At 42.7% G+C, this 144,179-nt stretch overlaps 1 protein-coding gene across 5 annotated transcripts; it reads left to right on the forward strand.

The window, feature by feature from the left end:
- The first annotated feature begins 14,779 nt into the window (after positions 1–14,779).
- Positions 14,780–91,742, forward strand: YAP1 (Yes1 associated transcriptional regulator). 5 transcript variants are annotated; one of them, XM_075851524.1, is made up of 8 exons: positions 14,780–15,270; positions 31,699–31,949; positions 63,735–63,847; positions 68,145–68,246; positions 77,759–77,949; positions 81,895–82,025; positions 83,440–83,552; positions 84,972–91,742. In XM_075851524.1, exons 1-8 carry the CDS (start codon positions 15,043–15,045, stop codon positions 85,208–85,210), a joined length of 1,368 nt encoding a protein of 455 aa, XP_075707639.1. In that variant the 5' UTR covers positions 14,780–15,042; the 3' UTR covers positions 85,211–91,742. The 5 variants fall into 5 exon arrangements, with proteins under 5 accessions (XP_075707639.1, XP_075707640.1, XP_075707641.1 ...); XM_075851525.1 differs by having other exon boundaries at positions 77,759–77,937; XM_075851528.1 differs by lacking the exon at positions 14,780–15,270 and adding an exon at positions 23,809–23,894.
- The last annotated feature ends 52,437 nt before the right edge of the window (positions 91,743–144,179 follow it).

Below are 144,179 nucleotides of genomic sequence, written 5' to 3' on the forward strand. Positions count from 1 at the left end.
TTGGGGCCCTTCCTGGAGTCGGGATATAATGATTCCCACCCGCTGGTTTTCGGAACCTGAGGAGTGAGGTTTTAGACGGAAGTAAAGTCTGCAACTCTCCCGGAAGGAGAGAAAAGTCTTACGGTCCCCTGAGAACCGGTCAGGTAACTTGAGGTCAGGTTCTAGAGGTGAGGTGAGGGGTACTACTATGGCAGCGTCAGACTGGTTGACCCTCTGAGCCAGGGCCTGGACCTGTAGGGAGAGGCCCTGCATCTGCTGGGTCAGGGTCTCAAGGGGGTCCATGATAGCGTCAACGTAGGAGAAATGGTAGACTAGGTATGGGCTTGTGATTATGTTATGGCAGGAAGGAGGTGAAGGGAACAAGTGAGCCCTAATCTACCCACCGCCCTGTCCCTGCCTACTTGCAATGACCCGCCCTAGGCGACGGGGTACAACTTGGCGGCGGTCCCTACGCTGACTAAGTGCAAGGGAATACAAACAGGGAACAAGCAAGGGAAGGGGCAGTAGCCCACGGAACACCGTGAGGAAACGGAGTGGTGAACAAGCCAGTCAGGATCAGGATGTAATGAAGTATACAAACGCAGAGCATGGAGCAGGAAGCAAGCCGGGGGCAGAGCGAAGCAGGATAAGCGGGAACTGAAGCAAGGCTGAAGCACGGCAGAAGCAGGCTGGAGCAAGGCAGCAGTGGGGCCAGGAAACCAGGAAGAATCACAAGCAATGAGGAAAAGAAAAGGGCAGGTATAAATGGACAGGGGGCGGAGCTAACTCCGACTGACCAGGCCGCGATAGGCTCTCCCACTCCTGAGCCTGCCACCCTGATTGGTGGGAGCCGGTGTCAGTCTAAGAGGTCTGGCCTCAGGTGTCGATTGATTAATCCTGGGAGTATCCACAGACGTAGTGCCTGGCAGATCCTTTACAACTATATTTTCTAGTCATTTTGCAACCCATTTGATAAATATAAGTGTGAGTTTTCATGGAAAACACAAAATTGTATGGGTGACCCCAAACTTTTGAACGGTAGTGTACATATACATGAGCAGTGTGGAGGCACAGACATGTACATGAGCAGTGTGGGGGTACATATATATCTCTCTATATATATATATAGATATATATATATATATCTATATACAGTATATATATATATATATATATATATACATACATACACAAATGTACATGAGCAGTGTGGGGGCACATACATGTACATGTGCAGTGTGGGGCACATATATATACATGAGCAGTGTGGGGGACATACATGTACTTGTTAATGAGCAGTGTGGGGGCACATACATATACATGTGCATGAGCAGTTTGGGCACATACATATACATGTTCATGAGCAGTGTGGGGGACATGCATGTACATGTTCATGAGCAGTGTGGGGAACATACATATACATGTTCATGAGCAGTGTGGAGCACATACACATACATGTTCATGAGCAGTGTGGGGGCACATACATGTACATGAGCAGTGTGGGGGCACATACATGTGCATGTTCATGAGCAGTGTGGGGCACATACATGTACATGAGCAGTGTGGGGCACATACATATACACGTTGGTGAGCAGTATGGGGCACATACATATACATGAGCAGTGTGGAGGCACAGACATGTACATGAGCAGTGTGGGGGCATATACATGTTCATGAGCAGTGTGGGGCACATACATGTACATGAGCAGTGTGGGGCACATACATATACATGAGCAGTGTGGGGCACATACATATACATGTTCATAAGCAGTGTGGAGCACAAACATGTATATGATCATGAGCAGTGTGGGTCACATACATGTACATGTTCATGAGCAGTGTGGGGCACATACATGTATATGATCATGAGCAGTGTGGGACACATAAATATACATGAGCAGTGTGCGGCACATACATATACATATGATTATGAGCAGTGTGTGGTACATACATGTACATTAGTGTAGGTCACATACATATACATGAGCAGTGTGCGGCGCATACATCTACATGTTCATGAGCATTGTGGGGGCACATACATATACACGTTGATGAGCAGTGTGGGGGCACATACATGTACATGAGCAGTGTGAGGGCACATACATATACATGTTCATGAGCAGTGTGGGGCACATACATATACATGAGCAGTGTGGGGCACATACATATACATGAGCAGTGTAAGGCACATACATATACATGTTCATGAGCAGTGTGGGGGGCACATACATATACATGTTCATGAGCAGTGTGGGGGCACATATATAGGGTGGGCCATTTATATGGATACACCTAAATAAAATGGGAATGGTTGGTGATATTAACTTCCTGTTTGTGGCACATTAGTATATGGGAGGGGGGAAACTTTTCAAGCTGGGTGTTGACCATGGCAGCCATTTTGAAGTCTGCCATTTTGTATCCAACTTTAGTTTTTTCAATGGGAAGAGGGTCATGTGGCACATCAAACTTATCGAGAATTTCACAAGAAAAACAATGGTGTGCTTGGCTTTAACGTTACTTTATTCTTTCATGAGTTATTTACAAGTTTCTGACCACTTATAAAATGTGTTCAAAGTGCTGCCCATTGTGTTGGATTGTCAATGCAACCCTCTTCTCCCACTCTTCACACACTGATAGCAACACCGCAGAAGAAATGCTAGCACAGGCTTCCAGTATCCATAGTTTCAGTTGCTGCACATCTCGTATCTTCACAGCATAGACAATTGCCTTCAGATGACCCCAAAGATAAAAGTCTAAGGGGGTCAGATCGGGAGACCTAGGGGGCCATTCAACTGGCCCACGACGACCAATCCACTTTCCAGGAAACTGTTCATCTAGGAATGCTCGGACCTGACACCCATAATGTGGTGGTGCACCATCTTGCTGGAAAAACTCAGGGAACGTGCCAGCTTCAGTGCATAAAGAGGGAAACACATCATCATGTAGCAATTTCAGATATCCCGTGGCCTTGAGGTTTCCATTGATGAAGAATGGCCCCACTATAGTGGTCAGAAACTTGTAAATACTCATGAAAGAATAAAGTAACGTTAAAACCAAGCACACCATTGTTTTTCTTGTGAAATTCTCGATAAGTTTGATGTGTCACTTGACCCTCTTCCCATTGAAAAAACTAAAGTTGGATACAAAATGGCCGCCATGGTCAACACCCAGTTTGAAAAGTTTCCCCCCTCCCATATACTAATGTGCCACAAACAGGAAGTTAATATCACCAACCATTCCCATTTTATTTAGGTGTATCCATATAAATGGCCCACCCTGTACATGTACATGAGCAGTGTGAGGGCACATACATATACATGTTCATGGTCAGTGTGGGGGACATACATGTACATACATGTACATCAGCAGTGTGGGGGACATACATGAACATGTTCATGAGCAGTGTGGGACACATACATGTTCATGGGCAGTGTGGAACACATACAGATACATGTTCATGAGCAGTGTGGGACACATACATATACATGTTCATGAGCAGTGTGGGGAACATACATATACATGTTCATGAGCAGTGTGGGGCACATACATGTATATGATCATGAGCAGTGTGGGGCACATAAATATACATGAGCAGTGTGCGGCACATACATATACATATGATTATGAGCAGTGTGGGATACATATATGTACATTAGTGTAGGTCACATACATATACATGAGCAGTGTGCGGCGCATACATCTACATGTTCATGAGCATTGTGGGGGCACATACATATACACGTTGATGAGCAGTGTGGGGGTACATACATGTACATGAGCAATGTGGGGGTACATATATATACATGTTCATGAGCAGTGTGAGGGAACATACATATACATGTTCATGAGCAGTGTGGGGCACATACATATACATGAGCAGTATGGGGCACATACATATACATGAGCAGTGTAAGGCACATACATATACATGTTCATGAGCAGTGTGGGGGGCACATACATATACATGTACATGAGCAGTGTGAGGGCACATACATATACATGTTCATGGGCAGTGTGGGACACATACATATACATGTTCATGGGCAGTGTAGAGCACATACATATACATGAGCAGTGTGGGGGCACATACATGTACAGTGTAGAGGCACATACATATACATGTTCATGAGCAGTGTGGGGGAACATACATGTACAGTGCAGGGGCACATACATACATATTCATGAGCAGTGTGGGGGCACATACATGTACATGAGCAGTGTGGGGGCACATACATGTACATGAGCAGTGTGGGGGCACATACATATACATGTACATGTACATGAGCAGTGTGGGGCACATACATATACATGTACATGTACATGAGCAGTGTGGGGCACATACATATACATGTTCATGAGCAGTGTGGGGGCACATACATGTACATGAGCAGTGTGGGACACAGACATATACATGTTCATGAGCAGTGTGGGTCACATACATGTTCATGAGCAGTGTGGGGCACATACATGCACATGAGCAGTTTGACGACACATACATGTACATGTTCATCAGCAGTGTTTCTTCATTGCTGGGGCGCAGCTACCTGCACATCTACATTTCTCTGGCAGTGACAATGAATATAGTGTGCGACCATGTAATATATGGCTGCACTGGGTCCTCTAGATTGTGACCGCACATGTTTTTGGTCTGTATACACGTCTTACTATTTTAGTTTATATACATTTACCACTCAGATGTTACCTGGTTGTTTCATTGTGATAGTACACCAGATATACACCAGCAACTTTATACGTTGCCTCCACTTTCATTCCTTATGGGTTTTACCTCATATTGATCACATCTTCCAAATATGGCTCCTGATTTATATGTGTGGGCTCATGGGCTCCTGTCTTTTATCATGTTCTACTTTATTTTGTGAGCACTTCAATAAAATATTTGAGCTTTACTATACATTCAGTGTCGTGTGCACAATTTTTGTAGGTTTCATGGTTTGCACAATAGGTGTACACTGTTAGGGTATGTGCACACGGGGCAGATTATTTGCGGATTTTCCGCGACGGTTTTAATTGCGTAAAATCTGCTGTGTATTAAAGTAGCAGCAAAGTGGATGAGATTTCAACAAATCTCATCCACATGCTGCAGAAAAAAATCTGCTGTAAAAACGTTCAGAAATTGACATGCAGTGCAGAATTTTAATCCGCCGCATGTCAATTTATGCTGCGGAATTGTACTTTTCCGCAGCGTTTCTGATATGTCTGAATATACCCTTAAGGTAAGTTCACACGTATTGTACATACTGTAACATCTTCTGAAGCAGTGGGGCAAATAAATGAATATAGCCAGGGCCAGCCTTAGGGGTGTGCGACCTGTGCCATCGCACAGGGCGCATTACTCCAGCAGGTGGAAGAGGGCGCTGCGCTGGCTCCCTTCCCCTGTTTGTTTCAGAAGCGCCCGGGCCCGGCGACTCAGCAGTCGCCTTTCCGCCCGGGCGCTTCTTCACTTAGTGGCCGTCGCTACCGCTGTACCAACCATAGTGGCTGCTAGCAGCAACACCGGGCATGAGGGCGGTGGCGCTGCTAGCAGCCGCTGCGGCTGCTACAGCGGTAGCGACGGCACTATTTCAGAGCAGGGAGGTATCTCCCTGCTCTGCAATCTACTAGCACCACTGTAGCTTCCTGAAGGAGCGGAATCCCCGTGTGGCCGGGGATTCCGCTCCTGGAGCGCACCGCTTGATGTCTCAGTCCATATTGGGACAGTAACATCAGGGGAAACTCCTGAAGTGGAATCCCCGTCCACAGCGTTGCACCAGGGGGCTGTGTGGCACTCTCTACCAGGGGGCTGTGTGGCACTCCATACCAGGGGGCTCTGTGGCGCTCCCTATCTGGGGGCTCTGTGGCGCTCCCTATCAATGGGCTCTGTGGCGATCTCCACCGGGGGCTCTGTGGCGCTCTCTATAGGGGGCTGTGTGGCGCTACCCACAAGGGGGCTGTGTGGCGCTACCTACAAGGGGGCTGTGTGGTGCTACCTACAAGGGGGCTGTGTGGCGCTACCTACAAGGGGGCTGTGTGACGCTACCTACAAGGGGGCTGTGTGGCGCTACCTACAAGGGGGCTGTGTGGTGCTACCTACAAGGGGGCTGTGTGGCGCTACCTACAAGGGGGCTGTGTGACGCTACCTACAAGGGGGCTGTTTGGCGCTACCTACAACGGGGCTGTCTGGCGCTACCTACAAGGGGGCTGTCTGGCGCTACCTACAAGGGCGCTGTTTGGCGCTACCTACAAGGGGGCTGTATGGTGCTACCTACAAGGGGGCTGTTTGGCGCTACCTACAAGGGGCTGTGTGGCGCTACCTACAAGGGGCTGTGTAGCGCTAACTACAAGGGGCTGTATTGCACTACCTACAAGGGGCTGTGTCGCACTACCTACAGGGGGAATCTGTGAGTGGGGGGCTGATGGTCATTTTATTGTGAGTGGGGGGATGATGGTCATTTTACTGTGAGTGGGGGGCTGATGGTCTTCAAGTGGTTTCTGCCTCTGACCTCCAATTGAAATTAATAGGAGACACAAAATACCTGCGTCGTCCATTTGGAGATTTTTTGCCTGCGTCATTTGCATTCGCTTCAACGGCTTAGGAAAAAACACAAAAAAAAGGTCAAACAACTCTGTCAGTTCCTGAAGGAATTTTGAGGCAGATTTTTTTTTGGTCTTACAAAAAAACGTGTGTAAACATACTCTACGAGTGTAGTGCTTGTTCTTAGCCGTTTTCTGTCTTTCTCAAAACAATTTTTGGTAGGGGTGCCCTGAGAAAATTTTATTTTTCCAGTGCTGCCTCGAGTCCGAAAAGGTGGGAAACTCTGTACTAGGCTACAGGATCCCGTCATGGGAACGGGGCCTAGGTGAGTACAATTTTTGTTTGGGGGCACTGTCTACAAGGGGGAGGCGGGGGGGCTGTATGGCACAATCTACAAGGAGGAGGTGGGGGATTAGGGCACTGTCTACAGGGAGGCTGTATGTTAAAATCTACAGGGGGGCACTATACAGTGTGGGGGCCACTAAGCGGACATTATACTGTGTAGGGGTACTACAGGTGGCATAATATTATGGGCACAATTAGAGGGCAAAATATTGTGTCCTTGAAGGGGTTGTAATAGATTATATTATTAAATATTATTATTATACCGTATGGGGGCACTAAAGGGGCATTATAATTTTTTTATGGGGCATTTTTTATTACATAAACGGACACATTACCCACGAAGATGGATACCCACACAGTTCGGGTTCTCAAAACTTAATAAAGAATAAATTGAAAATAGTACAAAAAGAGAACAGGTACGCTATATCTCAAGTAATTACGGACAAAAAATATTGTCCAAAGTGTTAAAGGGGTTTTCCCAGCTTCTGACAACTGATGATCTATCCACCGGATAGGTCATCAGTACATAATCTGTGGGGGTCCGACACCCAGGCACACATGGCAGATTTTGTTGCAAAAATTTATACGCATAAAAATAACTTCCGCGCTCCTGTAATTTTCACATTAAGAACATCTCCAGAATCCGCCATTTTCTTACTGTGGAAACTTTCATTGTCGCTCTGATTCAGTCTCATCTAGACTCCTGTAACTCATTACTAATCGGTCTCCTCCTCACTAAACTTATGAATTTACATGTGATCGTTTACAGGTGGATCCTGCGTGTTACAGACACACAGGACCCCCCGACACTGAACCCGTCAGGTCCATGGGACTGACGGATTCAGTGTGAAACGAGAGATACAGCTGTTCTGTAGAGAGAATACAGAACAGCTGCATCTCCAAAAGTAAAAGGATTTTTTAATAAAGACTAAATACAAAGTTACACTAAACACACGGACTGATCTATTTATTAAAAATAATAATGCTCTCAAAGGTGTACATAGCCTTTAACCCCTTCCCGACATTTTGTATCCATACGCCAAAGTCGGATAGGGGAAGTATGGAATGGGCTCACGGAGTGAACCCGCTCCATACGATGCCGGTGTCGGCTGTTTATTACAGCCGACACTTCAGAGTAACGAGTAACGTCAATAGCAACCGCAGCATTTAAATAATTAGAAAGAGGGGGCGACCCCCTCTAACAGCTCATCGCATCCCCCGCAACGCAATCGCGGGTGGGGGGGGGGGGCTATGGTTGCTGTGGCTGCCTGGGGGCCTAATGAAGGGCTTAATATATGCCTGTCAGAATCACGATATACTGCAATACATTAGTATTGCAGTATATCGTGCAAGCGATCTAACGATCGCTGGTTGAAGTCCCCTAGGGGGACTAATAAAAAAAGTAAAAATGAGTTAAATAAAGGTTTTTTTTTTTGTGTAAAAAAAATTTTACAAATTAAAAGTTAAAAAAAAAAACATTTTCCCCCTAGAGCATAGTAAAAAAAAAAAAAAAAAACATAATTGGTATCGCCGCATTCGTAAAAGTCTGAACTATTACAATATATTGTTATTTAACCCGCACGGTGAACGCCGTAAAAGCAATAAAATTGTAAACGCCAGAATCTCTATTTTTTGGTCACCTCATCTCCCACAAAAAATGAAATAAAAAGTGATCAAACTGTCACATTTACACCAAAATGGTATCATTAAAACTACAGCTTATCCCGCAAAAAATAAGCCCTCATACCACTTAATCAACGGAATAATAAAAAGTTATGACTCTCGGAATTTGGCGACACAAAATCAATTTTCTTTTTTACACTTAGATTTTTACTTGCAAAAGTAGTAAAATATAGAAAAAACTATATATATTTGGTATCGCCGCAATCGTATTGACCCGCAGAATAAAGTTAACATGTTGTTTTAATTGCACAGTGAATTCCGTAAAAACGGTGCACAAAAAACCATGGAGGAATCTCTGTTTTTTTTCATTTTCTACCCCACTAATAATTTTTTTCCAGCTTCCTAGTACATTATACGGCAAAATAAATGATACTACGAAAAAGGGGTTTTCCACTGCCGGACAACTGATGACCTATCCACCGAATAGGTCATCAGTATATGATCGGTGGGGGTCCGACTCCCTGCTTTGGCTGCCTGTGGTCACCGGATGTCATTACACACTATGCAGTGTACGGAGTCGGAAGCAGTTGGCTCTGTACATTGCATAGCGGCCGTGCTGCAGAACTGCTCGGCCGCTATTCCGTGACTGGAGCAAACTGCTTCCGGCATGAACGTCCGGTGCCCAGAGGCAGTCGGACCAGCTGATGGGTACGGAGTCCAGGTGTCGGACCCTCACCAATCATATACTGATGATCTATCCAGTGGATAGGGCATCAGTTTTCCGGTATTGGAAAACCCTTTTAAATTCAAACTTATTACTCTCAGGCGGTAATAATAAAGTTTAACCCCTTCACGCAAAATCACGTAACTGTACGTGATGAGGGCTGAGCTCGCTCCATACACAGCGGGCTACGGCTGTTACACGCAGCCGACACCTCCTTGCAATGAGTGGAATCAAAGTTCACTTTGATTCCGCCCGTTTAACACCTTATATGCCGCGATCAATCGCGACCGCAGCATTTAAAGTGTTAGAATCAGGGGGGCGCCCCCTCAAACACGCGATCGGGCCCCCCCCGCGGCACGTTCGGCCGGTTACAACGGCTGCTATGGCAGCCTGGGGGCCGAATAAAAGCCCCCAGGTCCGCCATCTTTGTACTCCTTTGAAGCTCTGCCTCCGGCAGGGCATCAAAGCAGACTGTCAGAATCACGATATACTGCAATACATTAGTATTGCACTATATCATGCAAGCAATCCAACGATCGCTGCTTCAAGTCTCCTAGAGGGACTAATAAAAAAAGGAAAAAACTGTTAAATAAAGATTTTTGTTATGTTCCAAAAACAATAAAATATTAAAAGTTCAAAAAAACCCTGTTCACATTTTCCCCCTAAATCAATGTTAAAAAAAATAAAAGTTACCATAACTGGTGTCGTCGCGTCTGTAAAAGTCTGAACTATCACAATATAGCGTTGTTTAAACCGCTCGGTGAATGCTATAATAATATATATATAAAACACGCAAATTGCTGTATTTAGGTCACCTTAGCGCTCCAAAAAAATGAAATAGAAAATGATCAAAAAGTCGCATATACCCCAAAATGGTATCAGTGAAAACTACAGCTCGCCCCGCAAAACGTAAAGAGGCTCTGTCACCAGATTTTCAAACCCCTATCTCGTATTGCAGCAGATAGGCGCTGCAATGTAGATTACAGTAACGTTTTTTGTTTTTTTTTAAATGAGCATTTTTTGCCAAATTATGAGCATTTTTATATTTATGCAAATGAGCCTTTCTTAAGTACAACTGGGCGTGTTTAAAGTTAAGTACAAGTTGGCGTGTATTGTGTGTGTACATCTGGGCGTTTTTACTTGTTTTACTAGCTGGGCGTTGTGAATAAAAGTGTATGATGCTGACGAATCAGCATCATCCACTTCTCTTCGTTACCACCCAGCTTCTGGCAGTGCACAGACACACAGTGTGTTCTCGAGAGATCACGCTGTGACGTCACTTCCTGCCCCAGGTCCTGCATCGTGTCGGACGAGCGAGGACACATTGGCACCAGAGGCTACATCGACTTACCTGCAAACGCCGATGCTGCTGCAGAATCAACTGTAGCCTCTGTCGCCTGGTGCCGATGTGTCCTCGCTTGTCCGACACGATGCAGGACCTGAGGCAGGAAGTGACGTCACATCGTGATCTCTCGAGAACACGCTGTGTGTCTGTGCAATGCCAGAAGCTGGGTGTTAACGAAGAGAAGTGGATGATACTGATTCGTCAGCATCATACACTTCTATTCACAACGCCCAGCTAGTAAAACAAGTAAAAACGCCCAGATGTACACACACAATATATGCCCACTTGGACTTAACTTTAAACACGCCCAGTTGTACTTAAGAAAGGCTCATTTGCATAAATATAAAAATTCTCATAACTTGGCCAAAAATGCTCGTATTTGAAAAAAACAAAAACGTTACTGTAATCTACATTGCAGCGCCGATCTGCTGCAATACGAGATAGGGGTTTGAAAATCTGGTGACAGAGCCTCTTTAAGTTCTCACATCGCTAAATTGATGGAAAAACAAAAAAGTTATGGCTCTCAGAATATGGCGACACACAAGTTTTAAAAGTGGTAAAACATAAAACAAAACATATAAATTTGGTATCGCCGTAATGGTATCAACCTGTAGAATAAGGCTATGTTCACACGGAGTATTTTGCAGGAGGAATATCTGCCTAAAAATTCAGTTTGGAAGTTTAAGGCAGATTTTCCTCTGCCTGCACGCTGATTTTCGCGCCGATTTTCGCGCCATTTTTCGCCCGCGGTCATTGAGCGCCGCGGGCATAAAACACTGCCAAATACGCTTTCTCTGCCTCCCATTGAAGTCAATGGGAGGTCAGAGGCGTAAACGCCTTGAAATCAATGGGAGGCATTTTAGGGCCGTTTTTGCCGAGTTTTGCGACGCGGTGAATATGTAGTTTTTCTGCCTGATGGATGCCGTAAAAACAAAACCCCCCAAAATATGACGTAATCGCTGTTTTTTTGCCCATTTCACCCCACAAATATTTTTTTTTCAGCTTCCCAGTACATTATGCGGTACAATAAATGGTGCCATGAAAAACTACACCTTGTCCTGGAAAAAACAAGCCCTCGTATGGCGATATAGACGGAAAACTAAAAAAATAATAGCTTTTGAAAAGTGGGGAGAAAAAAACAAAAGTGAAAATTTGAAAAAGGGCTGCATCTTGAAGGGGTTAAAAAAAATACAAGGACATAGAAAAAATATTTTATTAAAATAAAAAAACACAACCCCCATTATCCATTTTATTGAGAATTAAAAAAAGCTGTCATTGCAGTAGTCCTCGAACCTGACGTAGTCCAACAACCGAACCTGTAAAAAAACACAAGAAAATAATTAGTAACAGATAAAGAAGCAAAACAATTATTATTCTTACCTTTCCTGGGTCCAGCGCTGGAGCCGCAATGTCAGCGAGCTGGACCCTGTATATAATCCTATCATGTGTGATACTGTCTGCTGAGCCACTGTATCTAATCCTATCATGTGTGATACTGTCTGCTGAGCCACTGTATCTAATCCTATCATGTGTGATACTGTCTGCTGAGCCACTGTATCTAATCCTATCATGTGTGATACGGTCTGCTGAGCCACTGTATCTAATCCTATCATGTGTGATACTGTCTGCTGGGCCCTATATCTAATCCTATCATGTGTAATACTGTCTGCTGGGCCCTATATCTAATCCTATCATGTGTGATACTGTCTGCTGAGCCACTGTATCTAATCCTATCATGTGTGATACTGTCTGCTGGGCCCTATATCTAATCCAATCATGTGTGATACTGTCTGCTGAGCCACTGTATCTAATCCTCTCATGTGTGACACTGTCTGCTGAGCCACTGTATCTAATCCTATCATGTGTGATACTGTCTGCGGAGCCAATGTATCTAATCCTATCCATAGTTGATAGGGTCGTAGTGCTATAGATATGCTATGCTGTCTCCTATACACACACACATATTTTTTTTTGGGGGGGGGACACATATGTATTGGGGCTATTTCCCCTGACATTTTAAGTCCTTAGTGACGCCCCGGCTGCTAGTGCTGCATTGTTGTGTCACTTCGGAGACCCAGCGATGCTGCTGAAAGCTGCGGACCGTCGGCCATGAGAAGTTTGCGTGGAGGGGGGGGCCCAAGCAGAACTTTTGCATCGGGGCCCATGAGCCTTTAGCTACGCCCCTGGCTACTACCTCATTACATAAAAGATGGCCGGACCATTGTACAGAACAAGAACTTTTTACAGTTTGTCTCTCCCTTATTTCCTCATAGATTGTAAGCTCTTGTGATCAGGGTCCTCACTCCTCTTGTTTGAATTATTTCGTTTTGTCACTATGTAATGTCTGTATTGTCTGTACATGTTCCCTCTGATTTGTAAAGCCGCGGAAATAAAATTACGCACCGCAGGTGAATTTCTGAACCGAATTTTTCGGCAGCCACTTTTCGTGTGGATGACATTTGTTAAATCTCTCCCGCTTTGCTGCTACTGCATTCCACTGCGTATTTTCCATCTGCAATTCCAGATGGAAAATACGCAGCAATTCTGTTAGGTGTGAACGAGCCCTTACTTGACGATTTCCAAGTCGCACACTAGAAAATGTTTGTTACTGTCAGTAAATTGCTATCACACGACTGTTTTAACCCTTTCCCAACATTTGACGTATCCATACGCCAAAGTCGGATAGGGGGAGTATGGAGCGGGCTCACGGAGTGAACCCGCTCCATATGATGCCGCCGTCGCCTGTATGTTACAGCCGACACTTCAGAGTAACGAGCGGCATCGCGCTCGATCCCGCTCGTTTAACTCGTTAAATGCTGCGGTGAATAGCGACCACAGCATTTAAATCGTTAGAAAGAGGGGTCGACCCCCTCTAACGGCTCATCGTGCCCCCCGGACTAATAAAAGAAGTGAAAATTAGTTATTAAAAGTGAAAAAAAAACACCCTTTTCCCATTTCCCCCCGAACATAGTAAAAAAATAAACATAATTGGTATCGCCGCGTCCGTAAAAGTCTGAACTATTACAATATTTCATTATTTAACCCGCACGGTGAACTCCGTAAAAAAAAAAAATTCTAAACGCCAGAATTGCTATTTTTTGGTCACCTCATCTACCACAAAAAAATAAATAAAAAGTGATCAAACCGTCGCATTTACACCAAAATGGTATTATTAAAAACTACAGCTTATCCCGCAAAAAATAAGCCCTCACACCACTTAATCAACGGAAAAATAAAGACGTTACGGCTCTCGGAATTTGGCGACAGAAAATAAATGTTCTTTTTTACACTTAGGTTTTTACTTGTAAAAGTAGTAAAATATAGAAAACTATATATTTGGTATCGCCGTAATCGTATACAAGTAACGGCGCACAAAAAACCATGGAGGAATCGCTGTTTTTTCCATTTTCTACCCCACAAATAATTTTTTTCCCGATTCCTAGTGCATTATATGGCACAATAAATGGTGCTACGAAAAACTACAACTCGTCCCGCAAAAATCAAGCCCTCATAGCACTATATCGACGGAAAAATAAAGACGTTATGGCTTTTGGAATGTGGGGAGGAAAAAACAAAAATGAAAATCTGAAAAAGGGCTGCGGCGGGAAGGTTGAGTTGCGATTTGGTTGATTTGCGATTTGGTTGAGTTGCGATTTTGGCATTGTGCCATCCAAAGACACCAAACGAAAGAAAAATCGCTGACACGTTGTAAATGAGTTGCGGTCGCACGCAACAAAGTCTATGCAGGCGACCCGCAATCTGTGATCAAAAATCCAGCAAGTTTCGATTTTTTTGCAACAGCCAAGTCGTGACGTGACCACATTTACAATCATAACTTGCAATGTCGCACTGTGACATTGCGACCAAAGTGATTGTAGCGATTGCCTAAATTGCGTGACTTTTTAATGTGCATTCCCATAGATGCGTCTGTCGCAGTGTAGCCCTTCCCTGCAAGTTGCAGTCATCTGCGTCTTGATAGTGTTGTATTGTACTGTACTCTCAACATGAGCAATGCCCATATCCCTATCAGATAGTATAGAGGAACCACGATGCCCCCTTACCCACCATAATGCCAGCTTGTCCCCCTCCTCTGCCACTTACACTACTAGGCTCTTCTGAAATACAGGAAAGGGAGGGGCGTGGTCAATCGCGAGTCTCCGCCCCCGTTTAGGACTCATCCATACCATGGGCGTGGCCTGTGGTTGATCACGTGTCAAGGGAAAAAGTTTTGCGGTCCCAGCGGGATGTGAGGAAAGTTTTCTCGTTGTTGGAGCAGAGCGGGAGCTGCGGCCGCGGAGAGCCGGGCGGATATACCGGGGCCCCGGGACTGGGATCTAGTGCCGAGCCCCTGCAGGGACGTATTAGGAGGCGATAGTGACATGAACGGGAGCCGCGTACTGTGATCGCCGCTACCTAGGGATCCCGTCACCCCCTTCCCCTCCTCCACCCGCAGCCCCCACTGTTACCCCGGCTTCATCCCCCGTTATCATAACCATGGATACCGGAGCTCAGCAGCAGAACCCCTCGTCCGCCCCGCAGCCTCCTCCGGCCGGGCACCAGATCGTTCATGTACGGGGGGACTCGGAGACGGATCTGGAGGCGCTCTTTAATGCCGTCATGAACCCCAAAACTGCCAACGTGCCCCAAACTCTGCCCATGAGGATGAGGAAGTTACCCGACTCCTTCTTCAAGCAGCCGGAGCCCAAGTCCCACTCCCGGCAGGTACTGGATTTAAAGGGCACTGGGGCGGGGGGCGCTGGAGGGACTGCGGGAGAGGAGAGGGGGGCACTAGGGGGAGTGTGACGGGAGGGACTGGGGGCCACTAGAGTGTGGGGTGACGGAGGGGGGTTATCAGGTTCATTAAAGGGAGGGGGTTTGAGTGACTGGGGGCACTAAAGGGGTGTAATGGTATTTGGGGTTTTAGAAAGAGCAATTGAGTGACAGTTGCACAGATTGATACATAACTTATTTCCACATCTTTGACCTGTCAGGTGGGGGAGGGGGATGTAATAACTTTTTGCCCCCCTATTATTTTTTTTGCTATATAATATCTACTATAGCATTATAGAGTTTTCCCTGTAGATCTAGGACCCCCAACCCTCCGCTCCAGGCACATTCCTATACTCTGCCCATGTATTGATGGGCATGACATTGGCATAGTGGGTAGCCCACACCAGACCATGCCTGTGTGCTACATTGGGCTATGTCTGTGTTTTTAGAATTCTATCCTCTATTGAACTAATGTTGTTACTTTTTGGGTACTTGTAAACAAATAACTTTCCCCTCTGAGGAGTTACATGAAGTATAAATATGTGAACCCTTAGCATTGATCTGCGCCAGTGGTTGTTGACAAACTACAAGTCCCAGCAGTCTCTGGTAGTGCACATCTGTCAGGACATACTGGGGTTTGTAGTTTTACCGTAACTTGACACGCCACAGTTTTAGATCATCTATATACCTGGGGGACAATTTTTTTGAAAGTACAGAATTTTTGGGAAGCCGATGTTCAGTCGTATTGTTTTACTAGGATTATAGCGAAATATCTGCTCAGGTGGTAAATATTCCGTTAACGTATACTTGTCGTGGCGTCCGTCCGATCGCAGTCACGTCTTTGTGCCCTGCAATCTCTGCCTTTCTCTGGGGTCAGTCCAACTTTGTAGCCAAAGGCGGTGAGTGTGATGGTGGTGGTGGGGGTGGAGAAGTTGCATGTAGAGTCCTGTTCACTCCCACATCTAGGAGCCAGGGTGTGGGGGAGGAGAGCGGCTCTGCTGTACACTGTGGGTCCTGTGTAGTAATGGTGATCTGGAAGTCATTTATTAATAGCTTTATATGGTTGTTCTTGAGCTGCCTCTGATCTTTAAGCTCAGCCTTGAAGACGTAACCCCTTGTGTGCCGGACTGGGCCACCTCTTCTGCAGCCAGGCTCCCCTATTCTTGTACTTTTTTGCCTATATTTTTGCGTTTCCTATGAAGCCGGGATAGGACTTGTTTGTTTTGATTGTGGACTTTGCAGAGTTTGGGTTATACGCCAGGCATTGGTTGCGGATTCTGAATTGGGCGAGCAGGCTCGGCTGGAGGCAGATTTGTTGGCCATTTAAATGCGTCTAGGAAAAAAAAAATGGACTCTAAAAATAAGAAACTTTACCCAAATATGGGAAAAAATAATGTGGTCAATCGTTGCTGTTGTGTCGCTGCACTAAACTCCTAGTGCCCACAGGGGTCCAGGAGCCCCACTGCTACATAAGAGAACATTAGTACCATAAATAGCATATCATAATTAGGGGGGGGGGGCAGTTAAAGATTTTTTATCGGGGTCCATGAACCGTTCTAGGAAATGTTACTAAAAATAGGCTTCTATGGAAATCTACAAAGTGGTAGACGATGGGAAAAAAACACCCCAAAAGCACAGATAATATACCCAGAATAGGGCACGCAGAGGTTAAAAAGTGAGATGTTCCTAGAGGATCATTAAAATTTCACTGGGGTCCCCCGCCAATACTTTGCCATTGCTACAACATGACCTGTCATCCAACTTCACATCACATGACTGTGGCAAACAATCCCTGTCCGTCTCAGTGATGTCTTTAGTGACATCATCGTGGCGGCCAACCATTATCTGCTGCAGTCATGCAATGAGGAAATGGACTACCGATCCTTTAAATTTCACTGGGTTTCCCACCATTATTTTGTCATTGCTGCACCATGACCGGTCGTCCAACATCACATGACTATGGCATACAATCTCTGTCCGTATCGGTGACGTGGTCTGTGGTGACATCACAGTGCTGACCAACCATTTTCTGTCGCAGTCATGCAATGAGGGAATTATCATCATGGAGCAAGGACATCAAAATGCGGTTGGGGACCACAGTGACTGGCAGTGCAAGAACAGCGCCAAATGTCTACAGTAATATTGTCATACTGTGGGAAACGACTCTTAGGCGTTAAAAAAACCATTGACAGCGATGTAACTTCTGTTCTGCAGTAGTCCCCACAACGCTGCATGTGATTATACCCATAGTCTCATGAACATGGGCGTAATCTAGATCTGTGTGGTACGGATTAGTAATATGGCACTTATAAACTATAATGGGACCATAGTGGACCTTCAGTAGTACCTGGAGTGGCATGCAGCATTGCATGAGGTATTATGAGGTATTCCCATCTAGGAGCATTGCTTCTGGGGGGGGGGGGGGGGGTGCCACAATGCCGTGGTACATGTAGTGTCTACCAGTCTATAGGTTGCACCTTAAGGAACTTTTACATGGGCAGATGATCGGACGACCAAGCGTCCGTACATGCGCTCGTTCTCGGTCATTGTCCCGTGTAAACTTGTCACAACAGACGAGCAATCGCTCGTTCATCGGCTGATCACACTCATTTAAGTGGCCACGAAAATTATCGCTGGTCACCAGGAGTGTAAACCGGGGATATGCTGCCAACAATATTCAGACTGTATGGGGACGAACGATTGTATTCGGGCCTGTTCACGTCAGCGTCGGCCTTCTGTTCGTGGGTTCCATTAGACCTTTCCGACGGAGAAACCCATGAACGGAAAGCCAAACGGAAACCATAGCTTCCCCTGACTGAAAGATCTAATGGAACCCACGAACAGAAGGGTGATGCTGATGTGAACTCACCCTTAACGATCCTTCATCCCCGTTTTCATGAACGTTGCTCCATGTAAATGCAGCAAACCGGCCCCAATCAACACGTCATTATGATCGTTTGGCGTTCGTTACCGGCCAAGAAATTGCCCGTGTAAAAGGAGGCCTACAGGGTCAATTTATGCAACTTTGCAGAAACCCTAATAATTTGATATAAACAGGGGCTGCTACTGTTTACACAATGCAGTAATCGCTCTGATCCATCTGATTGTCCTCGTTCATAATTGCCAAATGCAAAAAAAAAGCAAAGCGATTGATGATCAGGATATTGTTCATCATTGATTATATGGATCATATGAAAATATCAATGATCATACCTAGAAGTTTATCATTCCACTTACAATGCTCAGTGATTGATTATTGGAGTCACTGTCCCTTTAAATAAAAGTCCACTTGTTTTGTAGTGTAGAAAGTTTGCACTTTACATGTTGGAAATTCTCCAATTTACTTGCCATCAATGCCATTTCCTTAGTTTGTATGTGATTGTATTGCGTTACATTATATCACATGGTAAATGTTTTGGTTACTTTGTATCTTTTCCAAGGGAATTGACAAAGTGATTGAAAAAAAATAAATAAAATCCTGCAATTGTTTGGCACCAGACTTGTTGCTGGCTGCTGGTTTTCCCGTTGTTGGCCTCAGGGTGGAACGCAGGAGGGAACACATCCAGGGGGGAGGGGCTGGCCATTTAAAAGAACATGGAAGTATAGGAATGTTTCCAGGACTAAAAGGGAAGTGCGAGGCTGGAATTATGACCAGGAATATGATGGACTCTGTGTGTGTGTGTGTGTGTGTGTATGGACGTATGATATGTAGCAGAGCTGATCTTGGTTTATATGCAGAGATGCATTGAGTCAAACTACAAACTCTTCTCTGCTGCATCAGTGTTTGCATTGGGAGCAGCCTGTAGACTTGTACACCACTGTCTGGAGGTTTTGGATGGAGGTGGGAACGTCCCCCCCCCCCCCAACTTGATAATTACACACAACTTTTCTTCCACCATGGCCACCCAGGCTCAGTGCTACAAAAGCAAAGCTGTGATTTGTCGTCGCACCCACCGCTTGTTAAAGCCCCTCCTCATCTTTAAATACAACTTTAATCTACTGCAGGACATTTCCATAACTATTCACAGTATTCTAAATGGCAACTTGTGCTGCACAACTTCCAAGTTTATTGTTCGGGGGCGATTTCCCAAGCTGGAGTTTTAGTCTAACTTGCAATGTAGAAGTTGGCTAAAAAAAAAAAAAAAAAGTTGAGGCCGAAGACGGTCACTGCTTAATATGTAACATTAATTTCGGAGTATTTAAAGGGCAGACCAGTAACTTTTGGCTTCTCCCTAGTGTGAAGTGGCTGATAACAGGGAACAAAACATAGTATTCAACTACACAGCAATGGTAGATCAGATAGACTTTCGGTTTACCGCTCCTTTAGCAGCAGCCGTTCTGGATTTTGCACATTAAGTGTCTAGTGCAATTAATCCACATTTAAGTGACGCGCACACGTTGCATAATTTAATTAGGAAATTCAGCTTTAAAGCCACAGATAAACGCAGGTTCAATCCGCATTTAATATTGCGCTATTTCTGTGTGGTTTTTTTTTAGGTTCGGTTTTTACATTTTCATGCAGAAACCGGTGCAGATTTGACGCAGTTTTTTTTTTTTTTTGCTTTTATTTTGCTTTTACGCTGTTTTTTTTTTTATAAACTGGTCAGATACAATTCCGAGACGGAAACGCAAAATAAATTGAGATGCTCCAGATTTTAAAATCCGCATCTAAGGTCAATTAGGGGCGGAAACGTTCTGTAACGTGTAGATCCGATTACTTGAAGTCTCGTTCACTTTGCTAATACTGTATTACACTGCGTATTTGACACTGCAAAATCTGCGTGGTAAATACGCACGTAATAAACATCGTATTCATGTGGCCGCAAGGAGTTATTTCATAAAGACAACCCCTGTCGTTTTGTGTTATTGGGGCATATGGACGTTTGGACCCTCACTATGGGCCGGAGCAGAGACACGTTAACCATCATATAATACTATATTTAGGGCTGGGCGATTATGACCTAAATCAAGATCACGATTAATTGAACATGTGACCTCGATTTACGATTAATTAACAATTATTTAGGCCACACCCCTGTTGATTGCCACGCCCCCTATTTGCTTGCCAAGCCATTGAATTAATATTTATCCCTGAGCCTGCTGTATACTACTGTATATAATATACCCTCTGACACTACCCCCACACAGTATATTGCCCCATAGCTGCCCCCATACATTATAATGCCCCTATAGTGCCTAACAAAAATAATAATATACATACTCCCCTAACCCCGTTCCAACGACGACTGGAGGAGATCTCTATATTGCTCTGGTCTATACAGCTCTGCGCGGACAGGCGTGGTGACGTCACTGCCTCGCGTCGGCAAAACATAGTTAATGGCAGAGAAGGGACCTTATGCCCCACTGCTCTACCATTATATTCAACTGTATCTGTGTCCTGAAGATGCAGATACAGTTTAAACCAGGAAAAATAATTGTAAAAAATGAAATGTGCAAGATGACGTCTATTCGTTGCGCTGAATTTCGGTGTTGTTTTTTTTAATAATAAGAATCGCCCAGTCCTCACTATATTAAATCCTTTATCTGTTTTTATTGCAAAGTTAATTCATCCATGGCCAGTATCGGCCCAGGGTAACACAGTGGTTGCCAAATCTACCTTGTGTGAACTTGTCCTGTAATGCATGGATTTTGGGGATTTTCCCATCTGTTTCCTCCATGTTGTGACAACCTAATGACTTAACCCATTCCTACCTTGCACTGTAAATAGGCGGCGCAGGTGGGTCGTCCCTCTGTACTTTCATGGTGTAGTGATAGTGCGGCCTCCGCTCCTGAGCCAGCGCTATGACTTGTGGGTGCCGGCTGTACTATACAGCCAACACCTCGCTCGAATGGCCGGGATCGTAGAAAACTCTGCTTCCGACCGCCTCACCCCTTAAATGCTGCGGTTGGCATTGATTGCAGCATCTAAGTGGTTCGACGGAGCGTCATGATCACTGAATATAAAGTCTGTAGCCTCAATTATAATCTTTATTAATGGAGCGCCGACACACCGCAGTGCTTTACAACTGGGGAAGTGAGGCTAAGTTCATATCTGCGGCGTTATTATCGTTCCATCATAGGAACAGAAAGACGAAAAGAGCTGGAGAGCTGGTCCTTCACATGACGGATAAAAACAGCGCCCAAAAAAAACCTGTTGACCTCGATTGTCACTGCGCTAATTTGGGATTTTTGATATCTGCGACAGAGGTTCCTAACTGAGCCTCCAACGCAGTATTGCGTGACTATGTGATGAAACTTTTATGACATTAGTTGCGCAACTTTTTTGTTTCCTCCTATTAAAAATGAATGGAAAAGTCACACCATTGAGGGGACTTCGAATTGACTCCAGTATTGTGCCGCCATGTAGCTCGGTATTATGGAGATAATGCTTCTACGGGGGATTAACTCACAGAGATCCTCTATATAAAATCGGAGGGATAGCGAGGATCAGTATGGCTCTATGTGGTATATGGAGCTGTAACTCGGTGACTACTATGGTCAGGCATTCATGGTGAGATAGCAGTTCATCGTGCACATTCGAAATGTCCCTATTCAATCGAGAAAAATAAGTAGGCGACTTTAGGCCCCATTCGAAGAAGCGTTTATCATCTGAATTGTCATATAGTTCGAATGCTGGAGATAATCGCCACGTGTAATAGCGTGCAACTATCGAATGACTAAGGGTATGTTCACAAGGCTTATCTTCGGCCGTTTTTGGGGCCGAAAATCGGAAGCAGAACGCCAAACATCTGCCCATTGATTTCAATGGGAAAAACGGCGTTCTGTTTTGGAAAACGGCCGTGTAAAAAAACAGCCGCGAAAAAGTGCATGTCACTTCTTGAGGCGTTTTTCATTGACTATAGAAAAACAGCTCCAAAAACGACTGTGAAAAAACGCGAGTTTGCTTAGGGTGAGTTCACACTGAGTTTTTTGCAGGAGGAAAATCAGATTTTCCTCTGCCTGCACGGTTTTCACGGCGTTTTTCGCCCGCGGCCATTGAGCGCCGTGAAATACACTTTGTCAATGGGAGGTCAGAGGCGTAAACGCCTGAAGATGGGGCATGTCCCTTTTTCCCTCCACCTTCCATTGAAATCGCATTCCGCGTCAAAAAACGGGCCCATAAACGTCTGAAAATCAGGAGCTGTTTTCCTGTTTTTTTACGGCTGTTTTTGGAGCTGTTTTTCTGTAGAGTCAATGAAAAACTGCTCCAAAAATGTCTCAAGAAGTGACGTGCACTTCTTTTTTTGCGGCCGTGTTTTTAAGCGGCCATTTTTCAAAGCTGCCGCGTAAAAAAACGGCCCTTCGGAATAGAACGCCGTTTTTCCAAATCAAATTATTGGGCAGATATTTAAAGGCGTTCTGCTTCCGATTTTTCGCCCATTTACGGCCCGAAAAATGGCCAAAAATATGCCGTCTGCACATACCCTAACGATTAATTGTTTCAGTGGATGGGCCACGTCTACCTGAGTGAAAGATTATCGTTCGCTGCCGCCACATCCCATCGTTTAATCTGTTGCAAGCAGCAATTGCAGTAACTAAATAGTGAGAATCTTTAGCGTTTGTTATGTGTAATTGACTGCCTTTCGAACGCAAACTACTTGCTAAATCATCGCTCACTCATGGAAGAATATCCGCTTGTTTAATAGGACTCTAAGAAATGATTGCCTAAGGGTATGTTCACACGCTAAACAAAAAACGGCTGTAAAATACAAATCGATTTTCAAGGGAAACCCGCCTTTGATTTTCAGCCGTTTTTTCAAACTGCCGTGTAAAAAAACGCCCCATTGGAACAAAACACAGTTTTTCCTATTGATATCAGTGGGCAGATGTTTGGAGGCATTCAGCTTCCGTATTTTTAGCCGTTTTTCGGGAAGTTTATGGCCTGAAACGCGGCTGCAAATAAGCAGTGTGAACGTACCCTAAGGCTACAAGAAAATGGCCTACAATTGCTTGTAATCTTTAACTTTGCTTGCTTGTTTAAACAGCTGTATTTGGTGATTGAGTGGAACCGACAAACATATGAGCTCCAGAGTGGAAGGCCTCTAGTGCTGACATCCATCCATATTGTATTACTAGTGGCAAGAATAGTTGACTCCTCATCTGGGTTTAAGAGGTTTTTTAAGTCAGGACTGCCAAGATGTCAGGGGGAGATTTATCAAAACTGGTGCAAGTAAAAAGTAGAGTAGTTGCTCATGGCAACCAATCAGGTCACTGCTTTTATTTTCGAAAGCGCCCCTGAAAAATGAAAGTTGGTATCTGGTTGCTATGGGCAACTACTCCAGGACATCCATATTCATGAAAACTATCTAACAGCAAAACTGTCTTGGTTGCCCATGGCAACCAATCACAGCAGCGCTTTCATTTTTCAAAAGAACTATAAGAAATTAAAGCTGTGCTCTGATTGGTTGCTGTGGGTAACAAAGACCGTTTTGCTTTTAGACCGCTTTCATGAATCTCCAGGTCCTCAGTCAATTGAGTCGTTCACAACCTCCTTGATGGGGTCTGCCTTTTTGGGGCAACCAATGCCATAACAAGACTATTCATAGTTTATGTGCAACACTTTCCATCACCTGCATGTTGGTATCAATGCCCCTTAATAACATTCTAAAAATGTTTTTTCGTTTTTGCCCCTCTGCCTTTCAGCAGCCATAACTATTTTTTATTGATGTGGCTATATGAGGCCTTAGGATAAATTGTATCTTTTTCCTGTGCAGTTTGGGGGTACAAATACATTTCTATAATATTTTGCGTCATAAACCTAGAAAACAGCGATTTTCGGCTTTTGTTGTTTTTTGTTTTTCAATCTCGTTCAGGTTTCATGCTGAATAACCAGTTAAATTAACTCTTCAGTCATGTAGATGCCTTCGGCTTCCTTCACATCTGCGTCGGGACTCTGTTCATGGGTTCCATCAGACTTTTCCATCAGGGGAACCCGTGAATGGAAACCAAACGGAAACCGTAGGTTTCTGTTTGCATTACCGTTGCTTCTGTAGTTTTGATGGAATCAATAGCGCAGTCGACTACGCTATTGATCCCGCCAAAACAACGGAAATCTTACAGCACGGTGACAAACGTAAACCGCTTGCAGCGGACGCGTTACCATTGAAATCAGTGGTAATTCAAACGGAAAGCTATGGGTTCCCCTGACGGAAAGGTCCGACTGAGCCCATGAAATATATATACCGTATGTATGTGTATATATTTATATTGTGTAGTTTTTTTTGTTTTTATGTAATGTATGAACAATAAAATATATTTTATACTAAAGCCCCATGCACACGAACGTATTTTTGTGGCCGCAATTCACCCGCAAATCTGTGGGTGAATTGCGGCCCCATTGATTTCAATGGGCCCATGCACACAACCGTGGTTACCGCAGTCCGTGCATTGCCCAGGAACCTTGAAAGCAAATAGAACGGATACGTCTTATTACGGCCGTGTTTTGCAGTCCAGGCTCATAGAAATGAATTCACGCGGGCTGCTCACGGGTGACATTCTGCAGCTGTCCGGGCCGTCCGTGCTGCAAATCACGGCCATGCACTTTTTAGTAACACGGCTCGGAGCTCAGTGGTAGACAACTACGACAAAATTTGAAGAAAAGCGCCATAGAAATTACTAGAGCTCTGCTGGAGATTTTAGCAGTCTAAGGTCAGATTCACCCGAACTAGTGCAAACTCAGATGAGTTGCATCCGTGCGGGTCTCATTTTCACGGATCCCCATAAACTTGGGCATATTGAGGGATCCGTGAAAACGGAAGTAAATAGGACATGTTCGATCTTTCAACGGGCCCTTCACACGGTCCGTTGAAAAACGGCCGTGTGAACGGCCCTATTGAAATACATGCGTCCGTGTGACGGCCGTTGACGTATACTATGGTTGTCTGACTTCGGCCTAAGGAGTTTTCATGCCAAAAACTCGTACTGGTGTTCTTTACCTACGTAATGTGCCGGAAAATCGTTTGGGCTGGATTTCCCATTTTAAACCATATATTTTAGAGAGAACCTCCTATTTTATTAGGACTAGATAAACATCTGCATCGTATTTCCATTTTTCTGCTCCATTGTAGGAACAGAAGAGCGAAAATAGCGGCAGTACCAGATGTGTCACATAATGGAAACCTGAAGGACCCCGTTAAGTCAATGGCGTTCGTCAAGTTTTGGTTATGCCTGAGATTTGACCACAATTCTTGATGGATTCTGTGACTAAAGCTTCTAAGGTAGATGTAAACCTAGCCTTCAAGGCCGCTTTCAGAAGGGCGTAATTCGGGTGTGTGTTTTTGCACCTGTATTACGAACGCAACGCTGGAACCTCCCGCAGTTTTAATGCCGGTTCTAAGGAACTGCGAGAGGGTCCTGGTATTGCATGTGTAATAAGAGCGCAAAAAAAGCGCCCACATTACGCCAATCTAAAAGCGGCCCAAAGCTGCATCTTCTTATTGACATTTTCTCGAATTATAGTAGAAGTATAAGGCCCTGTTCACACAGAGTTTTTTTTTACGCGGAAACAGAGTCGGAAAACGCGTCAAAAAAACAGACAAAAATGCCTCCCATTGATTTCAATGGGAGGCGGACGCGTTTTTTACTGCGGTAAAAAGATGCGACATGCCCGATCTTCGGGCATTTACGCCTCTGACCTCCCATTGAGGCAGAGAAAGCGTATATCGCAGCGTTTCTGCCCGTGGCACTCAATGGGCGCGAGTGAAAAACATAGCAAAACTGAATTTTGAGGTAGAATTTTCTGCCTGCAAAAAGAACTGTGTGAATTTCACTTTGTCTCTTGAAGAAATAGGAAAAAAAACACCTTAAAATAACCGCGGCAAACAAACGCGTCAAAAAACACATGTGGTGCAAAACCGGTTAAAAAAAAAAAAAAAAAAAGGAGTTGATTTTAAGGATGCAGATTTTACACTTGTGCAGTAAGGTGAAGTCTAGGCTTCTACAACTTTGCCCGTCGTTTTTTTTTACCGTGGCTCGTAGGCATCACTGTGGAGCACTCGGAGTTTCCTACCGTAGTGTATCCGTATTGTATTAAATTTGATCTGCGGACACGTTTTCGCCCCCCTTTTTCGGGTGGTTAGTTTGTGTGAATCCTCTCAATATATTTTCCAGATGGCAGGGGGATTTGATGTCCTGCTGGTGCCTTCTACTTCCTTCCCTCTGGTGCAGTTTCCTGTGACCGTGTCGCTTGCTTTGTGTTGAGATTTGCCGGAGCCATCAGGGCCGTCCAGAGTAGTGGTAACGCTGCCAGCGGAGCGAATGACCGTATATTGATTATTGCGGAGTATTACTTAGTGATCAGATGAACAGTTGGAAATTATTATTACTGGGAGTTTTTGATGTATTTCGGTGCTGTGGTGATTATTTAGGAATAGTGTTAGGCACCTCTAGTACCATAGGGCCTGTTCACACAGTTTTTTGCAGGCAGAAAATTCTGCCTGGAAAAATCAGCTCCTTTTTTTTTTTTAACCGGTTTAGCACCACATTCGTTTTTTGACGCGTTTGTTTGCTGCGGTTATTTGAAGGTGTTTTTTTTCCTATTTCTTCAAGGGACAAAGTGAAATTCTGCACGCGGTTTTTGCCAAAAATCGCGGCAAAAAAACGCGTTTATTTCAGTCTCCCATTGATTTCAATGGGGTTTTTGGGGCGGAAAACGCCTCAAGATAGGGTATGTCGCTGCTTTTCCCCCCGCAAGCGGTTTTTGCTCGCGGTAAAAAAACGCCTCCACCTCCCATTGAAATCAATGGGAGTCAATTTCGGCCATTATGTGCCGTGGTTTCCGCGACAAAAAAAACTCTTGTGAACACGGCCTTACTGGTTAACGGTTTCCTCCCTGGTTCTTACTACATTGTGCTACAGTTTCCATATTTTGCACTAATGGAGGCTCACAAGCCTGGGACAGCGTAATACACGGTTAGGTTATGTTCATATCTGCGTTAATGTTTCCATTTTTTGGTTCCGTCATAGGAACAGAAAAACTAAGATAATGGCAGTGCTAGATCAATCACACGACAGACCCCGTTGATATTAATGGGGTCGATCACGTTTCAGTCGTGGGTTCTGTCGTTTTACCAGAAAAATAACACAGCATGATTTGGCGACTTTGGCTGCAACACAGGTCGCACGGCCAAAGATTGCTGTGTTATCGCAGTGTCGTACTGGTTGCATCGCAGTAATGAAAGTGAATGTGACAGTGTTGCGACCCACAGGTTAAAGCGATGCAACAGTCGCAAGAAATCCATGCCACCACATTGTTTCGCTACTGCGATGCAGCACTGCGATATCCTCAATCTTTGTCCATGCGACCTGTGTCGCAGCCAAATTGGTCGTGTAGCCCTAGCCTTATACAGACTTTAGAGCTGAAATCTCCCAGCATTCCTTGTACAGAGCTTTCTTTAGTGATTTGCTTTCTGGGAAATGTCCTCTTTATGCTAGACACTGTACAGGAATCTAGTGTAGGAAAACTAACCGTCCCATTGCGTAATAGGAGCTCGAGTAAGGTTTTGATCCTTGGATGTTCCACTTAATATCCATCTTGTCTTTGGTCACGGAATTGACCCTTTCCCACCCTAAATTTAAGGAGCTGTCAGCTTAGGCCTCATTCACACAACCGTGTTTGGCCAGTGTTTTTTTTTTTTAACCGTATTTCCTGGACTGACCATAGTCCAGGGAGCGGGGCTCCTGGCATCATAGTTACCTACCCGGCTGACTGAACTGTGGTCAGTACAGGAGATACGGCCGGCAAACAGTTGTGTGCATGAGGGCTTCGTTTTCACTGACGGCCATAATACTCTGCATTACAGAAGTATTGGTGTATTATGGAAGTGACTATTGCACAGTCATCTCCCATAGTGGGACTAAAAAAAAAAAAAACATTTTGTGGGAAAAAACCCAAGTATAATACTGGGTTTTTGTTTGTTTTTTTGTTTGTTTTTTTTCCTGTTCAAAATGTCTGAAATGGCAAAAATCTACACATTTGGTATTTCCACTTAACGAACTGAACTTTAAAAAATGATCACGTCATTTATCCCGCACAGAGAATGTCATAAATAAAATCTCAAAAACAATTAAATAAGTGATAGTCATATGTACCCCAAAATGGTATCATTAAAAAAAAAACGTCAAGTCGTCCCGCAAAAAACAAGCCCTCACACGGCTCTGTTGACGGAAAGATAAAATTTTTACAGATGTTGAAATGCGACCACACACAAAAAATTTTAAAGTGTTTTTGTTGTGAAAAAGTAGTGAAACGCTACAACAACCACTCTATAAATTTGGTTTCACCGGAATTGTGCTGACATGCAGAAAAAAAGTTATCATTTCATGGATGGCGCAATAACTTTTTTTGTTTTTGTTTACGCCCTCCCCCCCCAAAAAAAATAATTACAAGTTATGCAATACATTATATGTATCCCAGAATTATACCATTGAAAAATACAACTCAAACGGCACAAGCCAAGCCCTCACTCATAATGGCTATGTAAAAGGAAATAAAAGTCACTGCGTCCAATCTATTGGTTGTGTTTATTATGGGTGTCATTAACAAATTTTTAGTTCGGGCTATAAATAAAATGACAAATGTGTTTAGTAGTTTTATCTGTTTTTGGTTCATGTGACTTGTTGTTGACATCTTCATTCATTGTTCTATTCCTGGTTTCCTTATTTGCTTTCCTTTGAGCATCATTCAAGAAGACATGCCTTAGTTTCTTGGCCCTTGGGGCTAAATGGCAGACTGTGAGGATAATATTAGTCTTAGGCCCCATGCACACGACCGTGCACGTAATTACGACTCGTAATTACGAGCACGGGCAGCCGGCCGTTATTCCGAGCCGTGCTCCCATTATAAAGTATAGTAGCACGGCCCGTAAAAGAAAAAAATAGAACATATTCTATCTTTTTCAACAGCACGGGCACCTTTCAGTGAGAAAACGGGAAGGTACCCGTGCCCAACAGAAGTCTATGGGCCCGTTATTTCGGGCCGTAATTACGACCCGTAATAACGGGTGTTTTTACGGTCGTGTGCATGAGGCCTTAGGCTGTGTTCACATCACCGTCTGTGTTCCATTGAGGGGTTCCGTTTGAGGTTTCCGTCAGGTTAACCCCTCAGCGGAAAGCAAACAGACCTAAGCTTCCGTTTCCCTATCCATTGATCTCAATGGTGACGGAAACCTAGATAAAGGTTTCCGTCTGTCACTGTTGTGACAGGGTTCCATCGTTTTGACGGAATCAATAGCGCAGTCGACTACGCTATTGGTTCCGTCAAGAACAACGGAACCATGTCAACGGTGACAGACAGAAACCGTTAGCTAGGTTTCTGTCACCGTTGATATCAATGGTGAGGGAAACGGAAGCTTAGGTTTCCGCTTCCCTTTCCGTTGAGGTGTTAACCCGATGGAAACCTCCGACTGAACCCTTTCAACGGAAGGGCAACGGTGATGTGAACAGGCCCTTAGATGTTTTATGTGGTACTTCTACTTGGTTCTCTATGCGGTCAGGTCTTTTAGGATGGAGGTTGGTTCTTGAGACAGTCTATCTATGGGATTATTTTATTGGACTTTACTCAATCCTATTCGGGTCCATTCACACGAACGTGAATAACGTCCATGTGCCTCACATGGAAATCACGCACAGCACACAGACCCATTGATTTCACTGCGCGAAACTCACTGCAGGTCCTATATTGGTGCGTTTGCACCTACACGCCCACTGAAGTCAATGAGTGCATACAAAATCGGGCACCGCACATGGATTCACATCCATGTACGGTGCGAGATTTGCGCATCAATTCAATTGAAAATAATAATGCAAATAAAAAAATGCGCACTGATGCATAACGCAATGCACGGACCAGATTCACGCGCGTGAATCTGATACTCTTGTGTGAATGTAATCATCTTATCTTCCACCATGGTTAGGCTCAAGATTTAAAAAAAAAAAAAAAAGAAATTCTGATTAAAAGCTGAAGTGATAGTAGCTCGTGTTATTGTGGGTTGTGAGGTACTTTTTATTGGGCAGCATCTTTTTCTTGATGACCTTGCCCTAACCTTTATTGGTGGCTCAGGAGATGCAACCTCAATTTTCCCCTAAGGTGAAAGAAACTTAACTTTTAACTATCGTAAAAAATCATGAAAGTGTTCCTCTTGGTTTTGTAAAACTTCATGCCATAAACATTATCTTTTGGTGACAGTCTATGGACACATGTCCAAGTTTTTGGGAACATTCCCATATTTATTTTGGTGGTCTTGTGCAGGGATTTTTCTTCTAAAGGGGTCTTTTGTTCTAGAGAGCTCATAGGACCCCAGTGATGGAAACTTCTGTAATATCTCTATGACCTGTCAAGTTTTTTAGGGCCAAAATATTTAAAGGTGTTGTATGGGAACAGGAAAATATGGCTGGTTTCTTCCTGAATCAGGACCATTCTTGTCCATAGGGAATTTCTAGTATTACCGCTTAGCCACATTCACTCTGGAAGAAAGCCGCCATGTCTTACTGATCTCAAACCTCTTTAATCCATCACCTGTTAGGTCTCTTGGATACCAAACGTTACCATATGTGTACGACCTTATTAGAACCCATCCTGTTCTTCACGGTTGATATGTTGCGGTACACAAGCAGGTAGTCCGATGAAGGTGGGCCGGTACACAAGCAGGTAGTCAGATGAAGGCGGGCCGGTACACAAGCAGGTAGTCAGATGAAGGCGGGCCAGTACACAAGCAGGTAGTCAGGTGAAGGCGGGCCAGTACACAAGCAGGTAGTCAGATGAAGGCGGGCCAGTACACAAGCAGGTAGTCAGATGAAGGCGGGCCAGTACACAAGCAGGTAGTCAGATGAAGGCGGGCCAGTACACAAGCAGGTAGTCAGATGAAGGCGGGCCAGTACACAAGCAGGTAGTCAGATGAAGGCGAGCCGGTACACAACAGGTAGTCAGATGAAGGCGGGCCGGTACACAAGCAGGTAGTCAGATGAAGGCGGGCCGGTACACAAGCGGGTAGTCAGATGAAGGCGGGCCAGTACACAAGCAGGTAGTCAGATGAAGGCGGGCCGGTACACAAGCGGGTAGTCAGATGAAGGCGGGCCGGTACACAAGCAGGTAGTCAGATGAAGGCGGGCCGGTACACAAGCGGGTAGTCAGATGAAGGCGGGTCGGTACAAAAGCGGGTAGTCAGATGAAGGCGGGCCGATACACAAGCGGGTAGTCAGATGAAGGCGGGCCGGTACACAAGCAGGTAGTCAGATGAAGGCGGGTTACCAAAGTGGTTGGCAGAGGTGCCTAATTAAAGAACTTGTCTAATCCTGGGTTATATTAATAATCATAATTGGTGGAATGTGTTTTTACCCAGCAGCCGTTTTCTTAAGAAGAATAACACGTTTGCCTCCTCACAGGCCAGCACAGACGGTGGATCTGCGGGGGCACTGACTCCACAGCATGTTCGCGCTCACTCCTCTCCAGCCTCTCTCCAGCTTGGCGCTGTCTCCCCGGGTGCACTCTCTCCACAAGGAGTGGTTTCTACCCAAGGACCAGCCGGTCCAAATCCGCATCTTCGGCAGTCGTCATTTGAAATTCCAGACGATGTCCCCCTGCCTCCAGGATGGGAAATGGCCAAAACTCCATCAGGACAAAGATATTTTCTGAAGTGAGTCACTGTCTAATGTCTTTAGTTTTTTTTTTTTTGTTTTGTTTTTTTGACAATGCATAATTTATTTGAATATACTAACGGTGCTTTTAAAATTTATGTCCACATTTACCGGTATATTTTAAAATTTGAGAACAGATCATATAGTCATTAAATGATCGATCCGCAGTGCAGCTATAAGAGGTGCAGAGGTTGTACCTGGGCCTGTAAGACATGAGGAAGCCGGAATATAAATGGCTAGTACAGAGGTGTGGTGGTTATTATAATTGTGCAAGAATATAAGAATACTAGACACTACTTTTGCTATGCAAATGAATACTCTCATATTCTATATATAGCACCTGGACTGTGTGGAGTCCTTGCCCTGGTATTGATGCTATATCGGACCTAGGAGCTTCAGGCTGCACCTCCATCAATGATCCTAAGGCTGGAGCGGTATCAATAATTTTATTTTATGAAGGAAGATCTTATTGTTGCATGATCATGTAATTTCTTGATCAGAACTTCAAGTTGCTGAACACGTAAGTTATAAAGTAATTGGTGACTTTGCCTTCTTAGAACCGGTCAGTAGGTTTGGAGTCACTACCACCAACATGCCGTTATGCAGCCGGGGTTTAGTGCTCCAAACCTTCCCACGTTGAAGCCGTTCGTTTAGGCAAAAGTCCATAAAACAACGTACAAGTTAGAGCCTGTTCACATCTGCATTGTATTTCCGTTGAGGGGTTCCATCGGAGCTTTGCGTCGGGGGAACCCCTCAACGGAAAGGCAAGCAGAAGCCATAGCTTCCGTTTGCATCACCATTGATCGCAATGGCGAGGGATACTTATCTAATGATTTTCGTTTGTCACCGTTGCGAAAGGGTTTTTTTTTTAAATTTTTTTAATGGAATCAATCGCTCAGTCGACTATGATATTGATTCCGTCAAAACAACGGAACCCTTACGCAACGGTGACAAACTGAAGCCATTTGCAACGGATCCGTTACCATTGAAATCAATGGTGATGAAACAGAAACCTATGGTTTCAGTTTGGTTTCTGTTCATGGGTTCGCCTGACGGAAAGCTCCAAAGGAACCCATTCATGGAGCCCCGACGCAGATGTGAACGATTACGGTGGCATTGGACGCATGCGCATTGTGAACATGAAGCCAAGGACAGTACGCCTGCTCTTCACTGCGCATGCACAGTGTACTGTCCTCTGCTCAATGTGCGCTAGGCACATGCGCTCGATACCGCTCCTGGACTGACCTCTGTAACTGGTAAGTTCTCTTAGTAACTCTTCCCGAAACTGCAGGTTTGGACCACTAAACCCTGGCTGCATAACAACTTGCTGGTGGTTTAGTGACTCCTAACCTAGTAACGAGTTCCCTTTAAGCAACAGGTGATGAGCATATATCCCAGGATGTGTACTTATATGTATCCATATAGCTTTGTTACCTTTTATGAATGTACTCAGGTTTAGGGATGTCACGATACCAGAATTTGGACTTCGATACCGATATTTCGATACCAATTCGATACTTTGCCAACAGTAATAATAAAAAATAAAGTTCTTCCATTTTCTGAATTTAACCTCCATGTGCCTCACAATTATAGTAATTAACCCCATCATGTGTCTCAGTCATAATGGGTTAATGTGTGAGGTACATGATGGGGTTACTAATAATGGAGGTTCAATTCATCACACCTCGTGCCTTACATTGATAAGTGATAGAAAGCAGTATTTATTTTATTTTTTTACAGCGTACACATCATAAATGACGCAAAAAAAATTGTTGTGCAGGTTATTACGGCCGCGCCAATACTGAATGTGTATATTTCATGTATTGAGACTTATTTGAATGTTTATTGAAAAAAAGGTGTATGTGTATTTTTTTTTTGCATTTAACATTACTTTGTTTTTACTTTATTTTTTAAACTTTAATGTGCTGGCCTATATCTATATTACAGTATATTAGCCTGTGGACGGATAGTACACAGACAGTTGTTAGGACATACCCAAGTATGCCCTAACAACAGGAAATATGGTAGGACAGCCCTGGGGTCCTTCAATGGACCCTGGGCTGTCTGCCCATATATGGTATGTCCCTCAATCGCGTCACAGGAATTCCCTGTGACGCTGGGCATCCCCCTTCTCACTTTCCTCTTGAATGCTGCAGTCCGCTGTGATCGCAGCATTCACGGGAATAGCGGCAGAGAGGTTTCTCTGATCTCCGCCGTTATAGAGTGGGGCTGCAGCTGTGTAATTCAGCCATTGCCTCGCTCCTGACTGGAAGTGTGTGCGCGGTCAGCATGAGGTGATGTGGCCGGCGCTGCACTAATGAGAGGTGGTGCAGGCACTGAAGACAGAGCATGTGAGTGTTTTGCAGTGCACCCGCCATGTTCTGTTTTCAGTGCAGCGCCGGCCGCATCGTATCCTCCTGACCCCGCGCACTTGTTATCAGGACTCAGGAGCGCGGCAATGCCTGTATTACACAGCCGCAGCCCCGCTCTCATACATTCATGTGTTACAATACTGAGCTGTGCGGCTAAGTATCGAAATACATGAAATAACGGTATCGAACCATTCGGGGATGCAAAGTATCGAAACAGTATCGAAGTTTCGATGCATTGTGCATCCCTAATCAGGTTGTGGTGATTTGAGGGAGCCATGAAGACATTTATTTGGGCCTTCGCATACCACAAGGCATTTAATTATGTGTTAAATGGAAGCATTAAATAGAAAGAGAAAATTTAGAGCAATTTTTCATAACCTAACATTCGATGACCTTAAAAGTAAGGCCCCTTTCACAAACCTGTGTTTATGGTCCTAATTATGACGTACACTGTGAATGCTTCCGACAGAGGCGTTAAATGGAGGCTGTGATGGAGGCGCCTGACTGGCTATTATGGGATTTGTAAAATGGGTAAGTCATGAAAAGCTCATGACTTATATGTTAAACGGATGCCATACAGTGGGATCGGTCACCCATAGACTGTAGCAAAAATAAATAAATGCATACAGTATCCCGGACAAATACTGCCCGACTGAGACCATTAAGACACTGTTTTGGCTTTCTTCGGTGTAATATCCTATGGGTACTTTGACATATGCCGTCTGAGCTTTTTCAGGTGTAGACATCAAGCATGCAGGGGACACTCAATGTAAAAGGGGTTTTAGAGCCACTACATAGGTTTGGAAAAAAAAAAAAAAAAACCCTGTCCATCAATTCCAGCCTTTTTAGATGGATGTATTTAGTAGCCGGGATCCCCACATTAAGAGCATCAGTCACTAGTTGTGGGGTGGCAGCATAGGTATAATCCTTTGAAACAAACTAGAGTCAGAGAAGCTTGCAGTATAATGTTCCGATAGCGAGACGGTGCTTTTACTAATTTACTTAAAAAATACCATACAATGAAGAATAGTAAATGAAAGGCTATGTACACTTTCGGCAGCTGTATCTAGCGCTAAATCCTGCCCCCGTCAGATCCGCGAACCTAACGGATTCAGTGAGAGCGGGTCCTGTGTCTCTGATACGCAGGATCCACCTGTAAACTAACACATGTAAGCTCATAACTTAGACATGATCGATTACAGGTGGATCCTGCATGTCAAACACACAGGACCCTCTGACACTGACCCAATCAGGTCCGCGGGACTGGCTGATTCGGTGACTAGCGAACGATACAGCTGCTCTGTGTAGAGAATACAGAACAGCTCCATCTCAAAGTGAAACAATTTTTTCATAAAATAAGAAGTTACAAAAAACACACTGATCTATGTATTTAAAAAAAGATGTTCTCCACTTTTAATAACCACCGTACTCCTCGCTTGGCAATATTTCGATTTTCTCAACAGTGCCCTGATGTATTATCTTATTGCTCCCTTTGGCTTTTTTTTTTTTTAGCCAAACACAGGGGTGGACACAAGTGAGGAGACCCATCAGCCTTCTCTTTATACTTGTCCGTCATTTCTGGCTCTGACTCAAGGAAAAAATAAAAAACTGCACCAAAAACTGATCTTGGCCTAATACTCCTGATTTTGCAACATATTAATGCCGTGTTTCCACAGGGCGTTTTTATTGCGACTTTAGGGTAAGTGCGCACAGGCCGGATATGCTGCGTCAAAGTATACAGCATATTCCTCCTGGAAGCCTCATGGAATTTCGCCCAATAAACCGCACCAAAGTGGGGTGCGGTTTTTTGGGTGGAAAAAAAGTTCATACTTACCCTGTTCTATGTTATAGCAACTCGTCCCGCCTTCTGGGGTGACGCTGCAGCCCATTTGATCGCTGCATCTTGTGATTGGCTGCAGCAATCACATGGGATAAAATATCATCCCAAGAGTCCGGGCTGCGTACAGAATAGAGGGCCAATGGCCGGGGGTAACTACGAACCTTTTTATTTTTAAACCAAAAAAAGGTTGTAGCGGTTTGTTCTTTTTGCTGCAGAATTACAGCCTTTTCTCCCCAAAAATTGATACATTTGCCTGTGTTACAGGTTTTACCTTCTCATTGAATTCAATGTGCAGAAAACCTGCAACAAAAAACTAAATTCACCGCAGGTCAATTTATGACTGGGTTCTCTGGTGTGTGTGGATGAAATCTGTTGCGGAAATTCCGCAGTGTTTACGCTTTGTGTGTCACTCCCCCTACAGCATTTTTATTGCGGTTTCATTGTGCTTCTTAATTGTTTCGAAAACAAATGAAAAAAACAACGCATTTAGTTTACAGAAATTTGGCGTCGTTTTGCGGTGTGGTTTTTGGCTGTGTAGCTATTACAGGTGAAGCATATGGTTTCAATGTGATTCAGCCGCACGGCCAAAATCTACATCCCAAAATAGTGGAAAATCGCAGTATAAATTAAAATGTGCTTTTTTTCCCCTCTCTTGGCCCTAAAGAGACTCTGTCACCACATTATAAGTGCCCTCTCTCATACATAAGGAGATGGGCGCTATAATGTAGGTGACCGCTGTGGTTTTTATTTAGAAAAACAATCTATTTTTACCACGTTAGGAGCGATTTTAGCTTTATGCTAATTACTTAATGCCCAACTGGGCATGTTTTTTCCTTTAGACCAAGTGGGCGTTGTACAGAGGAGTGTATGACGCTGACCAATCAGTGACCAATCAGCGTCATGCTCTTCTCTCCATTCATTTCCTCAGCGCATAGTGACACTGCGTTGTTCACTATGTGCTGTCTTATACTGACACATTAAGGTTACTGAAGTGTTTATACAGTAAATAGACATCACTTCCAGCCAGGACGCGATGTCTATTCACAATCCCGACACTTTGGTAACGCTTCTGTGGGACTTGCAGCAGAGCAAGCGTAATCTCGCGAGATCACGCTGTAAATGATCGTTTACAGCGAGATTATGCTTGCTCTGCTGTAAGTCCCACACAAATGTTACCGAAGTGTCGGGATTGTGAATAGACATCCCGTCCTGCCGGGAAGGAATGTCTTTTCATTGTTAAGACACTTCAGTAACGTTAATGTGTTAGTATAAGACAGCACATAGTGAATAATGCAGTGTTACTATGCGCTGACTAAATGAATGGGGAGAAGTGCATGACGCTGATTGGTCACTGATTGGTCAGCGTCATACACTCCTCTGTACAACGCCCACTTGGTCTAAAGTAAAAACACGTTCAGTTGGGCATTAAGAAACTAATTAGCATAAAGCTAAAATCGCTCCTAACGTGGTAAAAATAGATCGTTTTTCTAAATAAAAAGCATTCCTGTCACCTACATTACAGCGCTGATCTCCTTATGTAGGAGACAGGACACTTATAATGTGGTGACAGAGCCTCTTTAAGAAGCACATCAAAAGTGCAATAAAAACGCCCTGTGAAAACTCTGCCTAAATCTCTATAATCTAGAGGATTCACTAAATCGTTTTATAGAGGTCTTGTGACTTTTGGTTGATGCCGCATGACCGCCCACACTCTGCTATATACAGGCGGGGTATACTTCTGGCTGGCTCCTTGGTTTCTTGACCTTTTTCGCTATAAATCTCCTCCTCTTTAACATTATAGCCTTTCTGTTTTCCCCTTTAAATACCTGTAAAAGTGAACATATTGATCTTTTCCTCTCTGTATCTTCTCGCGCCCCCCCTGGTTTCCTTATTAAGGGCTCATGTTTCACCTAGAACAATGAGGAGCCTGAGACTGTAAAGTACACACAAGTCTGGCAAACTCGTATGCATGAGCGGGAGCGTTTGTTCCTCAGCAGACATCCTAAGTAAATGATTGAATGGGCTGCTGGCTGTGAGGGATCAGACCTGATTGAGAAAAGGCCTGGATATAAACTAGGTTGTTAAGCAAAATAAAGGCTGCTTCTTAAATCTCTCCCCGCTGGGATCACATGCTGACCTGCCGAGCGGCTTAACCCTTCCTGGCTTGGCGAAAAGTTTGCTGCGTTGGTGCTATTAAGGTCAAGTTATCCACGACCATAAGACATCCGCTTGTTGCTGTACAGTATCATAGAAATGTAATCCCAGTGTAGGATTTAGCGGCCTGGGTTATAAATTGAAGGAATCCTGGTCAGAGACTTGGAAAAAAAACTTTTTGCACAGTTCCGCCTTCAGGCAACTTTAACCTGTTTACTGAAATACATATACAGAGGTCTCTATGGACTGTATATATTTTAAGTTGTTTACTAGTGATGTCTATGACCGTTCTTCTTACGTGGCTACTAAAAAAAAATATTGAATGGCAATTGCTGTAAAGCAGTGAACGCTATTATCCCTCCTAGCCCATCGGGCGTACCGAGACCTCATGTGATTTCCTTGGAAGTGCTGTCTATATAAGGGGGGGGGGGGCATAAGTGAAAAGTCACGATGTACGCGCTGGCTAAGGCCACATTCACATGTTGGGTGCTGGTGCAGAGTGAATGTATAGTAAATGCATGTGAATAGTTTAACACAATCACATACACCTAGGGTTCACATGTTGCAATTGAGGTTGTTAAAAACGCATTGAAAACCTGCATGCTTTTTTACCGCAACTTAGTGCGTTTTTACTGTGGGGATGAAGCACAAGCGTATTGAAAAACGCACCAAATTGCGGAAAAAACATGCGTTTTTTTCCACAGCGGTTCTAACTTCACCTCAACCGCAATGTGTGAATGGACCCATACTGAGCATTAGTGCCGTGGATTTCGGGCCGATCCAGGTACTTTTTGGATCAAATCCATTTTTTGGGTGGAATAAAAAAAAAATCCTGCTGAAGTTTTTTTTTTCTACATTTTGTTCCTTAACTAGATGCCAAACTGAATTTGCACACACTATTGCAGTAATTACTGTTAGTTTGGATATTGTATGTTGCACAGTTCTTTCCCCTTAAAGAAGACCTCCAGTGGAAACCTAACTTTCCATGTCTGCATTCCCCATGGCTGTATACCACACTTCTTTTATGTATACTTTACTTACTTTTTAAACTGCGGCCTCTTCTGTGCTTTTAAAGAGAACCTTTCACCTGCCCATACATGTGCAGCTGAGTGCAGCATGTAATAGGCAGGGCTGCACAAACCCTGGGGCACTTTAATTTTTTATTCTACCATCCTTCGTTATTTAGATATCGGTTTCGTTATATTTGGCACCCAATATTTAAATAATCCCCTGAACAGTCAACGGGGCGTGTACTGGCAAGGGGGCGTGTTACTATGGCTGTGACACTGTCCAATCCGCTACGGACAATGTTACAGCTAGAGAGAGGAGAGTGTGTGCACGCGCATGCTCTCGCTCTTCAGCTGTCGGCAGATAAGGACAAGACCAATCTCTTGCGAGAGATCACTGTCTTGTACTTGTCTGGCAATGGGGTGTGACACTGCTACGGACAGTGTAAGAGCTGGAGAGCATGCGCGTTCTACTCTTCAGCTCTTGCACTGTCCGTAGCAGAGACACGCCCCTTTACCAGTTTGGCAGACAAGTACAAGACTGTGTGATCTCTCGCGAGAGATTAGTCTTGTCCTTCTCTGCCGACAGCTGAAGCGTGAGAGCGTGCACGCGCACACGCTCTCCTCTCTCCAGCTCTTACTTTAACATTGACCGTTCAGGGGGTTATTTAAATATCGGGCGCCAAATATAACTGCACCGATATGTAAATAACGAAGGAGGGTGATGATGCGAGGGTGTCAGTCTCAGAAAAGGCAGCCCTAGTGGATACTGATCTCCCTAACAGCCGGGAGAACAGCCCAGCTAGTAGTCGGCGGGATGGTAATGCAGGTAAGCCAAGACAATTGATAGTTGTAGGGGATTCTATAATCAGGAAGACGGATAGAATAATTTGTCGCCAAGACCGCCTCAACCGAATTGTTTGCTGTCTCCCTGGTGCCAGGGTTCGGCATGTGGTGGAACGGGTGGACAAATTGCTGGGAGGGGCTGGTGATGATCCAGCTGTCGTGGTCCATGTCGGTACCAACGACAGAATAAATGGTAGGTGGAGGAGCCTTAAGAATAATTTTAAAGAACTAGGCTACAAGCTGAAGGGAAGGACCTCCAAGGTTGTATTCTCAGGAATACTGCCTGTGCCATGCGCATCACAGGAAAGACAGCGGGAGCTTAGGGAGTTAAATGCATGGCTGAAGTCTTGGTGTAGAGGAGAAGGATTTGGGTTCCTAGAGCACTGGGCTGACTTTTCATTGGGGTACAAACTGTATTCTGCAGATGATTTGCACCTAAATGGAAGGGGGTCCGCTGTGCTGGGGGAGAGAATTCTAGCTGGGGTGGCGGAGTATTTAAACTAGGGCTGAGGAGGGAGGTCAATGTAGAAAAAAAAGGGGTAGCCAGGTTAGAGAGGGGTCAGACAGGGGTCAGACTATATTGGTGGGGGGAGAAACAGAATGTGGGGAGAGGACTAGACAACAAGATAAGGAGATCCTTTCGTTACAAAACATCAGTGTAAATAAAAAGGACCGATTAATGTCAAATCACATTTCTGATAATAAAAGTGAAAAACTGACAGGCAAGTTAAAGTGTATGTTCACAAATGCCAGAAGTCTAGCAAGCAAAATGGGGGAGCTGGAGGCCTTGATACTGGAAGAAAATATAGATATAGTTGGTGTTGCTGAAACATGGCTGGACTCTTCACATGACTGGGCTGTAAATCTACAGGGTTTTACACTTTTTCGTAAAGACAGGACAAATAGGAAAGGTGGTGGTGTATGTCTGTATGTGAGAAGTGATATGAAGGCGAGTGTGAAAGAGACAATAGTGGGTGAAGACTGTGAGGAGGTTGAAACCTTGTGGGTGGAACTAGAAAGGGAGGTAAACATTGAAAAAATTACTTTTGGTGTAATCTATAGACCCCCCAATATAACTGAGGAGATGGAAGGTCAGATATATAAACAGATGGAGCGGGCTGCACAGGCGGGTACTGTAGTGATAATGGGAGATTTTAATTTCCGGGATATTAATTGGTGTCATGGTTCGGCTTCAACTGCAAAGGGGAGACATTTCCTCAACCTGTTGCAGGAAAATTTTATGGGCCAGTTTGTGGAAGACCCGACTAGAGGTGAAGCTCTGTTGGATCTGGTCATTTCTAATGCAGATCTTGTTGGGAATGTCAATGTTCGTGAAAACCTCGGTAACAGTGATCATAATATAGTTACATTTTACCTATACTGTAAAAAACAAACGCAGGCTGGGAGGGCAAAAACATTTAATTTTAAGAAAGCCAATTTCCCCAGGATGAGGGCTGCAATTCAGGATATAGACTGGGAAGAACTAATGTCAAATAATGGAACAAATGATAAATGGGAGATTTTCAAATCTACTTTGAGTTATTATAGTGCAAAATTTATTCCTACAGGTAATAAGTATAAACGACTCAAATTAAACCCCACATGGCTTACACCTTCTGTGAAAGGGGCAATACATGACAAAAAAAGGGCATTTAAAAAATACAAATCTGAGGGTACAGCTGTAGCCTTTGTAAAATATAAAGAGCTTAATAAAATCTGTAAAAATGTAATAAAATTAGCAAAAATACAAAATGAAAGGCAGGTGGCCAAGGATAGTAAAACAAATCCCCAAAAATTCTTCAAGCATATAAATGCAAAAAAGCCAAGGTCTGAACATGTAGGACTCCTAGATAATGGTAATGGGGAGTTGATCACAGGGGATCAAGAGAAGGCAGAGTTACTAAATGGGTTCTTTAGCTCTGTATATACAACTGAAGAAAGAGCAGCTGATGTAGCCGGTGCCAGTGCTGTTAATATATCAGTTGATATACTGAATTGGATGAATGTAGATATGGTGCAAGCTAAATTAAATAAAATAAATGTGCACAAGGCTCCGGGACCTGATGGGTTACACCCTAGAATTCTTAAAGAGCTTAGTTCAGTTATTTCTGTCCCCCTTTTCATAATATTCAGAGAATCTCTAGTGACTGGTATAGTGCCAAGGGACTGGCGCAGGGCAAATGTGGTGCCTATTTTCAAAAAGGGCTCTACGTCTTCCCCGGGTAATTATAGACCAGTAAGCTTAACATCCATCGTGGGGAAAATGTTTGAGGGGCTATTGAGGGACTATATACAGGATTATGTGACAATAAATAGCATTATAAGTGACAGCCAGCACGGTTTTACTAAGGACAGAAGTTGTCAAACTAACCTGATTTGTTTTTATGAAGAGGTGAGCAGAAGTCTAGACAGAGGGGCCGCTGTGGATATAGTGTTTTTGGACTTTGCAAAGGCATTTGACACTGTCCCCCATAGACGCCTAATGGGTAAATTAAGGACTATAGGTTTAGAAAATATAGTTTGTAATTGGATTGAGAATTGGCTCAAGGACCGTATCCAGAGGGTTGTGGTCAATGATTCCTTCTCTGAATGGTCCCCGGTTATAAGTGGTGTACCCCAGGGTTCAGTGCTGGGACCACTATTATTCAACTTATTTATTAATGATATAGAGGAAGGGATTAATAGCACTATTTCTATTTTTGCAGATGACACCAAGCTATGTAATATAGTTCAGTCTATGGAAGATGTTCATGAATTGCAGGCAGATTTAAACAAACTAAGTGTTTGGGCGTCCACTTGGCAAATGAAGTTTAATGTAGATAAATGTAAAGTTATGCATCTTGGTACCAACAACCTGCATGCATCATATGTCCTAGGGGGCGCTACACTGGCGGATTCACTTGTTGAGAAGGATCTGGGTGTACTTGTAAATCATAAACTCAATAACAGCATGCAGTGTCAATCAGCTGCTTCAAAGGCCAGCAGGATATTGTCGTGTATTAAAAGAGGCATGGACTCGCGGGACAGGGATGTAATAATGCCACTTTACAAAGCATTAGTGAGGCCTCATCTAGAATATGCAGTTCAGTTCTGGGCTCCAGTTCATAGAAAGGATGCCCTGGAGTTGGAAAAAATACAAAGAAGAGCAACGAAGCTAATAAGGGGCATGGAGAATTTAAGTTATGAGGAAAGATTGAAAGAATTAAACCTATTTAGCCTTGAAAAAAGAAGACTAAGGGGGGACATGATTAACTTATATAAATATATTAATGGCACATACAAAAAATATGGTGAAATCCTGTTCCTTGTAAAACCCCCTCAAAAAACAAGGGGGCACTCCCTCCGTCTCGAGAAAAAAAGGTTCAAGCTGCAGAGGCGACAAGGCTTCTTTACAGTGAGAACTGTGAATTTATGGAATAGCCTACCGCAGGAGCTGGTCACAGCAGGGACAGTAGATGGCTTTAAAAAAGGGTTAGATAATTTCCTAGAACAAAAAAATATTAGCTCCTATGTGTAGAAATTTTTCCTTCCCTTTTCCCTTCCCTTGGTTGAACTTGATGGACATGTGTCTTTTTTCAGCCGTACTAACTATGTAACTATGTATGTAACTAACTATGTAAGGGTAGAAAGAAAGAAGTAAAATGCCCCAGCGTTTGTGCAGACCTGCCCATTACATACTGCACATGTATGGGCAGGTGAAAGGTTCTCTTAAAAAAAACAAAAAACGCTATCTTAATTCCTAGATTTCCCCGACTTTCTCTTCCTCTCTGCTTTGCTATCAATCGCATGATGCTTCAGCACAGCATCACATAACCAGCTAAAGACCATTCCATTTCTGCATGCTGGGGGACACTGTGATTATCATTCTCTCTATATTCGCCTAAATAAGCTGAGAAGCCATAAGTATACAGCGAGGGAGTCTGCACTATATTCTTCTACATTATACCTGTGTGACAGGAACCGGTCTTAAAGAGGCTCTGTCACCACATTATAAGTGGCCTATCTTCTACATAATATGATCGGAGCTATAATGTAGATAACAATGGTTTTTATTTGAAAAACAATCATTGACGGAGTTATGACCTATTTTAGCTTTATGCTAATGAGTTTCTTAATGACCAACTGGGCGTGTTTTGCTTTTTGACCAAGTGGGCGTTGTACAGAGGAGTGTATGACGCTGACCAATCAGTGACCAATCAGCCTCATACACTTCTCTCCATTCATTTACACAGCACATAGTGATCCTGCGTTGTTCACTATGTGCAGCCACATACACACACTAACGTTACTGAAGTGTCCTGAGTGAATATACGTTTGTGTGTGATTTACAGCACAGCACATCGAGATCACGCTTGGCTGTCATTTACAGCATAATCCCGTGAGATTATGCTTGCTGTGCTGTAAATCCCACACAAACGTTACCGAAGTGTGAGGATTCTGAATAGACATCACGTCCCGCCTGGTAGTGATGTCTATTAACTCTCAGGACACTTCAGTAATGTTGGTGTCTGCGGATGTGGCTGCACATAGTGATCTAGTAAGATCACTACGTGCTGCGTAAATGAATGGAGAGAAGTGTATGACGCTGATTGGTCACTGATTGGTCAGCGTCATACACTTCTCTCCACAACGCCCACTTGGTAAAAAGTAAAACACGCCCAGTTGGTCATTAAGAAACTCATTAGCATAAAGCTAAAATAGGTCATAACTCCGGAAAAATGATCGTTTTTATAAATAAAAAGCACTGCTGTAATCTACATTACAGCGCCGATCACATCATGTACAATGTAGGGCACTTTAACAGTTCTTGGGAGAATACTGCCCAAGATGGGATCCAATTGAACATGCTGCAATTTGTATTTTGTTTGCGTACACCCACGCATGGTGGGTGTCTTTGGGCTCTCTGATACGGATCCCAAATACAATCATTTGGCAAATGGCGTTTAAAGCCTGTAACGTCTGTGATTTCAGATTTGCGTTCTCCTATTGGTTGGCATACTTGTTGAGAAAAGTCTATAACTGGCTCCTAATCGCACAAGTGTGATAAATGGCCGACTGCGAAAACATTCGCTGGTATGTCATGTTTTAGGTTTTCTATTCCAATCTTCACTTTTCGATGTCTTTCTTTTTTTTTTTTTTAATGACATGATCTCGTTTTCCCAGGATATAGACGTCACATTGTGACCACTCATTTCCTGACATGATCTCAATAAATCTACTAAGGCCCTGTTCACACGGAGTTTTTTGCAGGAGGAAAATTCCTCCTGTAAAAACTGACCCTGGAGGTTTTCATGTTTGATGTGGTTTTTGACGTGGTTTTTGATGTGGTTTTTGACGTGGTTTTTGAGGCGGTTTTCCAGGCGGTTTTTCAGGCTGTTTTTGCCGAGGTTTTCACACGCATGAGGCTGGGTTCACACAACCATGTTACGTCCATAATGTACGGAACGTATTTCGGCCGGAAGACCCGGACCGAAGACAGTGCAGGGAGCCGGGCTCCTAGCATCATAGTGATGTACGACGCTAGGAGTCCCTGCCTCTGCGTGGAACTACTGTCCCGTACTGTAATCATGATTACAGTACGGGATAGTTGTCCTGCAGCGAGGCAGGGACTCCTAGCGTCGTACATCACTATGATGTTAGGAGCCCGGCTCCCTGCACTGTCTTCGGTCCGGGTCTTCCGGCTGAAATACGTTCCGTACATTACAGACGTAACATGGTCGTGTGAACCCAGCCTGACATCCTTCTGTCAACGGATCTGTCACCATTGAAATGAATGGTGATGCAAACGGAACTTACTTCACACTTGCCTTTCCGTTGAGGGGTTCCCCTGACTGAAAGCACCGACGGAACCCCTCAGCGGAAACCACGCTGATGTGAACAGGCCCACATTAAAAAAAAAAAGTATACTTACTTCTTGAATCAATTTCCCAACATCAATGTCCATTCGGTGGTACACCTCTGCTGTCGTCATTTCTGTTCCTGAAATGTTAAAAAAAAAAAAAAAAAAGAGATGACATACATGAACAACTGCATAACAAAATTAAAAAATAATAAAAAAAATCGAAAAAAAAAATCGAAAAAAAAAACTTAAAAAAAAAAAAACTAAAAAAAAAAAATGCACAGCTCCATACATGTATAGCATGTATGGAACATAGGAGCAATTGCACTTACTTGTATTCGATTTGGATGCAGGACTTCGGTTTTCTGTATCCCTGAGTTCTGTCCACGATGTTTTTCAGGCTCCACGAGCAGACAGGAAATGACAGCCCCTTGCTGGGCTGGACTAGCAGCAGGAGACGACTCCTGCAAGAAACTCGGCAATATACTCGTCAGAAAACACCTCACTAGTTTGAGGTGTTTTTTGACGTGTCCCCATTGCTTTCAATGCGGTTTTGGACGCGGAAACCGCATCAAGAAGGGTCATGTCCCTTCTTTTTGCCGCGAGGCGTTTTTTTTACTCGCGGTAATAAAACGCCTCCGTCTCCCATTGAAATCAATGGGAGTCATTTTGGGTCATTTTTGGCGCGTTTTCCGACGCGTTTTCTGCGTCAAAAAACGTGTCAAAAAACTCCGTGTGAACAGGGCCTAAGATGTCACAATGACCCCAATAATAAGTAAAATAATAAGTAACATGTACAAACGTGTTTGTATCCGTGTTTAGGAAGTTGTGAGTTTATAAAATACCTCCTTGTTTGAAAAGACACAAAAAAATATTTATTTTTTAACAGTTGCCTGTAAAGTTTGGAAAACTATCAAGAGTTTTGTTTTTAAAGGTTTTGATAATATTTGGATATTAATGTTAAGTCCTGGAGGGATGAAACACTGGGAGCCTATACAGCAGCCCCTCCATCCCACTGGGGTACCCCCCTGCTGTCCTGAATGGCAAATCTACCTTCTACTACATATCTAGGCAGCATTGTCCCTCTGTCAGCTGGGTGGTCGTTTTTTGTCACTCCACTTTCCCAAAAACCGGTAGAACTATTTTATTCAACTGTTATAATAGTGACAGAAAAGGGCAACTCCAGGACTTTTTAATTTTGTAATTTTTTTTAAAAATTTTTTTTTTATAAATCTAATCTACGATTTACATTTTGGGAGGAGATTTTTTTTCAAGGCTATGTCCACCTTTGCAACAATTTGTTAATGCTCCAATGCATCGAACATAAAAATGAAGAAACTTTGGACATGGTCATGGGTCTGCACAGGAGCTGTATACACGGTCTCCATATTTGCAGACCACAAACCGTCTGCGTTTGTGATTTCTCTTTATTTTTCTATCAAGGCTTTGCTAGGCTGCTGCTTTCCGTTTAGTATCTGTTCACACTGTTTTTGCAGTGTGTGCGCTGGTAAATTTCCTAGTGTCTATTGTGAACATATCCCGAGGGCACTCTTGACCCAACGTATTCCAAGTGTCCTTCTAGTTTTTACTCTATAGGAAAGCATAGTCTGCATCCAGTAAAAAACTGATACTGTACGGTATAAGTTTTTACAGTAGGCTCTGTGATGTATGCCACTGTATAGCTACTTTCGTTGACTTTCCTGACGTATACCTCTGACTGAAGTTATTCCCAATACAGATATTTATAGCATATCCACAGGATTTGCCATAAATATCTGATGGCTGCGTGTCTCCGCTCCTATGCATGACCTGCACCTATATTGAGAACGGGGCGGTCACCTGACCAGACCCCCGACCTGTGGTGAGGTGGCCGCTGGCTGCCGAATCCAAGCGGAGACTAAGTGGGGAGGATGTGCGGGGCTCTCTCCATTCTGTACTATTAGAGAAACAGCGGATCAGCGCTTGTTCGTCTGTTTCCGTAACTCTCATAGAACAGAGCTGGGGCCCGAATCTATCATACATTTATCCTGTGAATATGCCATAAATGTCTTAATTGGGAATAACCCTTTAAAGGTAGTGTTAATAGAAACGTAGATGCATTTAAAGCAATTTAAAAAATTAAATGAGAGAGATTTGGGCAAATTGATTGAATTATCCAGGCGTATAATAGGAGACAGGGACCAGAGATACTAATCATTTGATATTATAAGGAGATAAGTTATCATTGGTTATTTGTGTATTTTAGAACTAATTTCCCGCTAAAATGGCTTAATTTAACAGTACTTTCTACAAAAATGTATAGCCGTCTGTGATCAACTGGAAATATCCCTATTTACTGGTATTTTATGTTGTGATTTAGTTTAGGGCTACGCCACAACCTTTTTGTTCGCCTGGTAAAATTGTAACTTTATCATGATTTGAGGTCAATCTCTCTTGATGAGGAAACAAGGTTGCTGGCGATGGCGTGGTCACTGGAAAAAAATAAAAATAAATGTGAGACACGGTTGACATTTTTCGATAGTTGAAGGTCACCTAGGAAACGGTGAGGTGCGGTCCAAGGTAAAGGGGTTTCTACACTGGACGATTATCGGGCAGATGAGCTCGTTACCAATAATTTCCCAGTGTAAACAGGGGATCGATCAGCAGATGCACGAGCAAACGATCATCTACTGGTCGTATCGTTTTAAAAAGGTGAAATATTATCGTTGTCGGCAGCACATCTTCGTGTGTAAACAGGGAGACACACTGCTGACATGATGATGATGTATGGGGACGAGCAATCGGAGTAACAACCGCTCTTCCCCATCCATAGCTCCGTGTGACAGGAGCAAATGAGCACCGATCAAAGATGTCTTGTTGATCGGTGCTCGCTGCATCGGCCGCTTATCGGCCGGTGTAAAAGGGCCTTTACGCTGCGATTTTTACAGCGTGTTGCCCAAATGTCATATGATAGCCCTAACGTAAATCTGAGTTGTTCTGGCTTCTTTTGAAAGGAGCGCATTGTTGTATGTGTGATTGTGAAGGCATTTAAGAGATTGGGACGAGGTTATAACCTCCAGATAACCAGCCAGCTGAGACCGTGCCACAGATAGGAGTGGGCAGGAGGCTGGTGTCATGTGCTTTGTCGAGCTTTGACTTCTATCTTTATGTGACGGGTTGCAGGTTATGTTGTCTTCCATTACCCAGATCCCAATGTTGAAATCTGGTTTTCCCACTTCTTGTCCAGTGGAAACAAAAACTTTGAACAAGAAAAGATAACGAACTGTATTGATCCTGTGAACATTGTTTGTACAAATGTCAATTACTGTGCGAGTGTGTGGGCCCTGGTGTAAGTATGCTTGAAGAATGACAAATGCCCACCATGATTGACTGGCACCTGATCTGTAAATGCAGCTTGTTCCTCTATCCGTTTTGGCTGGTGCCCGCTCTAGGTGAAAGGGGTAGAATTATTCATTGAATGTATTTTTATTACATTATTTTTTTTGGCAGTTCTTTTGTGGCTTCCCAGAACTTTTCTTACAACCACTCTTTCTGTTCTCCAAAATAAAGTAGCCTGCCATTTGCCTGAGCCAAATTGAGAATTTGAGGAGTAAATCCCGGTTCCGGCTCAGTTAGGGACCGCCGTCAGAGAGCTGGCTGGAAATGCAGTGTAGCGTGCTGTGCTATTTCCAGTAAAACCGTGGACCTGATGGAAACTCGACGGAACCCATTAAAGTCAATGGGTTCCATCGGGCATCAATGGTGTATGTCTTACAACGGAACTGGTGCTGCTCTGGCTGAACAGAACAACAAAAATACAGATGCAGAGGGTGCTAAGGCCTCGTTCACACAGTTTTTGACAGGCCGAAAATAATCAGACTCAAATTCCTTTATGAATCAGATTTTGAATTGCCAGCGGCGTCTGATGCCTAATGGATTGCCTAATGCCATATACATAAGGTAGCTGTTGGCCAAGTGCTTGTTGGACTGACTGCTGTGCCCCCCCCCCCTCCCCTGACCTCCCCATAAGCATATGGGCTCAGCTAAGCATGCATGGTTTTTTTTTGGTGGCGAGCCTATGTCAGATATCCGTGATAGAATGAATGTTGACCTCTTTAATGCCAAATCCTTATTTGCCCCAACATTTGCTGTTGGGGGACAATTGAGAGGCCCCATACATAGATTGTCATTAGATCATCAGTCTTGATGTATACAGGCAGCTGTAGTTTGGTATCCTGGTTTAAGGGGAAACAAAAATGTCTAACAAAAATTCCACTCATCCGACACTCGGTGGTCTATTTCCAGTGGTCAAGAGCTTCTAACTTTTTATTTATTATTTTTTTTTCTTTTTGGGTGCCTGTTGGATCAGATTATTGGGTGCCAGACATTGTTAAGGTTGCTATATATACATTTTCCCTATTGATCTGGTTAATCCATGTCCCACTGTATTTAGGAAAAGTAGCTCTGCATTTTGTTTGCCCTGTGTCCTTTTGATCTCATCTGGAGTCTAGTGAGCACTTCCATTTCAAAACCGAAATTGGCAGTAAAAGTGTCCATCAATCACCTTCCAAAATGCAAATATCCCCCCCAAGTTTGTTTATCCTGAAATGTGAGTCAAGCTGGGGTCCTCCCCGGGGATCAGGCCTGTGGCACTGGATGATCCATAGTCAGTCTGTGACTCATCCAGAGCTGTTTTCGTTCACTTACCTTCTTTCCAAACTCTCTACCCTAATTCCCGACTGTCTGTGAGTGGTTTGGAAGAAGTAATTACATATGATCCATATAGTGTAATATTATGGAGTTACAGACCACTTCAACTAAACCAGTATATCGTGCGGGAGAATTTTCGCTCCTTCTTTGACTGTTCTGTTCTTATCAGGTTGTTCGGATACACAATACTCGACGGAGCTTTCAAAAACATTGGATTGTAACCGGTTACATTTTTTTGTTGTAACAATCCAGGTTTAGAATAGTCTATATACCATATTTATATATTAGCCATAGACGACATCCAAAATTTTGAGCATTAGATGGAGATTTACACATTTTACCATTATTGTAACTACCATGGGGAATAGTCGTGATAACCGGGTTCTACTAATCTGAGTTTTGATCAACATAGGATTTTGGGTTTTGCAGCCATAATAAGGATTCTAAAACAGAGCGTGAGGTCCCAAAATTGTGGCTCTGTTTCGCTTTCTTTTTTTTATGATTTCAAAACGGCTGGAAAGCCATAAATTGCGGACCGCTGACCTTAATCTGTAGCATGTCGATTTCTGTCGTGGAAATGAGCACAGGTTTTTACTGGATTTTTGTCATAATTCATTAAAGTTAGAATCCGCTATCAAATCCTAGTGTTGCGAATTTAACAGCCGATCCGCAGGAAAGTCCGTAGGTACAGATTTCATTAAAAAAAAACAGCAAAAACAATATATTCACCTTTACGAATTCCCGGGTGCTCCTGATTCTTTCCTAATCACCCACCGTCTGTTTACCAGCCGTCAGCGAAGGCTACTGCAGTGGTGTTGATACATCATCTCTGTAGATCGAGTGAACAGTCTGGCGAGAGACCAGAGAAGTGTACCACCCACAGGAGCACTAAGGGATTTGTAGCGGGGCATACTGTTTTCTAAAAATTTTATTTTCTGTGCAAAAGGCAAACCACACCAAAATCTGCACGAGTTGGTGTGGAATTATCCGCAGCAAATTCGACTCGTCTGGACCCGACTTTAGGTTAGCCCTTTTTTCCCGCAACAAAGATCAATAAAGCTTCCTTATATTTTGTGGTGTACCCATCGTTGTGCTAGTAGTAACCATGGTCATGAGGACGAAACCCTCTCATTATTACGTATTGTTGACGGACCTTTTGGTTTAGCCGTTCAGTAAACTCAATCTAGCTATCCCTGCGGAGCTAGAATATTTTTTCTTTTTCTTTGTGGGCAGTCTTTTTCAGGTTTGCCTCAGTGTATTTCCAGATGTTTTTATCTTTTTAGGGTATTATCCAGGAGCCATTCCGCAGTGTAATTTAGGTGCTGAATTCTGAAGGACAGTTGACCTCTTCGTCCACTCTTAACTTCCCTTTTGTTCCGTGAAAGCGGAGAAAACAAAAAAAAAAAAGTCTCCTTTGGGCCATTTGTGTGCACAATAAATGGTAAACAGTAATAGCCGTCCTGTTCCCATCAAAGGGAAGATTAAGCCACGGGAGGGTCAGGGAGGTGAGTTTTTAATCTAGTTTGATAATGTGGTGTTGATGGAGGCATAGTTACTTGTCTTGTTGAAATAATCCTTGATAGGAGCTTCTTATGCTACAGGCGGATCTTTATTAAAGAGAGAAGAAATGCAGGATTGACTCTCAGGAATTTCTTTTACAGCCAAGGGAATAAAAAATTTAACTTCACAAAATAAACCAAAAATTGAAAAAAGAAATATATAACAAAAAATTTTTTTGTTTTTTTTTGTTAACAAATGGCCATTGTGTCTTAGTGTTTGTTTTAAAAGAAAAATAAAGCAAACCACTCCACCCTAAATAAACCAAAAATAAAAACACCAAGCCTAAAATTAAAAAATTTACAGGGATACCATTAAGGCCTTGTTCACATCTGCGTCAGGGTTCTGTCGGAGCTTCCCGCCAGAACGGAAACCTGACGGAAACAAACAGAAATCATAGGTTTCTGTTTGCATCACCGTTGACTTCAATGCTGACGGATCCGGTGCAAATGGTTTCAGTTTTGTCTCAGTTGTGCAAGGGTTGTGTCGTTTTGACGGAATGAATACCACAAACGGAAACCGCTTGCACTGGATCTGTCACCATTGAAATCAATGGTGATACAAACGGAAACCTATGGTTTCAGTTTGTTTCAGTCAGGGTCCCGTTCTGACGGAAGCGCAGACGGAATGCCAGAACGGAGCCCTGACGCAGATGTGAACAAAGCCTAAATTCTGGTAATCTGCAACCATACTAAGTTGTAAGGCCCAAAAGGGAAAAGTAAGTGTGTGTGTGTGTGTGTGTGTGTGTGTGTGTGTGTGTGTGTGTGTGTGTGTGTGTGTGTGTGTGTGTGTGTGTGTGTGTGTGTGTGTGTGTGTGTTTTTAATTTTTTATTTCTCTCTTGTTTTTCTACTACAAGTCTGCTCTGCCACGAATGTTTTCTTGCTTCCTCTGAAGCAGCGCCTGTAGTGTGTGTTTCAAACCTTGTGCTAATAAGGATATATGACTTGTATGATATGAGTAACTGTATTATTTGTGTTTAGACTTATGTGATTATGAACATTATTGCTTTCTGCTCTTTATCCTAGGTGTGCCTTCTAGTGTGTTAGGTTTCAGGTGGAGTTGCACTTTGTATTGAAGTTAACCGCATCTATGGTAAAATGTCAATGGTTGAAGAAACTTCATCTTCAATTCTTGATTTTTCCCTTGATTACGGGGGCCTTGCCCGGCCTCTAGTGCAGGCAGAGCAATCGGCATGGTTTGGGAAATGCAGCTTAAAGCGACCCTTCAGTCTCGGGACAAAATTATAAATGTGATTTGGATATATGGAGTAATATCAGCTGGTGTCCACCAGTTGTGCCCCTCTGTCGTGGATCCGCCGTTTTATGGTCCCCTCGGTGTCTCAAAATGGCAACAGCGATTCTCTGACTGAGTCTAAGACACACCCTCTGTTTATGGATTGGACAGAACTGCTCATGTGAGCAGCTCCAGCCAATACGAGAACAGTGGGAGTGTCTCAGACGTAGTCTAAGCAGTGCGTCAGCCTATTTGGGACCGCACTGAGGGCAACCTAAAATGGCAGAGGGCACAAGGTAAAATTATTCCGTATACACCATCATATTTAAATTTTTCGATGATTTTTTTTTTCTAACCCCAACTTTTAGTTGCTCTTATGGCAGTGAACGTGGGCATGATTATGTTTTACATCACTGTAATTCTTAGGACAACGGCATTTACCAGGATTAAGGGGAACAATGCATCATGATGTGTGGAGTCAATTAAGCATGGAGGTTTTTACAAACTTGAGTATCCCATTGCATGTGACACTGTAAATATCCCCAACACAATAACATGGGATTTGTCAATGGGAAATAAATCCCATCTGCCAACCTGTATACAATGAGTGTCACTCCCAGCCGTGCTGCTCTAGCATTTTAATGTTTCGTAGATTAATCTTTGTTTCCAGACAATGCCGCAAGTTTAGTATTTAGTTTCGGAAATCATTAATTAAATTGGGTGCCTACTGTAATGTCCAAACGTAAAAATGTGCATAAGACCTATTGCCTACAGGCATGGGTACGTTTATTTTATTAGCCATAAGAATAAGAACTTTCATAGGCATCAATGGAAAACAACCCAAAAGTTGGGCATCCGCTGCAAATCCCTAGGCACATTGGCACCCTGGTTCCTTGGCTATTTCCTCCAGCTCTCCTTATACTCCTGAAGATTCAGCTAGACAAATTACTCATCATTTAAAGAGGACCTGTCACTATTCCCGACGTGTCTGTTTTAGTAAATAACTGTATTCCCCATAAATAACCATTCTGGATCATCTTATCTTGGAACTCTACGTTGTGCTCTTCTTGATTTATTCCTCCTAGAAACTTATGAATAAATTAACAACTGGGTGTTACCAGTTGGGGGTGTATCCCTATACAGACTGGCATTGTCCAATCAGTGTGACGCTATGTAGGGACACATCCCTTTGACCGGAGAATGGTAACACCCAGTTAACTAATTCATACATTTCTAGGAGGAATAACAGGAGGAATAGCACTACGCAGAGTTCTAAGAAAAGATGTTCCAGAATTGTTATTTCATGGGGGGTGCAAGTATTTAGTAAAAATAGACCTGTCCGGAGAGTTGACCGGTCCTTTTTGTAGTAAAGTACTGACTTGAGGCTGCTCCCCCACACAACTCATATCAATCCTGGGTTCCCCATTGTAGCTTAGCAGATATCATGACATGTGGCTGGGATTCTAGTACTTGGAGCAGCTAGAATACCTTCTCATGTGGATCCAATTGTCCTTTGACGCCTTGAGATTGATCATATGCAAAAAAGCACTTTATGACCAGAATCGGACACCTCCACGGATATTTTCTTGACACCTGTTTAGAATTGATGTCCATGTAAACATGTGGAGAAAATATATAACAATATCACAAACCACTAAGTGACCAGAAGAGAGGTAGAGGAAGCGTCTCATGGAAGATGTACTTGGACATGTTATAAAGGGCAGACGTATTGGAATGAGCTTATGAATGATAGGTGTGTGTGTGTGTGTGTGTATATATATATATATATATATATATATATATATATATATATATATATGTATTTCTATATCCTTGGTGTGCAGGCTGGCCAATAGTACTCGTAGTCATGTAAACCAAGAATAATGAGCAGTAACGGGAGCCTCCTCCGTACACGTTTGATTCCTCTTGGTGGGATCTACTGAAGATCCAATGTGTAGAAGTCCTACGAGGCGCTCTAATGTGTACACTTTCTGGCAGAAAATGTTATGAACCATGTTTGACTTGACTGGGTGACATTTTGTAACAACCCCACCCCCTCCGTGATAAGCGGCTTACTCTGTAGTATTTGGGGAGCATAAATGTATTCCATGGCTTTATGTTCCAGTTCACTATACCCTGGAATCCAGGGCCTGGATGGATATTAATAGCAATTTATTTTCTATGGTGTGTGTTCTCTTTATGCTTTTAGTCTATCTCCAATACTAGTAAATGTAAAGTGTGTGTATTATTTTGGGATGGGGGGGGGGGGGGTGAAGCTTTTTCTGTCTTACCTGAGCTCACCTTACTACGCCTAATTTGACAGGTGTACCGCCCCAGTCAAACTCTCCACGTGCAATGGAGCCCAGGCAAGCTCCATACCACTCTATGATTCCTTAACCAAATAGAGGGGACCAGAAGTAGATGACCCCAGATTTCCGGGTTTCAGCTTGCTGGCCGTGTCCTTGGAAACGTTTGGGTTAATGTTCTCCTAGAAGTGACTAACCCCCTGTCCGCATCACTGTTGATTTATTTGGAACCATTTCAAAGCGACTAAAGTGATTACCTGGTTATGGTCTCCCTGTAATGTCAGTTCAAGAATAATTAAACTTGCATTACAAACCATGACTGATATTGATGTCAGTACAAGTGACGCTTATGACCCACACATACACGACTAATAAAGAAATGTAAAAAATTCCGAAGACTGCAAGTGTTAAATGGACTTTCCTAATTTTTTTTTAAATAAAAACTTTAGTGCACTTTTTAAAGAGGTTGTCTGGTTTACCAAACCAGTTTTCAAATATCTTATTGGGGGATTCTGAGTTAATAATAATGTGGTCCCCGTTCAGGACCCTCCTGTACTGGAGAACTCTGCACATTCTTTGAAATCAATAGGCTGTCCATGTAATGCAATATGTAGTGCTTCATTTCTCCTGAGGTGGTGCTGCAGGGAAATTTAACACTTACTGCCAGCCCCCCCCCCCCCCTAACCGATTACAGCTGATTTTTGTGTCCCAGCAGGATCGCTCTAACAATATGCATAACGCAAATGAATGTTGTATAATTAATAATATAATTAAGTTCTACAATTTTCCAATATACTTTCTGTATTAATTCCTTACAGTTTAAGATCTCTGCTTGTTGTCATTCGGTAGGAACATTGATTGTTTACTTCCAGTGGATAAAATTCTGCCCATGGTCATGTGATGATGGACACACAGGTGCAGGGTTTGTTACGAGTCACAGCTCTGATACACATACTGTAACGAGCTGTACACCTGTGTGTCCATCACATGACCATGGACAGAACTGTATCCACTGTAAGTAAACAATCAATGTTCCTACTGGATGACAACAAGCAGAGGTCCTGAAGCCCATGAGGCATTAATACAGAAAGTATATTAGGAAATTGTAGAACTTTTAATTATACAAAAAACAAACCAACATTTAAGTTTTTATTTTTGGAATAACGATTACGTATTGCTAAATTGAAAGTGGTTTAGAATTACAATAAAGATATGTCATAAGTGACAGGTTAGGGGTCAGGATGCTGGGACGCAAACCATTCGCTAGAACAAAGCGGCTACAGTGACACTAAATTTTAAAATGGTCCCTTCAGATTGTATTTTTGCCGGCGCAGTGCATGTACTATAGTCTTCTTCATTCACTTGAATGAGGCTGTGTTCAGTTGTTTGCACAGTAGGGAGTAAAGGTGATATTACACGGGCTGACGTGGGCCTTGTAAACGAGCGCCCATCAACAAGACGCTCGTTTGCGCCTTTCACGAAGACCTGGTATGGGGACGAGCGCTCGTTACTCTGATCGCTCGTCCCCCTACATTTCTATCATGTCGGCAGCGCGTCTCCTTGTTTACCCACGAGGTGTGCTGCCGACAACGATAAAAGTTTCTGCATTTAAAGTAATACAATCGGCCCATCATTCTCCTTTTTACATAGGGCAATGCCGAAAGAAAGCCAACAGAGATGTGGCCCCGTCAGCGATTGTGAGAGTCTTCACAGTTGTACCCCTACCCAAGAGTAAGTTATGGCAGTATCTTAGAAAGTAACCACCTATTTCTATGAGGCAAAAACACTTTTAGGTACTAGACTGATGCAAAAATCCCATAATTGAATTGAAATAGATGAAACTTTTGAATCAAGGCGTATTTTAAGCGGCCCCTTTATTAAGGCAAATCTGTGGACTTGGCCTGGTATGATGTGTCCTCCCAGTAAATGTACAACTGCAGAGCTCATTGTGGTCTGTAAGATGAAGCCTTCTCACTCGTGTGCGGAGAGCAGATTATCTCATCCCAGCTTTTCCCACCCCTTTGCCTTAAGGGTCTTTTGTCTGTTTCCATGACCAGCCCCACTATTGGCAGAGAAGTGCAGTGGGAGTTCTGTTAAACGGCAGGGAATCCATACACTGGCGTCACGAGGAAGTCAGTCATCAAGGCTTTCGGAGTTGGTCTATATGACCTTCACAGGGGGCCTCTCAAAAGGAGAGCTGTTCCTCTTGTGCTCTAATAGCAGCAGGGAGGTCGGCGCAGCCTTTTGTTCAACAAAGCAGAAAAGAAAGCAACAAGGAGCAAATGGTTTGCATTATGTAAGCAATTGCTGAGTCCGTGCCTCCGGGGAAATGCGCTCTAAGTGTGTGCCGGAATGACCAGCAACATGGGGGATTCCCTTAGTTTTTTGGTTTCCCCTCTTTGGCTCTGCTGCTCAGTCCATGTTGTCGTATTCGTACTGAAGCAATTCGTGATTTAGATGTGTAAACAGGCCACTCCACAATTTTTGTATGTGTGGGGCATAAATTTAGGAATTTTGTAACGTCTTTATTACGCTCATTGTTCTTTTGTCTTGACGTCCTGGTTTTGAAACTTGACCAGGTCAACATCTGCTTAGAGTTTCCATGTTCTACTAATGTTTACATGGAATTTCTCTGGTTTTATCGCACTCTTCAGGATTGTGCTCGGATTAGTTGGCTTTCCATAAAAATCTGTGTCCGTATTTGAGATTGGAAGCTACGCTTTGTAATTTACTAACTGTTAAAATATAGTTGTTTTATCTATGCAAATTCTGCTTGCAGTTACTGCCACTAGGGGTGTCTCTTCCTGTAATCTGCTTTGTCCCCCCCCCCCCCCCTCTGCCTGCCTATTGTCAAGCGATGTCCCACCCTTGTTACGGAGCAGAAGGTGGGGGTGTGTCTCTTCGCTGCCTGCCTATACAAGTCTATTGAGAGGGGAGGGTGCAGCAGAAAGAGAGAGAGCGAGTCAGAGACGCTGCCTATGGAGAGGGGAGGGGGGACGCAGAAGCAGAGTGAGACAGGCTGGTGGTAAGAGTTCTATTACAGCCCTGTGCTGGATTCTCTGCTACACTGCTCATTACTGCTGTATAGTCTCTATTCTGCTGCACCTTCTATATATGTGATAGAGATAGGAGAGCAGTACTCTCTTGTGTGCACAGTGTATAAAAGATATGATCGCAGTTAGGCTCCACACACTAGCTCCGACAACTGATAACTATATATGGAGCCTGCAGAGGAGAAACCTGCTAAATAATTCGAAATACTAGTCCTATAATGGCCAGAAAGTGTCATTCGTCATGTGCACACGTATGACCGCTTATTCTGAAATGACGTGAAAAGTTAGGCTTTGAAATGTCCTCTGTTGTTTTTTTTTGTTTTTTTTATTATTTTGTGACTCGATCCTGGGGCTTTTACCGAAAAATCCTGGTGCCCTTCTAGAGTAGCATGCTACTAGAAGGATGTTTTAATCAAGAATGAATTGATGGGTCCTGACGCCTTACTGATCACTGAAGAATGGTGAAGAGTAGTGGCTGCTGCCTGCATAGGGCCCATGCACACTGCCATATTATGTAGTAATGTGGCGCCCCTAAACTATTGGTCCATACTGTGTGCCTCCGTATAAAATTGGAAGCACACCGTTATTTTTCTTACAAATTCATACAAAAACATGCCATATAACGAGGAGTTCTTTCCCAAGAAGCGCTGTTACTTTCGGGAGAATAGGGTACCGTTGCGCTGAGCGTGCACTAGACACCGAGAGGGAAGTATGGAGCAGTGCAGGTCATGATGGGCCTTCAGGTAGACCAGTTTTTATATATATATATATTTTGTTTTCTACGGAGGCAAGAAGGGCGGCACCAGAGGACAATAAAAGTTGTGTGTAACAGTTTGTCATGGATTGCAGGGTAAATGGCTTGTTAGAGATTTTTACAATGTAAGCCTGTGGTGCTTCACTCTGGATAAGATGTTTTCAACATGAACTTTGATTTATGTGCAGGTTTATGTGGCTGAAATTGTTTATGCCTTTTTTACGGACACGCAGTGATTTGATGTTTGGGGAGACTATTCCATACAAATAGTCAATGTGGTTGGGGATGGGGGGGGGGGGTTGTTAAATTGCGATGTGTAAACGGAACAGGCTCCAATTTACTTGGCTACACCATGGTAAAAATACAGCAGGCCTATGGCAATTCTAGCATGGATTTTCCAGAGAGTCTGCTGTTGACACTTGGACTTTTGCCGTAGATTGGCCAGCAGACGTTCTGCAGACTTTAACGTTCATTATTCCCCAGATATTTTCCGGCGGGTGTGAATGGGGTATAAAATCTACTCGTATGCATTGCTGGTGGAATGTGAGCAGAATCTGTCAGGATTTAGACGCAGAATCCGCACGTAAACTGTAATAAAATCCTGAACGTGTGAACATGACTTTAGTGTGGTGGTTTATTGGTGCTGGAAGTCTCTGAAAACGTTTTTAGATATTTGTTCACTCCGTTGTCAAACACTTTTGTTCGCTCTCCTCCTGGGCCTACAGTTTGTAGCATAAGCGTATGTTCAGAGGGCCTATTTTCGGCCGTTTTTTTGGGCCGTAAACGGCCGAAAAATCGGAAGCAGAACGCCTCCAAACATTTGCCCATTGATTTCAATGGGAAAAATGCGTTCTGTTCCGACGGAGCATTTTTTGCAGCGTTTTTTTACACGTAAAAAACGGCCGTGAAAAAGAAGTGCAGGGCACTTCTTAGGACGTTTTTGGAGCAGTTTTCCACACTCTATTGAAAAAAGCTAAAAAAAAAGGTCCGTAAAAAACGCAGCGAATTTCGCGAGTGGCACAAAAAACTTCTAAAAATCAGGAGCTGTTTCCTCTTGAAAACAGCTCCGTGTGAACTTACCCTAACAGTAGGATTTGAGCAGCATGTATACTTTGCGTTCTTTTATCTTCTTGCGACAAATATTACAAGAAGGAAACCTGAGGTGAGGCTGTTGTGCACCAAAGAGCTGTGTTTGGCCTTACCTACGCTTTTAATTTTCTGCGCTCTACTTTCTTAAAGGAGTTGTGCAGTTTCAGAAAACCCCTTTTCATGGACCCTATTAGGGAATTCTGAGTTAGTAGAGGGGGGTGCTCTATTCAGGATCCCTCTCGCTAGTCCTCATCTCTAGTACAGAGTGGAGAGTGGGTACAAAGTGCGTCTCTTGATCTGGAGGACCTGACCTTTTCTGCATTACTCAGACAACCTGTCAATTTAAATGGGCACTGTAATGCTTAATTTCCCCTGTGGTGGTGCTGCAGGGAAATTGAACACTTACTGCCAGGTTTACCCACAGATTATAGCTGATCGTTTGGAATCCCAGCTAGGGGACACTTCCTGATCATCTTTTTGTCAAAAGGCCTTTCTAGATTGTCCAAAGCAAAGAACCCCTTCGATTGGGTCTGTGTATACAATATAGGTGTATCCGTTCCCTCGCTTTCTGAATAACCTCAGACTGCTTCTGAAATGGTTTTTACAGTATAATTCGTAAAATTTATAGCTTTTACGTGCTGCTTCTGGAAGAACATTGCTGATCTTCTTCAGTTTGACTCTCCCTATAGTAAGGCAACTTTTACGGTACAAAAAGCCCTGGACTTCAAAACCTCAAATCAACATTTTCGATGTAGTGTTGAAGGAGTTCTGTCAGAAGATTTCGTTGTTCCATGTGAGGTTCTCGGGAATGTCTCTCTGAATCAAGTGTACAGGTCTCTATAATCTTGAAGATCCCATGGTCAGAGGTGGTGGTTTGTGAGCACACTGAGCTTGTTCTATGGCCGTGTTTACTCCATATGTCTAGTTATACATCTTCACAGTACGGCTTTGTCCCGCAAGCGATGACAGGGATAAGCAAGCTTTTATTTACTAAGCAAATATTGCCGGTTTTAGTGTACCTTCAAGCCCCGATGGCTCGCTCTTTACCTCTTCTTTAACAAGGAGGCTGTTTGAGTTGACATGGTCTTAATGACTCATGCCTCCATAAGAGAAGATTTGCTGACAAGGCTCTGTTACTTGATGTCCCTTCCCTTGAAATCCGAATTTTGTAATTACTTGCAATATTTTCTTAACCTAAGAAGGAAAGTTATAAAAGCAGAATGAACAAGGTGGGGTGGGGGCTGAAACTTCTCAACTGTACCTATCCCTTTTTTTATCTTTATTTTTTTTTTTACTTGTGTATATAAAAACTTGCAGAGCACATCTATTTTTTTTTTCCTAATCGAATTGATGCTTAAATCGCGCACCGCACACGGATGTGCATTCCCTGTGCGGTGCGTGACTTTCATGCCCCCATTGAATTCAATGATCGCGTAGATCGGACTCTCCTTGCGTGAAAACTCACGCATTTGTGAATGGCCCCATTGACCTCAATGGGTCCGTGTGCTGTGCGTGGTTTCCATTCGCAGCACACGGACGTTCTTCTCGTTCGTGTGAATGGGCCCCAAGTCTGTAGCCAGTTGGAAAGAAAGCATTAACAATTCTGGACAGTCCCTTTAACTCTGTGTGAATGAACACCTGAAATTGTGCAGTTGGTACGGTGTTTTTTTGTTTTTTTTTAGTCTAAGGGAGGTAGTATAGACTGGCACTGGATGCAGAACAGAATCTAGTTTCTGTCCTTGTTTGTTAATCCTGTGCTGATGCAACTTAATAGCACAAGGAAAATTGTCTAAGATTTTTTTTTTATATAAAAAGCAAGCAATTTTTAATGTTTGCAAGTCTAAGGCACTCTACACACAGGATTGAAATGCTGCGCATTTTCCTGTACGAAAGATCCACAGCCCATTACGGTCCCAGCCATGCGGACGAGATTTGAGTAAATCTTATCCACATGCTGCAGAACATTTTCCACGCGGAGATCTGTGCATGCTGCCGACTTTTCAAATCCGCAGCATGCTCATTCTGTTACTGGCGTTCACAGCAAATTTTGGTGCAAATTTTGGTGCAAATTTTGTGTGTCTTTACCAGTGAGGAAAACTGCATACAGAAGAAAATAAACTATAATCCTCTCCCCTGACGCTCCAATAGCTGGTCTGTGTACAGCTCGCCTCCTGTCATTACTTTTTGTCAGATGTGTATGGAGAGCATATTCCCTTATTTTATATTTTTTTTTTCTTCATACTTGCAGATTTCGTTCTATGCACCGATAAAGCATAATTGGACATTAGATCGATGAAAAACCGTATTAAGGCCTCCTTCACACAGAATTTTTGTGGCAATTTAAACTGCATCGAAAAACGTTTCTAAACACGCCAGCGTTATTAAAATGTTACATGCCATTTGGTGGCATTTTTTATTGAATTCAATTTTAGATGTCTGGATTTGGAAAAAATGTGCAGTCTGTAATCTTAATCTTAAATTTTTCAACCCTTCTAATCAAGTACTGGAAGAACTCCTTTGGAAATAGGAATGGGTCTTAGGCAAAGTTCTTCAGCATACCCTAAACTACAGTGTCAGGCCCCATGCACACGACTATAGTTTTTATACGTAATTATGGATAATCTATGGACCCATTAATTTCTATAGGCCACGTATATTTACGGACGTGTGTCCGGGCAGTAGGCGTGAGCCGCAAAATATAGAACATGTTGAATGAGGCTGATCCAAGCATGTATGGTTATGGGGGAGTCGAGCGAGAGGGGGCAGGTTACCGACCACTATCTAATGGTATAAATATATGGCTTCAATACTGGCTACATTCTGGTGTTCTCAAGCACTTAGGTTCTTGTACGTACGGTAATGTAGTAAAAAATGTTTGGAAGGAAAGGTCCAAGTGGAACTCTCAAGACTAGCTGATAAACAATAATTATATTTATATACCGTCTTCTCATGGGCCTTGAGTGGTTGGAATCTGAGATTTCTTGTTGGTTTGATTTTTTTTTTGTTTGTTCTGTTTTTACGTAATATTTTGTTCTTCCTTGCAGCCATATTGAACAAACTACCACATGGCAGGATCCAAGGAAGGCAATGCTGTCTCAGATGAATGTAACTGCTCCTACCAGTCCGCCAGTGCAACAGAACCTCATGAACCCAACAGGTATGCATGGATTTCCTTAGTCAATGTTTGGTTGGTGGTGGATTCATTGTATTGATAGCAGTCCTACTAAGGAAGTGTTGACATTCGTGCTCATAATGTTTTTTTTTTTATCGTTTTTAGTGTAATTTTGTTCACTTCTGATATTAGATGGACCTTCCTAATGCCATATTCTGCTAAACCAAGAGACATTGAAAGCTAAGGAACAGTTGTCGTTGTTTAGATGGTGTTATGCATTGATGCAGGCTGGGACTGGATCAGGATTACAATGCTGTTCATTGATGTAATGGGGCAGGGCTGTGACAACCTCTCACTGCATTTTGTAAAAAAATAAGTTGTCGTTTTTTATAGCTGCTCATAGAAATTAGAGTTTTGTTAGTCATTGGATTCTAGTGTGCCATTGAAGGGAGATATTGGTAGGATAGCATGGTTGTCTGTTTTAGGCCTCAGGTACGCAAACTTCTATGGGGCCCTACTATACCTGATTTCATAGGGAGACATTATATAGCGTTTTTTTCTGTCATATTTAATATGAATCAGGGCACGGTCTATCGGACTTCATATTACAGATGTATTCCCGTTTCAAAGTATCTCTTCCAGGGGAAAATAAATCATAATACAGGGTGACATATGGTTCTATCTAGCTATCTCATATCTTGCTAGCTATCTCATATCTTGCTAGCTATCTCATATCTTGCTAGCTATCTCATATCTAGCTAGCTATCTCATATCTAGCTAGCTATCTCATATCTAGCTAGCTATCTCATATCTAGCTAGCTATCTCATATCTAGCTAGCTTTCTCATATCTAGCTAGCTTTCTCATATCTAGCTAGCTCATAGCTAGCTTTCTCATATCTAGCTAGCTCATATCTTTCTAGCTCGCTCATATCTAGCTAGCTATCTCGCTCATATCTAGCTAGCTATCTCGCTCATATCTAGCTAGTTAGCTCGCTCATATCTAGCTAGCTAGCTCGCTCATATCTAGCTAGCTAGCTCGCTCATATCTAGCTAGCTAGCTCGCTCATATCTAGCTAGCTAGCTCGCTCATATCTAGCTAGCTAGCTCGCTCATATCTAGCTAGCTAGCTCGCTCATATCTAGCTAGCTAGCTCGCTCATATCTAGCTAGCTAGCTCGCTCATATCTAGCTAGCTAGCTCGCTCATATCTAGCTAGCTAGCTCGCTCATATCTAGCTAGCTAGCTCGCTCATATCTAGCTAGCTAGCTCGCTCATATCTAGCTAGCTAGCTCGCTCATATCTAGCTAGCTAGCTCGCTCATATCTAGCTAGCTAGCTCGCTCATATCTAGCTAGCTAGCTCGCTCATATCTAGCTAGCTAGCTCGCTCATATCTAGCTAGCTAGCTCGCTCATATCTAGCTAGCTAGCTCGCTCATATCTAGCTAGCTAGCTCGCTCATATCTAGCTAGCTAGCTCGCTCATATCTAGCTAGCTAGCTCGCTCATATCTAGCTAGCTAGCTCGCTCATATCTAGCTAGCTAGCTCGCTCATATCTAGCTAGCTAGCTCGCTCATATCTAGCTAGCTAGCTCGCTCATATCTAGCTAGCTAGCTCGCTCATATCGAGCTAGCTAGCTCGCTCATATCGAGCTAGCTAGCTCGCTCATATCGAGCTAGCTAGCTCGCTCATATCGAGCTAGCTAGCTCGCTCATATCGAGCTAGCTAGCTCGCTCATATCGAGCTAGCTAGCTCGCTCATATCGAGCTAGCTAGCTCGCTCATATCGAGCTAGCTAGCTCGCTCATATCGAGCTAGCTAGCTCGCTCATATCGAGCTAGCTAGCTCGCTCATATCGAGCTAGCTAGCTCGCTCATATCGAGCTAGCTAGCTCGCTCATATCGAGCTAGCTAGCTCGCTCATATCGAGCTAGCTAGCTCGCTCATATCGAGCTAGCTAGCTCGCTCATATCGAGCTAGCTAGCTCGCTCATATCGAGCTAGCTAGCTCGCTCATATCGAGCTAGCTAGCTCGCTCATATCGAGCTAGCTAGCTCGCTCATATCGAGCTAGCTAGCTCGCTCATATCGAGCTAGCTAGCTCGCTCATATCGAGCTAGCTAGCTCGCTCATATCGAGCTAGCTAGCTCGCTCATATCGAGCTAGCTAGCTCGCTCATATCGAGCTAGCTAGCTCGCTCATATCGAGCTAGCTAGCTCGCTCATATCGAGCTAGCTAGCTCGCTCATATCGAGCTAGCTAGCTCGCTCATATCGAGCTAGCTAGCTCGCTCATATCGAGCTAGCTAGCTCGCTCATATCGAGCTAGCTAGCTCGCTCATATCGAGCTAGCTAGCTCGCTCATATCGAGCTAGCTAGCTCGCTCATATCGAGCTAGCTAGCTCGCTCATATCGAGCTAGCTAGCTCGCTCATATCGAGCTCGCTAGCTCGCTCATATCTAGCTCGCTAGCTCATAGCTATATCTTTTTATACATTATGCCATTTTATCAGACAATGATCGCTTTCTTTCTGTACTTAAAATCTATCTGACCCTCTGTGCGGAATAACATTGAATCGTCTGATAAAATTAGTTGTGTTGATGTCCTATGTTTCAATAACCAGCAAGTTTTAGGATGGACATGTTCTATTTTATAAGGCTTCAGTGTATATTAAAAGAAAGTTGCTAAAATGTTTTCTCCAAATAAGACCCTATTGGCCTACTTAAAGGACTATATCTTCCTCCATTCATGACGACTTACATGCCGTTACGTAGTGACGGCCTATACCTCCTCTTGTAACACTGCCACTACTTAATCCATTATCTGCCACCGAAGGCACTCACTATTTGAGGGAAAAGGGAAGCCAACATTGGCTTATCGCTCTACGCGCCATAACCCTGGTCTATAAGTTCAGCCAGGATGATTGTAAATATAATTTAAAGGAAATATACAACCGGTAGCCATCTATACAGAACTTGTATATGTCAGTAGAAAACAACCCAAAAGGTTATAGGCCAATAGTCCTGTTCTAGGCGCATTGAAAACCCGAATCCGCTTCTTGCTCTGCATCTGGTTGGCTCGGTTAAGGGACCCAGTTCGTTCAGCCTATTTCACCCCATGCATTTCAAAGGGTGAATCTATTGTGAAAATTCCATTTTTTCGCACAAGAATGCCAGGCTGCTTCTGAAATCCGCACCGCAAATCTGCCATGTCTGGCCTTACCCTTATTATGCTTGAGATTTTATTTTCATTGTACTTTTGTTATTTAGCAACAATATTGTAGTCTGTGCTGTGACTGAAACCCTAGCTAAGTGTTTTTTTTTCCCATCATTAGAAGTGATGGCATATCACTAGGACAAGCCATCACTTTCTAATCGGTGGGGGTCTGAATTCTGACACCTCCGCTGATCCTGAGGAATGGAGCTTTTTCCTGGAAATGAAACTGGGTCCCATCATTTATATATTCTAGAACATTATAAGTTTATAAGTTGTGACCCTTTAATATTGAACTGGAAGAGCCATTTGCATGTCTCTTCTACAAGTGGTTTGCATTTTTTTTTTTATACGGGTGGTTCTGGGCTTTGAAACTTTCTTTTCTTCCACTTTATGACGGCTGCTTTATGGTGCACTTTAAACTATGGGGTTTCATTTTTTTTATATTTTATGGTCAAGGTTTTTGATACCTAAACACATTGAAATAATTAGGGCTAGTGCTACATTGGCAGCTGTGTCAGAGGGCCACAGTTGCCTGCAGTTCTTCGTTGGTCCATTGGGTGCACTGTTAGAGCTTCGTCGGACATTCACCACTAGACCAAGATCAAGTAATGGAGGGTTCTCCAGTAGCTCCAATAACATTCCAAGCATATGATACCATCGGTTTTTATTTCTACCTTGGTGGACCCCAACAACTTTTTGATCTTGTCAAATGGTTTTGTCAAATCAATGTTCTTGACACAATGAAAGTTGCACATTTTGCAGATCATTATCGATATCTCTCGGGCTATCCCTCATGCAATACTTCAACTTCATTAACATAACTAGTTGTTTATGACCTAGTAATCTCTAACTCAAATTGCCCCCCCTCCACCTTTTCCCCGCCAAATTTTGACCTAAAGGAGACCAATTCTTGTCATTGTGTGAAGGTGATACTTGATGATCACACACAGAATGTTGAGCTTCCTTGTAGTTTATTTTGGCATCAAGAAGTTTAATATTTAATATGGAACTTTTTAGTTCTTTTTAGAGTCAATTATTTTTAATATTGATTAGCAGATATTGTACGTCCTTGTGTCCCCATCCCAATATGAATAAAGGTTAAGCTTTAAAATCTATTTTTAAATTTATGTTGTAGGTCCACTTCCAGACGGGTGGGAGCAAAGCCTTACTCCTGAAGGGGAAATCTTCTACCTAAATCATAAAAACAAGTCCACATCGTGGCTAGACCCACGTTTCGGTAAGAACTTTTTGTATTAGTTTTGGCATCAACGTTTTAGTATTCTTTATGGCACAAATTTTTAGAACAAAACCATTTAGTAGTGTAAGCGTTGATGGGTTCCTTGAATAAGGTGAACAATGGGGTTATTAGGGTCCACTCATATGTGCTGACAATCTTGATGCTGCATACAGCTTCCAACCATTACAAGTGCTTGGAGTACCGAGTAGAAAAAAGACAGTATATATCTTGCCCCATTTAGGACAACTTGTTCATCATACCTCCGGTCTTCTACTTGCACGCCGCAAAACCACCATTGGTCTGTTGATTTAGAAGGTAAAACAAACTTATTGAGAGCCACTTCCCAAATACTTTCTTGGGCTACATTCACACGAACGTTTCCAACCTCGGACGTGAAAAATTGTAGTTTTTCACGTCCGAGGTGCACCTGTGCGGGATGCGTGAAGCGCAAAAAATAGGACGTCCTATTTTTTTTTTTACCGACCCTTCACACGCTCCGTTGAAACAGTCATGTGAACGGCCCCATTGAAATACATGAGTACATGTGACGGCCATTGTTTTAACGGCCGTCACAACAACGTGATACATGCTCGTCTGAATGAGCCCTTAAAGGGGTATTCCGGTTACAACTTATCACCTATCCACTGGAGGAGTCTGGACCCCTGTTCTGGCAATCATTGGGGGTCCCAGCAGTTGGACCCCCACCGATCAAACCGTTATTACCTATCCAGTGTATAGGTGATGATATTTCTTAACCGGAATACCATTTAAATAATGTTTACCCAATAGTGAGGTCCACTGCATGGGATTCCACTCAACTGAAGTCCACTGATTGAAGAAACTTGATCTAGGGTCTACAGTCATCCAAATCCCAACAGGTCATGATCAGCAGCTTCAGAATTCAGCCCAAATCTACTCCCGTGCAGACTCCCTGACTCCCCCATGGCAGCGTCCTCTGCCTGTACTGATATATATGATCAGTGCAGGAAGAAATAAAAAAAACAAACTGATCAGCTTCCTTTCATATTGGACATCAGGTATGAAATATTAACCCTATCTGACATTAACCTTTTCACTGCCTTAGACCAGGAGTAATTTCTCATAGAGAAAACACAAATTAATGACTTCTTAAACAACTGATGAGCTGTTGGGAGTTTATAAGGACTAGATAAACAAAAACGGTCCTAGACCACCTGGGATGTTGTCTGTAACCTATGCCCCCCCCCCCCCATCTACTCTAAGCTACTAGGGATTTTGGGATTAATCCTTTTCAGTACCTTATACCGCAATGTACCTTGTAACTCCAGCTTCACCGATCTGGAGCTCCTCCACAGTCCTTTTTTATTGAGCTGCAGTGATGACGTCACATCAACCAACGTAACCGCTGCAGCCAATCGCTGGCCTCCGTTGTGGAGGCAGTGGGCACGTGTCGACGTGACGTCATCGCTACAGCTTCGTGAACTGATTCCCTTGGCCTGTCAGTTGTGTTTTTTTAATCCTAAACAACCCCTTTAACGATGATGAAATAACCAATGTAATACTAAGGAAATCTTTTAAAATATCACCATTGGGGTATTCAATAACTTTAGAGGAGCAACTCTGCCCTTGATGACCTTGCGATAAGCTAGTAAGCGCAAACCTCTTACGTTTTTGACCTGTCATATGTTTCACCAGACTCCATCATAAACATGCACACTCGGCGTATCGCATTACAGCATCCTTTGGCGCATGCCACAATTTTCTTTTTTTAATATCTGATGAAGACTATATGTGCCCATACAACTCCGAGCTTGTACAGAGCCGCAATATAGCCGTATGCATGAGTTGTGTTGTGTAGATTGTCATTTCACCCTATAGATTTCAGCACGGCATATAGATTATATAGGTTCCTGTTGATGCTGTCAGACTGGTCATTTTACAGCTCATTAGATGGTTTTATACTTTCTCCAAAGCACTGAACTCAGATTTCTGTCTAATCCTGTTTTGAAACTTCATCTTCTATGAATGAAAGGGCAATTGTCTTCGAGAATGTCAGTGTTTCAGTCACTCCAAATATGATAGGCATTTGGTTATGGTGTTTGAACAGCAAGTAAAGATCTGTTTTGATATGACTAGTTATGGGACTTCCATCACCAGAGGAAATACAGCAGCCTGTTAGGTGCCATGTGTGTTGTCATATGGTTCTTAGGCCTAGTTCACACAGGCAGATTAAAATCGGTCTCAAAATTCCTTCAGGAATTTTGACCTGCCTGCATCTTACGCCCCTCGACATTGAGGACCGGGGGCAAAAATTGCCAAGAAATATGTTTTTTTTGCCTCCCATTGATTTTTTTTTAAATTGTAGGTCAGAGGCGGAACCGCATTTTTTTTCCCGCGAGCGTCTAAAAGGGAGGAGGTTTTGGCAGTTTTTTGTTGCGGATTCGACAAGGTTTCCGTGTTAAAATTGGCACCAAAAAACTGCGTAAACTAGGCCTTATAATGCACATTTTTTAGAATATTCTTATGATTATTATTATTATTCCAGAGAATGGGGTCTTTTTTGTGGGTTTGTACTTAATTATGTTAGGAAATCGCTAATAGCATGTACCTTTTACCTAAATTATTCCTTTAACAATCCAATAAAACAAGAAGAACCGATGGTAATTTCACATACTTAACTATTGCCCTAGAGAAGCTATTGGATAACGAAGTGCCATTTATGGTAGCCTGTATTCTGTCAATGCACCGACTCAATGGTTGTCAAGACTGGTAATGTGACCCCCCCCCATAAATGGGTTCTACCACTAAAATAACTTATCACCTAAAAAGTGTTTGTTTAATTGCTGGGGGTTCCACTGCTGGGAGACATTCACCGATCAAGAGCACAGGGGTCCCCAATTCACCCGAATTAACGAAGTGGTGGGCACACATGCACGCTACCGTTCCATTTCTTCTCTATAGGACTGCTGGAGATAGCAGAGTACAGCGTTTGGCTATCTCCAGCAGTCCCATAGAGAATGATTGGAGTGGTAGCGCGCATGTGTGCCCACCACTTAGTTGACTTGGGACCCCTATTCTCTTGATCGGTGGGGGTCCCAGCAATCACACACTTATTACCTATCTTGCGGATAAAATGTGACACTTGCATTTTTACGGCACCTGTGCCACTTTAATAGCTCATGGCTGGCGCAGATTTTCTTTTTCTCATGTACGCGTAACCAGAGATGTGCCCCAATTTTTTAAGCGTTGCGCGCCTCTTAATTGCATTTTACTCCATTGCTCTTAATTGCCCTCATTTCTCTGCTCACAGTTTACAGGTGGATATAATTGTATCCCATCTTGGTCGTCATTTGTGAGATAGAAGAACACTCATTTAACCTCCACTGATACATTGTAGCACTTAGGACAGGACACAGATGCTGCGGATTTAGAGGAGCTGGATGCAATTATAATAAACTCTCAGCTATGACAAGTATTAGGTCTGTACAGGTTTTCAGCCTCTGGATGTAAACCATTTCCATTCACTGTCCGCAATCAGATCTTCAAAATTATTTGTTTTTACTGGCGTTGTCCTCAAATCTAACCAAAACCGACCTCAATTATAGAATATATATAAAACTACGTTAAAGATTTCCTCCCAAATCTATTAAAGTTGCCTTCTAGTGGTAAATTAGAAGTTACAGCAGTGGCCACATAGTAGTCATCCTGTTTCTTTTATTTGCAGAGATAGAGTGAAATTTCTCTTCTGTGTTGCAATACCCATTTTCGCAAAAGTGACGACAGGAATCGCGGCCATATTTGTTATCTCCTCCTTTTTGTATGAAATACATTTTACTTTGTTAGGCTTCGTTCACATCTGCGTCGGAGACTCCGATCCAGCAGCAATTACCGGCGATTACCAGAGATCGCGCAGCATGCTTCGTTAATGTGTCCGGTAAAATCACTGACGCCCTGACGGAAAGCCGACAACCTATTAAAGTCATTGGGTTCCGGCGGCGTCCGTTGTGCAACGGTACAGTCTGTTCCGTTATTCCCTTGTTCTGCTCCTCTGACTGAGCAGAAAAACCGAATGGCACAACACAGATGTGAACAAAGCCTTCGGGTGTGTTCACGTCAGCGTTCGGTTTCCGTTGATGGGTTCCGTTAGACCTTTCCGTCAGGGGAAGCCATCAACGGAAACAATAGCTTTTGCATTACTATTTTCAATGGTAATGCTTCCATTGCTAAAGAATTCCATTTCTCTCAGTTCCGTAAGTCGACTGCGCTATTTTCAACCAAAAAAAAAACGGAAACCTTACGGAATAGAGACAAATGGAAACCATTAGCAACAGAAGCATTGCCATTGAAATCAATGGTAATGCAAATGGAACGGAAGCTATGGTTTCCGTTTGCCTTTCCGTTGATGGGTTCCTCCGACGGAAAGATTTAACGGAACCCATCAACAGAAACCGAACGCTGATGTGAACAGGCCCTAGTTGTTGCTTGAAAGTGCTAACAAAATGAGTTGGTCATCCGTTGTGTGGATTTAATTCAATGACAACCGATTTGGCTACACTTCCTGTTGTCACTTTTGTAAAAATGGCCGCCACAACACATTACTTCTTAGGGTCTGTTCACACGGAGTATTTTGACGAGCTTTGATTCCAATGGGAGGCAGGGGCGGTTTTCTCCTGAAAGCGGTAAAACCGCCTCGCGGGAGAAAGAAGGGACATGCCCTATCTTCGCGCGTTTACGCCTCTGACCTCCCATTGAAATCAATGGGAGGCAGAGAGAGCGTATTTTGCAGAGTTTTTTCCCCGTAGCACTCAGTGGCCGCGGGCGAAAAACGCAGCGAAAGTTGCGGCAAACGACGTGCAGGAAGGACAAAATCTGCCTCAAAATCCCAAACGAAATTTTGAGCCAGAATTTTCCTCCTGCAAAAAACTCTGTGTGAACACAGGCCTCATGCACACGAACGTGTTTTTTGCGGCCACAATTCCCCTGAAAATCCATGGTGGAATTGCGGCCCCATTTATTCCTATGGGGCCATGCACACAACCGTGATTTCCACAGCCCGTGCATGGCCCAGGAGCCCGGACCGCAGAAAGAACGGACATGTCTTATTATGGCCGTGTTCTGCGGTAAAGGCTCATAGCAAATAATGGTCGTGGCCATGTGAATGGCCCGTGATTTGCAGGTGACACTGCCCCCGGCCGACCCGAAAATCACGGCCGTGCACATGGCTACGGTCGTGTGCATGAGTCCTTAGTAAAATAAACAAATTCCTGGGGGGTTTCCACTGCTGACCAATTTTTACGTTTTAAGTGGAAGTCTTTTTGCACTGTTGCAGCAAGATATTGGGCTTTTTACGCCATCTGAAAAGACCATTACAGATCTGACCTTGTGATCGTCACTCAAGAGGGGCCGGTCATTAAACTGGTATTCCCATCTTAAGCACTCAACTCTTTCTGTTTGATCATAGACTCCAAAGAGGAGGACTACACCATAACGTCACATTTTTTGGGTGCAGTCTTGTAGGTGCATTTGGCAGGATATAATCACCGTTTACGGCAGCTGATACTCTGCGAACGGTGCTCTCACAGGGGCTGTTGTGCTGATGGCCATTACAAGCAGGATACAGACTACCATAAACAGCACCCATTATCTCTGTAGATTGTACCGGAAGGGCGGCATGTGTTGCCTATTTCCATTTTAGTGAGATTCTAGTATTGTTTGGTCACCGCTTGTGTGTTCCCTGCAGCCGTTCTGCTAACATCTCATTATCTTGTGATCTTAATTACTGTTTGCTATACTGTAAGCAATCGCTTGTGCCCCTCCCCCTCTCCATTCTTTTGTCTAGGTGCAGAATGTTTGCCATGAGGTGGATGGTTTAATTGGGGGTTTGTCTTTTTTTTTTTGTATATTTTGCTCGAGAAAATGTAAGCCCTTCCCCTGACCCAATATCTTGATTTCCCCTCTTTACTAGAACAAAAAGTTTGTTTGGCTGCCTGTGCGGTCTAAGCTGCCTGGGTACGGCTACATATGCCAATCAAATGCTTTCCATATTTGCAGGGGTATGGGAATCTGACAGGAAACTGACTAAACCCCGGATTAAAATAATATTACATTGGCTTATTTACTTTTCAACGTGTTTGAAGACTCTGTCCTGAGCAGAAGACGGCAGGATTTTCCAGGAAATGGGGACGTCTTGTAACTTTTTGTACAGATTTTATGCACGGCTCCCGTGGGGTGGACAAATAACAAAATATGTTTCGCCATCTCTGGAGGATCCTGAATATTTTTTAACTCAATTTTTTTTCTGTCTCTAAATGTCTTTAGTATTACAATCAAGAAAAAAGAATAACCCCTTACACTTAGGGCACCAATTTCTATAAAAGGATTCCCATCTAGTAACTTACTCCATGTTCAATAGTTTTAATAGACAGATCCTAATAATATAGTCCATGCAATAGCCGTATAGATTGTACCCTCTAGAACTGTATATGGCACTTGCCAGCAGCAAGTGGCATCTATAAGGATTCCCGATTTCAGGCCTATGCATACTGGGTGGATGGGCCTGTCCCCTCTGAACGCTTTTTGGTCATGTGACTGGTGTATATGAAGTCGGGGAACGAGAATCGAGCATGATGGATTTTGACCCGCCCAAGCCTTTGCTTATCTCTCAGCAAAATAGTCTCCCTCTATGGATTAAAATAAAGATCCCGAGCTTGCGTGCGTCCGGGGAGGGCGGCGAGTGCATGCGTGGGCTTGCATATTTACCAAATGGGTTGTTGTTTTTTTTTAATGGGGATCTGTCTCCCATCAACTGGTTTAGTTTTGGCTACACAAGCATTATATTATATGTTTATTAAGCTGCTCCCAGGCCTTTCGGGTTCCTCTTATCTCAAAGAAAAAGAAAGGTGAACAGGTAAAAATCCATCGGGTTGATTATAGCTAACCCCAACGCCAGCCTTCAGTTGAGTGTCTACCGGGTCTCTCTTTAATGACCAAAACTTCAGACTATCTAATGTCTATGATCTTCAGGGTAATGACCTCATTAAATGGGTTTGTCCATCAGAAGTGATGACCTATCGCTTGGATACGCTATCACTTCCTAATCGGTGGGGCACCAACTGCTTGGATGCCCACCAATTCTTATAATGGAGGGGCCACAACACTAGTGAAGCACTGACTACTTCAAAGCCCGATCACTTCAATGGAGTGGTTTTGCACTTTCCAGCATAGTGGGTGGTGGGGACCACCGATGTTCAGGATAGAAGTGGACGGGACTATTGTTTTCGAGATCAGCGGGGGCCCTAGAAGTCAAACGCTTACTGATCATAATGTTATGGCGTATCCTAGTGATGAATGGGAATTCCCCTTTAATCTGGTTGCTATAGGAAGCACTATATTGGTTTTGGTTGCATTGTTTTGTAACTCTTGCCTTAACTGGCTGTGAACCTCAAACGAAACTGTAGCCTCCTCAACTTTGTTTCACAGGAATATAAAAGAACACACGAAAAAAAAAGGTCTTGAGTTAAAATGTTATCATAAAAAAGCCTCTTAAATGATTTGTTTGCTGAGCCAGAGATTGCCAAGTTAGGCAGCTGTTTACCTCTTGGCTTGCGTTCAGGCCGCTGATGTCACCGTGACCTGGTGAAAATAAAAGTGCAAGCAAGAAACCAGGCCAACCCACCTCATGAAACGGAGCATTGTTTTACGTAAAGAGATTTCTTTCTCTGTCTTTCTATCTGAGGGGTGGAGGCTGCGGTGATCCCTCTAGTGCTTGACTGGAGTCCCTCCGTTCCGAAACACATTTGTCCAAGTTCAGCCTAATGAGAAATTGAGTTACTGTGGATTTCTCTGGGAGAAGGATGAGAGATGAGATGAGGCTGTAGGTTACCAGAAAATAGTTTGGGTGGTTGGAAAATAATTACGGACAGTAAACTTTTTATATATTTCTGTATCATGGCTTTATCGGTTAAGAATTAAGTGAGTTAGCCAAAGGGGGTTTCCCATCAGAGACACATGGCATATCCACAGGGTATGTCAGGTAGATGCGGGTCCCACCTCTGGAACCCTCACTTATCTCTAGAACAGGGTCCCCTAAACCCTATTCTACTGCTCTGTGTTGTGGCTGAAACGTGTGATTCTCGACAATGAATTATGGACACAGCGTAACTCGCATGCTACGCTGTTTCCGTAACTACCACAGTAGTGAATGGCAGTTACGCGGTTTCTGTAATTCATTGTCCGGAATGACACGTTTCAGCCATAACACAGAGCAGTAGAACAGGGTTTAGGGGGCCCCGTTTTAGAGATCGGTGTGGGCCCCAGAAGTGGGACCTGCATCTATCTGACATTTATGACACATCCTGTGGATATGTCATAAATATCTCTGATGGGAAAACCCCTTTAAGGTCCTTTTTTATACCAACAGTACATTGTTACGATCGCACGAATAGCAATTCGTTCAAGGTCTAACCAGCTATATTTGACAGTGTATATTATCGTTTAAATATATAAGCGCGATCGAGAGAGGTTGTGACTTGTTTGGTGGTTTTTGTGCTTTTACATCTCAAATTGTTGGACGCATCTCTCGAAACAATAACACGCCTACTGGTTTGTCGTGGAAAACTAGCGACGCTTTTTCACACTTGCAAATTTATTGCCGATGAATGATCACCAGTTAGTATGCACGCTCTGTGGACGTGCTGTTTATTTCAATGGGAAGATGGGAATATCTCCTGTGGGCACCAAGGATCGGCCATGTTGTGTTTCAAAATGCCTGATCCATTTTTATTTTATTTTTTTCCCCCGACATCAACAGTTAGGGGAGAGTCCGGAAACCCCCATACTCTCTTTAGATAGTAGGCAGATTTTAATCTAATGTACAGTATATAAGTTAACTATACAATGGAGATAGCTGCCGGCAAAAAAAAACACTTTTTTTTCCGACTCCACCGTAGATGTTCAGCCTAGTATACATGTTTACTTCAATAGAAAGAAAATAATAAGTGTCTGGCAGTGGCTTATGTTCTACAGGAACAAGGGGTCAAACACATTAAAATTCAACGTGCCCAAACCCTGTTTCTTTGAATATCTGGCGTCAGGAGGCCACCATACATGTGAAATTGTCAGCTAATCTCTCGGAAATCGACTGGTTTGAACGACTCAAGTTTTTGGCCAGCATAAGTTGACTTTTGTAGGGTAGGTATCCCCACCATTAAAAAGAGCGTTCATCTCTGGTTCTCTGTTCTGTTGTCTTCCATTCTTGTATGATTTCCTCAAACCCTTGGAATTTTTGGTCTACCAGTTGACCTTTGTTAAAGGATTTGTGTAGTATGATAGTCCCACCCTTTTAAATAATTGTTTGATTTTTCCGATTTCCCTCAATATTCGTTACTTTTTCTCTTTATGGTTTAGCCGCAATGAACATTACATTATTCTATGTAGTATACCGCAGCCATACGAGAAACTTTTTTAATACCTGTAACTTGGGCACTAGTTTATACCAGTATAAGTAAACCATTTTTCTTTTTTCTCCCTACCAGCAATGAACCAACAGAGACTAAGTCAGAGTGCACCGGTGAAACCCCCTCCACCACTAACCCCGCAGAGCCCCCAGAGCGGTGTCATGGGAGGTGGTGGCAATCAGCAGCAGCTAAGACTCCAACAACTTCAGATGGAAAAAGAACGCCTACGACTCAAGCACCAAGAACTGCTTCGGCAGGTGAGGCCACAGGTTAGAAACAACCTTTTGTTACTTTCTATGTTTGTCCTGTCATCTGTGTCGTTTAGTGGGGGGTTAAATGGATTTGAGTCATGGTCATGATGGTAAACTAGGGCCAAGGAGTGCAGATTGCAACATGTGGACAGTTTTTTTTTTTTTATATATATATATATATATATATATATCTCACACAAAAGGTAATTATGCAGGCATCTCAATATAGGATGTTATGTGCAGCTTAACATATTGGAAGCTCGATAGAGCTACTGATAATCAGTCAGGGTACTTAAAGGATTTTTAGTTTTACTGGTTACGCATTTCGATGACTGACAAGCGTCTTCATCAGACTAAATCTTACAGTAAACAGTACAGCAAAAAAATGCCAAAATAACATGGTAATGATGTCATCCGTGGAAGCGGTACAGGCCAATTAAAGCCATAGAAAAGTTCCAACAAAAAGTAAATGTTATTAAGATGAAGTGTTGCTTCAAACATATTCCATCTATGTACATTAAACACATATATAAGTACATTGTGGGCATATCCATATTACATATCGAAAGATAATAGCAGTTAGCTAGTGGTACTAGTGCAATATAGAGATCGGGAGTATATATTCAATCAGTGCAATAGTAAACTATTCTCATTCAGCAATGAAGGGAATGGCGAGTCAGTCTAAAATGATTGAGGTTAGGCCTAAATCAGACGAGCGTGTTCGGTCCGTGATATACGGTCCGTGTGTCTCCCGGACCAGACCCAGTGCAGGGAGCCGGGCTCCTAGCATCATAGTTATCTATGACGCTAGGTGTCACTGCCTCGCTGCGGGACAACTGTCCCGCACTGTAATCATGTTTTCAGTACGGGACAGTAGTTCCACGGAGAGGCAGGGACTCCTAGCGTCATAAATAGCTATGATGCTAGGAGCCCGACTCCCTACAGTGCGTTCGGTCTGGGAAATATGGCCGACACACGGACCGAATATCACGGACCGAACACGTGCGTCTGAATTAGGCCTTGCTGTGATAGACTCCAAAAAGACTCTCTAAATTAAGTTACTGAGTACTTACTTGATCAGAACAGGATCCAGAGACTATAGCGACCAGGGAAGTGGGTCTCTGCTATGGTTACCATGGGGACAGAACGCTAAGCCGTGGCTACGAACGCCGGAACAAAGTACTGGAAGTGGGTCTCGGCTCACTCTTACTGGGAGGTTTACACCGTGAGGCGCTGGTAAAAGGTGCCTCTGTTCACATGTTTTGGTTGAGATTTAATGTAATTGACAATAAGATCTTGGCCCTGCTAATTCCTTTCAACTTAATGAAATTCAGCCCTTTTAGATGGGGAAAAGGCAAAATATCATCTTTAAAAATGGCAAAATATCTAAATTAAAAAGGACTTCTCATTAGGTCCTAATATCTATTTTACATATGTTACCTTTAGCCCAGTCCCTCCTTGTTTCCATCTCAGTTTTTTTTGTCCTTCTTGCTCCCCCCATTCCTGAGTTATTGTTCCCTGTTCTTTTAGCGACAAATATGTAGATTCACTGTAGTTTGCCAACGAGGCGTGAACTACAGTGGATCTAGGTGGAGGCATCTTCACCGCCTTTGACGCTGTCCAATCATTGTGAGGCAGCTTATGATCAGCCTTGCCCAGCGTGATTTCACGAGACCATGCTGGGAGATGATTTCTCATCAACCACACTTAACTCTGACTGATGCAGCGGAGTACGTCTGATTGCCATAAGCAGTATCATGCTGATTGGACAGTGTCGGAAGCTGTGAAGATGGTTTCACCCAAGGATATTCACAGTAGTTAGACGCCACATTGGTTTACTATAGTGAATTTAAATATTGGGGGCCAAAAGAATGTGGGAAGAATAACTTGAATGGCGGGAGCAGGAAAAATAAATAAAACGGCGATGGAAACATGGTGGGAGCTGGCTAAAGGTAACATACTGTATGTAAGCTAGATTTTAGGGCATCGTGACAGGTCCTCCTTAAAATGCATATGCCCTTCCCAAACAAGATCCTCAAACATAGTCATTCAATGTACAAAAATACAACCCCCCCCCCCCCCATACTCCATCATGACCTCTCCATCCTTGACTCCTTATAGCCATATTTGCCAAATACAAGAAAGGTTTGATTATTCAGACCAAGTCACAGGGTCAAACTAAGGTGGGTGGAAACCCCTGGAAAAAAACATTTGGTGAGGGCCTCATTCGCACCTCTGGGACCCAAACCCTTTATGACCTCTTATAGCAGTCACATAAAAGAACTCTATCGGAGTTATAGACGCACCCAATCCAATGACTTCCTTTAGACTCCAAAATAGTGACATGCATGTGTGGCCATCACCTGTTGGCTGGGTAGAACTTCCAACCAGGTCAGTTACCAAGTCAGGGTACCATGCAGACCAGACAAGTACCTTACTATTCTCTAACATATATGAGAATTGCCTGTAATAAATCCTGTGGCTGAAGCCGTGATCTTTTATAAATGCATAATAATAGAATTTTTTTTCCTGCCGGCTGACTTTGTATAGCTTTTCTTACGGATTATATATAAACCACTCCAGTTTGACAAGTTTCTGGCTGAAAAACCGGTCTACTTTTAATGTTCTTTACATAAACCTAGTATACCATAGTATTTCTGCAAGTTATTTTTGTAACTTTGTTACAGTAAATTTTTTGCATGTGACTGCAGATTCTGCCCAAAGGATCAGAAGCTTGTAGTCGGTTCAGTCGTAGTTTTTGCTGCTTTTTTTCAGTAAATTAATGTAATAGCTGTTTTCAGATTTAGTCTTTAAAACTATCCTGATGTGCCCCAAAAAAGTGACTATACATTGGAAATGTATAATCGACTAAACTGCTGCCCTTCTCCTGAATGAACCGGCGTCCGTTCCCGATCCCCTGTTTTCCACTCTCCAAGTTGGCCACTGCAGTCCCAGACTTTCCTATAAAGTGCTTCTTCGCAATTCTGAGACACCCCACTCCCTTCTCTGCCCCCCGATGGACGAGCACTGATGCAGTCAGCACTGCTAGACATAGTGCCGACACAGGCCGGCGTCATCAGTACTCGTCCGTTGGAGGGCAGTGGAGGAGGGGAGGGGTTTCAGACTTCCAAAGGAGCTCTCTGTATCGAAGTCTGAGAAAAAAAAGTGGCACTGTGCGGATTAACAAATCTGCCTTTGGTTAGGCCGCCACTCTTTAGTAGTCCACGGCAACATTTTCTCACCTAAGAGTTGCCCTGAAATCACAGCGTTACAGTAACTTCAGTGTTTCTCTATGGGAGAAAAAAAAAGTTGTTTGCAAATTTGAGACTATCGAAAAATAGTGATGGCGTAGGCTGGCTGGATAAAATGGGGGAGTTTTACGAAACAAACTCAATTTACACCAAAAAAATCTATCGTGTTATAGACCCTTTTTTTGCCTCAAATGGCTTTAGACTTTGGAAAGTATTTAGAAAAGTGGGCACGGTTTAATGTGCAAAAACATTGAAGCAACATATTTGTCTGCAGTAAGCCAACCAAGAGGTGACATAGGGAAGGGGAAAGTGCCTAGCAATATTCACCAAATTTATGATACAGCATGCACCACAAATTTGGCGCATCTTCTGCCTGCCTGGTCTAGCTTTAAGCGGTCTGAAGTTTAAGACTATAATAATAAATCTTCCCCAATGCATTTCCCTTTTTTACCTACAAATGAGTGTTCACTCTAATTGTATAAATCATCATAAATAGCTACTATGGGTAATAAGTCTTGGCGTCACCCTTCTTAATTATCCATTTCTGAAGTGCCAACAAGTTTTCAAGAAGATTATACCGATGAGATAAGAAAAAAACAAGAACATCCTGTGGAGTAATCTATTTATTGGCGTCGTGTATCTGTTGGACTGGTTCCAAGTTACTTATGTTTTTATTGAATTTAATAGTACACAAGTTTACTCTTCTTTGCAGGAACTAGCTCTTCGTAGTCAAATACCAACCATGGAGCAAGATGGTGGAACTCAAAATCCAGTATGTTCTTCTGGAATCACTCAAGAACTCCGAACAATGACCATGAACAGCTCCGATCCTTTCCTCAACAGGTGTGTTTATGGCAACTATCTACCTCGACGATGAGGGACACAATATGTAAATTGGATATTTATGCAGTTGGTCAACCTAGAGAGGGTACAAATATCAAATTGAGGGAATTTAATCAGAAGGTTTGTGATCTCATTTGGCTTTACTTTTTTTTTTTTTTTTAAATTTACATAGCATCGTATTTGGACTTCTCTTTAGTCCATGCTTACACTATTATTGTGCAAATGTATGAGGCCGTATCCAAATGGCTATGTCCAACTTTGTGTGATCGCTTGGTGTCCGACCGCTGGGACCCCCAGCGGTGAGCAGAACGGGGGACCGAAATTCACCAAAAGTGCTCCATGAGAATGGTGTGCATGATCGGCTACGGTTCGCTTTATCTCTACGGGCCTTCTGGGACAGCTATCTCTGGCAGCTCCATAGAAATAAATTGAGCGCTGGTCAAGCATGCGCTCCATTCTCATGGAGCAGTTCGGGGGATTTTCTCCTCATCGCTGGGGGTTTATGGCTAAGGGGGTTCATGTGTTTGTGGGACAAAAGTCTTAAAGTTAATGGATTTGGTACAGATGTCAAACTTTGGATTCCCTCATGTTGAGTGAGTTTGTAGACTGCTACACCTAGATTAACCATCTAATGCTGGACAATCTGCACCACAAGTAGGTGATGACCATTACGGCTATTTCTCATACACCAATTTGCTGCCTTTGTCGTCTTACTTTTCATTGCTAAACAGTGGAATTATGTGCGGTTTGTACCAAGTTCATGTGCAGGTCTACATCCTCTATAGTTAACTTTCCTGCTATGTTGTAGAACCAAAGACCAATACATTGCTTAAAGTCCTTTTAAATTGCTTCACCACAAACTGAATTTTAGTGGATCATCACGTGTGCAATGTTTCAGGCTTCATGCACACGACCGTGCCCGTAATTACAACCCGTTTTTACGGGCCGTGCTCCCATTATAAATTATAGGAGCACGGTCCGTAAATGAAAAAAAATAGGACGTCCTATCTTTTTCGGCAGGTTTCTGCAGCATGGACACCTTTCAGTAGTCACATGGGAAGGTGTCCGTCGGCCATAGAAATGAATGGGCCACGTAATTACGGGGGATTTTTACGGTCATGTGCATGGGGCCTTATGTAGCGAAGGACTAATAAATGGAACCTATACCCTAATGCAGTGGTTCCCGAAACGTGAACTAGGGATTACATACTATACTGGTCACTGTTTGATACCTTCTTCAATGCCAAGCATCATTGAGCAGGCTAAAATTTTACCATCCAAAACAGACCACACTTTGTGCTGTTTTGCCACACTGCCCTAATGGCATCACATGCAACACTCTTGCCCCTCAAGTTAAATACAGGGAAATAACTTTTTTTTTTATACATAAGTAACAAACTTTTTCTGTTTGCAGCGGCACGTATCACTCCAGAGATGAGAGTACAGACAGCGGACTGAGCATGAGTAGTTATAGTGTTCCCCGAACACCTGATGATTTCCTTAACAGTGTTGATGAAATGGACACAGGTCAGTTGTGTTTTTGGGTACGCTCAGAAATTTAAGTGTGAATGTGTATGATATCAACAGTATTTCCTATTTGCAGGGGGACATATGGATGGATGGATGCATATCTATGTATCTGCGGGGATCCATTCCCGTTTTCGGGCAAAATACAAAATTCAAAACTTAACCCGGGTTTTCTCATGACAGATCTTGTCGCTAGCATATGACACCAATGTCCAATCCGCAAGGGTCTGACGCCACTTCATTCTGGGGATCAACAGGGGTCTCAGCAATTCGACACTCCACCGATTGCTTGCAAATCACTGGCTTAAGCCATCAGTGTCCAATGTTTGTCTTGGGACAACCCCTTTTTAAGCCCTTAAAGACGAGGCCAATTTGAGTTTTTCGGTTTTTTCCTCCCCGCCTTCCAAACGCCATAACTTTTCTATTTGTTAGTCGACGTAGCCATATGAGGGCTTGTTTTGTGCGGGACAAGTTGTTGTTTTCCATGGCACCATTTATTGTCGTAATGTACTGGGAATCTGAAAAAAAAAATATTTGTGGGGTGAAATGGGCTAAAAACCGCGATTACACCATTTTTTTGCGGGGTTTTGTTTTTACGACGTCCATCAGGCGGTAAAAACTACATATTTGCCTTATTCTACAGGTTAGTCCGTTTACAGCGATACCAAATTTATATGTTTTGTTTTATGTTATACCACTTTAAAAAAAAAAAAAAAAAGTTTTGTCGCCATATTCTGAGAGCCATAACTTTTATTTTTACATCAATTTAGCGATGTGAGGGCTCAAATTTTTTCGGGGGTGAGCTGTAGTTTTCAGATACCGTTTTGGGGTACATGCGACTTTTTAATCACTTTTTATTCCTTTTTTTTTTGGACAGCTAAGGTGACCAAAAAACAGCAATTTGCATGTTTTATATATATATATATATATATATATATATATATATATATATATATATTTTACATCTTTCACTGAGCGGGTTAAATAACGCTATATTGTTATAGTTCTGACTTTTACGGACGCAGTTATGTTAGATTTTCTTTTTTTTTAACATTGCTTTAGGGAAAAAATGGAAAAGGTTTTTTATTTTTTGGGAACATTAAAAAAAAAAAAGAACCGTTATAAAGAATTTTTATACTTTTTTTTTTATTAGTCCCCCTAGGAGACTTGAAGCTGCAATCATGGGATCGCTTGCATGATATACTGCAATACTAATGTATTGCAGTATATCGTGATTCTGACACTCCTTTGACGCTCTGCCAGAGGCAGGGCTTCGAAGAGGTACAAAGATGGCAGACCTGGGGGCCTTTATTACGCCCCAGGCTGCCATAACAACCACTGTAAACGGCCGATCATGCCGCGCATATATTATAATTAAAAAAAAATTTCTTCTAAAACACTCCTGTTTTTAATGCGCAGGTGATGCAATCAGCCAAAGCAGTATGCCCACCCAACAGAACAGGTTCCCTGATTATTTGGAAGCCCTTCCTGGAACGAATGTGGACCTTGGTACGCTTGAGGGGGAAGCCATGAACGTAGAAGGAGAGGAACTAATGCCAAGTCTACAAGAAGCTTTGAGTTCTGACATCCTTAATGACATGGAATCTGTTCTCGCAGGCACCAAACTGGATAAAGAGAGTTTCCTTACATGGTTATAGAGCACTCTCGAAAACTGCTTCCAAAATCTACCGAAGGATTTTGTCAATCAAGAGTGCCTGTAACTTTAGGAGCTTAACCAGCCGCGTAGCAGACTATCGCGCTGTGCTCCAGACAAACTAACTTTTCAAAGACTTCTTCATTTTTCTGGTTTTTAATTTTATTTTTCTCCTTCTAGTATTTTCTTCTCACCAGTTGCTGCTTTGTTATTACACATTTTCCCCCACCATTTGAGAGCCCGAGATATCAAATGTTTTGAATTTTCTAGCTGCCTCTTCGAGTATTTTTATGTAAAGTGAATGGGAACAGTTGAGCAATACTTTTTTTTTTTTGTTGTAAATATGCAGTAATTGTTTGCTTCCCACTCTACTGACTTTGTTAGCTACCCAACCAAGGATGAACAAGATATTTACCCATATTTGTAACTTCTTGTATGGTGGCAAATCCTCTCTCCTCCGATCATTTTCTTCCAATCCTTTCTAATAAGACATCTTTCTTCTCAAAGGGGCTGAGCAACCTCCTAAGATGTTTTATTGGTTTTTACAAGCCCCTTGTAGTTGTTCCATAAACCAGTGTTAAATTTCTTCGTCTTGGGATATGCTGTGTCCAAAGAACTGCTACTTATTCTGACCCAGGGCATCCAAAATAAGCAATGGTTGGAGTCCTACGTAAAGCTCAAAGCCACAAAAGTGATGTTAAGCTACTCATGACCCAACAACTTAGGAACAAGTTTGATGTTGGGAAGATGCCTCACCAGAAGTCATCTGCCTATCTATGGTCCACTTTGCACACATCACCTACTCGGATTCAACCGCCCCAGTTGCAACGGGTGATTATTTATTTTTTTTTAATTTTTCTTTCTTTTTTCCAGCCATATAAAGTTTTCATCTAAAAAAGTTGGAAGCCATAAAGCTGAAACAGTATACATATTGGTTTTTTTGGGGGGAAGGAGGTGTGCATGTGTATACCAATAGACCTAAGTCAACTTTAGTCTAAGCCCGGTTTCAATCGCGGTTGAAGTAACCAGCTTTATAATCTGTATTTGATGTAAAGTTGCTCTTTTTGCTATATTGGTTTAAAATAAGTAGTTGGGTCTGTGCAAGGTTCTAAACACTACATTGACCGGCTCTGTAATGTAGTATCTGTTTATAAATGCTGAAGATGTAGATGATGCCGGCAAGTACCAGTATATGCTCTGATGTTTTTATACTTTATATGGATTGGAGGTGATACCAGAGAGATTTTTAGGATGTTTTTATTACTGGTAAAAAGAAAGGTTTGAAGTTTATCGAACAAATCATTCCACCTACCTCCTGTCTTTTTATAGTTAAAATGTGCCTTTTTACATGAACTTCAAAAGTCCAGTTGCCCTTCTCAAGGGCTTATTTTTATTTTTTATTCTGTTCTTGCCAACAAATTGCCCAAATGAATTTGTTTTTTGTTTTTTTAATCTGATGATGAAATAAAAATGATAAACACGTAGAATTGCTTTTTCAATATAAAGCAAATTGTGTGTAGCATCTTCTCAAAGGGGTTATTCGACCTGTGAATTAATATTTTTTTTTTTTTTAACACCTGCGAATGTGATTAAACAAAAAAAGAAATCGGTTCTCACCTTTTTCCCGGTAATTCAGTGCTGCCGCTTTGGTTATACTCCCAGTCTTTGTTTACGAGCGGTCAACATGTGACTGCTGCAGCCAATCAGAGAGCTTGGTAGTCACGCCTCGTACTCCTGGCAGCACTGTTGAGCGATGGGAGCAATAAAGCCAGGAATACAGCACGAGTCAGCGGAGCCCTCTTATTGGCTGTCACATGTTCGCTTGTAAACAAAAACTGGGTGGACTGCTGGATTGCCGAGGGAAGTAACTTTTTTTTTTTTTAAATCACAGCTTGAATTACCCCCTTTTAGGCTGAAATCACACATGCTGTTTTTGAGCCAGGTCAGGAGGTGATCCATCAGGAAGGAAAAGTATAAGTCCTTCCTTTCTACTTCCCGATCCTCTCGAATCTATTCCTGGCTTTGGGCCAAACAATTGCAGCAAAAACTACACAAAAAACGGCGTGTGATTTTTAGCCTAAACCGGTTTCCTTGCAAATCGGTGATTGTTGCCCAACTTTTTATGTATGACTATTAAATGATTGTCTTATTGTACACCTAATTGTTTTTATTAGAAAATTAAACAAATAGCCAATTGTAAGAATTATTGTCTTTTTAAATTTCCTTTTGTTTACCAGAAAGACAAATTTTAGCAATGTACTTGAATGCAGTGACGTGACTCAGTAGATGACTGGCAAAAGCTTTCTAACTGTATGGCCCTTAAATTAAAAAAGTAGTGGTGTTTTTGTTTTCTAGGTTGGTTGGTCTTGTTGTTTTTGTGGGTTTTTTTAATCCTAAAGGGAGGAATAAAGATCTGATTCCCAACTACGATGAAATTTCCTCTGGTGGGCATCCACCACTGACCTGATTTTGGCTGTAAGGGGCAGAAGTGGATCTTGCCAAATACCATGGCCCCAGAGGCATAAGTTGAAGCTCCTAAGCCCCAATACAAAGTCTGTAATACCCCCCTATCTACCATGTGCTGTTTAGAATACTGGTGTCCTGTAATGTGGTAGAGGGGTCTTTGGGTCCAGTTGCTATTTCTGCACCCCCTATAGCTACAACCCTGCATGGGACCTGGCTGTAAATCTGTTTACACAATGGGTATTAAGGGACTTGATCTCTCTTGACAATTTAAATCTGTCAAGTCAATGGAAGTGTTTTTTGTTTTTGTTTTTTCTTTGGGGGCGGGGTGAGTTATTTTGTATATTACCAGACGTAGTTTTGTGTTATGAGCATTTCCTTTGTAGTCGCATTCATTTTGCCATTTTACTGAGCACATACTGAACACAAGTTTCAACTAGATCAAACTTCACAAAAATTAAGATTCCCGGGCGACAATTACTGGTCACCGGTTCCTTTTTCATTGATAAGATGCATTTTCAGTTGAAAAAAAAAAATCATTTGGCCTGATAAATATTTAGAAAGGTTGTTGAAAGAAAAAAAAAAACTATATTGAGAATCAGGTTTAGTAAAATTATTGCTGCTATTTAGTTGACTTATCAAACTCATGCACTACATGCATTCACCTCCAGTCGTTGCGCAGAAACCCAGTAGAAATCTCCGTTTACATAGAAAAAGGTGACCTTTTTAATGTATTTTTTAATCTAACTTTTTTTTATTTTAATTTTCGTCTTTATTTTGTTTTCGAAGTATAAGCATTTTAGCATACATATACATTCTCCACCAACATAAAAAATGTCGCAATACAATGTTCATATATGGTCCACTATAGCGCTCCACAGATCACGTATTTGCTTTCATGTTTAGTCTTCTTTTTCCCCAAGCTACACTACAAGTCTTTGTTTGCCGCATTTTATCGCCACATCTGGCTGGAGGTTACTCACGTATTGTTAGAAGAAATTAAAATGTGATGGTATTTTATATTTCTATTCATTTCAAAACTTTATCGTTTGGAATATTGATGTCACAAATTTGCCATCCTCACGAAAAACCCTTAACAAGCCAGTGGGTCAGCAGGGGTGCATTAATCATGTGATGGGATTTTCAGCCAGTGAACTTGAACCTTAAAAACTGGGTCCAGACCCCAAAAAGGTATCCTGTTAAATGTGTTTTAGCTTTTATTAATACCACTTCTATAGAATAAAAAAAACTTTATTCTATACTAGCACTCCACCTATAGTGCCATAGTATTTTTATCGCCTTGAAAACTGGCAACAACTTTGGTTTCCTGATTTAGCCTTAATGGAATACTGCTCCAGTTTAGAAAACCAGCAAAAACGTTTGTAGATATTCGACAATTCTGCTTCTTCGAGGGGAAAAAAAATGCTGTTAGGCCGTGTTGCCACACAGGGAATGTGGCTTGAAAGTGCCCTAAGATTTCCTCTAAATGGAATAAAACTCTGTAGTGCCTTTATTATAAAGCTGGAGACCTAAGACCTGATATCTCTGCCCAATCTGGCAATTGGGATGATTGAGCTGATTAGGGCGCTGGCGAGCCGAAGCAGAAATGAACGAAATATTGTACGTTTACCAGCAATGTAAGCAATCCCTTCCTTTTCTCATAGAAAATGGAAGGATCTCTCTTTCTATGGTCGTGGTGTCATGGTCGGCCATTGTTTAGACATCCAGGCAAGCCAATGCCTTATTACAGAGGAACCCTAAAGCTCCCCATACACATGCACACTCAGCCAAGCGGTCATGTGTTTTTCAAAAGGGAGAGCCTCTGCCAGACTAATCTTGCGGTGGTTTATCTCCTTACGAACAAAAGGATTGAGCATGCTGTAATTGGACGTCCTCGGGATGCCGCCATACACGGAAGATGGTCGGCCGAACCCGCTGAATCTGTGGGTTCGGCTGACCTACATCTAATGAATTGAATATTTGTTGGCAGGTTCCCCCACAGTATACAGGGAACTGCTCATAGGCGAGGGGGGGAGGTCCATATATCCTAAATTCTTGAATTTTTTAAAAGCTCCGAATGATTCTCTTATGAGTAAACCTATAGAGCACACTGGCTTGAGTATACATCGGCCACTGTTGAATGGCATATGAAAACTACCAGTGTTTAGAATGAACACTTTATATTGTACACTTTGTCATAATTTCCCATCTGATATTCTTTGTGCCTATATTGATTTAAATCTATATATTCAAGTACTGAACATAACATGTTTTCTGCTCATCATATCTGGTCGTCAATGTCTTTTTTAATTTTATTTATCTTCCATGAGGTGGTGTATAAAGCAATATACATTTTTTTTTTTAAAAGAAATACATTTTCTTACAATATATTGTCATTCTACCTTCTGTTGAATTCTGGAAGTTGTTTTGTAAAGATTTGTTTTATTTCTCGGTCATTGGCTTTTTTTGCAGAACTTGATGCGTTGGTGTTAGAACAGGCTAATGGTGGATTGTACTATATCTTCGCAAAACGGCATCACGCATTCTTATAATGAAGATACATAGTTTACACAGGTTCTGATGTAATTATCTTAATACCTGATCAGACAGACGTAGAACCAATATAATAGTACAGGTCATACACCGCTAGATCGTGCAGTGTGATAAATTTGGGGGACCTATCACCTCTCCTGACACGTCTGTTCTAGTAAATAATGGTTTTCCCCATGAAATCTAGAACATATTTTCTTAGAACTCTATTGTGCCGTTCCTCTATTATTCATTCTAGATATTTATGACTAAATTGACAACTGGGTGTTACCAGTTGGGGGTGTGTCCCTACACAGACTGACCATCTCCAATCAGTGCTGACAATGACTAGGGACACGCCCCTTTGACAAGGTGAATGGTAACACCCAGTTATCAATTTATTCATAAATTCTGGGAGGAATAGCAAATTGCAGAGTTCTTAGAAAATAGGTTCTGGGATTATTTAATGAGAAATAGTTATTTACTAAAATAGGCATTTCAGGAGAGATGACTGTATTTGGGAATCTGTTTTTTGTCGTCCCTTTCTGCCCCTTTGGACTAATGTTGACCAGCCAATTATTAATATTGTATGCATCATATGTTTCGGTGGTTGGATGGTGATAACATATACAGCGACATCAGATCAATCGTTCAACACCGGATGGATAATTTCTAGTGTACAATATCTGGTTATATGGCCAATATTGACGACAATTCCTAGGTATAGATGGTCAGTTTAATTCATTTAAGGCTTTCACTAATGTTGGCCAACTTTGTGTCTTCAGTTTTTCACGCTAAAAGATCTTCAGAATATTCTGAGGAATGTTTATCCAAGAAAAATCTTGTAAATTATACGTTGGTTATAGAAGCAAAAAGTTAACTCTTGGATGTTGATACTTTTAATTTGTTTCTGACTTCCCATAAGAAAATGAATGAAATTTCTATTCTGAACGTATTATGCCTGATGAGTTTTAATGGTCATTGGAAAAGTTTTTTTTTAATATCTGGGTTAATTCCCGATCTTCCATTTGGTTCCACCAAAAATTGGTAGGGATCTCCATCTGTGGGAAAAAGTAAAACCAAGCCATTCCCGAAACATATTATTATATGGTAACAAATTAACGAATAGTCCCTGTGTTCTTCATTATGTTGTATGTGATTTATCGCTGACTAGAATATAGTTGTACTATACAATTTTTTTGTTTTAATGATTTTTCTGTATTACGTTAGAAAAGCCACATGTCTAGTATGTATAGTATGTTTGTTTATTTTTGGCATGCCAGTGTATTAGCATAACTTCTGTTACATTGTATCATCTTTTCTCATTTTTCTTGTTACAATATATTATATTTTTATGGTTCACAAAAAAAATCTGTTTTGTATATTCAAAAAGTACAAACCATTTTCTTTCTTTTGCCACCGGAAATGTACAGACCAAATATTTGTCATAATTCAAGGTTTTTGACAATCTATTTTTTGTACTATATATACACATTGGTTTCAAAAAGGAAATCACAATACACGGATACATTTTGAATATATTGTTTCCATCTTAATAAAACAAGGTGTATATATTGAAAAGTGTATTTTATTTTCTTGGTGTGCCTATGTATGAATGTTCTAATGATGCAACATACGTAGAAGATGGTCGTTCACCTTACTAATCTCTTCCATCTTAACACTGAAAGGGCTTTCTTGCCTTCCTCACCCTCCTAACGTTTGTACGCTAGAAAGAGGATATTGCCTTTAGGAAGATTCCCCAATCCTTCGGTTTGTTGTTGCTAAGAACATAGAGAAGTGGATCTTGTGCTCACGTCGCCATTGGAGAAGCACCATATGGCCAGCCTCTGGTGGCCTTGCTCTTTGGTACATATGGTCTTGTTTCGATCCAAATCCAAAAAAGGAGGCAGCACTCCGGTAGTATAGAAAAATACAAAATTTATTCACCCAACATGAGGCAACGTTTCACTTTCCCCTTGAAGGCATTTGAAATGCCTTCATGGGGAAGGTGAAATGTTGCCTGTATGTTGGGTGAATACATTTTGTATTTTTCTATACTACTGGAGTGCTGCCTCTTTTGGATTTGGATATAATTTTGTTTTGAGGTTTTTTGTCAAGATTCCTCTGAGGATAGCACCCAATATATGCTACATTGCAGCTCCTGCATTCTGTTTGTTTCTTGGTCTTGTTTCGATGGTTTTGTAATCCATCATAATCTGATTTTACCATTTTTCTGTCCAGGAAAAAACAATGCATTAGCTTCCAACCATGTTTTTGGCAGACTGTTAGTAAACGGATTCAGAACAGATCATAACCATTTCGTCCTCAGAGGCAGTACAGTGGTAATTCCTAAACTGTAGGGTCAGACTGGCCCACCCGAAGACTAGAGTGCCCCAACCTTGACATGACTGGCCCATAAGGAACCTGGTCAACCAGAATTTAAGATCCAATTAACGAGGACATGTTTAGGCATAGCTGCATGGTGGGTCAGAAGTCTCTTTTCTGCTGTGGACTCAAGGTAGTTCAGTCCGGCCTTCATTTATCTCTACCTAAATTTGCAGGCTTCTAACCTGCCAAAAATTCTACAGAATGTCTTATGTTTAAGTCTTCACTTAAGACTTAATCACAGACTAGAATCACATTAATTTTTCTGCTGGTTGTATTCGGCAAACATCTGCCCATTCATTTGAATGTGTTTGCCGACGTACTGTGCAGACGACCTGTCATTTACGCGTCGTCGTTTGACAGCTGTCAAACGACGACGCGTAAAATGACTGCCCCGGCAAAGAAGTGCAGGACACTTCTTTGCAACGTAATTTGAGCCGTTCATTGAAGTCAATGAAGAGCAGCTCAAGATTTACGAGCCTCAAAGACGCCTCGCATAATGCGAGGAGGAGCTTTTACGTCTGAAACGACGCAGCTGTTTTCTCCTGAAAACAGTCTGTCTTTTCAAACGTAAAAGCCACTTATCGTGTCCACATAACCTAAGGGTATGTTCACACGCGGTCATTACGTCCGTAATTGACGGACGTATTTCGGCCGCAAGTACCGGACCGAACACAGAGCAGGGAGCCGGGCTCCTAGCATCATAGTTATGTACAACGCTAGGAGTCCCTGACTCGCTGCCGGACAAGTGTCCCGTACTGTAATCATGTTTTCAGTACAGGACAGTTGTCCTGCAGCGAGGCAGTGACTCCTAGCGTCGTACATAACTATGATGCTAGGAACCCAGCTCCCTGCACTGTGTTCGGTCCGGTACTTGCGGCCGAAATACGTCCGTCAATTACGGACGTAATGACCTCGTGTGAACATACCCTAACAGTGAATACAGATCACAGCAGTTTTACAATGTACAGTTAAAGAATACATATGAACACTATGATAAAAGATTTTTCATTTTTGACTTGCGTTTTCCCTGCTTCTTCTTAGAATAAGGTCCCAGGTGAAAAAAAAAACAACAAAAAAAACATTGGGTGTTTCTGCCCTTTAAAGGGGTTTTGCAAACTCATTTATGGCATATCTACGGGATGTGCCATAAATATCCGATAGATGCTGGTCCCACCTCTGGGGCCCGCACCTCTCTAGAAAGGGGCACCCTGACACCCATCCTACCATGTCCGTCTCCTGCTGCTCCCCGGCCACTGTCTGACAAGGTGGTCGTGAGTTAGGGAAACATCTGAGCTACGTGGTTTCCATAACGCTCATAGAACTAAACGGGAGTTACAGAAACAGCGTAGCACAGTGAGCTAGGTTGTTTCCATAGCGCACGCGTGCCAGAGACAGTGTAGCTCGCCATGATATGCTGTTTCCATCACTCCCATTCACTTCTAAGGGAGTTAGGTAAACCACATAGCTCATCTGTTTCTGTAACTCCAAAAACCTTGTCAAACAGTGTCGTGGGAGCCAGGCAAGGTAGGATGGGGATGAGGAGGCCCTGTTCTAGGGATAGACTTGCATCTATCAGACATTTATGGCATTTTCTGTGGTTATGCCATAAATGTCCTGGGAAAACTCCTTTAACGGCGACCAATTTACTATGCTTAAACAAATCTGAGGTCAATGGTGTTCTATCCAGAAATCTGTCTCTGTAATGGTGTTTCTCACGCTTCCACATTGATTATTGTGCCAACAACGGCACACTTTTTCTTGGCAGAATATATGACGTTCTGAAGGCTGTGGCAGCTGCCAGTTCTCAGGGCCCTGGAGCACAAGAACTGTGATTCGCTATATTTAGTCTGTTTAAGTTGTCTGTTGCTTTACCTTTCATTGTAAACACCACATTCAATGGGCCTCAAGTGAAATGGTTTTCCCCAAGAAACGTTTTCTTTTCTAGGCAAACGGCAGCTGCAATCTGATTGGTGGTTGTTGGCGACCTGTGGCATATGTAAAAGGGTGGGCCCTAAAAGCAAAGCTCAAAATCGGCCCCTTGTTATGGTTCTTTCACCCAGGACAACCCGGTAGTGTTTTGCCCTCCACTTAATTTCCATGACCCTTGAGACCATTCCATACCGAACATTGCTAATAATGCAATTCCTTTCAAGATGGGAGTCCTGCACAGTATGTTGCCACCCACCTAGTGAATGGAATAGACCCCCTCTCTCCAAGGGCCCCATAGCAGCTGCATGGTCTGCTATGGTAGGTAGTATTTAGAAATAAGACCAGTTGTTTTTAGCAGTTTTATAACTATGGCCTGACCCTTAGGAGTTACATATACCCCTCATGAGAAAATGTGACTTGAACCTGATACTAAGGAGATCGTATTAGCACTCAACAGATTGGAATTAATCAGCCAGGGATTTTACTGACCATAAAACCAAATTATATCTCTACTATTCAACAGTAAGGGTATGTTCACACGGCCTATTTACGGATGTAATTCGGGCGTTTTTGCCCCGAATTACGTCCGAAAATAGCGCCTCAATAGCGCTGACAAACATCTGCCCATTGAAAGCAATGGGCAGACGTTTGTCTGTTCACACGAGGCGTATATTTACGCGCCGCTGTCAAATGACGGCGCGTAAATAGACGCCCGCGTCAAAGAAGTGACCTGTCACTTCTTTGGCCGTAATTGGAGCCGTTATTCATTGACTCCAATGAATAGCAGCGCTAATTACGGCCGTAATGGACGCGGCGTTCAAGCGCCTGCACATGCCGGTACGGCTGAAATTACGGGGATGTTTTCAGGCTGAAACATCCCCGTAATTTCAGCCGTAACGGACGCCCTCGTGTGAACTTAGGTATGTTCACACGAGGGCGTCTGTTACGGCTGAAATTACGGGGATGTTTCAGCCTGAAAACATCCCCGTAATTTCAGCCGTAACGGCATGTGCAGGCGCTTGAACGCCGCGTCAAGTACGGGCGTAATTGGCGCTGCTATTCATTGGAGTCAATGAATAACGGCTCCAATTACGGCCAAAGAAGTGACAGTTCACTTCTTTGACGCGGGCGTCTACGCGCCGTCATTTGACAGCGGCGCATAAATATACGCCTCGTGTGAACAGACAAACGTCTGCCCATTGCTTTCAATGGGCAGATGTTTGTCAGCGCTATTGAGGCGCTATTTTCGGGCGTAATTCGGGGCAAAAACGCCCGAATTACGTCCGTAAATAGGCCGTGTGAACATACCCTAACTCCTACACATGTTCTTAGGGTAGATATTCCTTATTTGGCAAATATTCTCGACTTTGCGTATATTAGGTTAGTGATTCAAAAATCCGCTCTTGGGAGTTGTCTCTCACCTTCCTCCACTTCTCTTTGCAGCTCATCCAAAGAGCATTAGAGCAGGGATACCCCTACACTTTTTGTAGTTCTACTGATTGATTTTAACTCGCAAGCTGCAGTCCACATGAATACATTGAGTGGCATGAAACCTTGTGGACTGCAGCTGTCACACAAGATTGAAAATCAATCATTAGCGCTACAAAAAGTCTCATTGTGGCCCTAGCCTTAGGCCTAATGCACACGACCGTGCTTTTTTTTTTTGTCCATGAGCTAGCTGCAATTTTGCAGACAGTACATGGACCCATTCATTTGTATGGTCCCATGCACACGATCGTGATGTTGATGGATCCATGGGGGGGTTGGGAATGAACTGAATTCTGGTGAGACACTGATGCACCACGGAAGGTTTTTGCGGGCAAATAGACCGCAAATGCAGACAACGGATCAGTGGTTTTGCAGATTGTGTGCATAAGGGTATGTTCACACACACAATCAAAAATGGCTGAAAATGACGGAGCTGTTTTCAGAGAAAACAGCCTCTGATTTTCATCCGTTTTTGAGGCACTTTTTTTTTTTTAGCCGTTTTTTGGAGCCGGTTTTCCATTGACAATGAAAGACAGCTCCAAAAGAAAAAGTGACAGTCTGAACAAAATGCCATTTTTCTCATTGAATTAATAGGGCAGATGTTTGTAGGCGTTCAGCTGCCCTTTTTTCAGGTGTATTTTGGGGTGTTTATTGCTTGAAAACACAGCGTGTGAACATACCCTTAGGCTTTACACTGCAAAGGCGACAATTTCCATCAAGACTAACGAGTAAAATGGTGTGGTATATAGGCTTCCAGGGCAAACTAATGATGGAAGGGTAATTATGGGTGACTACAACATGCCTGCTGTTGACTGGAATATACTTCGTGCGCTCACATACCAGAGCGGGAATTTAATTTTGGGTAATTTTTGAGTAAAAGATGATTGTTTTTTTTCCCAAAAACAGCACCACATCTGTCCATGGGTAATGATAGGTATTGCAACTCCGCTCCATTAACTCCTTCCCATTTGATGTATATGTGCATACCTTGACCTCGTAAAAAAAAATTAAATAAAAAGTGATCAAAAAGTTCCAATGTAATACAAAGGTACCAATAGAAACTACAACTTGCCCTGCAAAAAACAAGCCCTCACACCGCTCCATCAGTGGAATAAAAAAAAGTTATGGTCTCAAAACATGGCGACACAACATATATATATTTTTTTAACAAAGTGTTTTTATTTTGTAAAACATAGAAAAACTATATAAATTTAGTATCGTGTAATCGTATTGACCCACAGAATAAAGGTAACATTTCATTTTTAACTCCTGGGGATCTAAATAAACCCAAAAAACATTGGAGAAGATGCTGTTCTTTTTTCCATTCCACCCCACAAAGTGATTTTTTACACTTTCTCAGTATGTTTTATGGTACATTAAATGGTCCATAAAAAAAACTACAACTCGCCCTGCAAAAAAAAAAAGTGATCGTTCAGCCGGCATCACTATCATATAACAAACAAAAGCATCAGGGATGTTGAAATTCAACATGGCTGATCATTCTCTCCCCTTATGGCTGCTGTATGGGAGAATCCGGCCGCCACCATACACATTAGATGGTCGTCCGGTCCTGCCAAATTGAGTACGGTCAACATACATCTAATGTGTATGGCCATCTCAAGGGAATTAGACTAGTGGGGGGACTACAGAACCGTTAGGGTATGTGCACACGAGAAGTGGCTTTTACGTCTGAAGACTGTTTTAAGGAGAAAACAGCTGCGTCGTTTCAGACGTAAAAGCTCCTCCTCGCATTATGCGAGCCGTCTTTGACGCCCGTAATCTTGAGCTGTTCTTCATTGACTTCAATGAAGAACGGCTCAAATTACGTTGCAAAGAAGTGTCCTGCATATAATGTATATAAGTGTCCTGCATATAATGTATATAAGTGTCCTGCACTTCTTTGCCGAGGCAGTCAATTTACGCGTCGTCGTTTGACAGCTGTCAAACGACGACGCGTAAATGACAGGTCGTCGGCAAACCCATTCAAATTAATGGGCAGATGTTTGCCGACGTATTGTAGCCCTATTTTCAGACGTAAAACGAGGCATAATACGCCTCGTTTAAGTCTGAAAATAGGTCGTGTGAACCCAGCCTTAGGGCTCATTCAGATGAGCGTGTATCTCATCCGTGAGACTACAGTTAAAACAACGGCCGTCACATGGACTCATGTACTTCAATGGGGCCGATCACACGACTGTTGTTTCAATGGAGCGTGTAAAATGTCGTGAAAAAATAGGAGTGGAGACCAAATACCTTTGATACATTTTTTTAAATGGTCCGCTGAATCAGTCAAATCATTCTTACAAGCTATACCCAGATACTTTATTTAAAAAAATTGGAAGCAGTATTGGGAATTGCTGAGGTCAATGCAAAGAGAACGCAGGGGCTACATGATTTTAGAAAGCTTGTGATTAAGGCATTATTCACACGACCGTGTTCGGTCCGTGATATACGGACACATGTCGGACAGAATACAGTTCAGGGAGCCGGGCTCCTAGCATCATAGTTATGTATGACGCTAGGTGTCAACATGGTTTCAGTATGGGACAGTATTCCCGTGGGGAGGCAGGGACACCTAGCATCATACATAGCTAGGAGCCAGGCTCCCTAAACTGTGTTCGGTCCGGGAAATGCGGCTAACATGCGGTACGTACATCACGGACGGAACATGGCCGTCTGAATAAGGCCTAATGAAAGATGGAGAGAGACACAACTAAAAATTCTTCACCATGCCCTATATGCCTTTACTCTTCCCCGCACAGCATCTGAAACCAGATTGACTTACAGAGTGCCCTAAATGTGGCCAAAGGTCAATTTGTATCATGTTCTCTGGTCTTGTACAGTCCTTGGGAGTTTATGGGAAGAGATAGGGCAAATGGTATGTGATGTTAATTTATTCCAGAGATCTCTACAGAACTCTATGATACTTTTTCATTCAGGGGTCTTGGCCGTAGAAAAATCTGGGTGCTCTGCCGCTCTTTGCTTCTTCTGGCAATAGGGAATATCATTATAAGCACACAAGGAGAGAAGAAAACCTGGGCCACACATCCACTTGCTATACTTGATCTATTGCGGCTCAGCAAAATGTAAAATAACATGTATGAACCGGAGGTTCTTAGTAAATATTTTGATTAAATTGTATAAGCCCACTTGCCACTTCACAGCGATCTCTTTTAAGTGGGTCCCTACTCTATTAAGGGCAGTATTGTATGGCAACCAGTACATCTGCAACTCAGCCCCCATAGAGTGAGCAACCCAGGAGACTAACAACACCCATTGCTGCCAGTCTAACCACCTTGGCTCTGGGCCACGACAGAAAAAGCTCTCATATCCTTATAGCCTCGGGGGCCAAACTGAGAACAAGTGCTGGTACCAGAAAAAAAAGAGACAGTCTGTATGTATCCACAAGGGAGAAAAGAAAACCTGGACCGTACATCCAATTTGCTATACTTGATCTATTGCGACTCCGCAGAATTTAAAAAGTGTACGAACGTAGAGGTCGCCGTGAAGTGGCAAGTGGGGTTATACAGTTTGATCAAAATGTAAACTAAGAACCTCATGTTCATACATTTTTAAAGTCGCAATAGATCAAGTATAGCAAGTGGATGTACGGTCCGGATTTTCTTCTTTCCCTTAGGCCCCATGCACACGACCATAGAATTTGTCCACAATTACGGACCAATTCACTTCTATTGACCATGGACACCTTCCCGTGTATTTGCGTGAAGGTGTCTGGGCTGTAGGAAGCCTCCGCAAAAGATAGGACATGTCCTATCTTTTCTTTTTTACGATCCGTGCTCCCATACTTTTGGGCCGATATGCGGGTGGCTTTCTGTGGCTACCAGTGGCCAGCCGTGCCCATAATCGCGGACCGCGATTAAGGGCACGGCCGTGTGTGTGAGTCCTAATGGATACATATAGCCTTTTTCTGGTACCAGCATTCCACCCATTTGGCCCAGGTGTTTTTAAATAGCAGGAGACTGCATAAGGGCCTCTACCTATTTGTTCTCAGTTTGGCCCCTTAGACTGCAAGGAAAGGTGACCTTTTTCCACCTGTTCACCTATTTGTGGTGGTCAGCATTGCTGTGGTGCTGTATCTGTGGGGGGACGTGGCCCAGAGCTAAGGTGGCTTAGACTGGCAGCATGGGTGATGTTGGTCTCCTGGGATGCTCCCTCTGCAGGTACTGTGTAGCAGCACCACTGGTTGCCATGCGACAATGCACTCAATAGAGGGGGCAATGCTAGAGTCTTAAAAGATCAGGGACACAAGACATGTTTTAACCAACCCAATTTTTTTTTACGTACTGTACATATCGGAGATAGCATATCTATAAGGGCTTAGTCACATGAACGATGAATATGTCAAAACAACGGGCATCACACGGACGCATGTATTTCAATGGGGCCGCTTACACGGCCGTTGATTGCGATGGAGGGATCTATGAAAACGGAAGAAAATAGGAAATGTTCTATTTTTCAATGGACCCTTCACACGGTCCATTGAAAAATAGAACATGTCCTATTTTCTTCCGTTTTCACAGATCCCTCCATAGACTCAAGTCTATGGGGATCCGTATAAGCAGGTCCCACACGGGTGAAACTCGGACGTGAAAACTAAACATTCTTCACGTCCGAGTTTCCACACGTTTGTGTGAATAAGCCCTAAGACTAAGGCCCCTATAGCTACGCCACTGGAAAGAATATGATACATTGTCTCAGCAGACTTTATCAGGCTTATGTATTGGGCAAAGCTCGATGACATTGCGGCTCCAGCTTTGGACCCAGGAAAGGTTATTATAACAATTGCTTTGTTTTTATATGTGTTACCAATTGTTTTTGCGTGTTTGTGTTTTTTTACAGGTTCAGTTGTTGAACTACTTCTAATTCGAGGACTACTCCGACGATGGCGTTTTTTTTTTATTCTTAATAAAACGGTTAACTATGATTGTGTGAGGTTTTTTATTTCAATAAAATATTTTTTCTATGTCCTTGTATTTTTTGAAACTTTATTACTACCGCCTTGGTAATGGCCGATGATTGACAGTGTCCATTACTAAGGCAGGGCTTAATGTGACCCAGTGAAAAGGCTAACACTACCCCCCATTATTACCCGGGTACCCACTGCCACCAGGGGTGTCGGGAAGAGCTGGTACCCGACCATCTGTAGTGATGGTCGGGCACGGAGGTGGCCGCAGGCTGGTATTAGTAGGCTGGGAAGGGCCAAAAACAGTGGGCCTTCCCACCCTTCTAATGCTAGCCTGCTGCTATGTTGTATCTGGCTGGTTATGAAAAATGGGGAGAACCCCACATCATTTTTTCTATTTAGAATTTTTCATAACCAGCCAGATACAACATGGCAGGAGCAGGCTAGCATTAGCAGGCTGGGAAGGCCCATTTTTTGTACCTTCCCAGCCTAACAATACAAGCCTGCGGCCTCCCTAGTACTGGACCATCGCTACAGGTGGTCGGGTACTGGATCATACCCAGCTCTTCCCGGCATGGTGGGTACCGGGGTAATAATGGGGGTTAGTATTAGCCTCTGCACCGGCTAACACTAAGCCCCACCTTAGTAATGGACACTGTCAATCAGCCAGTGGCAATTACTAAGGCGGTAGCAATAAAGTTTAAACAAAATACAAAGACATAGAAAAAATATTTTATTGAAATAAAAAAACCCACACAAGGTTTGCAAAGACAGTAACGCTATACTTACCCTCCTCTTTGGCTCCGGACGCAGCGGAGATCCTGACACCATCCAGCGTTGTGATGTTGTGCATGGAGCACAGCGTTGTGACGTGATGTGTGGCGCACAGCCTCATGACGCGAGAAGTCGTCAGGACCTCTGCTGCGCTCTGGAACGAGGAGGGTAAGTATACTGTCAGTCACTATAGTAACATGGGTCCGTGTACTTTATTACATAGGCCCCAGTTCCTAAAGTAACTGTTTATAGACGTGCTATACCGGGCCCGATTGCAATTGTGACCGCTGCAACTCCTATAGCTACGCCATTATGTGGCAATGGCTAAGGGGTGCGGGGCACCGGGCCAAATATCAGGGGCTTGGGCAACGAAAAGCCTGATGCTAGCGACGCCACTAGACCCACTTAAAAGAGGTTGCTTTGAAGTGGCAAGTGGACTTCTACAGATTGATCCAAATGTGAACTAAGAACCTCATGTTCGTACATTTTTTAATTTTGCTAAGTCGCAATAGATCAAGTATAGCAAGGGGATGTGCGGTCCAGGTTTTCTTCTCTCCCCTTATGAATATCATTATAATGGTTTCAAAAAGATACTTTCTTCAGAAATGGCTGAAACCGGACCTATCTAGGATAAGACAGGTCATAACTCAAACTAAGAAGGTTATATTATTGTAGAGAATGGAAATGCTCAATTGAAATGAAACACAGACTGCAAAATTCTTTAAAAAAAAAATCTTTAGAAGTATTAGGCTGGGTTCACACGACCATGTTACGTCCGTAATGTACGGAACGTATTTCGGCCGGAAGACCCGGACCGAACACAGTGATGTACGATGCTAGGAGTCCCGTCATGATTACAGTACGGGACAGTAGTTCCACGCAGAGGCAGGGACTCCTAGCGTCGTACATCACTATGATGCTAGGAGCCCGGCCCCCTGCAGTGTGTTCGGTCCGGGTCTTCCGGCCGAAATACGTTCCGTACTTTACGGACGTAACACGGTCGTGTTAACCCAGCCTCATAGGCTCGTGACATGATTAGAGGGAAGAACAGACAACCAGAAAGGGATTTCACCCGATGAATTCTATAGGACTTTTACCCTAAATTCTAATGTATTTTTTGAATAAGAAGAATGACAGGTGCACGTTGGGGGGGGGGGGGGGGTTTGTTCATTGTCAATGTTAGTGATTCTGCTTATGTCATGAAAAATTATTTTCTACCAATTGCAACACTTAGGGTATGTTCACAGGACAACGCAAAATACGTCTGACATGACGGAGATGTTTTCCGGCGAAAACAGCTCCTGAATTCCAGACGTTTTTGCATGTACTCGCGTTTTTCGCGGCGTCTTTTACGGACGTAATTACAGCTGTTTTTCAATGGAGTCAATGAAAAACAACTCCAAAAACGTCCCAAGAAGTGTCCTGCATTTCGTTGACGCGGGCGTAATTTTACGCGCCGTCTTTTGACAGTGACACCTAAAATTACACCTCGTCTGAACAGAACATCGTAACACCCATTGCAAGCAATGGGCAGATGTTTGCAGACGTAATGGAGCCGTCTTTTCAGGCGTAATTCGAGGCGTAAAACGCCTCAATTACGTCTGAAAATAGGTCGTGTGCACATACCCTTAGAGGGAACATGATCTATTTTTAGACATTTTACATGCACTATGTACTGTAAATGAAAGTGTTATTTTTCTTTTTGTTTTTTACTTTATATGCAAAACATTTACTAAAAAAGATATTTAAAAAATGGGCAACTTAAAGGCAACTAAACAATAACTCAAGCACATGACTAAAAGTAAAAGGAAGAAGAAAACACTATAGTTCCTAAAAAAAAAAAAAAAGGTAAGTAATATAGTAAAAGAAAAGAAGTCTACTTATAAGTGGTCTGAAGAAACCGGAAGTGTAGCTAACAGAGCGTTGTATGAAACTAGACAGATGGAGGCAAAACTTATTATTAATCCTGCTAGAGGTAGAAATGACAATCTATAAAGGAGGGGATGCAACTTTGTTCATGTATATTGGTGACTGAAGGAAGAAGAAAACTGTGGAATTCCAAATTTTTACATTTTTAAAATAATGTTTTACTTATCGATAAGAAGGTTAATTGAGAAGAATCTGGTAACTACAGGCCAGTTAGCTTAACCTCTGTAGAAGTAAAAAATTATGGAAACTCTCCTGAAAAAGAGAATACTTGAACTAAACACAACAACTTGCTGGACCCAAAATAGCACTGTCAATCTCATTCATTTCTTTGACTATGTCACAATAGTCTTGGATGAAGGTGGTGCCATGGATATCACCAAACTGGATTTCAGCAAAGCCTTTGATACAGTTCCACTCAAAGAGTTCATAGACAAATTATGAAAAATTGGATGGAATCCCTGGACAGCTGTTGCGCCAGCGGTCGTTGACCGCCGGCACGTCTAACTTACCGGCAGTCTCGTCCGCAGGACACTTTCTTCATGCCGTGTCTCCCTTCCCAGAGACTCCGGCACACGTGGCTGCAGCTCCCCTCCATCTCCTGTAGGTTGCGCGCTCGCACCTACTCCCGGCTTAAAGAGCCAGAGCACCTGTGCAAAGTTCCCCAGACAATCCCTTTACACCCTGGACTTTAAAAAGGGCTCTGCCCTTTCTCTCCTTGCCTGAGCATTCTTGTGTCCACCCACTCGTTAGTAAATGGTCCCTTAGTTGTATCTTGTTCCCAGTATACCCGTATCCTGTTTCCTGTATCCCGTATCCAGTAATTGTATTTGTTCCTGAGCGAAGTCTAGTGTTGGAGTCGACTTCATCCTCTGTGCCAAGGGTCATCTGCCATGCCAAGCGTCATCTGCCACGTCAAGCTTCATCTGTCACGCCAAGCGTTATCTGTCATGCCAAACATCATCTGCCATGCCAAGTGTCATCTGTGCCGAGGAGTCTGCTATGCCATAGTGTCTGTTATGCCTCGTGTCTGTCAGAACTTCTATACAGGTACTCCAGTTCTAAAGACTGTTTGTAATGATGGGGGTAAGGAAACAGACAAGTGAGCCCTAATCTACCCGCCACTCAGTCCCTGCCTACTTGCAACGACCCGCCCTAGGCGACGGGGTACAACTGGGCGACGGTCCCTACGCTCAATAAGTGCACGACAGACAAACAGACAAGGGTACACAGAAGCAAGGGAAAAGGGGGCAGTTGCCCACGGCAACACCGTGAGCAACAAGAGTGGTGAACGAGCCGAGTCAAACCAGGAGTATACGAGGTACCAAACGCAGAGCAGGAGAGTAGTGAACAAGTCGAGTCAAACCAGGAGTGTACGAGGTACCAAACGCAGAGCAGGAGAGTAGTCAGTAAGCCAGGGTCAATATGAAGCAGGGTCAAATAATTCAAGAAGCTGCAGCAGGGCCAGGAAACCAAACGAGAAGAATCACAAGCAAGGAGGAACAGGAAAGGCAGGTATAAATAGACAGAGGGCGGGAGCTAGCTCCGTCTGGCCAGGCTGTGATAGGCTCTCCCACTCCTAAGCCTGCCATCCTGAGTGGTGGAAGATGCAGTCAGTCTCACAGACATAGAACCAGGTGCAGACTGATTACCTATGGGCGTAGATACAGAAGCTGTGCCTGGCAGATCCTTAACACTGTTATTGACTTTTGTTTGGCCAGTTGCTACTCCGCTACGGCGGAGCTGCCCAGTGGATCCACATATCCCACAGTCGTGACAACAGTTATGTGGATTCGCAGTTGGTTAAAATATAGATATTAGAGCGTTGTTGTTAATGGTGTGCATTCTGTTGCAAGAGGCGTTCCTCAACGTTCTGTCCTGGGCACTATTTTTTTTAAGGGAATCCGTCAAATCATTTTGGCCTACCAAACTGGTACACGCTGGTACCAGTTTGGTGGGCCAAAATTATCTGACAGATTCTCTTAAATATGTTTGTAAGTAACATAGGAGTAGGTTTGCTAGGTAAGGTACTGTATGCCTGTTTGCCAAAGACACTAAAGTGTGTAATAGGGTTGATATTCCTGAAGGTGCCAATAACATGGAAAATAATTTAGCTTTACTGGAAAAATGATCAAAACAATGGAAACTGCAGTTCAATGTTTCCAAATGTAAAATCACGTACTGAGGAAGAAGGAATCCTCTGTCTATCGGCAGTTCTTTGTTAGAAAGGACTTCAGCAGAGAAGGATTTAGGGGGACTGATTTCTGACAGCTTCAGTATGAGTCACCAGTGTGGCCAGTCTGTAGGGGAAGCCGAAAGAATGCTAGACTGCATATAAATAGAAAGAAGGAGACGGTGACCCCGCTGTATAGAGCTCTAGTGAGATCACAACTGGAATACTGTGTTCAGTTCTGGAGATCCCATCTACAAAAATAGATTGATAAAATAGAACAGGTGCAAAGACAGGCTCCAAAAATGGTGGAATATCTTAAAGGGGTTTCCCCATCATCAATATTTATCACCTATCCACAGGATAGGTGATAAATATCTGATTGGTGGGGGTTTGACCACTGGGACCCCACCGATCCTGAGAACGGCCTTACCTGGTCGTCCCTGGGCACGCCATGACAATGGACCGGTACTGCGCATGCTCGGTCACCGCTCCATTCACTTTCTATGGAGCTGCCGGAGATAGCCAAGCGGCAGCCCCATAGAAAGTGAATGGACAGGTAACATGGGACAAAACAACATCATCTCAGGAGGCCGGCAGGAACGCGTCGCTACGGAAGACCAGAGGAGGTGAATATAGAAGTTTGCCCTATTTGACTCTCTGATGTCTTCTAGGACTGTATCCAACATGTTGACGTCAGCCAGGGCCCTTTCGATTCGCAACAAATTTCTTCATACCAAATCGAATTGGGCAGCGGATAGAATTGGCCCCTAAAAGAATTTTGGGAAATTCACTCATATTTAGTGAATACTCATTTTAATACTAGGTTTTATCTCCTGGTACTATTCTGAAGCGTAGTCCTTTCCAGTGTAGATTTTGACGTGTTTGAGCTGAAGAAGCACAGAGGTTAATTGACCTCCTGGCTCTCTTTCCAGCAATCCCCAGTGTAACCAGTTTTGATGAAGTTCTACCTCAAAATGCACAACAATTTAAAAAATGTAAGCCAAAGGAGAATATAGACAATGTCCCAAAGTGTAAATCGTTTATGACCTTTCACCACACATAAAACATCTATGCCATCAGAATCTAGTTAAATGATTTATTTATATTAAAGAGATTGTTCACTTTGGACAACCCTTTTTTGCTAGACGGTTCCCCTGAAAATAAGCTAATCATAGGGTGTCCTGTTGCTCTAACCCCCGGTGATCATTTGTAATCTATGGGGGTACCCGGCTGAAAGTGTTCAATTCCTATGAAATGCCTCCACAGGAGAAATTAAATATTACACAATTTTCTTTGAATCAGTGGGTTGGCCGTGTAATGCACAGACGTGCCAGGTCTTCTGCATTGCAACTTGGAAAAAGGAATTTTTTAAACTAAAAATATTACTTTTAACTTAATTTTACACTTATAGTTGAAATATGTGAATTTAATATTGCATTATATGTAAAACAAGCATGTATAAAGTGTTATAGGGAAACGTGACATTATAATGTTCTGCTCACACATTGTGTACAGTCATGTATGTGAGGGTAATGTTAGACAGGCTGTAAGACGCATGTGTGATTTAATCTTCCAGCACAAGCAAATACAGTTTAATGAACTTTGTACTCCGGGGCAGTTCACAACGGGGCATTGTGCCAACCTGCTCTGTACTTCTGAGAATATCCTCTGTGATTTATTTGTATTCGCAGAGTCATCATAAGAACTAGACAATATCAGAGGATTGATCATTACACATGAAAGCAGAGGCTGGCGACTTATTTTATATGTCAGGTCTTTAGTACTATTGATCAGTAAAGCAGAGCATGAATTTAATGCTGGAAACACCACTGCTTCTGGTGATACAATCTATATTCCTGTGGAGTTAGTTAATATTTTTTCTTTCCAATCTTCACTTGTGACATAATTTTATAGCCAGGAAGTAAATGCCTATCTTTTAACACGTTGTTATTAGGTCAAAATTCTGTAATAATTAATTTCTTAATATATTAAAAAATCTTATTTGTAAAATTTTAATAGTCTGGCTGTCTGCAGCCACCACTAGAGGGAGCTTACTGCATACTGTTTTATTACGTATAAACATTATGCAGTAATCTCCTGAGCTCCCTCTAGTGGTAACTGCAGACAACCAGAATTTTATTATTTTACTTTATGTCTAAGCAAGGAATCTGGAACTCTTCATCAGAAAAACTGAGCTCCAACCACTAAAAATATATATAATTAAATGAACCTTTTCCCAACAAGCGCTGTATATGTACACCCCCAAGTCGGAAGGGAAAATATGGAGCAGGCTCACGGGCTGAGCCCGCTCCATATGCTGCGGGTGCAGGCTGTATGTTACAGCCAACACCTCACTGTAACGGTCAAGATCAGAGATAACGCCGATCCCAGACATTTAACCCCTCAGATGCCGCAGTTTATCCCCTCAGATGCCTCTCTCTGTCACCTGATCGCCTTTCACCTTGCAACGCTTTTGCGGTGTGCCGATCAGTTGCCATGGCAGCTGAAGCCTATTGAAGGCCTCCAGGTATGTCTTCAGTGTCCTATTATTAAGCCTTGCCAGAGGCTCAATAGGAGATCACAGATAAAGGCAATACACTGCAATACATAAGTATTGCACTGTATTGCCTGAGCGATCTGACAATTGCATGATAACGTCCCCTAGAGAGACTTAAAAAAATGAAAAAATGTTTTTTCCCCATTTTTCACCCAAAAATTATTTAAGCAATAAAAAAGTAAATCGCCACATCTCAAAAGTCTGAACTATTAAAAAATTCCATTATTGAAGTCGCCAGGTAAGAAAAAAAAAATCACAATGACAGCAGTGCAATTTTTTGGTCACCCGGCTTCCCAAACAAATAAAAGAAACAGTGATCATACTCAAGCTGGAAAACTCCTAAAAATGTAGAATATGTTTCTTTTCACTATTTGTATCTAATATACCCCAGTTATGGGATGGATGGAGCCATTTCTATTTCTTTTCACTGACATAATGCCCAATTTATAACTCTCTACATAACTGTAATTAGAAATTAGATAAATAGCTCATTATAATCCATGTAGGAGAATTTATTTGTTTTAATCAAAAGTCATTTGTAACTTTTGCTTTACTTTAGCCTTCCTGACTACACTTATTTATCTTTAGATGCTGTGAACTTTCTCATGTCAGCGCTGCTTGTGATGTGTGTGAAAAATGGAGATAAAGATTAGAAATGACAGGGAAATGAAGCTGTAGGGGACAGCTATTTCTCCTGACTGCAGGGTTCACTCAAGGTAACTACTCTTATTGATCTCATACACATTTTATTCCAGTCCGTCAAGACTTGCAATAATTTGTGTTGTAGAATTTTTATGTAAAATAAAAAAATTTTGCACTTAGTTGTTTTGTTTTTTTTTTGCTCTAGGAGCCTCCGTGTACTGTAGTTTATATACAGTCTTTTTTTTATTTTTATTAGCATTATTATATTTTTTTCATCTTTATATTATTATTATTATTATTATTATTATTATTATTATTATTATTATTATATTATAGTTATTATAATATTACAATTTGGCAGAATATTCATCAGGATGTGGGAATATACATATACTTCAGTAGGAACATTTTTACCAATAGTAACACATGAATAGTATTGTGGAACATTTTGTGCATTTTATTGGAGGGGCACTAAAGTAAATAGTACGGTTGTATTTTACCACTAACAACCAAGAAATAATTATCATTAGTGATCATAAAATTGCTCAGACTGCTAACAATAATCTTTACGTCTATCACCAGCTTAAAGGGTTTTTTCAGTTATAAGAAGTTGATGGCCTATACTTAGGATAGGCCATCAATATCTGATCGGTGGAGGTCCAAATCTCGGCACCCCCACTGATTTCTCATACGAGTGCTGCTTCCCCTTCATGCCTGTCACTGCCCGCACTGTGAATCACCGACACACTTGTAGCGGTATTATACACATTATTATTCACAGTATTATAGCTTTCTCTCACTCACTTGTATGGGAGAAGGCTGTAATACTGTGAACCGCCCCTACGAGTATGTCGGTGATTCACAGTGTGAGCAGATAACGAATGAAGAGGAAGCAGCACCCGCATGAGTGCCGCTGCCCCTTCAAAACAGTTGAATAACAGGGGTGCCAAGAGTTGGACCTCCACCGATCAGATATTAATGGTGTATCCTAAAGATAGGCCATCAACTTCTTATAACTGGAAAAACCCCTTTAAGCTGGCGGGGGATGCTGAGATTTGGATCCCCATTGATCAGATATTCATGGTCCAGCCTGAGGAAAGGCCATGCATTTCTTCTAACTGGAAAACCCCTTTAGAGCCTCATGCACAAGACCATATTGCTTCCCTATAACAACTCCAAGTTGTACTAAGCCTATTACGGCTGCCCTAGAGGTCTATGGGGCTCTACTTTACCTACATATGCCTCCAATTATATACAAAGGCATGCCAATTTTTTCGGTTGGATTTCAGCATGATGAATAATAATAATAAAAAAATTGTGTCATGTACCAAAAGAAGTTATATTATGGAAGCTTTCTCCCCTAAATCAACCCCATAATATGGCACCATAGGGAGAATGATATGGTGGCACACAGAGTTCCCACAGTACAAAGCCGCAGGGCCTCTGCATGACCTCTGTACAGCCTTTGGGTATACAGCTCTACTATGTGGATGAGGCCTTCATATTTTCGGTGCCGCTGTTTACGAGGACTTTTATATACATAGTAGACAAACCTGAATTTCAGTTAAAAATGTCTGCAATGAAGGTAGTACTTATGGTGGGCCCAGATTCTGACACAATAGTAGGGCCAAAAGGTCCAGAAGAAAAATTCTATATGAGGCTGATTTGTAGCCAATCACTTTCTTACATAATAAGGCCATTGTTTTCTTCAGTGTCCAATCCGTTATTTCTGCGGATAGCATACTGGAATATTCATTTGTATGGGGCCTTGCACAGATATGTTATTTTTGCGGATCTATGTGTCCGTTCCGCAAATTATAGAATACTTCCTATTCTTGTCCGTATTTGCTGTCCGTCTCACCGATTTCAGTGTATGGGTCCACAAAAAAAGCGGACAGTACATGGAGGCCACTAGGATCCGTGTTTTGCGGTCCACAAAATGGAAACGGTCGTGAGCATGATGCTTTAATAACCTGCTAGAATGTATTAGTGATATTACCCCATGTGTGCAATGGTAGCAGCATAGGTGAGGGTGCAGGTGAATATGGATGTTCACATGTTCTGTATATATTGATGGTGGGCCCTCTGCCTATGAGCTGACGTGGGAGCCAAAGCAAATTTATATTCTCTCCATTTTGTATTCTTGTTACAGTTCTTAAAGGGACCAATCTCTTTTACTGAGACAGTCCACTGTAACATGAAACTTTTCCCACTGCAATAATAAGACAATCCAAGCCCCTCCCTTTTAGCCAAGTCCCGCCCCCTCAGTTGTTTCTCAGCCATGATTTAGGAGATTAAGATGAGATTGACCCTTATTTCTATTCAAGATTTCTGGTTTTAGGAGATGGCAAACAGTGTTGCAGACTATGCACACTTCAGTTTTTTCCTTCAGGGTGCTATCCGTTTTTGTCACTGATAGCACCCTGAACCCATTCATTTCAATGGCCCCATGCACACTTCAGTTATTTAAATGGATCCGTTGTTCCGTTCCGTGCAAAATAGAGCATGTCCTACTTTGCTCAGTGATTCAGTGACCGTGTGGCCCATAGAAGTCAATGGGTCAGTGAAAAAAATGGATGTCCGTTTTTGATGGATCCGTTGCCATAGCAACGCCTTAGGCCTCATGCACACTTCCATCACCAGTTTCTCGGCCATTTTTGACGGATCTGTGTGTCCGTTTTTGTTTCCGTGTGCACTCCGTTTAAATAACTGAAGTGTGCATGGGGCCATTGCAATGAATGGGTTCAGGGTGCTATCAGTGACAAAAACGGATAGCACCCTGAAGGAAAAAACTGAAGTGTGCATGAGGCCTAACCGCTTTTGCTATTTTTTTCTTCTAAATTTAGGGCCCCTTTAAGCAGCCCGCAAAGCTTACTAACGGCACTCTTGATTCCATATCTATGGCAGTCTGTCCCAAAAATGTTAAATGAAAAAATTTCAACCACTATCATCATGATCATGTGGGAAACTTCAAGTACGTGTGCATCATCCCATTTCCTAGAAGCAAGGGTCAAAGAGATGAACGATGCCTCCTGGGCAGGTGTCACCAAGGATCATCTTCAGTAGAAAATCAAGTTTTAACTAAGGCAACTTATGTTGGTATAGAAAGAAGCTGCTATATAGGAGAGAAGAAACAAATTATTTGCAGGAACTTAATACACAGAACCATAAATCAGACCAGTCCAGATTTTTATATTTTTTAGGCAAGATCATTCATTTTATTGTCGATATGATTACACAAAAAGTTTTATAGGATGTGGTATGTTCCATTATATACCGCAATTGGGTGCACAGCAAATGTGAAGGGGGCATCAGAGTAACTTTTTGTAGACCATGCCGTCAATATCTGGTAAATACAGGTCTGTCGGCTGGTACCCCTACCAAGGGCCAGATAAACAGCAGGGCAAAAGAGGCAAATGCTCATGGGTCTCCCCCACCCAGTTTTCTCCTGCCCTCATAAACATTAGATTGTTGGGGGGTCTTGCTGGACAACTATATAATGTTTTTGTTCAGCTTCAGTCAACAATGCATTATATATATGATTCTGTTATTTGGGAGGGGGGCCCTGAACCAATTCTTTGCCCAATGACCTCTTAGAAACTTGACCCAAGCCTGACTAGTCTCAATGTCTATTTTTTTTCCATACGTTTTATCTAATATTCAAGTGAAGGGGGATAAGATGCAACTAAACTGCAATACCAGACAAAGCACAGTGACAAAGGTGGTAACGTGTCTGTTAAAAGTAGCGCTGGTGAATGGTGGGTGTATTAAAGGTTGGACTTGCATCGATCACATATGGATGACATATCCTAGAGATACTGTATGTCATCAATTATTATTTTAGGGAACCCCTTTTAGTCTGAGTTCACACCGGGCGCATACGCTGCGTAATAGCACGCAGCGTATCCACCCTGTGCGCCGCAGGGAATTCCGGGCGAAAAACCGCACCAAACTGTGGTGCAGTTTTTCGCCAGGGATGTCTGCTGCGGAAAACTGCAGCACTTGCCAGTCTGCTAGCAGGCCGGCCTCCTGGGGTGACGTTTCACATGGGATGAAGCGTCATCCCAAGAGGCAAGCCCTCTGACGTCATCCAGGCCGGCCTCCTGGGAGGACGTTTCATCCCACGTGACCACCACTACATCCTGTGATTGGCTGTAGCGGTCACATGGGATGAAACGTTATCCCATAATGCCGCCCTGGTGGGAGGAATACAGACTTCTGGGTAAGTATGAGGTCGTTGTTTTTTTCCAGAGTTGCGCTTTTTGCTACGGAATCGCTAAGAACCCGCCGCAAAAACCGCAACAACTGATATTTGTTGCAGGTTTTACCTCCCCTGAATTCAATGGGGAAAACCCGCAACAAATAAGCAGCATTTACACAAAATACAATTGTCATGCTGTGGAATAAAATTTCCCACCACAGGTCAATTTCTGAGCGTTTTTTCCGCTCAGTATTTACGCAGCGTGTGGATGAGATTTGTTTTATCTTATCCACTTTGCTGCTACTGTATTTGCTGCGGATTTTACGCAACAAATTCCATTGAGGAAAAAACGCAGTATTTACGCAACGTGTGAACTTACAGCGTAACAAAACTATAGCAAAAACATTGACAGAGATTTGCTTTACAGCAGCCACCTGCACTTACTGTAAGAAAATATGTCAGAAAATGAGTCATTGTCTTCTATGAGAAAGTGTTGTGAGCATGCTCTATGACCTAAGTTCCCAACCTGTGGTACATGTGCTCCTTGGGGTAGATTCCATGTCTCTTCGGGGTATGCTATATATTGTGCTTATACTATGCTATTAATAGGCAGTGAAGTATATTATCATAAACCTGGGGTACTTGGTAAAGAACATTGAGAAAAACTTGGTGGCGCAGATCTAGGGTGTACGTTTGGAATTCCTAGGCTATTCTTCTGTCAATCTTCTTTTACCCCCTACATTGGTTGCATGCTGGCTCTGTTATGGGGAGCACTGTTGCATGCTGGCTCTGTTATGGGATCACGGTTGCATGCTGGCTGTTATGGGGAGCATTGTTGCATTCTAGCTCTGTTATGGGGAGCACTGTTGCATGCTGGCTCTGTTATGGGGAGCACTGTTGCATGCTGACTTTGTTATGTGGAGCACTATTGGCTGCTGCATCTGTTATGGGGAGCACTGTTGCATGCTGGCTCTGTTATGGGGAGCACTGTTGCATGCTGGCTCTGATATGGGGAGCACTGTTGCATGCTGGCTCTGTTATGTAGAGCTCTGTTGCATGCTGGCTCTGATATGGGGAGCACTGTTGCATGCTGGCTCTGTTATGGAGAGCAGTGGCGGATTATCATTAGGGCGGCCGCCCGAACCCCCTCATGCCCGGTGGCGTCGCTAGCACTGGAGGGAGCCCCGGTGCCAGGACCGCACCTGTCATGAGGCGAGGTGAGCTTTGCTCCTGCTTAACAGCCGTGGTCTGTGCTGAAACTCCCTCTTCAGCCCCCCTTCCCTGCTCTACACATCTCTCCTCCTACTGCAAGCAGTCGGGACATGGGGAGGGGAGACTGTCTGCGGGCTCTGTGTCGGGCTGTGAGCAGGAGAAACCCTGTGTGAAGACTCCCACCACATCAACCTGCTGAACTCCCTTCACAAATATCCTACATAAAAGGTAAGTGCATGTGTGTTTACAATGTGTACTTTATATGTGTATAATGTGCATACTCATGTGTGTTTACAATGTGTACTTTATATGTGTATAATGTGCATACTCATGTGTCTGTCATGTGTAAATATGTGTGAGTGTGTGTGTGTGTGTGTGTATGTATGTATATATAGTGTATGTGTGTGTGTGTGTGTGTGTGTATATATATATAAATATATAGTGTGTGTGTGTGTGTGTGTGTGTGTGTGTGTGTTTGTGTGTATATATAGTGTGTGTATGTATGTATATAGTGTGTGCGTGTGTGTGTGTATATATATATATATAGTGTGTGTGTGTATGTATGCATGTGTGTGTGTGTGTGTGTGTGTGTATATATAATATATATATTTCAGCAGCAATTCTGCAGAAACTAGCAGAAATTCCGCTGCAGAAAACGGTGCGTATTTTGCTGCGTTTTTTTCAATGTTGGGAGATGTTGACGTCTCCTCTGAAAAATCGCAGCAATTCTGTCCACTTTCCGCAGCAGGAATTGACATGCTGCAGTACGAGAAATACGCACCGCAGGACAAAATGTCTGGTCGAAAATTTTACACAGCGTCTGGATGAGATTTGGTAAATCTCATTTACTTTGCCACTACTGTATTCTGCATATTTTCCGGGCGGAAAATATGCAGCAATTCCGTTAAGTGTGGAAAAGCCCTAATACAGTAGCAGCAGAGTTAGAATAGATGTGAACAATTCTCATTCACATGCTGCGTAAATGATAAGTGGGGAAAATAAGCTCAGAAATTGACCTACGGTTTTTATTCCGCAGCATGTCAATTGTATTTGCGTAAGCGCTGCTCATTTGTTTCGGGTTTTCCCCATTTAATTCAATGGGGAGGTAAAACCCGCAACAAATAACAGATGTTATGTAAAAATGCAATTTAGAAAAAAATAAAAATCTTATACTTGCCCAGAATTCAGTTTCTTCGTCCGGGTCGGCCTCCTGGGATGACGTTTCAACCCATGTGACCGCTGCAGGCAATCACAGGCCAATCACAGACTACAGCAGTCATATGGGATAAAATGTCATCCCAGGGCTGCAGTGTAGCGACGCTGTGTAGCACTATATACAAAGGGGAGGGGAGCACTGTGTGGCACTATATATAAGGAAGGGAGCGCTGTGTGGCACTATATGTAAGGAAGGGAGTGCTGTGTGGCACTATAGGGGGCTGTGTGATGCTATCTATAGGGGGCTGTGTGACGCTCTCTGCAGGGGTTTGTGTGTGTGGCGCTATCTACAGGGGGTTGTGTGTGTGGCGCTATGTACAGGTGTGTGTGTGTGTGTGTGTGGTGCTATCTACAGGGGGTGTGTGTGTGGTGTGCTGTCTACATGGGGGGTTGGAGCTATCTACAGGGGGCACTGTGTATGTGGTGCTTTACTTTACAGTGTGTGACACAATTATATTCAGGGGCGCAGTGCATGGGGATATTATATTTAAGGGCTGCAGAAATGGGTCATGGCCAGGAGAAGTCGTCATGTGCTCTGGACCGGATGGAGAAGAAAAGAGGAAATAAACTACTAGCATCTGAGACGCCGTCACCTGTGAGTCACTGGATTTGTAGAGAACCTGTCCCCTTTCCTGACATGTTTATTATAGGAAATCCTTGTATTCCACATAACGTCTTTGTGCAGTCCAGGACTGATAGAAAAATTGGTGTTACCAATCCCCTTGTCAGGAGGACATGTCCCTACACAGTGTGATACTGTCAGTATGTAGGGACACAGCCCTGTGAAAGGGGAATCGTAACACCCATTTGTTAATGCTTGTGCAAAAAGGTAGTGTTAGCAATAGTTACGGCGCGGCAGGGTGGCGGTGGAGAAGGGGGGCCCAAGTTTGGGTAACAGCCCAGGGCCCATGGTCTTCTTAATCCGCCACTGACGGAGAGCACTGTTGCATGCTGGCTCTGTTATAGGGGCAATGCAGTGATAATAGCTACAGCACAGTGTAGTATAATGACAGTTGAGCATTTTTGTTAAAAATTGCCAGTTTTTGGGGTACTTGCTTGGAATTTCTTTTACTACAGAAATCAGGAAAAGTTAGGAAACTGTTTTACGACAGGCAGAGATGACTGTGTAGAGAGGGGGAGGAGGGAGGAGGAGCTGAGCTGTGTCCATCACCTATTGTCAATATTGTCATCCTGTATTATCTGCTGCCAGCTTTATAGTAGAGGTGTCTCCTTCACATTGATTTTCCTGCAGGTTGAATTTTCGCATCTATTTTATAGAACTGTAATAAATTATTAAGTGTTAGAGCTCGTCCACACACAACGGAATTGCTGCAAAAAATTTAAACGCACCATGTCCTGCGCTTTTTAAGGCAGAAAATGGTGCGTATTTTGCGGCGTTTTTCATAATGCCGGGAGATGGTGACATCTCCTCTGAAAAACGCAGCAATTCTGTCCACATTACGCAGCAGGAATTGACATGCTGCATTCCGAATATTACGCACCACAGGTCAGTTTCTGCACAGAATTTTTACGCAGCACGTGGTTGAGATTTGTTAAATCTCATCCACTATGCTGCTACTGTATTCAGCTGCGGTTTTTACATCCGCAATTCCGGACTGAAAAAACACAGCAATTCCACAGTGTGTGGACAAGCCCTTAATGTTAAAGTCTTTGCTTAGGTTTATTGTCGAAACCTGTGCAGGATCCATTGTTATGAATTTGTTGTCTAAATTCTCCTAGGTGGAGAATACCTGGAGGTCAGTAATGATACCATGTGACCTCTGGTGACAAATTGGCCTTGTGACCCATCGGCCTTCTTTCATCCCTGGTGATGCAGTGACATATTTATAGTCCCTGGTGGTCTAGTGAGTCTTGGCCAGTACTGATAATGTAGCATCCATGCAGTAACATGCTTCTAATTGAATGACTGAAAACTGAAAGTAAATAACAAATAGAGGAGTTGAAAGGGCAGGATCCATCTCTAGTGCCGGCGACAGAGATTAGATCCTAGTCGGCCGAAACTATTTCCCCAATTGGCCCAATGTGCATGTTTAGTTCAATTGGGAAAGAAGAATAAGCTGCTGCCTGACACCTCTGATAGCGGCTTATCTACCAAGTGAACAAGGGATTGGGCATGTTAGAATGCGACATGCCGGTTGCTTGCTTATTTTGCCATCTGCCGTTGATTGCTGACCGATCCCGTCAAAATTGTCAGGATCAGTTTACTTTAATTTCACGTGTATGGCCGTCCTTATCCTCAAGGCTCTTTTGCTTTTAGACAACATCCTCTAAGGTTAAGTTCACACAGAGTTGTTTGTCAGGCAGCAAATATCTGCCTCAAAATTGCATACATTTTTTGGCGTGCTTTGGTCAAAAACCGCGGCACAAACAGCTTCAAATGAGCAGGTCTGGTTTTTCCTGTCTCCTATTGATTTCAATGGAAGGTCAGAGGTGGTAACCGCTCCAGGCAAAAGCATGCCGCTTTTTTTTTCACAAGTTGCCAACGGCTGCCCGGGAAAAAAGCCGCCTCCGCCTCCCATAGAAATCAATGTGGTGCGATGTTGGGCATTTCCTTGCGCTGATTCCGAAACAAAACTCTATGTGAACTGGCCCTAAGAAAGACAGATATGAGACATAAAGATGCCAAAATAACAAAAATAATAATACAAAACAACAATCCGTAATAAGGTGAAATCTGGGGCCTTGGAATTATGCTGCATTTGGTGTAAGTCTTATCTAGCCTCATAAATCTGGGGTCGCAGCTACGTATTATTATACAGTATAAGCATGCAGCATGCATGTAAAATATCCATTAACAAATTACTTTTCCAAACAAAAAAAAATTGCGCCGTAAAAGTACATTCATGTTCCTCCTCTTCACTAGAAGTTTTTACAGGGACTGAATATTTCCTGGCTGTTCCTGGACATTAGATGTATACTTTTCTTTTTGCACACCTGAAGAAGCCAACGCGACTCAGCTTGTTTTGGTGGGGTGCCCTGGGGGGTGCAGCGCAGCAAATCACATGTGAAACTGTTAATTTGGAAATTTCTAAAGGAGAAAAATAACAGATCAGGTCCAGACTCGCCACGGAGGCGCATCCTGTGCTGCAGTGTTACCTCTCTGCACACATATACCCACAGGATACATCGCTACAGGGTTGTGTCTTCTGCGTTTAATAAATCAGTCTCACTACTAGTGACGTGGACAAATTGGCGAGAGATTAAATAGTTTGCTTTACGAGCTCTTAAAATTTGCTATGAATTTTTGGCCATGTCAGTTTGGATGGGAAAAAACATAACTCATCTTTTGCCCTAGCTCATTAGATACCTAATAGTCTCAAAGCGACTGTCCAATTCCCTGACTAGACAGTTGTTCTGTGCATTAAGCCTGATGAAGACCTAGGTCCTAGGTCGAAACGCGTAGCACTTTACTTTTACTAGTGTTTTTCAAATTGTATGTTCGTTCAGAATAAATGAGAAAAAAATAATCTCCTTGTAATGTTGGGGGTAGGGAAACAGACAAGTGAGCCCTAATTTACCCACCACTCAGTCCCTGCCTACTTGCAACGACCCGCCCTAGGCGACGGGGTACAACTGGGCGACGGTCCCTACGCTCAGTAAGTGCACGACAGACAAACAGACAAGGGTACACAGAAGCTAAGGGAAATGGGGCAGTTGCCCACGGCAACACCGTGAGCAACAAGAGTGGTGAACGAGCCGAGTCAAACCAGGAGTGTACGAGGTACCAAACGCAGAGCAGGAGAGTAGTGAACAAGCCGAGTCAAACCAGGAGTGTACGAGGTACCAAACGCAGAGCAGGAGAGTAGTCAGTAAGCCAGGGTCAATATGAAGCAGGGTCAAATAGTTCAGAAGCTGCAGCAGGGCCAGGAAACCAAACGAGAAGAATCACAAGCAAGGAGGAACAGGAAAGGCAGGTATAAATAGACAGAGGGCGGGAGCTAGCTCCGTCTGGCCAGGCTGTGATAGGCTCTCCCACTCCTAAGCCTGCCATGCTGAGTGGTGGAAGATGGAGTCAGTCTCACAGACATAGAAGCAGGTGCAGACTGATTACCTATGGGCGTTGACGCAGAAGCTGTGCCTGGCAGATCCTTTACACTCCTACTATCGTGATTGTGCATACATTAGCTACAGGAGTGCCCCACACAGGAGATCTTTTTTCTTTACCTTATCCTGCACTCGTTGGACGCTGGGGGGATCCTTTTCTCCAGGGAACAGACACCCAGAGTCCGCTCCGGAGGCTAGGAAACCGCGCTGAATAGAGGTCCACAACGACTCGATATGCCAAAAAGTTGAGTTGTGCCGACCATCCAGCACAACTTCATCAGGTGAGCCTTCTTGTTTCCCCATTTACCAATTGCACCCACTTCTGACATGTTAATACCCTAGGAGAGCACCGGATTTGTCAAATTTTTGTCTGAACTAAGAACTACAAATTTAGCTAGTGATGTGGCACCTATATTTTTTCTCATGCTTTACAGTGAACGGTAGTGTATATACATATATATATATATATATATATATATATATATATATATATTTCCAAGAATCAGGCAGCACTCCAACAGTGTAGCAAAAATAGAAAATGTGCTTTATTCCATCCGTCAAAAATTGCAACGTTTCAGCTCTTCAATAGAGCCTTTCTCAAGCTGAGAAAGGCTCTATTGAAGAGCTTAAACGTTGCAATTTTTGACGGATGGAATAAAGCACACTTTCTATTTTTGCTACACTGTTGGAGTGCTGCCTGATTCTTGGAAATATATATATATATATATATATATATATATATATATATATATATATATATGTATATATATGTATATACGCTACCGTTCAAAAGTTTGGGCTCACCCAGACAATTTTGTGTTTTCCATGAAAACTCACACTTATATTTACCAAATGAGTTGCAAAGTGACTAGAAAATATAGTCAAGACATTGACAAGGTTAGAAATAATGATTTTTATTTGAAATAATAATTTTCTCCTTCAAACTTTGCTTTCGTCAAAGAATGCTCCATTTGCAGCAATTACAGCATTGCAGACCTTTGGCATTCTAGCTGTTAATTTGCTGAGGTAATCGGGAGAAATTTCACCCCATGCTTCCAGAAGCCCCTCCCACTAGTTGGATTGGCTTGATGGGCACTTCTTGCGTACCATACGGTCAAGCTGCTCCCACAACAGCTCTATGGGGTTGAGATCTGGTGACTGCGCTGGCCACTCCATTACAGATAGAATACCAGCTGCCTGCTTCTTCCCTAAATAGTTCTTGCATAATTTGGAGGTGTGCTTTGGGTCATTGTCCTGTTGTAGGATGAAATTGGCTCCAATCAAGCGCTGTGCACAGGGTATGGCATGGCGTTGCAAAATGGAGTGATAGCCTTCCTTATTCAAAATCCCTTTTACCTTGTACAAATCTCCCACTTTACCAGCACCAAAGCAACCCCAGACCATCACATTACCTCCACCATGCTTGACAGATGGCGTCAGGCACTCTTCCAGCATTTTTTCAGTTGTTCTGCGTCTCACAAATGTTCTTCTGTGTGATCCAAACACCTCAAACTTTGATTCGTCTGTCCATAACACTTTTTTCCAATCTTCCTCTGTCCAATGTCTGTGTGCTTTTGCCCATATTAATCTTTTCCTTTTATTAGCCAGTCTCAGATATGGCTTTTTCTTTACCACTCTGCCCTGAAGGCCAGCATCCCGGAGTCGCCTCTTCACTGTAGACGTTGACACTGGCGTTTTGCGGGTACTATTTAATGAAGCTGCCAGTTGAGGACCTGTGAGGCGTCTATTTCTCAAACTAGAGACTCTAATGTACTTGTCTTGTTGCTCAGTTGTGCAGCGGGGCCTCCCACTTCTCTTTCTACTCTGGTTAGAGTCTGTGTGTGCTGTCCTCTGAAGGGAGTAGTACACACCGTTGTAGGAAATCTTCAGTTTCTTGGCAATTTCTCGCATGGAATAGCCTTCAGGGTATGTTCACACGCACTAATTACGGACGTAATTCGGGCGTTTTTGCCCCGAATTACGTCCAAAAATAGCGCCTCAGTAGCGTTGACAAACATCTGCCCATTGAAAGCAATGGGCAGACGTTTGTCTGTTCACACGAGGCGTATTTTACGCGCCGCTGTCAAATGACGGCGCGTAAATGGACGCCCGCATCAAAGAAGTGACCTGTCACTTCTTTGGCCGTAATTGGAGCCGTTATTAATTGACTCCAATGAATAGCAGCGCCAATTACGTCCGTATTGGACGCGGCCTTAAAGCGCCTGCACATGCCTTTACGGCTGAAATTACGGGGATGTTTTCAGGTGGAAACATCCCCGTAATTTAAGCCGTTATGGACGCTACCGTGTGAACATACCCTCATTTCTAAGAACAAGAATAGACTGTCGAGTTTCACATGAAAGCTCTCTTTTTCAAGACATTTGGAGAGTTTAATCGAACCCACAAATGTAATGCTCCAGATTCTCAACTAGCTCAAATGAAGGTCAGTTTTATAGCTCCTCTAAACAGCAAAACTGTTTACAGCGGTGCTAACATAATTGCACAAGGGTTTTCAAGTGTTTTCTAATCATCCATTAGCCTTCTAACACAGTTAGCAAACACAATGTACCATTAGAACACTGGAGTGATGGTTGCTGGAAATGGGCCTCTATACACCTATGTAGATATTGCATTAAAAACCAGACGTTTGCAGCTAGAATAGTCATTTAGCAAATTAACATTGTATAGAGTGTATTTCTGATTATTTTAATGTTATCTTCATTGAAAAAAACTGTGCTTTTCTTTCAAAAATAAGGAAATTTCTAAGTGACCCTAAACTTTTGAACGGTAGTGTGTATATATATATATATATATATATATATATATATATATATATATATATATATATATATATATATATATCATTATACTCTATATCTCATATTTATCTATACACTTTTTTTGAGCAAATCAGTTTGACTTATATAAAACATTTTTTGCTTACTGAAATGTTACATAGAGCTGGTTACATAAAGTGTAGCTAAGCGTTTTCAAAGTGACATCTCAGAAGTTTGGACTAGTGGGGTCCAAGCACTGAGACCCCCACCAATCGTTAGAACGAAGCATCTGAAGCGAAGCCGCTTTGTGTCTGTTCGGCTCTTTCTGGAAATAAATGTATCGGTGTACGGACTCAATAGAAAGTCTATGAGCTCGTACTCCGATACATCGGCTTTCCGAAAAAAGCCAAACAGACACGAAGCAGCTGAGCGCTCACACGAGCACTTCAGCTGCTTCATTCTAGCGATTGATGGGGGTCTCAGTGCTCGGACCCCCACCAATCCGAACTTCTGACATGTCACTATGACATGTCAGTAATTTGTCAAACGTTTAGCTACACTTTAAATATCTAATGGCTAATGATAATGTTTGGATTGATGTCGGTTCCAGGGTCAGAATCTACAACTTCCGCATCATGATCAGGACAACTTCTGTAGAGACTGAAGTCTATTTGCCAGGACAGATTTCTATTAAAGTTCTTCTCTAACCATTGTACTATAAGATTAATGTTGTACATGTGACTACCGCCTTATTCTACAGTTCAAAATAGTGTAAGAAATTTACAAGAACTAGTAAGAAACCTCTGTGAACCGCTCCTACTACAGCGGTAAATAGTCAGGTTTTGTCATCCTAGTTGAAAGTCACATCCGTTAACACTTTTGATGCTTCAGGATTCAGTGTAATGAAGAGGCCGGGAGTCATTTTTTCCTCTCCTCTTCCCTCTGCCAATATTAACATTCCCAAACAGAACAAAGCTCACACTTGGAGGGGAGCCAGTAAAATGAAAGGAAACAGACTGTGATCTATGACATAGTTGCTGATTCTGAATCTGGAGCAATAACCAGGGGCTGGGGGCGAGTTTTTAGGCATTTGGAGCCTCTGTTTATAAATAGCAAACCCGTCTAAGAACCCTCACAAGACCCACAATATACTGATTCCAAAATAACTGTTGAAAACATTGTAACATGAGACAGTAAAGCTTTACCCCCTTTAAACTTTTGCTCCTGGGCCCGACCCCCTTTCCAGCAGTGTTCAACGAATTGGTTTTATTGCTAAATCCTAAGTGCCATCTAGTGAGCGCTTGGTGTAAATGCAGGATGGGTTTCAGTGGGAGTCCAAATATATCTTGATATCACATCTCCTAACGCAGGCAGCTGACAAACTAATGCATACAGGGGAGGCTCAACTATCTCCCAGTGTCAGCCGTCAGGGAAAAAAGGCTTCGGGCCTGTTAAATTGCACCATCTATGAGGCAAGGTGAGAACCTAACCTTAGGCGGCAGCTTTCCCTGACTGTAGGGGGGCAGCATTTTGGCAAACATTTAACTTTTTGCCTCAAGCATGAAAAAGACTAAGTACATGCCCCATCCTTTCCTGCCAGTGGTGTCTGACAGCAGCTCATCCCTCTGTCCCTATACAATAAAAAGCATACATGTTTACGGCAGAACCAGGTAAAATAGCAGTCTTAGTCCTCATGCACACAACCGTGCAGTATTTACGATCAGTAAATACTGCACGGACAGGCCATGGATTCCCCTCCGCATTTGCAGACCGTCCATAAATGCAAAAAAATATAACATATCCTAATTTTTGCGCCTCATTTCTATGGCCCGGACACACACCTGTAAATATACGGGAAGGTGTCCGTGGCCGATATAAATTAATGTGTCAGCATTTTATCCGCAATAACGGATCCGTAATTGCGGATAAAAACTATGGTTGTGTGCATGAGGCCTTATATGTATTTCCAGCTTAAAATGAATCTAGATATAGTTTTAGTAGACTTCAATATGTAGAAAATTAATAATGAATGTTTTTTTTTAAAGTTTTTTCTTAAAATGTTGTAGCTATTATTTTGGTACTTTTAAAAAAACTTTTCTGGGATGGCTATTCTGGAGTTACACACTTCCTTCTGCATTGTCTGCATATAACGTACAGAAGGGTGTGTGCTTTATGACAGCTGCAATGCATATTAACAGAACAGTAGACTAATATTCTCCAGGAACTGATAAGTACAGCTCCTCCTCCTAGACTCAGAATAGTACAGATGAGCAGCATACAAGGCTTTATCTATTTGCATTGTATACACTGTAACCTGCCTTATCCAGTCCTCCATCAATACAATTAAATCCACCACTCCCTGCTGACACTGTCTCAGTCTACACAGCAAAGCTGACAAGAGAGATGCAGAAAACATTGAATGTCCAATAATTTATTGTGCTCTAGTGGCCAATGTATCTTTTGTGTAGGTTGATACCTCCACAAATAAGTTTTGTGCACTGGCAAGCAGTGGATTTGACACATTCTGGTTGAGTTTGTGCACTTTGTTTAACATATACCCATTTTTCCGACCGTGTATAACATAAAATATAACCATGACTTTAATATGCCCTGACCAGAGAAACAAACCCACTCCTAGCTACATCCCTTAAGAGTTCCTGGCTCCCTACTATCATAGTGTACAGTCTCTGGGGGAAAATAAAGCCTATAGTGGAGGCACCCTACCCTGTTCTAAAGCCTCACCTACATGGTCCCTGAGGATTGGGGATCCATGGGCATCTTCTGGGAGATTTGTCATAACTTGCCCAGGTACCTGTAAAAGGAATGACTCAATTTAAAGACCGCACAATGAGTCAATTCCTACACAGGTTCCTGGGCACATGTGTTACGTTTATCGTACCTGAGGAAGAGGTCGGACCAACCAGGAAGCGCATAGTATGTCTTTTAATAAATATTTTTATCCTGGATTTATGATCTTTGTGAGCCTGCTTTTAACTGGTTGGTGGCAGCACCCGTTGAATTCCTGCATTGTTTTGTACTCCTGGATGACATATGTCAGTGTGACACACTCCAAAACAGAAGCAGGCCAGAAAAGTTGGGTTGTCTAATGAATGTTGTATTTATGGGGAGTAATGAAATTTTTTGGGTCACCATCCCATAGATGCACATCGTGTCATAGTCTTTTTCACATATCAAATATAGTTCCATAGCCTGTGCTGTGCAACATTTTGAGTAATATGTAGACCAAAAGTTGATCATAATTGGTGGTTTTCAGCATTTGATATTGAAGGCCACAGTAACCATGACATCTAAGTAACATGGTCTGCAATGTGACATAGTGACCTAGTTGATAAGGTTGAAAAAGGTACTAGTCTATAATCCTACCGTTTTAAGCTGGAGGAAGGCAAAACCCCCATGAGGTTGATGCCAATTGCCTCATTAGGGGAAAAATTCCTCCCCGACTCCAAATATGACAATCAGAATAAATCCCTGGATCAACGTCCCATCTCCAGAATCTAGTACTCATAACTTGTAATATTATATTTTTTAAGAAAAGCGTCCAGCCCTTCTTGACCTTGTTCAAAGAATCAACCATCACAACATCCTGTGGCAAAGAGTTCCATAGTCTCACTGCTCTTACAGTAAAGAATCCCCATCTATGATGATGGTGAAACCTTCTTTCCTCTAGACGTAGAGGATGTCAACTTGTCCTTGATACAGGCCTAGGTGTAAAAAGATCATTAGAAAGATTATATATTTGCTAATTAGATCGCCCCTACGCCATCTTCTTTCTAAATGTAACTTTCCATACTCTTTCGCTTGTTCTTGAGGAGAATATTCTTGTCATGTGGTAGTCATCCTTGTATTTGGCTGCTCTTAAAAGGGGAGTCCATATATTCATTTGTGAAGTCCATTGATGGTTGTCACTTTGTTTTGCTCCACTAGTTGATGGTGGCAAACACAATACCAGTTAAAAATAAGAGTAAACAGGCAACTAGGAGAAGAGATTGGTCAAAATTTGACCTTTATATTCCACAACTCTGAAGACAAAGAAAGTACTTGTGGCTCTCCAACACCCGTAAGTTTCAACGCCTAATAAGTTTATTCCAACATCAGATAAAAACATGGTGTGCACATCCAAAAGAAAGCTTGACTACCACAGAATAGAAATAAGAATTCATTTTATTCTTTAGAAGAAATGATAAATGAAAATGACCTGTGGCGGACATAAATAAGACAAGGCACCTATTGTAGATTAGGGTTTTTGGGTATGTAATCTTTTCTTAAAAGGGGCTGTCTCATAAAGACAAGCCCTGTCTATATATGCCCTACTAGGACATATGGACATCATAGAGGTAAGTCCCTGGCTCAGGGCAACAATCTGTGAGCCGGAACGGAGAACCATTGAGTATAATATGCTCCCAGACTTGGCCCATCCATATATTATGACCATTTATATTAACCATTTGTTTGAATGACCATCACCTGCAGGGCTAATGTATGGCTTCATCCAGTGATAGCTGATCATTTGGGGTTCCAGGAGCCAGACCTGTGTGAATCATCTAATCACCGATGGAGGAGTTGTCTTTGGAAAAAGGTTGTCCTTATGAGACAAACCCTTTATTATAAGATATGTGGCATCACCACAAGCCTTTGTACCCTAAAACCCATGTACAGCCATGCTTGCAGCTATTTTTATCTACCTTTTTATGCCACATATAGTAGTTCTATGTGTCCATTCCCCGTGTATGGAGTATTCTACACAATTTAATAATGAGACCAGAACTATTTATATCTTTTTATATGTTTACTAAATGACAGTTTATCTTTTGTGTAATGTACAATCTCTTGTTCCCCATTTTTAGCGATTTCAGATAGTGGGCCGTCAATGGTATTACTGACAGGAAGTCCAAAAATTCCCTGCCCCCCATGATCATTGCTTTATCTCACATATCTCTAGTTCTGAGACCTCCAGTGACATTTTACCAATGCGTGATTGATATAAGTAGTTTATCTCTCTTATAAGTTGTATTTTTATAAGTGTTTTATAGAATTATTTAAAAAAATAATCCCAGTTCTCAATGCACATTTGGCGTATGACTTCATTCTTAAAGGGGTTTTCAGAGATAATCATAATAATGTTATCGAGAACAGCAGGGACCGCGCATGCGCGTTACGGGCTGTACAACAGAACAGCCCATACACGGCACGTCACAAGTGACATGTCGTATACCCGGAAAATAATTGAAGATCAACACAGCGGCCAGAGAGTGACGTCACCCGTCAAGTACCCCACGGCAGGATCTGGAAACGGGGCCAATTTGGAAAATGTAAGTATATTACACATGTATTTACATTAATAAATTACAAGCATTAACACATACACATTTTATCTCGGAAAAAGGAACTGGCTGGTCCTCTCTCATGCACATGTGGCTGGGTGCCAGGTTTAAATGAACTATTCAACTTGAAAATACAAAAGCGTATTCACAGAAATGAGCAAATAAGACGGTGGGGGGGGGCACTGATTTCATATTATCATTTTTATTGGTTTCCTGTAAATCTTTTCTGTCGAGATTCAAAATCGCGTTTTGCCGGATATAAAATGTAAAATATTTAATGTACAGGTCAACAGAGTACACAGAGTTTTGTGTTAAAAGCAGGCGACAACTTGATTCTTTACTTACCTCCCTTGGTTTTTGTAAATGTCAATTTTTTTCTCTCCATGCTTGCTAAGTGGGCGGGCTCTTGATGGTGTGATGTAAGAGCTGTGCTGTGTGCTCTGAGCCAATCAGATGTCTTCTCCCTGCTGCTACTCCCTCTCCCCTCTCACATGAGTCTCATAAAGACATTGAGAATGAGAGATCCTGCAGCTGCATCCCCCTCCTCCCCGCCTCCCCTTCTCTCTGTCTAGTATTTATTGTTTTACTGTAAGCTGATTTTTTTTGTCCATTGAGGAAGCTTCTGAACATTTACTGAGATCCTGCAGGCATAAAAAGGGCCACTAAATATTGTTGGAAAGTGAGGAAGATGCCAATTTCTCCAAATAAGGTATATTACAAAAGTTTCATATACTCACATGTATTACTTATTTATGTACCAGCCTGTGGCACACAAAGGACACTGAAAATGTCCTGTCTTTCTAGGTGTTTTAGAGCCACCTTAACAATGCCAGCTGTAGGGTTCATATAAGATGACAGTCATAGCACCTCATACAGTAAGAACCACATGCCCCATCATATGCAGTGTTAGCCACAGGACTCCCAAATACAGTTTAACCACATTCCAGACCATACATTGTGCCTGCCACATGCCTTCAAAAATTGCCAGCTACATGCCAGAAAATATACAGTGTTAGCCAGTATGTGTTCTAATTTTTTCAGGCACATGCATTGATGACGCAATGACCCTTGTCCACACTATTCGCAGTCTATTTAAAGAGCACCTGCCACCTTTTATTGAGTTAGAAATCATTTTAACTTGTAATACAATACGGATAAGTCAAAGGGTCTGTTCACACGTTGCGTAAATACTGCGCTTTTTCCGCAACAGAATTTGTTTTGCAAAATCCGCAGCAAATATGGTAGCAGCAAAGTGGATGAGATAACACAAATCTCATCCACACGCTGCGTAAATACTGGGCGTATAAAACGCTCAGAAATTGACCTGCAGTGCGGAATTTTATTCCGCAGCATGTCAATTGTATTTGCGTAAACGCTGCTTATTTGTTGCGGGATTTCTGCATTGCATTCAATGGGGAGGTAAAACTCGCAACAAATAGCAGTTGTTGCATTTTTTTATGGTGGATTCGCAGCGATTCGGCCGCAAAAACAGCAACTCAGAAAAAAAACAAAAGTCATACTTACCCAGAAGTCTGTGTTTCTCGCTCCAGCGCAGCCTCCTGGGATGACGCTTTATCCCATGTGACCGCCACTGGAGCCAATCACAGGCTGCAGCGGTCTCCCGGGATAACACGTCATCTCAGGAGGCCGGCCTGCTAGCGGCCTGGTAAGTCCAGTGTGAACTCAACCTAAGGGATTTGCCTATCACTGAGTGTATCCATGGGGTGTAGCTTGCAGCTCCGCAGTGTATATGAGGTAATATTAGAGGTCAATCAGTTATCAGCATGTAGAGAAGTTTTCTAAATTAAAGGTCCAGATGGGAGCCGATAAGCAACGATAACCTACAGTCTTTACATCCTCCCTAGCTCCAGAATATGGGTTTAATGTATCTTGCTTCAACATTGCATTGCATTGTGTGATCCAGACTAGGGTTGTCACGATACCAGAATTTGGACTTCGATGCCGATACTTCATGTAGTATTGCGATTCTCTACACCAAAACGATACTTTGCCAACAATGATAAAAACTAAAAAAGTTCTTCCATTTTCTGATGTGAGGCGCGTGCTGTGATGACTTTTGAACCTCCATGTGCCTCACATTAATAGTAATTAACCCAATCATGTTTCTCTCAGTCATAATGGACAACATTGGGTTAATGTGTGAGGTACATGATGGGGTTAATTACTATTAACGTGAAGCACATGGAGGTTCAAAATTCATAACACCTCGTGCCTTACTTTAATAAGTGAAAGAAAGCACTTATTTTCTTTTTTTACAGCGTACACATCATAAATAGCGCTATAAATTTGTTATTATGTTTGCGAAGATACTAAATATGTGTATATTTTATGTATTGAGACTTTTAATTTAATGTTTATTTTATAAAATCTGTGTGTGTATTTTGACATTCTTTTTTATTTTTACATTACTTTTTTTTTTTTTAAAGTTTTTATTTTCAAACTTTAATGTGCTGGCATATATCTATATGCCAGTACATTAGCCTGTGTACTAATAGTACACACGCAGTTGTTAGGACATATCTAAGTATGCCCTAACAACAGAATATGGTCAGACCGCCCAGGGTGTAGTGTCCACGGCCGCGGACCATTGGGATTACTCACCCCCTGACGGCCGCAGCCATGGATCTGTTCTGCTCCGTTCCGCTTTGTTCTGCTGTGTCCCGTAGAGTGCGCGCGCACGCTCATGCCCGAACTTAAAGGGTCAGCACGCGCACATGAAAATAATCTTCAATTAACCCATGATCGCCCTGGACTATAAAAATGTCTTCCCTTTCACACATTGCCTGAGCGTTGTTGTGTTTACCCGTGTTAGTCTTGCAAATGGTCCCTTAGTGTTATCTTGTTCCCAGTGTTCCAGTACCTGCTACCTGTATCCTGTATCCCATGCTACTTTTGTTCCTGTGCTTTAGAAAGTTGGAGTTGTGTTGTGCTATCGGTCACACATGCTGTGTTACACCACGCCTTATGTCTGCTTCCAAGGTCCCATCTGAACCTAGCCGTTACTACTGTCTGAACTGCTACAGGTACCCTTGTGCTTGGACTATATAGACATTGACTTGGTACACTGTTTGGCCAGCTGCTATCCCGCTACGGCGGTACGGCCCAGTGGGTCCACATACCCACAGATCGTGACATTGGGGTCCTTTAATGGACCCTGGACTGTCTGCCCATATATGGTAGGTCCATCGTTCGTATCACAGGGATTCCCTCTGACGCAATCCAAGGGGTATTCCCCCCTTCTCATTTTCCCCTTGAAGGCTGCGGTCAGCTTTGTTCATAGATTGTAAGCTCTTGCGAGAAGGGTCCTCACTCCCCAGGTTTGAATTGTAAATGAACTTTGTCACTATGTAATGTCTGATATTGTTTGTTTCATGTCCCCTCTAAATTGTAAAGTGCTGCGTAATATGTTGGCGCTATATAAATAAAGATTATTATTATTATTATTATCACAGCATTCACGGGAATAGCGGGAAACCTCTGATCTCCGCCGTTAGGGAACGGCTATGGCTGTGTAATACAGTCATTACCCTGCTCCTGACAACAAGTGTGCGTGCGCGGTCAGCATGAGGTGATGCGGCCGGTGCTGCATTTATGAGCGCCGCCACTGAAGACAGAACATGGTGTGTTTGGCAGTGCGCCCGCCATGTCCTCTGTCTTCAGTGCCGAAGCTCATTAGTGCAGCGCCGGCCACATCAAATCGCATCATTTGATCATGTATTACACAGCCGCAGCCCCTCTCTGACTACATTCATGTGTTACAATACTAAGCTGTGCAGCCGCACAGCTTAGTATCGAAATACATGAATTAACAGTATTGAACCGCTTGCGGGTGCACGGCATCGAAATATTATCGATATGTCGATGCATCGTACAACCCTAATCCAGACCTCAACTTGCATATTAAATGTGCCGCTGTGATTGGGATATGCACTGTTCTGCTTTGTAGATTGTGTTCTGCTTAGATTATTTTTTTGTACAGTAGTTGTAATACTGACTTCTGCTCATTTATGACCGTCCTTATGTCTCATGATTTTAAGTTTTTCAGTTCCTTATCTGACACCAGCAGTTACAGAAACAGGGAGAGAACCTCCAGCTCACCGGTCTGCGTCTCCAACAGCGTCGCTCGGATCCCCGCGACGGCCCGCGGTGTGGAACAGCAATATGGAAGAAAAGGATTATCCAGCGCTGAAGATGGTTTAAAAGGGAAATGAGAGTCCCACGTTTATTGAAGAAAATCTTAAAATCGAAAGGGAGACGCAGTCCCAAGGTGCAAGTAGTCAGGGTGTATACCCGACTACTTGCACTTTGGGACTGCGTCTCCCTTTCGATTTTAAGATTTTCTTCAATAAACGTGGGACTCTCATTTCCCTTTTAAACCATCTTCAGCGCTGGATCATCCTTTTCTTCCATACCAGCAGTTACACTTTAGTGAATGTACTTGAACACTATTTTGTATATTTTTGTATATTTTTTGTATATTTTTTGTTTTTAAAAAAAAGTTCAAATATTTGTCCTGAATAATCTCTTAATATATATATTTTTAAGTAGTTGGAACTTTTTGTTTTTTCTAAAGCAGAGCACCAAATCCCCCATATAGACCTAGATTTAAAAAATAACAGTCTGTCTACCTGCAGCCACCACTAGGGGGAGCTTACTTTATACTGTTTATACATTGAACCTAATAATAACACAGTATGAAGCAAGCTCCTAAGCTCCCTCTAGTGGTGACTGCAGTCAGCCAGGATCTAGTATTTTTAATCTATGTCTATGCAGTGGACTTGGAGCTCTGAGTCAGACAAACAAAGCTCAAACCACTATAAAGTATAAAAAAATTAATCAGCACAGAATTTTGGACCTACAAACAGCGGTGGGATCCAGCCGGTTCGACCCGGTCCTCCAAAACCGGTTGTTAAAATTACAGCTGGTTCGCAGAACCGGGTGAAGCGGGAAGCCGAAGCCGGTCCCCTGCACTCAATTGTATTTGTGTCCTTAGGATGCAGATAGAATTGAGTTCACTAGCGCTGTCCTGGTGAGGCACATGATGCCTCACCATTCGGCGCTTTAGTGATGATGCAGTCGGCGATGACGTCATCGCGCCGCTGCATCGTTCCACTGGAGGAGGACTGGCGTCGCTGGAGGATGGAGCTGGAATGGGACAGGTAAGAAATGTTTTTCCTTCTACCATGGGCAGCATTGTATATTGTCCCCAGTAGCTACAAGGGACTATATAGGGAACATAATCTACAGGGGACAATACATAGGTAGCAGTAGCTACAGGGGACTATATAGGGTACATAAACTACAGGGGACAATACATAGGTAGCAGTAGCTACTGGGGACTATATAGGGAACAGTAGATACAGGGGACTATATAGACAACAGTAACTACAGGGGACTATATAGGGAACATAAACTACAGGGGACAATACATAGGTAGCAGTAGCTACAGGGGACTATATAGAGAACAGTAACTAGACGGGACTATAAAGGGAGCATAAACTACACGGGACAATACATAGGTAGCAGTAGCTACAGGGGACTATATAGGGAACAGTAGCAACAGGGAACTATATAGGGAACAGTAGCTACAAGGGACTATATAGAGAACAGTAACTACAGGGGACTATATAGAGAACAGTAACTACAGGGGACTATATAGGGAACAGTAGCTACAGAGGACTATATAGGGAACAGTAGCTACAGGGGACTATATAGGGAGCAGTAGCTACAGGGGACTATATAGGGAACAGTAACTACAGGGGACTATATAGAGGACAGTAACTACATTGGACTATATAGGGAACAGTAACTACAGGGGACTATAGGGAACAGTAACTACAGGGGACTATATAGAGGACAGTAACTACATGGGACTATATAGGGAACAGTAACTACAGGGGACTATATAGGGAACAGTAACTACAGGGGACTATAGGGAACACTAACTACAGGGGACTATATAGGGAACACTAACTACAGGGGACAATACATAGGTAACAGTAAATACAGGGGACTATATAGGGAACAGTAACTACAGGGGACATAGGGTAGAGAAGAGAATGATCCAGCGCTAGTGTTGATTAAAAGGGAAAAGCAAGTCCCATGTTTATTTCAGGTAATGTTTAAAATTGGAAGGGAGACGCAGTCCCAAGGCAAAGGTAGGAGTAGTAGGGGTGAATGCCCAAGCCTACGCATTTCGAACGCGGTCTGCGTTCTTAGTCATGGCGTTCGAAACGCGTAGGCTTGGGCATTCACCCCTACTACTCCTACCTTTGCCTTGGGACTGCGTCTCCCTTCCAATTTTAAAAATTACCTGAAATAAACATGGGACTTGCTTTTCCCTTTTAATCAACACTAGCGCTGGATCATTCTCTTCTCTACCCTACTGCATATACCGCGGGCCGTCGCGGGGATCCGATTGACGCTACCTGAAGACGCAGACCGGTGATCAGGAGGTTTCTCCTCGTTTCCATAGTACAGGGGACATACATAGGTAACAGTAACTACAGGGGACTATATAGGGAACTAACTACAGGGGACTATATAGGGAACACTAACTACAGGGGACTATATAGGGGACACTAACGACAGTGGACTATATAGGGGCCCTTATCTACAGGGAACGCCTCAGGGGGCCCCATATATATGCACCAGAACAAAGCTTAGTACATAAATACAGCACCAGAACCAAGCTTAGTACATATTAACATCAGAGCCAAGCTCAGTACATATATACAACATCAGAACCAAGCTCATACACATATACAACACCAGAACTAAACTCAGTACATATATACAGCAGCAGAACCAAACTCATACACATATGCAACACCAGAACCAAACTCAGTACATAAAGACAGCACCAGAAAAAAGCTCAGTACTTAAATACAGCATCAGAACCAAGCTCAGTACATATATACAGCACCAGAACAAAGCTCATTACATAAATACAGCATCAGAACCAAACTCAGTACATATATACAGCACCAGAACAAAGCTCACTACATATATGCAGCCCCAGAACCAAGCTCAGTGCATATATACAGCACCAGAACAAAGCTCAGTACATAAATACAGCACCAGAGCAAAGCTCAGTACATATATATCAGAATAACCAAGCTCAAAACATATATAATTCTATTAAAAAAGTGAAACTCATATATTCTATAGATTCATTACACACAGAGGGATCTATTTCCAGCATTTTTTTCATTTAATGCTGATGATTATGGGAACAGTTAATGAAAACCCAAAATTTTGTGTCTCAGAAAATTGGAATATTATATAAGCCCAATTTCAAAAATGATTTTTAATACCGAAATGTCATCCTACTGAAAAGTATGTACAGTATCTGCCCTCAATACTTGGTCGGGGCTCCGACTCTGCATGAATTACTGCATCAATGCGGCGTGGCATGGGGGCGATCAGCCTGTGGCACTGCTGAGTTGTTATGGAAGCCCAGGTTGCTTCATCACTGACACTGGGAACTTCACAAACTAAATTTTGCATTTAATTTGGAAATCTCTGTCCCAGAGTCTGGAGGAAGAGTGGAGAGGCGTCAATCTAAGTGTCTTGCGGTCCAGTGTGAAGTTTCCACAGTTGGTGATGGTTTGGGGGCCATGTCATCTGCTGGTGTTGGTCCACTGTGTTATATCAAGTCCAGAGTCAGCGCAGCGTCTAGCAGGACACTTCATGCTTCCCTCTGCTGACAAGCTTTATGGAGATGCTGATTTCATTTTCCAGCAGGACTCGGCACCCTCCACACTGCCAAAACTACCAATTCCTGATGTAATAACTACAGTTTCACTGCGCTCGATTGGCCAGCAAACTCGTCTGACCTAAACCCCACAGAGCATCTATAGGGTATTGTCAGGGGCGTTGCTAAAGGCTCATCGGCCCCGATGCAAGAGTTCTTATTGCTCCCTCCCCGCAAACTTCTCATGGCCAACGGTCCGCAGCTTTCAGCAGCATCACAGGTTCTCCGAAGTGACCCAACAATGCAGCACTAGCAGCCGGGGGCGTCACTAAGGACTTAAAATGTGAGGGGAAATAGCCCCAATACATATGTGTCCACCCAAAGAAAATGTGTGTGTGTATAGGAGACAGCATAGCATATGTATAGCACTATGACCCTATAAACTATGAATAAAATTAGATACATTGGTTCAGCAGACAGTTTCACACATGATGGGATTAGATACACAGCTCAGCAGACAGTATCACACATGATAGGATTAGATACAGTGGCTCAGCAGATAGTATCACACATGATGAGATTAGATACACAGCTCAGCAGACAGTATCACACATTATAGGATTAGATAGAGTGGCTCAGCAGACAGTATCACACATGATAGGATTAGAGATAGGGCCCAGCAGACAGTATCACACATGATAGGATTAGATATACACCGCGTTCCAAATTATTATGCAAATGTTATTTTTCGCTGATTTTCCTAAATAGTCGATGCAAATGACAGTCAGTATAATCTTCAAGCCATCAACCGTTGGAGTATAATGCAAATTTTATTGAACAAATCTCCTAATGATAACAGATTTTTTTTTTAGAAGTAAAAAACTCAAAATGCACTGTTTCAAATTATTATGCATGACAGAGATCAAAACATTTTAAAGGTTGTAAAGAAAACTAAAATGGTAATTTGTTGAATTTGCAGCATCAGGAGGTCATATTTACAGAAATCAAAAACTCTTTCAATCAAAAAAAAACATGGCAGGCCAAGTTACATGTTAACATAGGACCCCTTCTTTGATATCACCTTCACAATTCTTGCATCCATTGAATTTTAGAGTATTTGGTCAGTTTCTACTTGAATATTTTTGCAGGATGTCAGAATAGCCTTCCAGAGCTTCTGTTTTGATGTGAACTGCCTCCCACCCTCATAGATATTTTGCTTGAGGATGCTCCAAAGGTTCTCAATAGGGTTGAGGTCAAGGGAACATGGGGGCCACACCATGAGTTTCTCTCCTTTTATGCCCATAGCAGCCAATGACACAGAGGTATTCTTTGCAACATGAGATGGTGCATTGTCATGCATGAAGATAATTTTGCTACGGAAGGCACGGTTCTTCTTTTTGTACCACGGAAGAAAGTGGTCAGTCATAAACTCTACGTAATTTGCAGAAGTCATTTTCACACCGTCAGGGACCCTAAAGTGGCCTACCAGCTCTCTCCCCATGATTCCAGCCCAAAACATGACTCCGCCAGCTCCTTGCTGACGTCGCAGCCTTGTTGGGACATGGTGGCCATTCACCAACCATCCACTACTCCATCCATCTGGACCATCCAGGGTTACACGGCACTCATCAGTAAACAACACGGTTTGAAAATTAGTCTTCATGTATTTCTGAGCCCACTGCTTGTGAGCATTGTTTAGAGGTGGCCGAATAATAGCTTTATGCACACTTGTAAACCTCTGGAGGATCCTAAACCTTGAGGTTCGCGGGACTCCAGAGGCATCAGCGGATTCAAATACCTGTTTCCTGCTTTGTAATGGCATTTTAGCAGCTGCTCTCCTAATCCTATTAATTTGTCTGGCAGAAACCTTCCTCATTATGCCTTTATCTGAACTAACCCGTCTGTGCTCTGAATCAGCCACAAATCTTTTCACAGTACGATGATCACGCTTAAGTTTTCTTGAAATATCCAATGTTTTCATACCTTGTCCAAGGTATTGCACTATTTCACGCTTTTCGGCAGCAGAGAGATCCTTTTTCTTTCCCATATTGCTTGAAACCTGTGGCCTGCTTAATAATGTGGAACGTCCTTCTTAAGTAGATTTCCTTTGATTGGGCACACCTGGCAAACTAATTATCACAGGTGTCTGAGATTGATTACAATGATCCAAAGAGCCCTAAGACACAATACCATCCATGAGTTTAATTGAAAAACTAATAATTAAATGTTTATGACACTTAAATCCAATGTGCATAATAATTTGGAACACGGTGTAGGGCCCAGCTCACTGACATTGCGGCTCCAGCGCTGGACCCAGGAAAGGTAAAAATAATAATTGTTTTGCTTTTTCATGTGTTACTAATTATTTTTGTGTGTTTGTGTTTTTTTACAAGTTCGGTTGTTGGACTATTTAGATAACTGCATTGTTTTATTCTCAATAAAATGGTTAATGGGGGTTGTTTTTTATTTCAATAAAATATTTTTTCTATGTGCTTGTATTTTTTAAAACTTTATTATTACCGCCTTAGTAATGGCCGCTGGCTGAATGACAACCTCCATTACTAAGGCGGGGCTTAATGTTAGCAGGTGCGGAGGCTAACACTAACCCCCATTATTATCCCAGTACCCACCGCCACCAGTGGTACTGGGAAGAGCCGGGTACGTACCAGTACCTGACCATCTGTAGTGACGGTCAGGCACAGGGGCGGCTGCAGGCTGGTAGTATTAGGCTGGGGAAGGCCAAAAACCATGGCCCTTCCGACCCTGGTAATGCTGCCTGCTGCTGCTGTGTTGTATCTGGATGGTTATGAAAATTGGGGGGGACCCCACATCGTTCTTTCCAATTATTTTTATTTTTTTTAAATGATGTGGGGTCCCCCCCATTTTTCACAACCAGCCAGATACAATAGAGCAGCAGCAGGCAGCATTACCAGGATGGGAAGTGACGCTGTTTCTGGCCTTTCCCAGCCTGATAATACCAGCCTGCGGCCGCCCCATTGCCCGACCATCCCTACTGATGGTCAAGTACTGGATCGTACCCGGCTCTCCCCAGCACCCCTGGTGGCGGTGGGTACTGGGCTAATAAAGGGGGTTAGTGTTAGCCTCTGCACCGGCTAACACTAAGCCCCGCCTTAGCAATGGATTCTGTCAATCAGCCGGCGGCCATTACTAAGGCAGTAGTAATATAGTTTAAAAAAAAACACAAAGACATAGAAAAAATATTTTATTGAAATAAATAAAACCCACACAACCCTATAACCATTTTATTGGTAATAAAAAAAGCCGTCATCGAAGTAGTCCTGGAATCTGACGTAGTCCAATGACCGAACCTGTAAGAAAACACACTAAAAATGATTAGTAACACATGTGTTAGGCTTAGATACAGGGCCCATGTGTGATACTGTCTGTGGGACCCTGTATCTAAGCCTACCACAAGGTAGGCTTAGATACAGGGTCCAGCAGACAGTAATCTACAGTATAAGGATACAGATGAGCAGCACAGGATCAAGAAAATCAAGTTGGGTGCACGCCTCTTGGGTGACAGTCCAAAAATGACCCCTCAATTTGGACAGAAGAAAGTGAGGCGGCATAACCAAATATTTGGAAAAAGATCCTTTTATTCCACATGCAATGTTTCAGCTCAGTGTGAGCCTTTCTCAAGCATAACAGTGTGACACACAAAGCTCATATATATGCAATTAAAAATCAGAAATCCAATTACACACATTTCATAAAAAAGTGATAAAAACTGTAAGGTTAACATACACAATATTGTGTCAATAGGATCCCTTATGGATATAGCCATATACACATAGGGATATTATTAAATATTACATGTGAATAGTGTAAACATCGTATTACATTAATAAGGCCAATCAATATGATAGGCTACATATGTTTGGTGACATGTGAACAATATCACAACAGGTGTTAATTATTAAACATTAAAAACATCCTAACCTCGCTGGATCGGCTGATGGCGTCTCACACTGTCCACTGCGCATGTCCGTAGACTACGTCACATCCTATTAGATGTTAATGTGCGCTTTGACGCATACCGTCAATTCGCACATGCGTGATCCTCACTCACAATGGATATCGCCATCTTAAAAGAGGGCAACTCTATTTACTCATACCTCGTATCTATCCCAAACTGACATTACTCGACTGGTAAGTAATATAATATAATGATCAACTATATGCATATCTAGTACTATTCTAGCGATACATGATGCATAAAGTAGTATTTTATATACCCACAGACTCAGTATATTGTGTATATATGTAACTCATCTCCATGACGATGTATATCAGATCCCCTCATATGCTCCTATTGCAGAAGGGAACGAGGATTATTTAAATATTATATCCATACGTATAATCTGTAGCATATGTATATACAGTGAATGAAATAAGTATTTGATCCCTTGCTGATTTTGTAAGTTTGCCCACTGTCAAAGACATGAACAGTCTAGAATTTTTAGGCTAGGTTAATTTTACCAGTGAGAGATAGATTATATATATAAAAAAAAAAAAGAAAATCACATTGTCAAAATTATATATATTTATTTGCATTGTGCACAGAGAAATAAGTATTTGACCCCTTTGGCAAACAAGACTTAATACTTGGTGGCAAAACCCTTGTTGGCAAGCACAGCAGTCAGATGTTTTTTGTAGTTGATGATGAGGTTTGCACACATGTTAGATGGAATTTTGACCCACTCCTCTTTGCAGATCATCTGTAAATCATTAAGATTTCGAGGCTGTCGCTTGGCAACTCGGATCTTCAGCTCCCTCCATAAGTTTTCGATGGGATTAAGGTCTGGAGACTGGCTAGGCCACTCCATGACCTTAATGTGCTTCTTTTTGAGCCACTCCTTTGTTGCCTTGGCTGTATGTTTGGGGTCATTGTCGTGCTGGAAGACCCAGCCACGAGCCATTTTTAATGTCCTGGTGGAGGGAAGGAGGTTGTCACTCAGGATTTGACGGTACATGGCTCCATCCATTCTCCCATTGATGCGGTGAAGTAGTCCTGTGCCCTTAGCAGAGAAACACCCCCAAAACATAATGTTTCCACCTCCATGCTTGACAGTGGGGACGGTGTTCTTTGGGTCATAGGCAGCATTTCTCTTCCTCCAAACACGGCGAGTTGAGTTAATGCCAAAGTGCTTAATTTTAGTCTAATCTGACCACAGCACCTTCTCCCAATCACTCTCAGAATCATCCAGATGTTCATTTGCAAACTTCAGACGGGCCTGTACATGTGCCTTCTTGAGCAGGGGGACCTTGCGGGCACTGCAGGATTTGAATCCATTACGGCGTAATGTGTTACCAATGGTTTTCTTGGTGACTGTGGTCCCAGCTATCTTGAGATCATTAACAAGTTCCCCCCGTGTAGTTTTCGGCTGAGCTCTCACCTTCCTCAGGATCAAGGATACCCCTCGAGGTGAGATTTTGCATGGAGCCCCAGATCGATGTCGATTGACAGTCATTTTGTATGTCTTCCATTTTCTTACTATTGCACCAACAGTTGTCTCCTTCTCACCCAGCGTCTTACTTATGGTTTTGTAGCCCATTCCAGCCTTGTGCAGGTCTATGATCTTGTCCCTGACATCCTTAGAAAGCTCTTTGGTCTTGCCCATGTTGTAGAGGTTAGAGTCAGACTGATTCATTGAGTCTGTGGACAGGAGTCTTTTATACAGGTGACCATTTAAGACAGCTGTCTTTAATGCAGGCACCAAGTTGATTTGGAGCGTGTAACTGGTCTGGAGGAGGCTGAACTCTTAATGGTTGGTAGGGGATCAAATACTTATTTCTCTGTGCACAATGCAAATAAATATATATCATTTTGACTATGTGATTTTCTTTTCTTTTTTTTAATATAATCTATCTCTCACTGGTAAAATTAACCTAGCCTAAAAATTCTAGACTGTTCATGACTTTGACAGTGGGCAAACGTACAAAATCAGCAAGGGATTAAATACTTATTTCCTTCACTGTATATGGAACCACTCTATTATAGATGATGATGGTTATTACAAATAAATTGCAAATAATGAAAGTATGGAACAGGGTGTGATTTTATAAATAAAATACATTGTTTTGTAAAGACGAATTGAGAAAAACCAGATGGACAATTCGAGGGCAGTGTATAAGTATCTTCAGCCGATAATAGAGGCGAAACTTGAGAATATTAGTCTCTAAAAGAGAGGAAATAGAGTACATATTTTAAGAATAATATACTGACAGCATATCCAATAAGGTCATATTATCAAATATAAAAAGTGTACATATTCATTCAATAGTCAAACTGTTATTGTTTTCCTATCCATAGAGAGAGGGGAGGGACATAGAAATCATGATGGAACTCCGGGCAGATATTCACATCAGAGTACGACTCTGGACTATCTAGAGAAACTAGGGAAGATCTTAAAATCCATATTAAGGCCTCTAGGGGATAAGGTATCTAATTTGAAGATCCATTCAAGCTCCAGCCGTTTTAATTTTGAAATCCTATCACCGCCACGTCTATGGCGGGGCACATGGTCCACGATGAACAATTTAAGATAGTTTTCACCATGGTTTTTTTCCACGAAGTGTTTGGGCAAAGGTAAGTCAATTTTTTTAGTACGGATTGTTGACTTGTGGTTATTAATGCGTTTTCTACATCCAAGGGTAGTTTCACCTATATATAATAATTTACAGGGTATGTCTTCGTCCGAAAAACAGGGAATCTGTTGTTAAAAATTTGAATCCCACCCCTGCCTACAAATGACTTGCCCCAGTAAAGACCAAAGACTTTTTTCGATTCCTCATTTTGATTCTGCCAGTGCCAAACCCTAGATAACCCAACGAAGGAATTACATCTGTGACAACTGTATTGGGATGATTTATGACTCCACCACCAATATGACTGCCAATAATGAAAACACCTTAAATATTTTAAGTCCTTGTAATTAAAAAATATATATATTTTTAAATGGGCCATTCCATTGTTTACATAGTGTCTGCGAGGAATGCTACCTTTTAATCAACACCGGCATATCTTCTAATAATACGTAATTAAAACAGAGCCTCGTAGATCAACATGGAAGAACGTTTGGAGCCAGCAATGACTTCCCGGACAACTGACTATTTACATAACACACGGCAGTCATGTACATTTAGAGGGGAAGCTAGTTGTAACATGTGTGGCTTTATTACTACACGGCACAAAAATATGCCTTCAGGTGTCCCTACAATTTCCATTCTAAGACTTGCAGACACGCGTGCAATATGATGAGGTCATATATCCAGACGAATATCCAGATATTTTTTTCCCCTTCCCCTTTGAAAGAGAAGCTGCCATATTTTTTTTAAGCATGTGAGAGGGGGAGGGAGAAACCTTTAGCAATTTGGAAGTGAAATAAGAGTGCATGGCTAATCAGAGACAAAATACAGAGCTTTATATATAAATGGGACACAGTCTTCAAGGAGTTCTGTACTGGGTTATCTTTGCCTGGAATTCATAAACCTAATGGGCACAATGCCTTGACCTTGGCTGACTGAGGAAAGTGTACAGACGGTTTAATCCCTCGCCCTCCCCACATTCTCACTGCTGGTTTTTTTACAGCTAAACATAGCCTGAATTTCAGCTTCATATGTTTAACTACTCTGAAATCCTTTGATATTGATCACCTTGGGTAGTTCTATACCCTGTTATTGCAGACTATGATAACATAAAAGAACAAGTTCAACTAGTTTTTGGAAGTGAAATTTGGACAATAAAAACTGAAAAGTACTGAAGGGCGCAGACAAAAAGAAGTAGAAGGACTCTCAACTTCGCAATTTGCTACACCTCTCAATCAAATATTTTCTTAGGGCACGGTAAGCAACATAAACCCACCCATTTCTATTTAACCTCTCGGCACTGAAAGAAGCGAGGTTGGTCTCATCCGCTTTGCTTCTAGGGGGCAAGAACCTGTGCAGAACTCTCTAGAGGAACTGCATTGTTAGCAATTAAAGGGGTTGTCCGGTTTTCTGAAATTTAATGTCATTTTTTGTATAATTAAAAGTAAGACAATTTTCCAATATACTTGCTGTATTAAATCCTAACTGTTTTCAAGATCTGTGCTTGCTGTTATTCAGTAGGAACAGTCATTGTTTACTTCCAGTGGATACAATTCTGTCCATGGTCATGTGATAATAATAATAATAATAATAATAATCTTTATTTATATAGCGCCAACATATTACGCAGCACTTTACAATTTAGAGGGAACATGAAACAAACAATATCAGACATTACATAGTGACAAAGTTCATTTACAATTCAAACCTGGGGAGTGAGGACCCTGCTCGCAAGAGCTTACAATCTATGAGGACATAAGGGAGACACAAAGTGTAACAGTGTTTGTTCTGCACAATAGTCCGGCCATTTTTATACACATGCGGTGGTAACATAAAGCTGCATGAGCCGGTCACCAGCCACTATCCGTGTATGACGGACATGAAGAGAAGGAGTGTGAGGGAATCTTATTCTGATGACTAATCTAAATGGAGGGCCATGGAAAGGAGTCAGATTAGGGAATGTTATAGGCCTGTCTAAATAGATGTGTTTTCAGGGCACGTTTAAAACTGTGGATATTGGGAATTAATCTGATTGTCTGGGG

This window comes from Rhinoderma darwinii, chromosome 2, assembly GCF_050947455.1.
Source record: "Rhinoderma darwinii isolate aRhiDar2 chromosome 2, aRhiDar2.hap1, whole genome shotgun sequence".
Classification (NCBI taxonomy): Eukaryota; Metazoa; Chordata; class Amphibia; order Anura; family Rhinodermatidae; genus Rhinoderma; species Rhinoderma darwinii.

What these genes read in the sequence shown, in the direction of transcription:
- YAP1 (XM_075851524.1), top strand. Translation starts at nt 15,043, where the DNA reads ATGGATACCGGAGCTCAGCAGCAGAACCCCTCGTCCGCCCCGCAGCCT. An exon ending in GGACAAAGATATTTTCTGAA is followed by an intron (nt 31,950 to 63,734) that starts GTGAGTCACTGT and finishes TCTTCCTTGCAG; the next exon opens with CCATATTGAACAAACTACCA. An exon ending in GTGGCTAGACCCACGTTTCG is followed by an intron (nt 68,247 to 77,758) that starts GTAAGAACTTTT and finishes TCTCCCTACCAG; the next exon opens with CAATGAACCAACAGAGACTA.